This window comes from Lepidochelys olivacea (assembly GCF_965140295.1).
Source record: "Lepidochelys olivacea isolate rLepOli2 genome assembly, chromosome: 8".
In the NCBI taxonomy this organism is placed as follows: Eukaryota; Metazoa; Chordata; order Testudines; family Cheloniidae; genus Lepidochelys; species Lepidochelys olivacea.
Window position 1 is genome coordinate 99117721 of NC_140418.1, and position 144179 is coordinate 99261899.

The 144179-nt window shown below is 42.6% G+C and overlaps 1 long non-coding RNA gene across 1 annotated transcript; it reads right to left on the reverse strand.

Moving 5' to 3' along the window:
- Positions 1–46466: 46466 nt before the first annotated feature.
- On the reverse strand, positions 46467–107346 carry LOC311525642. The gene is made up of 3 exons (XR_014712834.1): positions 107186–107346; positions 106970–107021; positions 46467–46768 (listed from the first exon to the last, which is right to left on the reverse strand). It is a non-coding gene; the product is annotated as an uncharacterized lncRNA (long non-coding RNA).
- Between the last annotated feature and the right edge of the window lie 36833 nt (positions 107347–144179).

The following is a 144179-nucleotide window of genomic DNA, read 5'->3' on the forward strand; positions in this document are numbered from 1 at the left end:
GCATCTTTCAGGGAAGAAATAGCCACGCTGTGTGTTTTGTGTGGGAGGGAATAGCCAGGGATCTTGAGGGACTGGACATTTACTGTATCCTATGTCTATGCGTTTACCATAAGAAGTCAACATCTAGAATCCCATGGCATAATATAAAATGAACTATTCCCATGAGTCATCGATTTTGTGCAATGGTAAAAGTTGATTTACTAGCTGCCACTTTCAAAAATTATCCTTTGATGTGGAAGAACGGTATCCACTGTACTTACCTCATTGGGAAAAACTGAATGAGCAATGACCAATATTTAGCACTTTTAAAGAGCTTTTTATCTGCAGATATCAAGGCACTTTACGAAGAAGGGTAAGCATAGTTAGTCACATTTTACAATTTGGGAAACTGAGGCACATTGAGATGAAGTAATTTACACACAGTCATAAGGTGTAACAAATTAGTGAGAGTGCAGAAAAGAACTCCAGTCTCCTAATGCTCCCAACAATTTGACACCCTGTACCTCCCTATAAAGTCTTGGATAAATACAAGGCAGTTGTGATATAGTGGGCTGAGCATGGGGCTGGGAAGCAGGAGGGCTAGATTCTATTCCTAATTTCCAATTCTCTCATTGCAATGCTGTGTTATTTAGGACAAGCCACTGAAGTTCTCTGTACCTCAGTTACCCCATTTGATATAAATGGGGATAATAAACAAATACCTTGCATCATATAAGATTTTTTTAATCCATAGAAGTCAAAGCACTTTACAAAGTGCTTTGACTTCTATGGATTAAAAAAATCTTATGATGCAAGGTATTTGTTACTAATTATGTTTTTCTTTTGTTTAATTGTAAAGGAAACTCTTGGATGTTAGTAGGAATCTCATCAGTTTAAAGAAAAATGACTTCTGTGAAAAGAATAAAGCAAACAGAAAATTTTTAATGAAAATTTTAAGACAGATTAAAAGGTGTACAATAGAAATTTTAAAGTAGCCTACCTACAGATGTTATTGCTTTAGTACTGTTTAACAAAGAAAATGTTTTATGTATGAAAGCACTAGGGAATCCTTGGATTTTGTGCTATATATGATCTGCCATTCAAATGAAAACAAGGGGAAAAATACATATTTCTTGACATTCATTATTCCTGCAAGAAAACTGAGCCAGTGGAAAGGTCTGCAAAAACTGTTGCATAATATCAGTTATCTCATATAATATTGAAGAGATTAGAGAACAGAGGAAAAATGATTCCTTGCTGAAGGGTAAATAGACTCTTGGTCTGCCAAGAGAGTGCTTGAGCAGCTTTCTAGCCTTAGGAAATGACCCTTAATAGGTGAAATAATTTTTTTTACTCCTTCTCACATGATAGACTGCGCACTGTGTATGATCGATTGTATCAGTGATTAAACTGATGAGCTTGCTAACGCACCTGGAAGCAGCCAGACCTGGGCTAAGCGAGGGTGGGAATGTACAGGTCAGTTTAGCAATATGAGTAGGTTTAGACAGCTATAACGAGGCTCTGTTTACTAATATGTGACTAATCTGTGGCAGGCGGTGATTTCTCTGTGTGGAAGAAAAAACATGCACATGTGATAGTTAAAACAAAACACCTGGTGTGTGCACCCCATCATTTCTGATCTGAGTGTGGATTTGAAATCTCGGTAGAAGATAGGTCTTCTCTTGCCCTTCTAAAGGAGCTGCATAAACCAAGTAAAGTGACTAGTGCTTTGCACAGTAATTGGCAAGATGGAAAATAATCTCAACCAATATGCAGGAGCCATTTAACTGGGACAAAGAGGAGCTGCTAGTTTGTAGCAATATTCTACACCAGAAGCTTGCTTTTTGCTGTAAAAAATGGATTGCCCTCAGCTTGCTGAGAGCAGTCACCTTTCTCCCTTTGCTCAAGCAAGTTGATCTTACCAAGGAAGCAGGTGTTGAATCAGCTGCAGTAAACTGATGGGAGTTTTGCTGGAGCAAGGGGCTCAGGATCAGGCCTACAGACTGACAGGGTAAGGATTTGATTTCTGTAGTGACTATAAACAGATGGGAGCCCTCCTGCCAGAATTTGATGACAAATAGTTGAAGACCATGGTTAATATTGCCCCCAAAGAACTGAATAGTTGTTGGCATAAGGCGGAGCTGGGTGGGTGACTCCAGCTGACTTGCCTGGGTTTTTGATGTAGTTAAAGGATGACTGGATACTTAGGCAGGCCTATGTTCTGTACAGAAGTTCTACTATGAGACTTTGTGGTGAAGGTTGGAAGTTCCTTATTTATTCTGTTGTCTAGCATGCCAGTCGTGTGCATTTGGGGCACTGCACAAATATAAAAGGACCTAGTGGCCCAATGAGAGCAGTAGTTCTTAAAAAGAAGAATGAAAGCAAAATAGCCAAAAGGAAAAGCAAAAGAGGAGGTCAGGCAAAATAGTCAAGTGTGAGATGACCTGAATAGAAAGATCTCAGTCTGAGCCTCAAAGACAGTCAAACAGGGACTCTGTTGAACACAGGCAGTTCCATAGTTGGGGCCCTGACCTGGCTCTGCTCCCAGCCCTAACCTGACTGGCCTTAATTGCCCTGGAAGTACATAGCAGAAGCCGGAGACATGTCTAAGGAAATGGTGATTGGTGACCTGTGTCTAATATTTGGTGGTAGGGTCCCAGTACTACCAAGTCAATGTCTGAATAAGTTATCAGTGACATAAATGCAGCCTTCCTGGAGACAGCTTTAACTTGCATACCTGTCCTGGAATAAAATTGTTCTGAACATTTCTGTACTTTGCTTGGTCAGGCAAGTGCCACCTGTTCTCCCTCCTCACTATTCTTCACCATTATATCATTAGCAGCCCCCAGACAGCTCCCCCCATATGGTGTCCCCCTGTTCTTTTGCATAGTGAGAAAACCTGTGACTTTTTTTTTACATGACAACAGATCCATTGGGCAAGTTTTCCGTTACTTATAGCACATTACTAGAAGCACAGTCTCCTGCAAAACTTGAATTTTTTGTTTCTGGCCTGGGTATGTGCTCGGTTTAAATGCTCAAAACGTATTACTCTCATTTAAATAAAAGCACATTAAAAACAGGAAAATACTCCATGTTCAGCTCACCCAGAAATAGATGTGTTAAGTTGCCTGTGTCAGGATTGGTAACTGAATGCACAGAAACATGTCTGTGAAGTAATATGGTATAGCAAATGGGGAGAAAACCAGCACTGAGTTAAATAGATTTTAAAGAGAGAGAAATGGTAATTTATCACTGAAAAAAGTCTAGTATGTTACCATTACTATTTTGATTAAAAAAATGACCTCAGTTGTTAAATTGGATAATTCCTGTAGTAAGATTTTTTTTCCCCTTTATTCTCAGGTTAGCTGAATCTCTCTCTTTCTCACTCCCCTCTTCCCCTGCCCAACACTGGCATTTTTAGTCCTCTTAATTGGTTTGTTTTTTTCCCACATAAGCAAGTGAACTGAAGAATTACTGCTTAGAACAGGGTATGAATTTAAGTCTAAATATCATGCACGGTCTGCATCAAATAAAAAAAACCGAGGCTAACGAAAGCCGTGTACAGTCTTCAGTTTCTAATTTCACACAGACTTGATGTTCCTGTAAGCTTCTCTCTGGAATGCAATGAATGAATGTTAGTAATGAGAAGTGGAAATAATTTGTGGTTGAATGGTGCGTCTCCCCTCAGAGTGACAGGATACATAGCCAAGACTCTATTTTATAGTAAATTATTTTGAAAGTGATAGTACAAATGTATGAAAATAGAAGAATGGATTTCTTTTTAAAGAATCCTCCCCCCCACCCCCCCGCAGCTAAATCTGCAGGTGACTCTGAGGTAACGTGCAGCACGTTTGATGTAGGTGATTCATAGGAAAGCTATTCATTCTAGGAGAACAGGTGAGACTCAATTAACCACAATGGAGGTAAACACGGGTACGTTAGGCCCTAATTATCTAAGTGGAGACTCTTCAGAAAGCTAAGAGTTGGCTTAAAACAAAAACTCTGAGGTCTTCTGCATCCCAACCTGTTTATACCCCATACTGGCACTTCAGACTCGACTACTGTAACCTCCTCTTTTCTGGCCACCCTGGCATGTCTATCTCTTCCTTCCCATCCATCCAAAATGGAAAGGCAGAAATGATCTTCCCTGCCCATCGTCCTGACCATGTCATTCCATTTTGTGCCCTCTCCCTTTGCCTATCGTAAATGTTCCAATCTCTCACCCTTTCTTTCAAAGGCCTGATAATCCCACCCCAGTCTATATCCATGATCTCTTTACTTACCATCTGCTTTTGCCCTCTTGCCTTTATAGTCCTGTTTCTGCCTCCCCATTTTCACTCTTCCTTTAACTTAGCCCCATCTAATCCTTGTCTATGAGGCCCCCAGCACTCTGCTTATTCAAATCCCTCCTAAAAATCAGTTTTGGGAGGCTCAGAAATGAAGGGGGAAAAAAAAGAGATAATTGAAGAACAGACTGGGAGGCCCGGGGAGAGTACATCTGTATGTCAGATCATACGCCTTTAGGGGCAGAGGCTGTCACTGTGTCTTTGGGGAGAAAATGCTTGATTGTGGAACACTGCTATACTACATGAGTGCAGGGTGTGAGGGAGAAAGTCTCCAAGAGACTGATCCTAGCAACTGTACAGCCTGTTGCAATATCACAGTGAGAGGAGCTCTCCCTTAGCTCAAGTTGTGTAGGCTTGTGTTTTGGATACTGAGGCTCAGTCTCCATTGACGACGACAGCGTTTGCGTGTGGATGTGATTCATTACATCTCTGTAAGCCTGTGTGCAGGGGCAGATGAGGTGAGCTAATGCCCTGAGAACTCAACCAAGAGGAGCAAGGGAAGTTCTGATTCAAACAGGGCGTGACTAGCCGGGTAACCCTCGAGTGTGGATGTAGCCCTAGAAGGCCCAGACATGGTAGTTGCAATGCCTGCAATCATTTTGCGCCTGGAAGAAGAAGCTGAAGAGAGCGGCTCCTAGCATAGTCGCCCAGCCCTCCCCCCATGGGGCATGCCCCCTGAAAAAGGTAGAGCGGCTCCCTTTGCCAGCTCCACATTGCTGTCGCTACTGTGTCAGCTTTTGATGACAAGGTTGGACTCTCTTTTTTGCTGCTGTTTTTCTAGTGGCATGATAGGATTGGCGGGATACTGTTACCTCTTGTGAAATATATACACCTCCATATTAGAAAAGTATATTTATGCTCCCCACAATACCTCTCTAAAATGCATGAGGAGTTTAAAGAAAATAGCACTTGCATTAATGCTGTCTCTTTAAGCAAAGTGCCTTTTTTTCTGAGCTGGCAGAGATACTTTATCAAGACATCTTATTTATGGATTTTAGCAATCAGGAGAGGGGATCATCATTCTTCCTAATTTAACCGATTGAGAAAAAGATGTCCTGCCAGCTCAGGAATGGATATTGTTTGGCATGAATTCCACAGGCATGAATTGGCATGAATTCAGGCACTGCAGCTTCTCTGGAGGAGATCTGAGTGGTAAACTCTTCTGCACAGTCCCACTGCAAAAATAATGGAGTCAAAATTAATTTAATATAATCTTTTAAAAATACCCAATTGTTCTTACGTCTCCTGAATCTTTAAGCCGCACATACAGACCCTGGTGCTCTGCTTTGCATCACACCATGACCAGAAAGTGGCCCTCAAGCAGTTCAGCTGGCCTGGAATGATTACTTCAGCGTGGGGGGGGACTCAGTGATGGCATAGTGTTGGTATTAGAGCTCCTATACCACCCCGCCTCTTTGGAGCTGGTGTTCAGGGAAGGTAAATGGAAACAAAAGATGTCAGGAGCTTCCCTGTGCCTTCCGCATGCTCCAGCGTCCTGTGAGCCCCCATTGTCAGCTAGCATAAATTAGAGCAGCATGTGGGCTGCTGTAAATTACACCACAGGGAGTGGCCCAGCACAGGATGGGATCAGAATGAGAGCAACACAAAGGCTGCCTTATGAGCTGTGCTGTGCACTTCTTGGCCATACCCAAAGATCTATGCCATAATCCTTAATACTGACATTTTTTGCATCCAGTTTTACAGTGTCTAATAGCTGAAGGCTCATGCTTTACAAAACTTAAGGAAGCCCCACAACCCCCATGGGATGCTGGGATTCTTATTCTAATTTTAGAGAGGGCCAAACTGAGACACAGAGAGCAACTGACTTGGTCAAGGTGATAGAGAATCCGTGGCAGAGTTTGGGGAAAGTCATGCCTACTAATCACCTAGTTTACCCATTGAGCTATTCTGCCTTGCTCTCACCTCACAAGTAGTTGAGGATTTTAAACCTGGTTGGGCAGTGGGCCACTCTGGGCTGTTTTGAGCCATAGTGTTTGTCCTATTTGTTAATATTTCTTAAACCAAAACATAGGTTTAAAACAGATTGAGCCAGAACCCTAAAGCAAGGAAGTTATGCATTCAGGAGAGCATGGTAACCCCCAAAGTGTCATCTGTTCTTCAGTTTTTTAGGTTGTAGGGACTGTCTCTCCTTGTGCTTGAAAAGCATTCAGCACAATGGAGCTGACTCGGGTGCTTGGATGCTACTGTAATGTATTGTATATGAGATCTAACCCATCACAATTAGTCTCCATTCTTTCTGCAGTGCCTAGCATCATCTCATAGAGGTGAGAGACATGGTGGGGGCTCATTGGCAGGGCAGAATGGGGAGAATGCTGCTGCTTCCCATGCTGTACCTAGCCTGAATAGAGGACTGAGTAGTCTCCTGAGCTGTTAGCTGGCACCTTTCAGCAGCACAGAATTCACTGGCAAAAGAATGACTTGACTATTGAGCCATACAGATTACTGCTTCAATTGGCTATCTATGTCTATGGTCAATGTGCAATGTGCAAAGTTTTTTCAGAGCTCCCTTGTTTTGAAAATTCTTAGTGATGAAGGGTAAAAAATCATTAGAAAGAATGACTGCATCTTGAAACAATTCTTTAGCTGAATGAACATTAGCATTCCTTCTTCTGTTGTCTCGCTTGGCCCACCATTTGTTATGTGTGTGACTGATGCCTTTGAACTTGGAGTTTCAGCTACATTTTGCTATTAGTTAAATGCAAAGGATTAAATCATAACTTTAACGGGTGAAATGAATTAATAATATTTACAATGTCTCTCTAACCTTGTGTGTCTGATACAGTACCACCTACCAGACAGCTTAGACAACATATCCCAGTTCAAAACAGGTGAAAGAAGGGTTTAAATAATTTTTCTATTTTCTATTTTGGTAAACAAGGGTTGGTTTATTTTTAAAGTTGCTAGCACAGCTGAGCAAGGAGAAAAGTAATGACTCTGATTTCATGGGAAGGAAGGAAGTCAGTCAAGTTCTAACCTTGCTGTCTGATGCTCTTTGATGACTTTCGTGTATAGTATACAGAGAATCAATGAGGACAATGCCGAGCTATACAAAGAGATAACACTTAATTATATTGGCTTAAATAAGCACAGACACTATTGTGGGAGGATTTGATCAGTAACTTTCGTGACTTTTGAAGGTATAATTTTTTTTACTAGCAACTTTACACTTTGTGTGTGTGTGTGTGTGTGTGTGTGTGTGAGAAGAGGAATGCTATGAATATTTATAACAAATCACTTCTACCAGAGGACACATTAAGTCTTGCAGCATAACAAAACTGAATTACCATGAAATAAACTTTCTTAATTAAACCAATTAAATTTCTTCCCAGTATGTAATTTAGAAACTCTGATAAACCCTGGTTGAAAAGGTTTGTTTTAGCCTTAAGCTGGCCTAAGAAAGAGTGAACATCTGGCCTGTATATGAAAGGCCTGTTTAGGCCTTAGGCAGTCTGCAAAACATTAGCTGCTGTCCATGGTACTGAATACTTTGCGTGGCCCTAGGGTTTTGCTAAAGGACAGTGGTATCGTTAGGGCACAATCATGTTTATGGAATAAGCTGTATCTGTGATAAGTGAACCCTCAGATTTGTAGCACAGGACATATCGCTACATCAGAAATACGTGTTTACATTTTACTAATGTTACCAAAATGAATGTAGATCTTTTTCCTTTTAGATTTCAACTTTGATATGATAATGTAAAATGACTTATTTTTATGTATTAAAAAAATCCTTTATATTTGGAATTTTCAGAATTTCCCCAGATATCAACAGTCAGAAGAGGCATCCTTCACCCTTCTAAAGATAACTTTTTTGAAAGCATGGTAATCTGGAAATTCAGTGTTGGCGGTATCCTTCCATTTCAGATCCTTCCTTTCATTGATACAGGAACTACCTGTAAAGAATTAAAAAGGGCTAGTCATCCAAAATGTACAATACATATTTAGTTTGGTTAAAGAAGGAATAATTAAAAATAATGGGAGGAACCTGGGTGAAGGCTGGACATCAAAGTATTTTATGGGCCAAGTTCTATTCCATGATGCATTTCCTACATGGAACCACAGGAGCTGCAAAGGTTGTCTAAGATCAGCGGTCATGGAGGAAAACATGGATTCTGAGGAGGATTCCCTTCAATATCACGCATACAGTACTTTTGCAGCTGTCCAGCCCTTCCCAGATGGGGGGGTATTCATGTCTCCGTCTCCCACTTGCCACATATGATAGTGGACATGCTGTGGGAATGATGTCTGAGCAGGCAGTTCCTTCCCTATTCTATGCCCCAGCAGGTATGGAGAGGTGACTGACAAACATGGAGTCTCCTGTTCACATCTGGTAGTCATTCAAGGTCTTGGTGACTACGTGTGTAACCCATAACCAGATCCTAGATCATTAGCTCTTCTCGTCCTGTACCCTGCCATAGCAGTTAAGATCAGCTGGGAGACCCTTGAAGTCAGTTCCCCCAGGGCCAGTGGTAGGAGACTCTCTCTATGGAGGGCCTCTGTCTTTCAATTCATGCCTCTGGGTACTTAGCCGGAGCACAAGTCCAGCAACCTTTATGGCACAATGAGGCATATTATTCAGTTCAGCTTTTGTTTAACTCTGGTTCCTCCTTTGTATCATAGGTTTATGTAATTAATGTACTTCAGCTCCTTAAATATGCCTTTAGCTGATATGGTTCTAGGCATTTAAGCAAATAATCACAATCAGCATGAAAATTAACAAAGGAAAAAGGAGTCCAGACTGATACATGGTATCTTTATTACTGGTAATTAATACCAAGGAGCAAATATCAGGGGCTCTTTTTTTTAACCCCCCCAGTAAGGCATTTGGAAGAAAGCTAAACTATCATTTCTTATCTGACATTTTCATGCTTGTTTAGGAACAGCTTTTGGTTAAGAGGTTGAGAGAGAGGAAATTTTAAGGCAAATCCAGGGACACTTGAAAAATATGCTGTCAGCTAAGATTGAAACATAACAATGCGACAACCAGTGGCCTGCTGCCTTAGGAGGACGCTGAATGCCTCCACTGAGAAGATATAGCTCCTCAGAAATGAAGTATTCATACATGGAAAATGCAGCGTACACACAATTTACTTTAAAAATCACATATTTGTGCACAAAAACCCTGGCTGGATAGTTAAAAGAAACAGCTTTTTAGAGCAGACCAGGCCCTGGCTCATTACGATGTAACAGTGCTGAAAAAAAGTCTGTCAGCATACCAAAAAAGAGCAAATTGTGCAATAGTCTGTTGTTAATCAGGAGACAAAAGGGACAGGTGTCATTCTCTCAGCAAAACTGGGGGTTTGTCTGCACTGTACTGCAGTGCAGACTACAAGGAGTGTGAACTGCACATGGCACCAAAGAATAACGCTCTAACTGGCCTGTGTGGATGCTGCTGGCGTGAACTAAACTGTACCCAGTTCATGTTAATGTCGTCCTGTTTGAAAGAGGACTATGTCAATGCAAACTTTGTACCTTTTTAGTTCGCGCCAGCAGCGTCCACATGGGGCAGTTAGTGTGCAACTCTTTGGTGCCCTGTGCCATTCAGTCCTGCAGTCCACACTACACCACAATGTAGACAAAGCCTGAGACATAGGCAATATGGAATTGGTGTAAGTTTTACAAATCTACCTTTCAGTCTTACAAACATGTAGCTATTTGGATACTAAGTGGCTGACGTTGAAGCAATTGTTAGGGGATTTAGACACATCTTCCATTAATTTCAGTTTCAATCCCTTAGAAAATCTTTAGCCAATTCTTTCTTAAATAACTCACCAAGGGAAAACATTCTCATTGCTCATGCAAACAAAATTTATTACTGACACCCCATTTTCAGACAAAATCATAAGTAAAACGTTAGGTTAAAAACAGTCAAGCTTAGCAGATGTCTGATGTTTCATGTTGCCTAAAATGGAATATAGTTGCATAGCGCAATCGAATGCATGATGTAACCTGACGTCCCTGGATATGAAAAAGATTTTTCTTTCATCAGCCTCATCTTTTCCCCGAAAAAAGTTGAGTGTTTTTCTTCCAGTGAAAACAAGGACAACTTTAATAAAAAAAAAAGAAAAAGAAAAAGGAAGACCATATTTTAAGGCAATAGGAAGTGAATGTGGGTCTAACCATTCAACAGTTTACCTTTTAGCTTTCTGTACAGTTTTGTGAAAATGGTCTGCATTCGGCTAGTCCTGCTGCAAGATTGCCCTTTTTAAACTCTGTGAAAGAAAACAAGTTTTCATGGTAATGCATCGTCCAATAGGCACTTTGTTCCACTGACCAAGCCATTCATGAGGTAAGCCCCCTGAATCGCAAATGAATGATATTGTAACTGGAACACTGGCTATTGGTTATGATCACTCCCTGTAGCCTTTTGAGAGCCAACTCAGATTTCTCTTCCCTGCCTTAGGGTGTTGCTTTGAAACACCTTTCAGAGCTGGATGAAGAAGGTGCCATATGAATAGACATCCTGGAATGAAAAGAGAAGAAGGATATCTGAAATTCTGACACAGGAGGAGGAGGACCACAGTTATGATGGTAGAGCTCTTGAAGACCATGATGGGGATGAAGACAGAGCTAAAAGGATACAAAATTACAGGTGATGTATTGAATCAATGAAAATTAGAATGCACATATTTTCTCGCCTATTACAGAGGCTAAGTTTTTCTATTAACTCTCTATTTCTAATCCTTCCACTTGTCCTGCTGACTCCAGCCCCTCCTGCCACACAAAGTGCTTTGTTCTGTCACTCCTTCCCATCCAGTCCTCCTTAATCAAATCACTCTTCTCTAGTTCCCTTCACTTACTATACCGGTGTGCGCCAGTCTCCTCCGTCATCGAGAAATCTACCACTGACCTCGCCTTCTTCTCCAGCTGCTGTCCCATCTCCCTTACTTACTTATTTGGCCCCCTATACCATAGTACCTGAGCACACCACGGTCTTTAATGTTTTCATCCTCACAACACTCCTGGGAAGTAGGGAAGTGCTACTGTCTCGGTTTTACGGCGGGGGAATTTGAAGTGCACAGAGACGAAGTGACTTGTACAAGGTCACACAGGAAGTATGTAGCAGAACAGGGAATTGAATGCAGGTTTCCTGAATTTGACTCAGATTTATAAATAATGTTCACAAAAAGAAAAGGAGTACTTGTGGCACCTTAGAGACTAACCAATTTATTTGAGCATGAGCTTTCGTGAGCTACAGCTCACTTCATCGGATGCATACCGTGGAAACTGCAGCAGACTTTATATACACACAGAGAATATGAAACAATACCAGGACAGTGGGGTGGGAGGAGGTATTGTTTCATATTCTCTGTGTGTATATAAAGTCTGCTTCAGTTTCCACGGTATGCATCCGATGAAGTGAGCTGTAGCTCACGAAAGCTTATGCTCAAATAAATTGGTTAGTCTCTAAGGTGCCACAAGTACTCCTTTTCTTTTTGCAAATACAGACTAACATGGCTGTTACTCTGAAACCTGTCATAAATAATGTTGATTCCCCTCCAAATGTTTTTTTTGGTGAATTTATTATTTGCCCAGCTGTAATGTCAACCAAGCGGTTGGGACAAGTTCTGTTCTAACTGTGATTTGTTTTTTGTACCCTCTCATCTGGTCACACAAACATCTGTGGGTAACAAAATGATGCTAAAGCATTATGTGGACATTCTTTTTATTTTTTTTTACCTAAAAGTCCATACTTGTATTTAGCAAGACAATGAGTAGCAGCTATGCATTAGCTTTGATTCCTCTGGGGGGATCCACCTTTGTCCTTCTGCCAGAGGAGACAGACTCAGTGGAGACTGACTTCATTTTTTCAGCTTGTGTATTTCAGTATCTGTAAGTGCACAGGAAGGAACCATCAGTGACAAATCGCTTTAATAGATATGGCTAAGTCACTGTTTTAATGGAATTATGTGACAAAATTGAAAGTAAAACAGAATGTTTGCTGCTGCCATAAATCTTTAATGAATGTTCCATGTTTTTGTGATGTGCCAAAGATAGTCAAATAGTAGTCTTCTCTTTTTTGATAATGGAGTGGTTGGTCTTGTATCCTTGCTGCAGGCAGGGGGCAAGAATAAGTGCTAAGAGGAACCAGTTTCTGAAGTGTGGATACATGAATTCAAGTCTCATATTGGGTGACAAGTGAAGCTGCAGCTCTGAATCCGTGTGTGTTTAAATGGCTGTCCCAGCTCAATCTCTCTTGAAGAGCAGTGTTGCCAGTCAGGACTGACACCACGTGGGAGAGCTCCCACAGTACCTACCCACGCTATGCCTGGCTCTATCTAGTGCTATTGGTTCTTCTCATATGCTAGCAGCAAATTCACATATGCAAGTTGAATAAAAAGAATTAAGAAGGTACACATTTGGTGTATGCCATTTGGTCACAGGTATGGACTAGTGACCGAGTAAGAATTTCAAAAGTGCCTACGTTCCATTGAAAATCAATGGGATGTAGGCTCCAGGCATTTTGAAAAATGTACCCTACTTACTGATTTAAATGTCTGTGTTGTGGCCTTTGCAAACAATAACTCTTGGGTCTGCTTTTTTCCCCCCTTACAATGTTTCATGCTGAAAACAAATTTGGTCACATTTTTTGGTTCTAAGGGAGTTATGGTCGGAGCGCGTCTATGTGGTATGATACAATTGTAACAGTTTCTCTGATGGATCTAACATGATGCCAGTGGGCGTGCTCTATTAGATCATGGTACAGAGTCTCAGAGCCACAGACCTCATATACAGTCAGTGGGAAAACTGTTATTTTTGAGCTACTTATGCGGATAGACTATAGACTAGGTTCATCTGTAATACAGACTTGCTATATATACACATTCTTCCTACCTGTTCACTCCAGTTTGCAGTTTTGGCCAGTTCTCTTTCCCTTCTGTCAGTCATCACTGCCATGGCTGTTCGTTCACTTATGCTGGGTGGAGGACGAGGGGTAACTAACCACTGGAACAACTTACCTACAGATGTGGTCGATTCTCCATTGCGTTTGCTGTTTAAAGCAAAACTGGATAGCTTTTTAAGAGTGTTTCTTTACCCCAACCATAACAATAATACCTAGCATTTTACACCTGAGTGCTTTAAGAAGGAGGTAAGAATTGCTACCCACAAATGATTGGACCCAATGCAGGAATGACTGAGTGAGTCTCTGGCCTGTGTTAGGCAGGAATTTAGACTTGATGATCACTGTGGTCCTTTTCAGTCTTAAAATAATGAATCTAATTGCTCTCTCTGACAGACACAGTTGCTTCTGCTCTGCAAATCAGGTCTTAAAACCTTTGTGATTTCGTTAATTTGCGGTTGATTCTCACCTTTTCCTTTCTCCATTGCTGAAGTCTTTGTTTTTACATTCACCCTAACCAGTCTGCAAGATGACTGGCTTTCATTGCAATCGCAATTATAAACATTCAGCTCTGTCATAGTACCTCATTTCTCCCATTTATGCTTGTACAAAGGTTTGGGTATACATTCTTCAGTTCTTGGCCATTGCTCCAGCCTCACAGAGCTTGCACATATGGGATTTATACAGAGGAGATGAATTTCATCAGCTTTGCTGGTTATTTTTTTGGTATTTTGTATCTATTTGCAAGAATTATTCCAGAGCAATTAAACAACTGTGACTAATTTTTTGAAAAAACTGATGATTCCCCCCCTTAATGTACTGTGTTTTAAAGACTGAATGAAATCGATACATTAGATATATGGAAAATAGCCGAAGTACATCTTGTACAGCTGAGATGCTTTAGCTGGGTTGCAATTTTATTCTTTTTTAAAAAAAAGTAAATCCAGGACCAAATCTTGATCTCACTTATGCCACTGAAAATGCAGAGTAAATCCACTGCAGCCAGCTGAGTTATTCCAGGTTTATAGAAATGTAACTGAGAACAGAATCTGGCACCTGGTAATTTGCTGTAATATGAAGAGAAACAGATTTCATTGTAGCATGTCAAAATAATTTGCAAATGCACATAATGTGTTTACTTGGGTTTTGTGGGGAAGTGGGGGTGAGGAAGATTCTGCATTTATCTTTCAAATTAACAAAGTAATACCATATAAGTGCTGGCTGGCTTACGGTTATAACATTTGCACACCTTAATCTTTCCTTCTAAAATGAAAAATAAAGTTAGCACCCTGGCTTTTCACTAGTCAATGTTTTTTCCTTTTTTCATCAGGGCTCTAATGGTTTCATAAAATTCAAATCCTCCTTGCAATTTAACAATGACGTGAACGGACCAAAAAAAGAAAGAAATGATGAAATCTCTGGCCTTTAATTTTTCCATATGAAAGGTGAGCAGATTTTAACTGTAAAAGGAAAAGTACATGTTTTAAATATATTTTAATAAAATAAAACAAAGCAGCTTTGGAAATTACATCAGCCTCAGTTTGTTTATATGAGCATGAAAGGGAAGGGAGTGAAACTGTTCTCCTATGGGACTGTAAATGGCACCTCCTGCTATGTTATCAAATGTAACATTTGCAACCTGCTGAGCCTCTCTGGTGCTGAATGTAGGGGGTGGCGCCTGACTTCCTGGCGCCAGAGATCCAAATAAGGTGTCTTAATAGATGCAGATGTAGAGATGAGGATTGCTTACTTAACCTTGCTTATAACACAGCTCCACTGGGGACAGCCAGCCGATCCCCCAACCTGACCCTAGAGAGTGGGGGAGGCTCCAGAAGTAGTTTATGGCTTTAATAATTTACATACCCTCAGTTAATCTCCCTTACAAACTCCCAATTAGTAGGGGAATATTCATAGTACCTTGACTTTTTTTTTTTACACTGATCAATTAGTGGAAAAGTAATGATGTCATAGAATAGCAGGTGTGAATATTAATCTTTGTTCTCTCCTTAAAAAAAAAAAAGATCAGTGTTGTAAACATCTCTCAGTAAAAGACAATACAGATAGTGGATAGTGTTTCAGAGATTTGCATGACTTTATAGTCACTCTCTAAAAGCTTTTAGCCAATTGTCTGATATTGATTTTACTTATTAAGGGCCATATCCTGCAAACTTGTGAGCAAGTAGTTTTAAACACGCATGTGCTGTTGTTGAATTACGGGGGTTGCACAGGTAAGTCAGTTTATTCAGGTGTGTAAGACTCTGCAGGATGGTGGCCCTTAAAGATATGGGACAAAGGAGCAGTTCAAAAATGTTTGTTCTTTAGCACCTGCATGATGCAGCAGCTCCTGTAAGAGCACCATTAGCTACTTAACGTACCAGTTAATAACTGTCAGAATTTCAGGAATGCAGCTGTTTACTGGACATCCTGGTATATGTGGGTTAATGATACCACATGGCGTAAACAGTCTGTTGGAAGACTGAAAACTGCTTTGTTAGTGACCAAAGTTTAAGAAGCATTGTCATAAGGCCTTAGACATAAGGATGACATATGAGGACAGGAGTTGTCTTAAATTCACAAATACAAGGTCAGAGAGAAACTAGTATACCACATTAGATCGTGTTTTTGTTTTTTGTTCTTTTTACTTACAACCCCAAAGAATCTGCACTTGCTGTGGTGTTTAATAACTGTGTTTCTAACTTCCAAATAGGGTTAAAAACTGGGACATCAGCATGATCCTGAGCCCATTAAACTAAACAGCTGGCAGTGTATGCTGAGCACCCTCACAGATTTCCCAGGATAGCTACCACAAAAAAGGGATAGTCCTGGGAAAACACAGACAGAGGTGGCAACCTTATGTCAAAATAACCCTCCTTAGTTTAAATATATTCCCCTGCTATATGAAAAGAGATAATCTGCATGAAATACAACCTAGATGGAGCTACAATAAGGTGGGTGCATAACTAGTTGGAAAACAGTTCCCAGAGAGTAATCATCAGTGGTTCACAGTCATGCTGGAAGGGCATAACGAGTGGGGTCCTGCTGGGATCAGTTCTGGGTCCGGTTCTGTTCAATATCTTCATCAATGATTTAGATAATGGCCTAGAGAGTACACTTATAAAGTTTGTGGACAATACCAAGCTGGGAGGCGTTGCAAGTGCTTTTGAGGATAGGATTAAAATTCAAAATGATCTGGACAAACTGGAGAAGTAGTATGAAGGAAATAGGATGAAATTCAATAAGGACAAATGCAAAGTACTCCACTTAGGAAGGAACAATCAGTTGCACACATACAAAATGGGAAATCACTGCCTAGAAAGGAGTATTGTAGAAAGGGATCTGGGGGTCATAGTGGACCACAAGCTAAATATGTGTTAACAGTGTAACACTGTTGCAAAAAAAGTGAACGTCCTTCTGAGATGTATTAGCAGGAGTGTTGTAAGCAAGACATGAGAAGTAATTCTTCCTCTCTACTCTGCGCTGATTAGGCCTCAACTGGAGTATTGTGTCCAGTTCTGGGTGCCACATTTCAGGAAGGATTTGAACAAATTGGAGAAAGTCCAGAGAAGAGCAACAAAAATGATTAAAGGTCTAGAAAACATCATCTGTGAGGGAAGATTGAAAAAATTGTGTTTGTTTAGTCTGGAAAAGAGAAGACTGAGAGGGGACATAATAACAGTTTTCAAGTATGTAAAAAGTTGTTACAAGGAGGAGGGAGAAAAATTGTTCTTAACCTCTGAGGATAGGACAAGAAGCAATGGGCTTAAATTGCAGCAAGGGAGGTTTAGGTTGGACATTAGGAAAAACTTCCTAACTGTCAGGGTGGTTAAGCACTGGAATAAATTGCCCAGGGAGATGTGGAATCTCCATCATTGGGGATTTTTCAGAACAGGTTAGACAAACACCTGCCAGGGATGGTCTAGATAATACTTAGTCCTGCCGTGAGTGCAGGGGACTGGACTACATGACCTCTTGAGGTCCCTTCCAGTCCTATGATTTTATGATGCTAGAAGCTGCAGCCTTGCTAATCTTTCCTTTTGGGTGTAACCACAACAAAACAGGAGGAAAAAACCCACCCCCAACAAGCAGAGATGGAACACACAATGGAAAAAATACTTAAAAAAATAGGATCAAACACCAGCTCTAGTTTTTACCACAAAGCACCAAGCTGATTTTTCATAAAATAAAAGAAGTCCCTGAATTGAGAAATATGTCTCTCTCTTAGATTGGATTGTGCAGTGAACAGTATCAAGAACTAAGCAATAATAAATCATCGGTCTGTATGTCAGAATGAGCGGTACAAGATAACCCCCTGTTGGAATTGTCATGAAGGTGACCTTATGAGCTACCACAGAAGTACTAACAAAAAAAAAATCAATATTTTCTTTAAAACTATGAAGCAAATCTACAAATGCTTTCACTATATTTGTTTGTTTTCTGTTTTAATTTGCTGTTTATTAAGTGAATTATTGCTCTGTCTAGGAAAGAGTGCACAACAAAATTATTGAGGGTGCTATCGGTGCAAAGCTATTTTGTAGCAAATGAAATCCTGCTGTGTACAATTCAGAACATCATATTGAACTGTCCAGATAGGAGCATCTGTTTAGACTTCAGACCTGCTTTAGTGAGCTTGTTTTTATCCTATGTTATTGATCCAGAATTCACCATATCTTTGTACGGGGAATGGCTCATCAGATGCTGGGAACATATTTGGAGGCAGGTCAAATGAATTGAATAGAGGCATAAAATCTGCTGATTCCTAGAAGATGTCAGCACTTGACAGGGCCTATAGAGCTCAAGGCCTCTTAAACTGGTATTGACATTGTCCAGAAATTTGCAGCATAAAAGGAAAGTGTGCTCTGCCTCCTAAACAAAGCTTGCACTATCAGCAGTGCCTTTGTGAGCTTTGACAAATAGGACACCACCCTTGCATCACTCTGAAAGGTGCAGGGCATGTTGGTTTTTGAACACTGTAGTTAAGATTAGAGGATAAATAATGTTATGAATACAAAATGTTTTACTCATTGCATATGTCAAAGCTGTACAAAACACTATGTTCTCTTGGTAACACATCACTCAGCCTGACATTTAATGCCCTCTGGCCCATGCTCAAAAAGGAAGAGGACATTTTATTTGGGTTATCTGTGGGAAATGGGAGAACTGAGATCAAGTCCCATCTCTGCCACAGACTTGTTGTGAGACCTGTCGGCAAATCACTAAGGCCTTAGCTATACTACAGAGTTTTGTTGACAAAAGTTATGCTGTTTTAATTAAAGCGCTTTAATTAAACCGCTGTTGCGTGTCCACACTAGTCTCCTTGTGTCGGCAGAGTGCATCCAGACTAGCAGATCTTGCACTGACACAGAGAGCAGTGCACGGTGGTGGCTATCCCACTTTGCAACTCGCTGCAGGGTTCTTTGGGAAGGGTTTGCAATGCCTCATGGGGCAGGTACTGCATCACATGATGCAGGTTTTTCAATCCCATCATTCCCTGGGCATCCTACTAGATTGCCAACTGCTTTCCAACTCAAGTATAGGGGCGGGGGAGAGGAGTGTGTGTATGTGAGGAGAGACAGAAACGGTGTGTGTGCGCTGGGGAAGTGTGTGAGAGACCGTGTGTGTGGAGTGTATATGTGAGAGAGACAGTGTGTGTGTGTTGGGGGAGAGTGTGTCAGCATGCTGTCTCTTTAAGTTCAGACAGCAGCCTGAGCAACCAATCCTGGGGGAAGGGGACACCCCCCATCAGCTCCCGGCTCTGCACAGCATTGCCGTCCCCCCTCCCCCACGCCGCCTAGCAGCCTGCTCTGACTGCCTGCCGATTCTACATTAATGGGTCTGTGATTCCCTCTGAGTTCTCCCACAGCCTCCTCCGCTACCGGGAGCAGCATCCCCTGTGACCGCTGTGTGCTGAGGAATGGCAGAACTTCCCGGAGCTTTGAAAGGGGAGAGGCCCATGCCTGTGTAGCTAGATCAGAGGTGGGCAAACTACAGCCCGCGGGCCACATCCAGCCCGCGGGACCCTCCTGCCCAGCCCCTGAGCTCTTGGCCGGAGAGGCCAACCCCTTCCCCCGCTGTCCCTCCTCCCCCGCAGCCTCACTTCGCTGCTGGCCCAACGCTCTGGGTGGTGGGGTGAGCTCCTGGGGCAGCGCAGCTGCAGATCCCGGCTTGACCCGGTGCTCTGTGCTGCACGGTAAGGGGGCAGGGAGCAGGGGGGTTGGATAGAGGGCAGGGGAGTTCGGGGTGGTGGCCAGAGGGTGGGGGTGTATAGGAGTCGGGGTAGGAACAGGGGGTTGAATGGGGGGCAGTCAGGAAGGAGGGGGGGTTGGATGGGGCGGCAGGGGGCAAGGGTTCCGGGGGCAGTCAGGCGACAGGGAGAAGGGGTGGTTGGATGGAGCAGGGGTCCTGGGGAGGCAGTCAGGAAGGAGGGGGGGTTGGATGGGGTGGCAGGGGACAGTCAGGGGCAGGGGATCCGTGGGCAGACAGGGAACAGGGGGTTGGATGGGGCAGGAGTCCTGGGGGGGGGGGTGGATCGGGGGTGGGGGCCAGGCCATGACCCCCTCCCTTAACTGGCTCTCCATACAATTTCCGAAACCCAATGCGGCCCTCAGGCCAAAAAGTTTGCTCGCCCCTGAGCTAGATGCAGGGCAGCCGAGTTCAAAATACTGAGCAGAGCGGTCACGGCGCGCATTGTGGGATACTGGGGGTGGCCAGTTATGGAGACATAATTAACGGCAGCATCTACACTGATGCTATGTTGCTTTAACTTTGCCACCAAAAGCTTTATGCCTCTCGCCGAGGTGGTTTTATTTTGTTGGCAAAACAGCAGTTTTGCTGCCAAAAGTAGCTTTGCAGTGTGAACACCTCCACTGTTCTGTTGGCAAAAGCTGCCTTTGGCCAACAAAACTGTCGTGGAGACAACTCACACAATCTCCCTGTACCGCAGCTTGCCTGTCTGAGATAAAACAGAGATAATGGTATTTCCGCATCCCACAAGGGGTGTTTTAAGAATTAATGTTTGTAACGCTCTTTGAGGTTCTGAGTTGGAAATCACTATAAAAGTGGGAAATAATTATTTTATTACTATTGCCTGAAGGTTTTATTTTCAAGGTTTCTTTGGATGTTTGGCTAGAACAGGGTGTTTGCACTAGTGCAGGACATATTTCTGCAGTCCCTTCGCACAATACAAGCATACTGGTTATGCTTGGTGCTTTTGTTCCACTTCTTAGGAATAAGCGGCCACATCACAAAAATCACAGCCTCGCTGGATGCCGGTTAGTAAAGGTGTTGGCAGCCTCTGTGCAGGGGCCAGGGAGAGTGAATTGCTCTTGCCACTAGTTTGATCTTTTGGGATACATCATGTGGGCAGTATGGGTAAGTGAGTGCTCCTGCTGGCCATGTTGCACCTGTTCTGTGATACCAGAGGATTTCGTCCCTGAGGGCTGTTGATGCAGCAACTTTTGAGTACCGAATTCACCCCCTCCCCACCCCCATAAAGTTCTCTATTGATTGGTAATGTCTCACGGAGCCTCAAAGTGGGTTGTAAGACACCCTTTAGAGTGGTTTTTAATGGGACCAAAGGATGAGTCATATACTTGAAACGAGCTAAAGAATTACAAGTATTTGTCACATACTGTGTGTTTCTTTTTTAAGACTAGTAAGTGTTTAAAAGCATTTGAATAAGGATTTAAACAGTGAATTTGTTGTCTAAAGCAATGTAACTGACTCCTTAGTGACTTTTGAAATATATATAATGTACGCTTCCTCCACATTGCTCAAGGTTTCTACTTGAATGTTAAATGAAGGGCAATTGTCAGGGTTCTTTTCTCCCATCCAGCGGCTGTAAGCCTCTCAAATGGCGTCGTTATTGGCCTCACTGCTAGCATTCTCAGGAACGCTCCCTACCCTGTTCAGTCCCAAGCCATGTGTCAAGATGGGTCTGGCTCAGCTCACTGAGACACATCCTCCCCCGACCAATCCATTTTACATGGGACTGCAAACAAGCCTTCAACTCGAGTAGGTCAGTGATTCATTCACCAAACCATCTAGGTCTCTGTTCTCCCCTCTTTTTGCTCTGCTGCAAGCATAGTTGCACATCCTTGCTTCTGTTTTGCCGTGCTGGCAACATTCAGGACCATGGATGACCTAGACTCACTTCAGGTCTACACCGGTAACCTGGGACCAGAGGGTCACCCAAAGTAATGAGCTAAAAACTTGCTAGGGAACTTTGTGAGAATACCATAGCGATGCCTGATGCTTAAGAAAAGCCTGACCTTGTGCTTGGACAATAAGCATTTCCTGTAACGCTGCTGGCTTCTATCTTTATCCCTCCAGAGCTTTGGCCAGGATTATTCCCCAGTACAGACATTCTAATACAAAACCAACCAAGTTCAAGAAGGTAGAAGGGTATAAAATTAACACTTACAAAGGAACTACATTACAACAGGGTCGATAAAACTTAACTTGGACATGTGGTTCCTCATGTAAGACTTTAAGTAAATTCAAAGCTATTGGCTGGCTGACCAGAAGAAACTGTGCCTAAATTTTAGGACAAAGCAGAAACTAAAGCAATGGTTGACCTGAAACTGCCATGAGAGTTGGCATGGCCATCTACTGGCTGAGTTTTTGTTCCATAGCTAAACTCTTGACAGCAAGGGTAGGGCTATGCTGCAGTGTCAGCCCAGGGTTAGTAGAACTTGAGTTGGCAGACCATTGGCTTGAGCATCTACATGCCTTTGGAACCCCAGGTTATGAATTGTTGAACCCTGGGTCCCAACCTAGGGCTCCAGTATCTACACTGCGTTATTCAGGCCTATTTCCAACCACCCATACCCCAGACTGCCTAGTGCCCTCCCAAAATGTGACCGCTCTAGCCCTTTGTTCACAAAGCAATGTGGGAAATCTTGACTGGTCAAAGAAAGTTGGCCTGTGGAATACTTCCGGTGGACTCCCAGAGCAGGAGTACCGTGGGGTTCTGCCTACACTGGAAAGCAATAGGGCTCGAAGCCTGGTTTGTGGCTTGACTCAGGCTTGGATCCTCTAGCCCCATGGGGTTCTGTGACCCTGGGTCTGCACCCTGGGGTAGCTTGATTTGTGTGTAGATGGAAGAGGAGTTAAGCTTGAGCCTGAGTCTGAATGCTGGGCTCACATTGCAATGTAGACATACCTTAAGACAATCTGGTGAATGAGGGCTCCAGCTGGGCTGTGGTCCTTTAAACAGTCCCAATCCCCTCCACACTATTCCCTGCACAAGAGCACTTAACAATGTGTAATCCCTTTCGGCGTTAAGTAACTTTCCAACACCACCCTCCTTCCCAGAGTTAAAGCTCTGGACTCTCTCCTGTCTGATTGCCGCCACTTGAACTGAATGCAAGAGAACACCATAGGAGACACACTGAATATTCTTACTGTACCCCCCACTGATGTGCGAGCATGGGCTGGCCAAGGTGAGTAAGTGGGAGAGTCTTCCCTAGGAATATTTTAAAGGTACCACAGAGAAACTGCTCTCTGCCTGGGAGAATGAAAAGGGTTGGTGGGACTGTAGATAGCCCACTGCCCCGATCCTGAATGAACAACCAGGTGAGGGATCCCCTGCATGGCTAAGGGGGGGCTCTCTCCCCACAGTGGAGATGTGGAAAAGAACCCTGCTTCCATGAGCTGCGGATATCCCCCCCACCAACAATTAATTAGCTATGGGTGAGTGGATGGACAGTGACTATAGAATTGTTGGAACCAATTCTTGCTGAATGTTGACTTGCCCCTAAATTGGGTCCCCACACAACAAAAGCAGCATTAGGCATACATGCTATTGTGGCTTGCAGCAGCCCAATATCCAGTTTCCCTCCTCTCCCCTGCCAATTTTTAACCAGAACTATGAATAAGCATTGTGGGTAGGAGTCATTGCTGGGTCAGAGGCTGGATGCACAGAAACTTACTTGACATGTCAGCTCTGCCCCAGTAAGGGCCTCCACAAGATCTCATACAAAGGGTCTGCAGAGCAGCTTCTCCATCGATTTGTACTGGGAGACAAGATTACTCAGACAGTCTATCACACACGTTCCTCTTGCTGGGCACTGATTTTCTGGCAAGCCCCTATGTGCACCACTGCCAGAACTTGACCTGTGTTAAGAGTGGAATATAACTAGAGCTGGACCCACGCTCTAAGACTTTATTACCATCAGACTCTTTTCAGATTTCTTCCTCCTGACTTGTCCAGTGAATTTTATCTTCGTAATAACAAAGCTGGACTCTGTCTTGCTCTGGGTGCCTGTTACACTACATGATCTGTATTTTAATAATGTCTTTCTGCTTTCGCCACACCAAATGCTCAACATCTCTTGATTATGCTTCCATTCGCCATAGTGTAAACATAGTAATGAGACTCGTGTACCATCCTAGTCACAAGTAGTATAGCCAGAAAGGCAAGTGCTAAGAGTGGTTTTGTGCAGTGTGCCATTTCATCTTCCGGGTGTCAGCTCTGACCCTGGTTGAGGAATTGAAAAGGTGTAAAACAGTGAAAAAGTAATTTACTGTCCCTTGTTTAGCTTTTGGAATCAGATTTAAATGGTTTGCATTAATTACTGCAAAACCTCATGAGACTTAGCTCTATCATTTCCTCTACATGCTAGAAAAGGTCCCAGTGAGCAGAATAAAGCTGGAACTGAGTTTTATTTATGTTTTAAACAAAACAGGTTTCTAATCAAAAAGCAATTTTCAGATCATAGGAAAATTTGCGTAAACTTGACCTGGAATCTGAGCAATATATCTGAAGGCTTAACTTAGTTTTAGGGAACATGAAAGGCACTCATAGTTAAAGTATATGGTTTCACCCCTCCCGGCCATCCTCACCCGGAGCTATATAAAAGCAATTCTTCCTGCCAGAGCAGATGTCATATTGAGTTCTGTTTTGAAACGTTACTCGATACATTGTCATATGGTGATACATTTTGCATCAGCTTTTTGGAGTGTTAAAGCACTTAAGTGTTCACATCAATTGTGAGTTTCTTAATGTAGGTAAAAACACTATCTTTTAAATGACATGGGCTGTCAATGAAGTGCTATTCAGAGTTGGTGGAGAGATTTGGTGCATTTCAGGGTGTGGGAAGGTTAACAAAACTGCTAGATGTTGGATCAGTTATCCGAATTAGTGATTGACCTGAGAATTAAAGCCAAGATACACTGAGTTTAATTCTGCCTTGTGAGAGGTGGAAATGATTGTATTAACTGGTGTACTCAGCAGGGACCATGCGTAGCAGCATTGCTCTAGAGAATCCTTCAGTTATTTTGTTTTGTTTGGTGGTGTATTTGACTATCACATTGTTAAGGCTTCAGTTTCTGTGAACTGCACTTTTAAATCTTTGAAGATTCTGCTGCCTGGAGTGATGGGGAAACTCTTTTGTGTGGTCAGGGGAGGCTCTCAGCAAAGATGCATACTAGAGCTGACCAGATGTTTTTTTATGTCAAAAAGGGGAGTTCTCAAAAAAAAAAAAAGTTTCGGAAAAAATAAATGTTCACCAAAAATACTGGGGTTTTAAAGAAAATATTAAACATGCAAAAATTGCATAGAAAATTTACAACAAAAATGTACATTATTTTCCCCAAATTTTCTTGAGGAGAGGAATACTTTACTAGGCAGCTCTAGCACACAAACACTGGGTGTATGCGTGTACACGCTCTAAGACTTTACTTTTGTTCTTTCTTTCTCAGTGGGCTGTTTCCTTAGTCTGAACATAAGGCTATTCTGACTAAAAGGGTCTGTTGCTCTTTGACTATGGAAAACTCTAACAGTTTGTTATCGCTCAGTTGAGTTTGCTTTTGGAGATTAAAGAGAGGGGCTGTGAGGAATAAAAAGGAGGAGAAGAAAGATAACAGAACTAGGGTGGCCAAAGTGCCTCTCTGGGATCAACTGCAGCTCACAGCTTTGTACAGTGTCGCTGCCCCCATCACGAATAGCAACTTTAGAGTCCAGCACGGTGTGCTCCAGCTCGAGCCATACTGGGTTCCGTGCTCTTGGAAAGCCGGGTCTGTGTATTAAATAGGAAGGGGGCCTGCTCCCGTCATGTCAATTGTCTGTGGTTCCCAAGGGGCTCATGGCAAGCTGCCAAGGGGGCCCTCAGTCAGGCAGAGTCTGGACCCTACTGTGACAGGCAATGCAAACACAAATGAAAATCAGCACCTGAAACTGTCATGTAATGCAAGGCTGTCAGGACCAAGCCAATTCTAAAGGCATCAGACTCTACATTCGCTTGACTATTTTGAGCACTTTGCAGATATTTTTTCCTTGACTACGTTCCTGGTTTCAGTCAATAAGATTGGTTAGGAGACAGGGAGAGGTAAACACAGAGACCTTTGAAGTAAATTACTCCCCTGATTTATTTCCAGCGCTCCTCTACAGGAGGCAATGTTGCAGCTATTTTTCATCATGGTGTTTGAAATATTAAACTCTCCGACTAGGCATTTAGTCCCCTATTTTCACAATGTTTACTCACAACGAATCAGGGATTCATTTTTATTGCCTGTGCCCTAGACCCCTCTTTCACCAGGTTCAAAAAAGCAATGAGAAAATTCCCCGGAATCCGCTATGCAGCTTTTAGGTGAGCAGTCATAAGGGCCACTCTTAGTGCATATGATTTATTCTTGATATATGTAAACAATGGGCCAAACTGATACTCTCTGTCCTGCTTGATTGGTGGGACTCAGTCCCCTGCCTGGGCCAGTGCCTGTAGTGATTTCAGTGCGAGTAGCACCAAGGGAAGTGAACAGAACTTGGTTCAATACAGGACATAGTGTAGATGGCTGGGCTCACCTGGAGCTCTGTGTGGGCTGGTGGGAAAGGAATCCTCACCCTGATCAGCTGCAAAGTGGCAATAGGGTCAGCATGCACAGCTGTGGGTGCAAAACCTCTGTCTCCAACTCCAGTCCTGACCCTTTCCCTGCACCAGCCACACACGCCTTGTTGGGGCAAAGGGAGCACAACTTGAAAGCACACAGGAGATAAGGAGTCCCAAATCCTCTAGTGGGAGGGCTAACAACAGCAAAGTATCCATAACACTCGAGCATATGCAGGTACCCTCAGCATGCTATTTAAATGGAAAACAACCAAGGAATCTCACAGTTATCTCAAGTGCATAAACAATATGTTCTTACAGATTTACCCAAGAAGCAGATGAGCTGACAAATGCTTGGTGATGAATTGCTACAAATACTTCATTGGAGCAAGGAATAATGAGATTTCAGCCCCTCACACTGACCTTAGAAACATGCACATGCTTTAAAAATGCCATTTCTCTAACTTAAGGTGATACCATTACAAAGGGGCCACAGTCAGCATGTGAATACGAAGAGGAGGATTAGGTCCAAAACATGATCTGGAAAAGCCTATATCACACTCATCCCATATAATTTACAGATAAGGGCACCTCCTGCATTGCATAATGTCCCTTGGTATTTACTACAAGGGTGAAGATGCTTTAATCTACCATTTCCTTTTATCAGCAGTGTCTCTGCGGGCACAGATGAGGTTGTGGCAGTCAGAGGATGTATATGCCAGAGATGCTTGGCTCGCTGGAAAGCTACAGGCAGCAATATAGCATGATAGTGATAATATAATATTATTATTGATAATATTATCATGGTGCCATAGTCAGGGAAATCCCAGGTGCCACCATCGCAATAGAAATGGACATCAGGGGTATTCCAGCTCTCAAAGCACTATGGGGTCCACTGGCATATATGGTATATAATATATTAAACATAGCTACCTGAGTCTCACATGGTTACTGTGGACTTTTTACACTCACTTCTGCTGGATGGCTATTTTGTGTACCGCTCCTTTAACTTCTAAGGACCTTTTTCATGTATCCATTCAAGTAGGCTGCTACACACGCTCCCAGGAAATCTGCGTACAGGCTTTTGGTGCTTTTAAAAAGACATCCCCCAGAGCAGTGTGATTGTGCACAACCCTTTACTATGGCTTGTGGCTAAGTACTGTAGTCGTACACCGATTCCAGAGACACTTCTCTCTCTGGCTGGTCATTGTATATTGTGTGACTCACAGTGTAAGTCTGTTTGCATTACTGACCCTGGTGCTAATGAAGAGATTGCAAAATCACTCAAGAAGATTGGCAGGAAAAAACAAAAAGAGCCAGGGTGGTAGCCTGTTTTCAGGTAAAGACAATGGCTTTAGGGAGTATGACTGGGGATACCGAGCTACCCCAGGAGACAGCTGTCAGCGCGTTCTGTCTTCTGAAAGGAGGGTCACGGCCAACCTGGCTGGAAAATGCCGCAAAGACTTTGGGTGAGCTGAATGTCATTAGACAGCAGAGCACCTTGGTAATTAAGTCTAGGCCCTAGAGTGGGTGTTAGGATTTTACTTTACATGTAACCATTTGTCTCCACTACTTTGACTTGCTAATGCTCAAATCTCTGTACTTTGTGAAATAAACTTTTACTTGTTTTCACTTTAAACCTATTTAAGCTCTGTGTGTTAAATGAAGCAGTGATCTGAGGTGAAACTTGTAAGCTGGAGTGTACTGCTACTTTGGAAGCAACGACAGTGTGAGTGCTGAGGGTCTAGTGGACACAGGGCTGGACGCTCTAGGGGGACGCTCAGAGGGCTCAGTGTTGAAGTGTGTCCATCACTCACCCATAGAGAGATGGTAGGGCCCGTGTAAGCCTGGAGGGGAGTTGTGTTACCAGTGGCCTACTGAGTCGGGGAGCTGACCCACAGCAGGTACAAACAAGGCTTCCTCATGCTAAGGGCAGGTTGTAGTGAGGTGCTGACAACCCTGAGTACCCCCAGGAAGTGTCACACTGGTCTTAGGATTTTCAGTTCTTCTGCATCTGACCAGGTAACGTTATACTGAGTTGTGGTCAGTGACCCAACCAGGCTTCAAGAAATGCTTTGGTTGTAATTAGTTACTATTCTTTTAGAACTGGGTTTGTTCCGCCATGCTTTGTATTTTTGTGTTACAGAATTCTGTATGCGAATTACATTAAGCAGCAAGTAAATTTGAATTATATTAGGTGTGACTTGAGTACAAAGGGTCAAACCAAATTTTTCTTAAACATTGCATTTTTGATTACGCTCATGATTATACAGTCTTTTAATAAAATTAAATGACTGTGATATGACACATTCAAAGCAGAGGTCAGGTAATTAATTCACAGATCATACTGTTTTCTCTTGCAACTTTCTAAAATTCCTCTGAGATTCGTATATCTGCCTCTAATTCTCTATTTTTAATGTAATCTGTACATTTGTGAGCAGTTGCAATCAGTATGCCAGTATTCTTGTCACACAGAATATTTTCTAGATTCCATGCTCTACACTGAACATATTTTAGCCATGGATGACTAATAATTATAGACTATTGACTGCAGCTTCTGTTTGATGCACTTGGTTCAAGGAGTGAACCTCAGGACATGTTATAACTTGAAACTCTGCATACAGATTATCTACGGTCTTTATTAAAGTTCTGATTATGCGGTCAGCTGAAGAAACCTATCCTGAAAATCAGGGAAGAAGATGTAAAGTTCAAAAAGTCCATGACTGATCAATGAAGATAAAGGAATGGAAGAACAATTGATTTGACATTCAGCTTTCAACTGAACTATAAGACTCTATTTAAAACTGCCTTCTTCAACCACAATGAGATAAATTTGATTCTTTAAGCTATGAGCTAACTACAGTAAGTAAGTAAAATCTGGGTACAAACAATACAGCACTTAGCAGAACAGTGTCCTGGTTCATGATATATAAATTAATCAAAACTATCGGAGTCAATCTGTTACTAGGGAAAAAACTTTGACCCCATTTCAGTTACATTCACTGTAAGAGTTGGAAAGAGAGGCCAACTAGCCTTTGGAGAGCTGACCCTCTCTGTTCTGAATTGTCTCAGTCAGAAATCCGTCAGCAAAAAGTCTACAGTCCAGAGCAATACTGAGGATAGTCTTTAAAAGACGGTGTGTTGAGTAGTTTGGTTAATGCTTGTTAGACAAAGAATCATACATGAAAAAGTATAGAGAACTAATATATATCAAGAATTCAGTGACTGACTTTTGACCTTCCCACTTCACGAGATTTAAATTACCTTCAATTGCCACTTGAAAAAAAACTCTGCCATGTTCTGCTCTATGATTATGAACCATGCGATTGTCATCTTGCAATGTCTAAACAAAGGCTTGTATCAACAGGGTAATAAAGTACACATTCATCTGTTACCATGATGGCACTGTTAGCTCATCCTGTGGTGGACATTATATCAGTCTCTTCTCTCTTACTTATTAACAGCCTACTGCTGATTCTCCTCCTTGCTGCCCCTGCCTATCCATGCTTGCTATCTTTATGACAGTCAGAAACCTTGCAGAGGGCCTATTCATAATCACCTACACTTGAGCTAGTCTTGGTACACGTACCAAGGTCCTCCATCCCTCAGCTGTGAATTTAATATTTTATTACCTTCCGTGAGATATACATTTTAAAATGTCTTTTCTAAAGCACTTCTTTGTCCTTCAGTAAAGCTCAATGAAAATCACTCCCTTCTGGTCCATTGACCATGTCACTAGGCATGGACACCATGCTTTCAATGGAAATCGTAACCTTTAACAGTAGTCAAGTTTCAACTTTAAACCTTTTCTAGCTGGAAAAAGTCTTTTGTCTTCCTCTGCCTACTCACCAGTCATAATAAAACTAAAATAATGAAATGGACATAGTTTCATTAAAGGCTTGGAACTTATTCCTCACTATTCCCTTTGTCGCAGAGTCATCTGATGATGTCCTCTGTAGAGAACATGATGCAAATGGAGTTGCCGATAGGCAAGGCCTACCTGTATCATGACAGTGATTTCTGGCACTGCAGTACACACTGATTCCAAGCATACATCTGCACTCCAGTAAAAGACCCGTGGCACATCTGTGGCTGGCCTAGGTCAGCTGACTCTGTCTTTCAGGGCTTGGGCTGCAGAGCTAAAAACTGCAATGTAGATGACTAGGCTCAGGCTGGAGCCTGGGCTCTGAAACCTCCCCGGGGGCTGGAGGTGGGGAGGTCTGGGAGCCTGGGCTCCAGCCTGAGCCCTAATGGCTACACTGCAATTTTTAACCCTGCAGCCTGAGCCCCGTGAGCCCAAGTCAATTGACCCAGGCTCTGAGACATGGTGCCATGTTTTTTTTTTATTGCAGTGTAGAGGTATCACAACTGACCTTAATTGCATTTTAATTTGGATTTGTTATGTAACTGTGTCACAAATTAGTTGTGTTTTCCTTCCTTCCCCCCCCACGCACTTTTAAATGGAAGACATGTATTTAAAAGGTGTAAAAGTGAAACACCATCAATTTCTTACAGTACCTAAGCAGCAAAACAAACTTTGGGATAAGAGAGAACATTGCTTCTTTGGCTGAAATTTCGCAGCCTGAGCTAAGTCTATCAATGTATGTTCAATGAAAGCAGCAGTCCGGTGCTAAACCCTTCCGTATTCTCACCCACTGAAAACATCTGGTTCTGGTTCTTAAAAGCCCGGTTGAATAGCTACTATGTGGTGTCACTGGACAGAATAATGCAGGGGGGACTTCAAGGCATTCCCAGTGCCTTGTGGGAGTTTCACCAGCCCACCTCTTGTCAACGTGCGGTTAATATGGTAAGGTCTCCATTCACACAGGCCGAGCCAGATTGTTGTACCTCTTCTAATCTAATTAATGGTATTTCACAGGTGGCTTGCACTGTGATGGCTAAGTTGCCTAACAAACTAGTGATCTTGCCGTGCCATTTGCATGGTTATTAAACAGGCTCTGTAAAAATGGTGCTCTGGGTCTTTGTGCAGTGAAGAGGGCCTTAGCATCCAAACACAACTCAAACCCAAGGATGAATCGTCAGAGTGACGGCTGAGCATCCTGCGAGACTTCCCCTGGGGCTGAAATGACACTGGGGAAGGCGTGGTGAATATACAGCCTGGCCCAGTTGCCTTTCTTGGTGGTATGGTTAGGTTGCTTGGCTCTGATAGCCAGGGACTAAGGAATGTTTATGTGGTTGATAACGAAAATTATCTAGCCCCCCGTGTTCAAGTCTGCCTGACCTTTATGGTCCAAGCTCAGGCGGCTAGCCTGAGCCACCACATCCACACTGCTATTTTCAGCTCGCTAGTTTGAGCCGAACTGGTGCAAGTCTGTCTACTTGAGCTGGGAATCACATCTCCCAGCTGCAGTGGAAACATACGCTATGGGGCATGTAGGGCAATGTTAACCCTGGAATAAATATTTGTAACTGAGTTATACGCTCAGGCCCAGATCCTCACAGATACTTTGGTGCCTCTGTCCACTCATTCAGGCACCACTGACTGCATATACTGCCGCTCAGCTGCCAGATAACCCGATAGATTCCTAAATCATCAATATGCCGAAATTTCCACCAGTAAGCAGTTGCAAGGCTACCTAAGCCCTGATGCGGCCCCAGAGCTAATGAGCTGCTCAGAGCCCAAGCTCTCTCTGATGACCTGGAGGCCAGGAAACAGGATTCTCAAACTAGATGAGGGAATGCCTATCTCCTGTGCAGAGCTTGTGCCTGTATGGGTTTGTCTACAGGGGGATTATTGATTATTCTTGATTAACTCCACATATGGATGCTTTTTTTCGGAATAATTGTGCCTTGTTCTGAATGATCTTAATCTGGAGCAAGGCACTCTGATCTGGAATAAAAGCATCCACATATAGAGGTAATTAGGAGTAGTTAATCCAGGCCCAGATTAAAGAGTTTTGGTTTTGGTTGCTGGAGGATGGGCTATCTAAGCAGCTGACCTGGCTTAGGCGCCCAATTCCGCCAGCAGGTTGGAGGCTAAGGAGGCCAAGCAGAAGGAGGCCCCTACCCCTGGCCTGTCAGCCGGAGTGCCAAGTCAGCTATTAAGGCACCTAAGCCTGTCTTCTCTCCTTGACATTTCACTCCTGGCTAGTTTAGGGCACTCCCTGCTCAGCTTGTTGGCTTCTGAGGATCCTTTTCTGAAGTGCCGAACTCTCCCCAGGCATCGTATGTGAAGCGTGGGCGTCCAGCTCAGGGCTAGGGGTTAGGTGTTGTAACGCTGAACACAGCAATGCCTAAACAGCCTTGAGGAGCTGGGCCTTAGCCACAGTTTCCCTGTCTGTAAAATGAGGATAATACTTCCCTACCTCACAGAGGTGTTGAGAGAATAAATACGTTAAAGAGCTGAGGTGCTCAGGAATGGGAACCATAGCTAGGCAGGTGTAATCTGTAGTATAAATGTGGCTCTCATGGTGCATGGCAGACTTGGGCAAAAAATATGAGACCTCTACAATCGACCTGTGGCTGGTGAGAGAGCTTTGTAGTGAAATAAGGGCTATGAGCCTTAATAAATTGCATCCTTGGACAATGACCTGGTATTTCTTTCAGCACTTTTAACCCTGCAACACAACATGGGTCAGAACCAAGCAATTGCAAGCATTTGTGAGGAAAAATAAACACTACTTAATAATTACTTGGATTAATGATTTTCCTACAGCCCATGACGTCTATTGTCTAACCAGATTTTTTTTTTAAAGCAAAGTCACAACGTGTACTGATCCTCCATGCAATTAAAAATATTTTATGCTATGGGATAGTTTCCTTTGTGATATTTTTATATAGCTGGAGTTAATGTTGGATATAATCTACATCCAATCAATGGTATTGTGCATCATTGGTTGATAAACATATTCAACATAGCTGCTGTTCGTTCCTGTTTAAAGCCCTAATCAGAGTCTGTGCCAACATGTAATTATGTTGCAGAATAAATGGTTATAATATCAAGTATGTGGAGAAGATGGTTTTTTGACCTGCTAAGAAACTGCATTTCTTCTTTGAGTATTATGGTGAGTTTTGCTTGGAAATATCTCAAACAAATGGCTGAGTGACTACAGTAGATACTGCAGTGATGCGCAGAGGATAAAAACCTATATAGCAGAGTATAACAATTTGGGAAAGCTCCTGCTCACTATAGGTGAAATTCTTGTGTGTGCAGGGGGCCAGCACAAGATCTATGTGCCACTTAGACCCATACATCAGACTACATAGATCTTGTGCTGGTCCCTTACATGCAAGTAAATTCCACACCTTGCTCACAAGAGCACTTCCACTGAAGTTAATGGGTAGATGGTGCCTTTAAACAGAGCCCTGAGTAGAAACTGCCCCATGCCAGGAAGCCACCGTGAGTCCGAGGCATGCCTGGAAGGTGCAATCCCCAGCCTCCTTCCCTTTTGCTCTGCGTGGGGCAGTGGGGAGGGGATAGTAATTTGTTGTCAGCCTATGCCAGCAGCAAACGATGACTCTCCCCAAGCTGGCTCAGCACCATGGCTCCGTCCAGTTACCCACCCACCTCCTCCATGTAGGGAGTAAACAGTTGTGTAGCATTTTTTGCCTGGGCCCAAAGACTGAGTAGCTCCTGCAGGTTATAAAAAGGATTCTCTCCCCCCACCAATGCTGTGTGTGTGTCCAAACCACAACTTAGTCCAGTGCTACTCAATGTGCAGCGTGAGCAGGATTTGGCTGATCAGTTGCTTAAATCAACTGTAAAGACCAAGAATTTCATTCCAGAATAGAACATCTGGCAGTGTAAGGCTCTTGAAAAGACCATTTGACCAGGAGGGTCCGATGAGGTGAGCAAACCCTTCTAGTTCCAAGAACTCGCTGTCACGCCTGGGCACGTATTATTCCATCTGGGTGAAAAGTTTCAGCTGAAAATTTTTTGGAGAAAAATGCAGAGTCAGCGACATCAGGAATTTGTGTTGCTTTTGCCGAATTGCTTGTGTGGGAACCGCCTCCACAAAATGTCTTGTTTCAGCCTTTGCAAAACGCTGCATTTTGATTTTTTGATTCAAAAATGCTTGGTTTAGAAATTTGGTCCAACTCTGAGTGAGCAATGTTGTGACCTGGTGCACAGGGGGGCAGCCAGGCCAAACTTGAGTGGTGATGCGACCCTGTGCACCAGCACACACCACCACTCAGTTTGGAGACCCGCTTACATGGGGAACCTGGGGCAAACTGCCCCCCACATCTCCCTGGGGAGTCCTGCTCAGACAGAGGAGAATGGCAGCCTCACAGTTCCCCTCCAAACTCCTCAGAATCTTCTCAGCAAAAACAATCTAAAGATCTTCATGGCCAGCGCCATTTCTAGTCAATAACTAGATCAATAACTGGCACTCTCATAGAATTACAGAAGTGTAGGGCTGGAACGGACCTTGAGAGGTCATCTAGTCCAGTCCCCTGCGCTGAGGCAGGATCGAGTAAACCTACACCATCCCTGACAGGTGTTTGTCCAACCTGTTCTTAAAAAACCTCCAGTGATGTGGATTCCACAATTTCCTTTAGAAGCCTATTCCAGAGCTTAACTACCCATATAATTATAAAGTTTTTCCTAATATCTAATCTACATCTCTCTTGCTACAGATTAAGCTCATTACTTCTCGTCCTACCTTCAGTGGATATGGAGAACAACTGATCACAGTCCTGTTTAAAACAGTGCTGAACATATCTGACAATTATTTTCAGGTTCCCCCCTCAGTTTTCGTTTCTCAAGACTAAACATGCCCAGTTTTTTGCACTGATCTTTATTGAATTCCATCTTGTTGAATTCAGACCAAGTCTCCAATTTGTCAAATTGTTTCTGAATTCTAATCCTGTCCTCCAAAGTGCTTGCAATCCCTCTCAGCTTGGTGTCATCTGCAGATTTTATAAGCATACTCTCCACTCCATTATCCAAGTCAATAATGAAAATATTGACTAGTACTAGACACAGGACTGATCCCTGCAGGACCTCACTAGATCCACCCTCCCAGTTTGACAGCAAGCCATTGATAACTATTCTTTGAGTACAGTTTTTCAACCAGTTGTGCACCCTCCTTAAAGTAATTTAATCTAGAACGCATTCCTCTAGTTTGCTTATGAAAATGTCATGTGGGACTGTGTCAAAAGCCATACTAAAATCAAGGGTTCAGAGTAACAGCCCTGTTAGTCTGTATTCGCAAAAAGAAAAGGAGTACTTGTGGCACCTTAGAGACTAACCAATTTATTTGAGCATAAGCTTTCGTGAGCTACAGCTCACTTCATCGGATGCATCCGATGAAGTGAGCTGTAGCTCACGAAAGCTTATGCTCAAATAAATTGGTTAGTCTCTAAGGTGCCACAAGTACTCCCTTTCTTTTTACTAAAATCAAGCTAAATCATGTGTATTGGTTCCCCCTCATCCACTGTCAAAGAAGGAAATTAGGTTGGTTTTGCACGATTTGTTCTTGACAAATCCATGGTGGCTATTCCTTATAACACTATTATCCTGTAGGTGCTTAAAATGGATTGTTTAATAATTTGTTTCAGTATCTTTCCAGGTATTGAAGTTAGGCTGACTCATCAAAAATACGGCAGGTCCCCTTTGTTTCCTTTTAAAGATAGGTACTATGTTTGCCTACTCCAGTCCTCTGGGACCTCACCTGTCCTCCATGAGATAATTGCTAACGGTTCCGAGACTGTTTCAGCTAGTTCCTTAAGTACCATAGGATGAATTTTATCAGGCCCTGCCAATTGAACACAGCTTTCATCTGTTCTTTCCCTATTTCGGCTTATGTTCCTTCACCTTTGTTGTTAATATTGTGTTGACTATCTGGTCTCCCCAGCTTCCACTGAGATAGCAAGTTTGTAGCCTGGATCTAAAGTGGCACAGGCTTTGAGATGCTGCCCTCGCAGCAGACACATCGTAGTTCTGCATTGTTCAGCAGCTAAATCCACAGGGCTGTCTGAGACTTCAACTCCTACTTATAACCTCTTCCCCAGTGAGGTCTGATTGGCTCAGGTCTCAGATGGTAGATGTGTGCAACCTGCTGGACTGTTTGCCCTTAATGGAAACTCTCTGCCTAGCTTCAGAGAGAGCTGTTGTGCATACCCACCCCGCACCTCTTTCTTCTACCTCCAGGCCCTTCTATCGAAGTTGCCCTGCTTTAGTCTCTGCACGTGTACAAAGACATAGAGGATTCAACAACAAAAAAATCCATGTCTCCTCCCCACTGCTTATCCCCCCATCTTGGACAAAACAAAGACCAAACACTGCAGTATAAGCACACGGGTTACAAAGACATTTGTAGCATCTCTGAACATTTGTTACTCCAGACTATATAGGTCACTATCAGAAATAATGATTTCAGCATTTTTTCCTCTAACATGAATCTGCTATTCCACATTTTTTAATAAAATAATTTGCAGCCGCTCCCAATCAGTTGTGTCAGCAGATTTAGTTCATCTGTGAGGCCCAGCAGGGATGACAGTCTATTTGTTATTAGAGTAATAAATAAACAAGACACTTGTCAGAGGCAAAACTGGTATGTGTGCTTTTGTAAGATAAATATTGCCTTTGAATAGATAAATATTTACAGTCTTAGAGACCAAAGTTGTCAACCTTGCTAAAGGCTTCATGTTGTGAAATTAAAGCAAAAATGGAGATTTTGGATCTTAGTAGTGAAGGGCGCAAGGATGGATCTATCTAATGAAAATTTATCAACAGATTTCAGGGTAACAAGCAGAGAATTATTTAAAAGGTACAACCCTTAACCTTGTCCCATAACAAAATAAACTGTAATTGTTCCTGAACAGATTCCAGCAACAATCATGTTTTTTATGAGGAAATTTATGCTGAGCCTTTGTATCAACAAGGGGGATTTGTTTATAGCACATTTTTAGTTATCCCAGATTCTCTGTTTTTAAGAGAGCATTTTTATATAGTTTCTGAGGCTTGAGGGGCAGATTTTCTAAACAACCAAAGGGATTTAGGAGCAAAAATCCAACTGAAAGCCAATGGTTGCCTTTGAAACTGTACCCTTGAGTCTTGCCTCTTCAAAATGAAAGATGCAGTGTTCATAAGGTTCTCGGTGTGTTCATTACAACTGAGCTGATAGCTGCTTTTCAGTAATAAAATACAAAGCTATCTTTCCTATAAGGGTGGCACTGGCTTTTGATCACATGGGTAAGGTGAGCAGCACTGGCCGCAACCAGTGACAAACTACAGTCTAGGTAAGAAGTTGCACAGTTCTAATATGGAGTGAGACATATGTCTAGCCTTATATTTCCATTCCTGTCCGGGGCATTATGGGAAGCAGGAGTACAAAATACGAGTGGCCTCACCAGCCGTAAATGTAATTTTTTTTGTTAGGAACTGTACCATGTATGTGGTGTGAAGCATAAAATGTACAGGCTGATTGGTGGTAGCTGCACCATCTCTCCTCATATGGTGGGAATGGAATCTGCAACTAGCAGATTTCTTTACGACATTCTAATGTGATTTTGATGTTATCGAGTATGATTTTCATGTTATAATTACATGTTTTTTTAAATGTAGAGTGGGAAGTCAGAACTGGGTGGGGTCAATTCAAGTTACTGTAGAGGCTGAAACAAATCTGATATAGAAGTAGAAAAAAGTTTATTTGGGGATCTGTCCCATAATCCTCCTTCACACAAAACGTCCATTGGTGTTGTACATTGTTATTGACTTGTACTGCAATGGCCCAAACTATGCGCCTGAGTCTGATCTCAGTCTTGCTGATTTTTCATCATCATCACTCTAGTGACTTCACTGGAGTTAATCCTACTTTACACCTATATAAGTGAGATGAGAATCAGGCCCTTTACATCTCATGAGAGATGCAGAGTTCAGGGCCATTGCTGCTGTACATTATAGTATTATTTGTTATACTGGGAGGAGAGTCATTATAATAGAGTATATCCTTATAATATGGAAGCTAAATAGTCTAAGTAGTAATAGGAAGCAAACTAAAAAGCCAGCACATTATGATTTCACTCCTTGACTGTGGCCTAACTGTAATGTAATACTTGCTTTTATAAGGGAAAAAATAAAGTGTTTGCTTTTCTGTGTTTGCCTCTCTTTTAAGAGCACACCCAATGCTCAGTTTGCCTAAAATCATTGCCTGAGAATATTCCCTGTGCTGTATCCTGATGCACATGCCATTTGCTGAGGTAATTTTTTTGACAGTTGTCCAGCAAACCATACTGCAGCAGTGCTTGTGCCCCACATGGACCCAGAGAAGCAAGATGAACCAGCATCTAATTTCTACTTTTATCATTAATGTTGCCCATAACACATGGCAGACAAAGCCAGCTCTCTGGGGTGTTGGATAGAACCCCTGTCTGGTAGTCTGGGTGGCAGAGAATCTATTATTTATCATACTCAGTGGGATGAGGCGGGCACAGAAGCTACTTATTGAGCAGCTGTGAACCCCCAATCTCCTTAATTTCCAAAACAGGTAATTAACTGGAAAGTCAATTATAATAACTACGGACATCTCCAGAAATCACTGTTAACATTGCAGCTCTATTGTAGCAATATTTTTGTTGACAGTTCAGCACTGAAATCTGTCAGGAAATTGTACAGTCCTTGTATTACAGGAGAAATATATTTTAACATTTCTGATATATCAAAATTAGCTTTGGCTAATAGGAGAAATGGGTGGAAGCTGGGTCGTTTGGAGGGTAAAGCAATGCAACGTTATATTTCCTATGCTTAACCTTAACCAACACATATGAGCACCAGAAAATCATATACCTCATGGCTTATTGTTTTGAGGACCAGAATCTGATGCTGTAATTTGGAAGTTAATAGGTCTTTTGCCATTTACTTCTTTTGGGCACAGGATTGGACTCTGAAGTAGCAATATATAACAGTATGATAATAGCTTGGAGTCTGACAGTTAGGTGAAACCAGCATACGCAGTTCTTAGTGAACAGCAGTGTACATGATGAGATAGTTGCAAGCAAAAAAACCCATACTGTTTCTCTCTCAACTGAAAGAAAGGTCCCATCGATAGTATCTCTGGAGGATGTGAAACAGACGCTACTAAAGTCAGACAGTTTTAAATCAGCAGGTCCTGATAACTTCCACCCAAGAGTTTTAAAAGAGCTGGCTGAGAAGCTTGCTGGACTGTTAATGTTGATTTTCAATCATCTTGGAGTACTGTGGAAGTTCCAGAAGACTGAAAGCTTGCTAATGTTGTGTCAATTTTTTAAAAGGGTGAATGGGGTGACCAGGTGATTGTAGGCCTGTCATCCTGACATTGATCCCAGGCAAGATGATGGAGTGGCTGATATGGGACTCGATAAATAAAGAATTAAAGGAGGGTAATGTAAATAATGTAAACCAACATATGTTTATGGAAAAGAGATCCTGCCAAATTAACTTCCTATCTTTTTTTATGAGATTATAAATTTGGTTGATAAAGGTAATAATGTTGACATAATATAGTTATACTTCCATCAGGTATTTGACTTGGTACCACATGACATTTTGATTTAAAAACAAAACCAACAGACAATTAACACGGCACACATAAAAAGGCTTAAAATGGGTTAAGGGATAGGTCTCAAAATGTAAACAGGAAATCATCACTGAATGAGTGTCTTTCTAGCGGGGTCCCAGAGGGATCAGTTCTTGGCCCTATGCTATTTAACATTTTAATCAATGATCTGGAAGAAAAAATATCATCACTGATAAAGTTTGAAGATGACAGAAAAATTGGAGGAGTGGTAGATAATGAAGAGGACAGGTCATTGATACAGAGTGTGCTAGATTGTTTGGTAAAATGGATGCAAGCAAAAAATACTCATTTTAATACAATGTATACATGAAAATGTATACATCTAGGAATAAAGAATGTAAGTCATACTTACAGGATAGTAGACTCTATCCTGGGAAGCAGTGACTGTGAAAATATTTGTGGGGGGGGTCACCGTGGGTAATCAGCTGACCATGAGCTTACCATGTAACACTGGCCAAAAGAGCCAATGTAATCCTGAAATGCATAAATGGGAATCTTGGAGTAGAGAGGATATTTAACCTCTGTATTTGGCACTGGTGTGATTCAGTCATATGAAATCTATAGAATGAATTTGTTCTACAGGGTGGGTCTTCCTGGATAAGCACTGAGACTAATGATTAATAGGGAGAATTATGTTCTGAGGTCATATAGCAAGACTGACTAGTAAATGGAGTCAGTCATGGCACCTAGGTCATGGGAGCCTTGTAAATGCACTAGACAGTCAGCTTTAAAAAGACATCCTTACTTTAGACTCCGCTTGCCAGGTTCAAACTTTTCCAAACTCAAGAGATTATCAAGAAATCCTATCTCCAAATTTTGCACTGCACTCAGTGGGATTACATGAGGTGAAAGCACAGAATGTGGCCAGTTGATTTAAATTATGTTTTTTATTGAATCTTTCGTGACTGTCCAGCATCCTTTGTTATTCTATCTGACTCCTGTCACCAAAGGGATCTAGAATCCAAGCAACAGAAAGCACATGTTTAGAGAGGCAGTAGGATTGGACCAGTGCTAAATTTGTGCCAGGGCTTGCCAGTGCTGAGACCTGGCACCTTTAGGCTTGGCAGATCATAGCCCTGGCACTTCTGGGCTTGCTGCTTCAGTTATGAATGTAAAAAAATTCCTTGAGCCCCGGCACATCTTCCATTACAAATTAAGCACTGCATTGGACCCTAGCAGTAGCACCTGGCAAGAACTGGGTGCTCTGTTCTTTGTCAAAATTCACAGGGTACATATAGCTAACTCATCAAGATGTAATAACAAGAGAAGGAGTATCATAGCTTATCAGTTATGTGACCATTTACTGTAATACTTTACAGAAATATTATATGTCATACTTCTATATTAGAACTTGGGCTTCATGGAGAAATTCTTGGGTGAGGTTCTATGGCCTGTGTTATGAAGGAGGTCACATTAGATAATCATAATGTCTCCTTTTGGACTTAAAATCAATGAGGCTATAACCTTTGCAATTATACCAGCTTGCTGGTAAGAATAGCAAAAGATAGTATTTGGTAGGATTTTCAAAAGCACAAAGTATTTGCTGACCTCTGCATCCACTCAAGTCAATACCATTGATCTCAATGGGTGCTGAGTTAGACTTTTGAAAATCTCCACCCAGTGTACAACACTGAGCATTGAGAATGTGTAAAGAAAGCATGTATTTCCAACAGCTATCCCAGGTATCTGAGGCATGAGAGTTAACATTCCTTAGTTTAAATGCTTTCAAATCAATCCAAAAGACCAAAATATAGAAAGGACTTGTTTCTGTGAAAAAGCTGCTTGAAAACTTTTCTCTTTGGGGCAAATTCTCTTGTCAATTACCTTTACTCCAGCTCATTCAGCAGAGTTATGCAGGTGCAAATGAGAGGAGAATTTGGCCCTTAGACTTTATGTACTAAACTAAATTTTGTTTCTATGTTTTTAAATTTGCCTAATTTAATTGGATTTTGCCTATTGTAGTGGGAAGCACATCTTCCTTCTTTGCAGAACATAAAATTAACTTTCGCTGGAGATTTGTGTTTGTTTGGCTCTGGATAAGCTCTTCCTCTAAATGAATTTGTTCTTTCTAAAGCAAATATCACTCACATATTTTGGAGGTGCAAAATATTTGTAATCTTGTTTCTTCGGTTTCCTTATTATGTTGTGTTATGTATACATTAACATGTATTTGCATGATTTATTCATTTAAAGCTGTACATGTTTATTTGAAAAGGAGCTCAAAGAGCTTTATCACCAAAAAAATAAGTTCAACTCTATTTACAGAGATTGTGGTTTTGGACTTTAGCCACCAGAATGAAGAAAGGATCTGCAGTTTTGTCATTTTGTTTAAAAAAAATATTTTGAAGCAAGATGTTTACATTGTTCTAGTCACTGAGGGTGAAATTCTCCCAGAAGCATTAGGACCACAGTCTGCAGTACACTGGTACTTCTGCATCAGAAATTGCCCTGCATATTACACTGTGTGTGTTACACTGCACAGACCTGGGGAGAGGCGGCAGCTATGAGTAGAAAACCCCACATGAAATCGAATACGAAGTGGGTCCAGCTGCAGCTGGTTAGGAAAATAACTTTTTTCTCTCTGAAACATTTCAGCAAAAATTCAAATGCTTTCCTTTTCATTGATGAAATGAAACCCCAACTCTTTTTGTTTTTGACGAACAACATCTCCAAACAGACAAAAATGGACGTTTTTAGTGAAAATTTCCATTTCATTGAAAAACCAATTTTCTATCCAAAAATGTTTGGATGGAAAAATTTCAACTGAGTTCCTGCCTTTATCCCTGCCTTGTGCAAGTCAGACTAAGGCTCAGTCAAACCAAGTCTTTAGCTCCATTTCAAAACACCATTTAGGTTTAGTTGTCTCTGCAAATTCCAGCTACGATCTTGATCCTGCAGCCGTTTACTTGAGGGCACAGTATTTACTACTGTAAGGAATCTCATTGAAGTTAATAGTAATTAGCATTGGGCCCCCAAGAGTGTAGCCTGGTTAAGGAACAAGAGCATTGTAGTCATGTTATATTTGTAGTGTAAACAGGACCTTACCATGCATTTCAATATAACATGGCCTTATCTGGGATTTTCTGATCAGTGAACTGACCTTCTTCAAGTTAAAATAGAAATATTCAGAGCAGAGGCATTTCTTTCCCATCTGTCTAAGTACTTACTTTTATGGCCTCCACCATTGTAATATTTGAGAGCTTTCAATTCTTTAATAGCAAAAAATGAAATCACCACTGTAGCCCACCCAAGTCCTTGTTTCACAGAGCTGAAAACCATGACACTAGAAAAAAATTACATAGTGAAGTTAAGTGGAAAATTGAAAAACCTGTAGCACCACATGGTTCTGCATACAATAATCACAGAATTGTAGGACTGGAAGGGATCTCGAGAGGTCATCTAGTCCAGTCCCCTGCACTCAAGGCAGGACTAAGTATTATCTAGACCATTCCTGAGAGGTGATTTTCTAACCTGCTCTTAAAAGTCTCCAATGACGGAGATTCCACAACCTCCCTAGGCAATTTATTCCAGTGCTTAACCACCCTGACAGTTAGGAAGTTTTTCCTAATGTCTAACTTAAACCTCCCTTGCTGCAATTTAAGCTCATTGCTTATTGTCCTATCCTCACAGGTTAAGAAGAACAATTTTTCTCCCTCCTCCTTGTAACCACCTTTTATGTACTTGAAAATTGTTATGTCACCCCTCAGTCTTCTCTTTTCCAGACTAAACAAACCCATTTTTTTTCAATCTTTCCTCACAGGTCATGTTTTCTAGACCTTTAATCATTTTTGTTGCTCTTCTCTGGACTTTCTCCAATTTGTCCACATCTTTCCTGAAATGTGGTGCCCAAAACTGGACACAATACTCCAGTTGAGGCCTAATCAGAGTGGAGTAGAGTGGAAGAATTACTTCTCATGTCTTGCTTACAACACTCCTGCTAATACATCCCAGAAGGATGTTCGCTTTTTTTTGCACCAGCGTTACACTGTTGACTCCTATTTAGCTTGTGATCCACTATGACCCCCAGATCCCTTTCCGCAGTACTCCTTCCTACGCAGTCACTTCCCATTTTGTATGTGTTCAACCGATTGTTCCTTCCTAAATGGAGTACTTTGCATTTGTCTTTATTGAATTTCATCCTATTTACTTCAGATCATTTCTCCAGTTTGTCCAGATCATTTTGAATTTTAATCCTATCCTCCAAAGCATTTGCAACCCCTCCCAGCTTGGTATCGTCCGCAAACTGCTAATGGGCATTAATTGTTGTTTGGAGCAGGACATAGGTGATTTTCAGTTGACGTCAAATGGAAAAATCACTTAATGATTAAATGGGCACAATTGTACAACATTAGTGAATAAAAGGTTTGATGGCACTGAAAATGTTCTCACGGAGGCATTTTCTACTCAGTGAATTGATACTAGGTGGTCTGGACCATACATGTACATCTCTGGTGGGTCATCATGGTCTGAACAAGACTGTAGCCTTCTTTCAAAACAGAGATAAGGTCTTGGCACTCTTACAAATTGGAACCACTCCGCATCCCTTTATTAAGCAAGAGGCACTCAGTACCACCGGTGAATATGGGTTGGCCAACTCTTCTAAAATCAAAAAGTAATGTTTTCGCTTCTCTTTCTTTGCCTACAATAGTGCTTTCTGAGAACCCAACTTCATCCCTAATTTAGGGAAATAACAAAGTATTAGTTCTCTTTCTAAATCCAGGACAACCAAAAGGAAAATTCTGGGTTGCGGCTTTTAATAGCTTGTGCCTGATTCTTCACTGTGTTAGTTCAATTTCATGCTTGTGTAGCTCCAGCACTGGCATAAAGCTGCATTGGTGACAGACCCAAAAGTTGGATCTAAAAAGAGGCCAGGTAACTTTATGACCAGTAACAACATTTGCAGTTTTATGCTACGACACGGACAATGAAATCTCATATTTTGGGAGGTGTCAAGGTTCCTCCCCCACTCTGAACTCTAGGGTACAGATGTGGGGACCTGCATGAAAAACCTCCTAAGCTTATCTTTACCAGCTTAGGTCAAAACTTCCCCAAGGTACAAAATATTCCACCCGTTGTCCTTGGACTGGCCGCTACCACCACCAAACTAATACTGGTTACTGGGGAAGAGCTGTTTGGACGCGTCTTTCCCCCCAAAATACTTCCCAAAACCCTGCACCCCACTTCCTGGACAAGGTTTGGTAAAAAGCCTCACCAATTTGCCTAGGTGACTACAGACCCAGACCCTTGGATCTTAAGAACAATGAACAATCCTCCCAACACTTGCACCCCCCCTTTCCTGGGAAATGTTGGATAAAAAGCCTCACCAATTTGCATAGGTGACCACAGACCCAAACCCTTGGATCTGAGAACAATGAAAAAGCATTCAGTTTTTTACAAGAAGACTTTTAATAAAAATAGAAGTAAATAGAAATGAAGAAATCTCCCCTGTAAAATCAGGATGGTAGATATCTTACAGGGTAATTAGATTCAAAAACATAGAGAACCCCTCTAGGCAAAACCTTAAGTTACAAAAAAGATACACAGACAGAAATAGTTATTCTATTCAGCACAATACTTTTCTCAGCCATTTAAAGAAATCATAATCTAACACATACCTAGCTAGATTACTTACTAAAAGTTCTAAGACTCCATTCCTGGTCTATCCCCAACAAAGACAGACTATAGACAGACACACAGACCCTTTGTTTCTCTCCCTCCTCCCAGCTTTTGAAAGTATCTTGTCTTCTCATTGGTCATTTTGGTCAGGTGCCAGCGAGGTTACCTTTAGTTTCTTAACCCTTTACAGGTGAGAGGAGCTTTCCCCTGGCCAGGAGGGATTTCAAAGGGGTTTACCCTTCCCTTTATATTTATGACAGGAGGTAAGCTGCAGTATTGCCAACTCTGTTACAGTGAGTTTTGCAATATGTGTTGTTTTATTTTTAAAGCCCTAGCTCCTAGAGTCACGTTATTTTGTGAGAATCTCAGCTTTCATTTTAAAAAAAGTAAGTTTCTAGTACTCACGGTCGCACAGAATAGCTTGAAAACAAGAACTTTAAAGCCTCAGAAGGCAAATAAATGAATCAAAATCTTATCTTTTAAAGCACATGATTTGTAAGCCAACCTCCTACTATTTGGGGCCCTGACTCATGATTTTGAATGGCTTTGGTTGGCCTCCGTCTGATGGACACTAAAGATTCCTCTTCCCCCTTGGTAACGTGTATCATAAATAATATGGATGGAGTATAGACTGATAGCTCTCCTCTCAGGGACAGTCCCTTTTTCTATCTTTGTTCAGTGCTTAAGAAATATACAAGTACTAACAACAGATTAGTCAGGAGCATTATGGGAATTTTGTATAGTTTTTTCTTTTCCCTTCCTCTGAATCATTTTCAGAAGCAGGATACCATTCCTGACGAGCCAGTGCTTTGAACCAGTATGGCTAATTTGTAAAGGTAAGTACATGATCTCATGTACCTGGGATCCATGGGATGCACCCATGTGACAGAACTTCTTCTCCCTGTGCTCTCATGCAGGTGTTTAAGACAAATTGTTCTCTGCAATAAATGAGGATAGGTAATGGGAATTAGTTCAGCAATGCAATAAGTGCATGGAGTCATAGATGGAATTCAACCAGAGAAGACTTTGCTGAAGGAAGAAATGGCATTTTAAATGTTTCTGCTTTATTTGCAAGAGATGCTTTTTCTTTGGCCATTGTTATTCTAGTGAAGAATAAAATCAAAGGCGTTCCACTCTTGGGGCCCCCAGCAGGGAGCAGAACTGTCAGGGTTTAGCTGTGTGGGGCCCACAGCTGTGGAGATGCTGTCCCTGCCCTGCTTCTCCCTGTGTGCTGTGCAGCAGAACTCTCGGCAGCTCTGTCTGCACCGCCCACCGTGAGGTTTGTGGAGCAGAAGCAGGGTAGTGACCAGCGCGGATCCATGGACTAATCAAATTTGTTGGCCAAAGCCCCTGCAGATGGACAGTAAAGGGGCTGCACTATGGGCTGCAGAATGGCATTGCTGGTGGTTTATGACCTGAGAGAAAGGCATCTGTTCTCCTGGCCCTGTGAAGACCCCCCTGCACCCAAAACCTGTTTGCTTGGCTTTAGCTAGGCGTCAGGGTTTGGTCCTCAATGATCTCAAGCACGGAGACATTGGTTTGTACTCAGACGCGTTCCAATTTTAAGCTGCTCAGTCTGCAGTTCCTTTCACACATACCCACTCGTCACATGCTCTTGGTGATCTGCAAATAAACAAACAAACAAAAAATCAACAGACACCAGTTGCGAGTTGGCTGCCCGCTCTGTTGGATGGCATTGGAATGATGTAAGCATAGGGATATTAAAAGAACTGTATTCAAAAGGTTCTGTGTCTGTTGCTGAACCTAATACAGAAAACGTATGTCATTGATTGCACAGAACTGGGTTATACAAAGAGCTTAGAGGGAAAAAGAGCATCTTCAACATCGCATTTGCCTCATTCTATAGCTCATAGACACAAAGGACCAAAGATCAGAACTAGGCTCAGAGGCCCTGATCCTGCAATGAGCTTCATGCAGGCAGAATCTTGGCACGCATATGGAGCTCATTGTAGGGGCAGGGTCAAAATGTAAACCTGCAATCCGAGGGCGTAAATATTTGTGCATGCAAAATGTGAGGCACTAATTGGAGGCCTCGTCTGCAGCACTTTTGGAAATTTGGCTTCCACAACTGGTGATGCGTTTGGGAAGCTTTATATCCCATCGGAAATGTGCCAAGCGCCCGTGACCTATGGGATTCTATACTGGGGCTTCAGCAGGAGGTACAGCACATGACTGGGTGTGCATGAACCGCTACTGTAGAGATCGGTGCATTTGGATCCGGAACGCAAACATCTCAGAACGGCGGGGTGGTGAAATCCAGGCTTTAGTTGTTTTGTTATTGTTGCAAAGGAGTTTAATGGGTGCAGGAAAGCTATATACTACTGAAATGAAAGTTTTTTTTGAAACTCATATTTCAGAATTCATTAACTTACACAATTCTGTGGAGGGGGGTAAGGATAAGTAAAGAAACAGCAATTTCCTATAATAATCCATGTGTGTTGGTCTATCACATATGCGTTGGCAGTGTGGCTTAGTAGGAAGGGTACTGGCCTTAGAGCCTTCAATTTCCAGCTCTGCCACTGGTTTTCTGGGTGACCTTGGGTAAGTTGCCGCCCCTCTTTGTGCCTCAGTTTCCCCATCTGTAAAATGGGGATAATGATACTGCCCTCCTTTGATAAGTGCTTGGAGATTGATGTCTGTATAACAGCCATGTTTATTATGCAGTTCATATACAGGTTACACAAATATACCAAGAAAACTGTATACACTTATCTGTTGAACATAGTGTTCAGAAAACATCAAGAGAACATCAAAGTTGCACATGTAAGAGCTCAAAATTAAGGCATTCGAAAGTGAGAAAATTAAAATATTAAGGCTGCGTGAGTAACCTTAACTCTGGCCTCATTGTGTACCTGCTTTATAATGGAGCCATCAGTACTCTCTTCACTGCCCAGCTAAATTGGCCAGGCATTGCACAACGCAGCCTTCTTTAGCAGCCCATTTTAAAGAGCTTAACAAACACTCACACAAAATGTACTATGCATGCTCAGTAGGCTTGCAACTCAGTCAAATCAAAACCATTTTTCACCTGAGTACATGAAGGCACTTCTCAATGAAGCCTGTCTTCATGCCAAATTTCAGCTTTCATCCCCCAGCTCATTTTGGTGCTAGCCAAACTAAAAGCTTGGGAGAATTTCTTTTTTTGTAAGGGAAAAAGTGCATATGTTTTCCATACTCCCTTTGCTTAGAAAAGGCTGGATTGTTTTGGCTCAAGCTTTCAAAAAACAAATCAATGACCTTTGGGTAGACATCAAGCCTAGAAAATATCAGCCGAAAAGAGGAAGGTTTCAGAAAATTATGAGTGCCTGAAAATAGGGAGCTCGAATGAAAAACTTATCCCACCATAACCGTAGCACTAGCTGCAGCTCCTGCTGTAAGCTGTGGTTGCAGTATATAAACTTCTTATAACTGAGCTTCTTCAGTGATGGGTATAGTATGAGAACCTATGGAAGACTAGAGAGTCACAATCTACCTATTTAACCACAGAGGGAAGTTCAAACAGTTTGTGATGTGTAGCTAGATTTTCATAGAGATTGCTATGTTACTATTGTGTTATAATTAACAGATCCATCCTTCCCTCAGATTCACCTGCCTCGCTCTTCTTCTCCCCATGGACCTCTTCTACGGCTGCACTGTTTTACGGACTTCACTATCTGCTGATTTCGCCCCAAGGATCTGCCACTTTGTGCTTCTCCTCTGCTATGCCTCACCTCTCTTGCTGTTCTGTTTTCCCATAAGACATCCCCCTCTGCTGCTGTTCTGCTTCCTTACCCTGGAATCTCTTCTGCTGATGTTCTGCTCCCCCTGCTCCCCTGGAATTCGCCTTCTGCTTGTCCTACAGGACCTCTGCTCCCATTGTTTTACTCAAGCAACTAGCTTGCCACTGCTCCAGCTCCTGGAAGGATTAAGAAGCACTTTCTGCAAGAGTGCCTGCCATCCGTAGGTTTCAGTAATGTCGACCCAGGGCAGCATTTACGGGATTGTTATTTTTTATTTTAAAACATTATCTGAGAGGAATAAACCATCCTGATTGGGCCTTCTAGAGAAAATGCAAAAGGTAAAAGGTGTTAAAAGGAAACCTCTGGAAGTTCATTATTTCTCTCTTTTAATGTACAATATTTCATAGCAGATATGCCAAAGCTCTTTAGGTTTGATGCAGAGACTTTTTAAATGTCTGTCTGTGACCCACACACCTCCTGGGTGTGGTGTTCTGTCCCATCTTGTGGCACGGAGACCACTTAGAGAGAGAGAGAGATTAACGAGTCTGCTCTACAGCCTTAGCTAATAGGTGTAGGGCTTTTAGCTCATGCAGTAGAGGCTCATGCACTAAGCTCCAGAAGTCCCAGGTTCGATCCCACCCGCCAACGACCTGGGTCTGTCGGCATTACATATGTCCACATGCAGTCATCCCCAGCACAGGTAATTCCTGCCTCAGCCTATATGCACATGCATTATGCAATACAAATAATTGTGTGTGTGCATAGGGGCCATTTCAGGGGAGGGATGGACATGCCCTGATCTCTGGGCCTGGCACCTGTTTGGAATGCCTCTCTGAAGCTTGCATCACTATAAGCCTATGGAGGAGCCTCTCTGAGGCTTTCCCAGGGTGCTGGGATTGGGACCATCAGCTATCATCCCTGTTAGGCTTTTATTTTTCTGGTGGGCACCTCTGTACAATGCCTGCCAGAATTTGCTCACTTGAGTGGATTGGTGTCACCAGGATTACAAGATACCCATCTAGCCAAGTTCAAAGTGCTGTTAAATTATATGGATCCTACAATAACAAGAACAAAATGCACCTGCCTTGCTCTTTCATCTGTTCCCCTTTGACCCTCATGCCCACTCCAGCTTTTTTGGTCCTTTCTTGTTTCTCTCGTCTCCTCCTGGCACCCTGCACAGGCTGTCAGAAATGTCACAAAAACCTCCCTTTCCCCACAGTTGCCTGCAAGTCTACAGCAGTTTTTCATTTTGAATTTGAATTAAAAAATGGTAAATTGACAGCAGGAGGGAGTGAAATTTTTGCATTTACTTTAACTTTTTAAATAAAAAACCATAATAGTTAAAAGCCAGGGCAGCCACTAGTACATGCGATTTGGAACTCGGGCTGCTTTTCTGACTACATCCTCCCTCTCCCGGTAAAAGGTTTGACATTCGGCAGCGAATTGCAAGGCTCTGGTATTGGGCCAGTGACGAACCAGACAATGAGTACAGACTTACACATTACTAAGGAATGTCTTTGAAAAAAACCTGAAAATAAGTTTCTTCTTACTTTGCTGTCCAAGGCCCCAATCCTACAAACGGATCTTCTATTACAGAATCAGAGCCTCAGACCTGAATTCAGGGTACTCTCTGTCCACTACTACAATTTTTGGTTTCCTTAAAACTGTTTAACAAAGTCAGCTCTGCTGCATTAGCATTAGGGTTGGCACTAGCTGTTGCAGGATAGATACTGGATTGAGAAGTTGTCAGGTAAAAAACTTTGGGGTCTCTTTTATACAGGTACAAATTGAGTGTTTGGCAATTGTTATTTATGAATGTACCAGGGGCACCCTGAGTTTCCCAACTTTCTTACTTATCAGTCAACGTAGCATTGCTGTACTGGTATTTGAACAGACTTTATGTACGTAGCATGTTCAGCAAAGAGAGGCCTAGACTGCAAGGCTCAGATCCAGAGCCAAACTTTCCCAAAGTTCAGGGGAATTCGGATTCAAGTGTTGGTTTTGGCCCACTGGAGAGACAAAGGCTAACCATGAAGTTTGGATCTTCACTAGCTTGATTTGTACCTATTTCTAATGCTCACGCCCTTGGGATGTGACTAGGCAAATCTTGGCTTTTCAAACTTCCATGCCCACAAAGTCAGGCCTTGTCTGTAGTCAACCCAGTCATTGCACTCAGATATGCAGCAATCAGCAGGCAACCATGATTTAATTACCGTCCACAGATATCTACATGGGGAACAAATATTTAACTGGGGGCTCTTCCATCTACCAGAGAAAAGTATCAACACAATCCAAAGGCTGGAAGTTGAAGCTAGACAAATTCAGACTGGAAATAAGATGTACATTTTTAATGGTGAGCATAATTAACCATTGGAACAATTTTCCAACGGTCATAATGAATTCTCCACCACTGACAATTATAAAATCAAGATTGGCTAATGTTCTCTAGGCATTATTTGGGGGAAGTTCTCTGGCCTGTGCTATACAGGAGTTCAGACTAGATGATCACAAGGGTCCCTTCTGGCCTTGGAATCTATGAACTTGTGAAAATCGACCAAAGAGTTTATATTTAACCAAGCGTCTTACAAAAATATTTACTTTGAGAGGACACTGATATACTGAAAGGGTTAAAAATTATTCCATCAGTGCCAGATGTAGCTGCTGCAATTATAAAACCAAGTCGTCTCCTTTCGGAGCACTATTCGCATTGTCAATGACATCAAGCACCAATTCATCATGAGGCACAATGTCAACATGAGGCTGGTAGTGCAAAACAAACGGAAAGCTGAGGCACTGTTGAGGGGAGAGGAAAGAACTGCTCTGGGGAAGGAATCACATTATGGGCAGCTTCTTCCTTTAACAATAACATTTAATAGCCTTTTAAAGAGCATTCTCCCCCCAACCGCAAGTACTTTTATGGCAGGCAGCTAAGAGAAGGTAAGAGGTTTTTTTTTAAAAAGGGCTTTTATATGATAGTATATAAATCCAGCAGCTTTCTGAACAACAACCCCCTTCCCGCTTCAAGCCCATTGTGGTCTCCAGGCTATCTGTGTGTATCTTACCACCAGGCTCCGAGTGGCCTGATGGTGTCTGATTGGTCAGTGCCTGATGTCATGACAGATACCACACCCCAGGCTCGACACTCCAGAAGCTGCCAGGTGGAAATAGCATTGAGGGATCATTATTTATTAATTATGTACATGACTGATGTGCATAGCACTTTACAGTTAAAATGGCCCAGCCTCGACCAGCTTATATACCCTAAAAGCAATTCCTCCCTGTAGTCAGTGTGCGTGTAACCTAAGGAAGGGCAGGAGGATTGGACCCTAGAGCAAAAAGGAATTGCCTAGGCCACAGAGTAGCATTGGATCCACTGTGCAGAGGCTACTTCCCTCACTGTAGCTAGTACCCAGTCCTCACACACACTCCACTTGGGGAAGGATTGGAGGATCTCTTGGTCACCATGTTCAGATTTATAAAATCCTGCCCCACATGTGCAGTGGGACCACAGTGGTTCTTCTGTCCAGGGGAACCTCCAATGGCCAAAGAGGGGCAGGCAAAATTTGCCCCTACATGCACAAGCAGGGGCTGTACTGCAAACAGCGGACAACAGAGTTGCATGTGCCCATTAGCACACATAGCCCTCAGCTTTAGGAGTGCTTTGGAAGGGACCGGGGGAGGCAGTTCTCACAGTAGTGGATGGCACAGGAGAAAGGGCCTAATCCTACAACTGTTACTTATTGACTTCAGTGGGACTACTCTAAGGAGCAAGGAGTCAGGAGTGGCTAATGGGTGTGGTTAGAAGAGAACCGTGGATGGAGAGCTGGCAGTGGGGGGGGGGGGTCAGAAGGTATTAGACCAGAGATGCAGCAGGCATGAAGTGGGGGAGGGCTTTGAAAGGGCCTAGGAGAAGCCTGACTGCAGAAGGGACACAAGTGCAGAGGTCTAAGGAGCTGGAGGGAGGAGAAGAGGAAGATGCTTTATTTGGGCAGACCGAAGGGGAGAGAAAGGAGAAGCTGCACAGGAGGACGTTACAGTAATGGACCTTCCCTGGAGCATGGAGAGGGGCTTTAGCCACGGTGGCCCAGAGGAAAGGCCACACCTCTGAGGTGTTAGAGTGGGAAAATGCCTGGATGTGAGGGGCGAACTCAAGAACGGGAGCAAATATAACACCACAGCTGTAAGCCTGGGTGGTAAGGAGAATGGAAGTGCTGGCTTCAGACTGTGGCCAGCATTCTCCAGTCCAGCCCAATGTGACTCAACCTGGTCATTGGACATTAGAAGACACGTCTGAATATTCAGACTGTAACTTTTACTTTGCACCTAAAGTCCTTTAATAGTTAAAATACAGCACCTAGTACTGAATCTAGTCTACAAACTGGGACGGAGTCTGGTGCCAACGTTCCAGTTCTTGGTATTAGCATACTATGGAGTTCTACAATGCAAACATGCATGTGTTCCTGTACCTCAATTTCACTGTATGCAGCAGTGCTTCAAGGCTCAAAGTTCAAGGCACTTCAGTGGACCCAGAGGCTTTCTGGTTTTGATGCCTGGAAGCAAAACTGAAGATACTGAAAGGAAGCAGCTGGGATGTGAATCACACCTGTTAAGCGGGGCTGTACCTGGTCAGTATATGAATAAGAGCTATCCAAGCAAAGTCTAAGGGCTTGTCTACACACACCGTTACACCGGTTTGATTTAAGGTGTTAATTTAAACCACTTTAGTTGAACCAGTGATGTGTGGACATTCATCTTTCCAGTTAAATAAGGCTTTTTTCAGTTTAGCTTAAGTCAATTAGCACCAGGTTTACGCTAAACCAAACGATGTTGCCCTTAAACCAAAATGAGAGCACCGACACGGGGTTTGCGCCCATTTAACCAAACTGCTTTAACTAAATCGGAGCCAGTTTGTGCATAGACATGGGCTTGGCCTACCCTTAAAAGTTGGGACAACATAACTATGTTGGTCAAGGGTGTGAAAAACTCCACACCCCTGAGGGACATAGCAAAGAAAGGCGCAGCTATGTCTATGGAAGAATGCTTCTGTCCACTTAGCTATCATCGCTCGGCGAGGCAGTGCCTCCACACTGACAGACAAACTCCTTCTGTCGGTGTCTCAGCTACGGGATTATGCCAATATAGCTATGGCGATGTAGCTATGCTGGTATGGTCTCCATAGTGTAGACATTCACATGGCCTAAGCATGTACAGAAAGGATTGGTGGTGATTTAATAGGTTGTGCTATTCATTGGGGGTTTTATCAGCATAACTATGCCAGCAGAGAGTGTGGGGGAGAAAAACCCACACATCCAAGCTGACGTAGTTATGTAGGCACCTCCCCAGTGTAACTGCAACTATGCTGATAGGAAAGCGCGTCTGTTAGCTTAGCAAATGTTGCTTGGGGAGGTGGTTTATCTATGCCGACAGAAAAACTCCTTCTGTCAACTTATGCTAGCTCTACACCAGGGGCTCTGCTGCCAAAGCATTTGTAGTGTAGACAAGCCCAGAAGAGCCAATGCCTCCGCCAGGCACTGTGCTGCTGGACAGGCTGTTTTTCTAATGAGATCTAAAGCTGAGTTCCTGAGAAAATAGTAGTCATTAAAAATCCCACCTAACACTTTTCACAAGATGCACTGATGTTAGCTTGGGTGTCCTGGTTCCCTTTCAGGTGACTTCCATTCTGAATCTTTAAATTCCCCAAGATTTTTTAAATTGGATACAATGGGCCTGATTCTTCAGGGTTTTGTACCTGTGGCCCCAATCCTAAGATCTGGCTGAGAAGTGCACAGCACAACTCAGGAGTGGGTTGGAAAGGTGCTTTTAAACCACCTTTGTGATCCCCCGAACCCTAGCATACTTGTGCATGACTGGCTCCTCAGCATGCCTATCCATGAAGGCTGCTCTAAATTACACTAATTACCACTAGCCCCATGGGGCTGCTCTAGAATCTAGGGATCAAGCCCCATGGGGCTGCTATAGCATCTAGGGATCACAGCAAGGAAGTCCAGCCAAACTGCAATGTCAGCTTGATGCCACCAGAGGATCCCCCTCCATCAGATGATTCTTCTGTATGGGGTAAGCCAGCTTTAGGGTTGCTTTGAACAGCCAGCGTAGCTGAAAGCAATCTCAGCACAGCCGAGGACTAGACCCCGTGTAGTCATATATAACTGTGTAAACTGGGCAGGTCAATGCTGTCAGCAGTCCAAGTGGAGAATTCTGACGGGGTATCATTTTACACTCACTTTCCATCAGCGTTAATAACTCTGCAAGGTGCAAGCCAGTGGAGAATTGAGCCCCGACATTTCTCTTTTCTTTCTTTACCAAGGAATTGCACAGCATTTCTGTGCACTGTTAAACAGCCTGCCACATTCTACTCTGCAGTGGCTGCATTTCAGTGATAATAAATATGTACTTAGCAGTAAGATGGTGCTTTGTATTTTCAAAGTGCTGGTCACAGAAACCAAGTGGCTAGAAACACCCCCAATCTCTTAAAGAGACAGACCAGGCTGTCACGGGGTGCTGCACAGACATTAACTAATAACTGACGACAGTCCGAAATATAGCTAAATAGTATTATCCCCATTTTATAGATGAGAAAACTGAGACAAAGAGAGGTCAAGTGATTTTCCCAAGACTGTACATCAAGTCAGCAATTTGAATTCAGGAGTCCTTGGCACAGGGCCCCATGTCCAGTTCATAGGACCATGCTGCTGCCTGTGTGTGCAAGGTTACATGTGCAAACCTCTCTTCCCTCACTGATCATCCAGGAATAGGCACGTGCTCACCTCTTGCCTGGATGCCTAATGTTGAGGATAATGGAGGTCCTGGGGAGGGCCCAGTGGTGGTGCTGGATAGGTGGGAATCTTCTACCCACCCATCTACAATAGCTCTCTGCTCATAGGAAGAATGACACAGTTGGCGGTCCCTGTACCTCGATATGCACTGAAGTACCTCTGTTAGGGTATCCTGTTAGCTTCCAGAAACAACTCCATCCTAAATTATGCAAGAGGCCTAGCAAATGATACTTATTGTTCTAAGGAAAGTATTAAACACGCACGCTGACACCAGGAACAGTTTTACTTGATGTAATATAGCAAAATACAATGACAATTCAATAGACTAAAATAGAATACCGACTGTAATGACTGTGAAAAGTTAAAAGGTGGCATTGCAACAGTTCAGCTCATGGTGGCGACTTATAAATATTAAGGTAAACTTAACCACTACTCCCTACATATGTTAAACAGGAAACAAAAAAACGCCCTTAAATTTACACCAGAACATTCACCATTAATATTGCGCAACCCAAACCCTTCCCATAGCACACACTCCCCCATTGTTTGAAAACCCTTGCCACGGCCCCCTGGATGAACAGGAATTCAAGGGCAACACTAGGTAGTTCTGAATTAGCAAAGGTCATCATGATAATAGAAGTGAAACACTTTGCTACAGAGCAGGTTAAAATTGACACATCAGTAGCTGGTAGTAATCCTAGTTATAAAACAACAGCCACCAACTCTACAAGAGCAGTTGTGTTTCTTAGAAGCTCCCTAGTCTTTGCCTTAGCTAGTCTGTGATGAGGGACTGCTCCTAGCACAAGGACTTTCACACCAGACCACCAAGGGGACCAACAGGGTCTCCCCAGACACCAAGGATAGTCGATGGGGTATTCACACGTCCCACAATTTCCTGTGTGCCTGGATCAGGATTTTGTAGTATAACCAGTGCTTTCTGGCTGCAGCTTTCAGTGGCTGGCTGCTGAGAAGGAGTAAAGGTGCAGGCGCGATGTGGCTTTAATACCAGTCACATGGTCTCAGCAGAAATGGGGCTGATAGCAGCATCTCCCAAATCTCTAGATCTAAACATAGTCAACTGCTACTAGTTTCTAGCCTGCAGGACAACTAACCCTGGTAAGGTTGCACAGCTGGCTCAGCCTACTCTCTCCTCCAACTTTCCTTAGCCAGTGCCCCACCTTTCAGTCTACCAGTGCAGTCCTTGTAGGATTTCCTGACTTGCCACTTCTGCCCAGGTACAGGATCACTAAGCCAAGGCCAAAGTGTCAGGGCACCAAACATTGCATCATGGGATATGGAGTCCTTACAGTGTAGTCTCTATGATTTGATTGGAAGTTGTTGTAGTCCTGTGGAGTCAATACTAAGTACATAGAGCCCTAATCAAAACACCCCTGGCACGGTTCAGAGGCCCTCATAAGGGGAGGGATTTACACATGATTCCTGTGTAAGGTTTGTAGTGATTTGGGGTTCCTGCTGGATTAAAAGTGCAGTATAAACACCAGGTAGAAGGAAAACTAAAGAAATTAAACACAAGAACTGGGGACAAAGTTTCATACTTGGGTGGCAAAAGTCAAGCCCCTCAGTCCACATTTAGGCATCTAAACAAATGGCCTGATTTTCAGAGGTGCTGAGTGTTACGTTGTGGTGTAGGCAGGAACAAAGAGCTTCAGAGACCTTGATTTTCTGTCTCCTCTGTGCCAGACAATGAGAGAACTCCCTGGAATTTGAAAGTGCATACAAGAATCTGGATCTATTCCTCTCTGTCTCATTATGTTCATTCATAAAACGAGAGTGATCGTATTTACCTACTGTCCCCCATGGAAATATTGAAAGGGTCAATTATTGTTTGTACAGTGCGTTGAAGATGCAAAGCTCCATCAAGTGCTAATTTTTAATTATGAATATTTGTTATTAGGCAACATAGCTAGATGGCCAGTGTAGCAAGGGATTATTAGATTTAAAAGATACAAACACAGAGAGTTAATAATAGAGCATTTCTTTAAAGCCAATTGTTTCAAACATACACTAAACCACATTTTCTTCCTTTACCCTGTTAATCAGGTAACAGAAACACTTCCTGTGAATGTTATCTCAAATCAGAATCATTGAGTCCAGTGCTTAGAAATACAGAGGGAGCGTTTCCATCCCACCCCAGCTCTGCTCAGATGCACTGAGAGTAGGGGCTGCATGGAGCCAATGGTGCTAGATTTCACCCAGTACAACAGGAGCTCTAACTTAGGTCTCTGCTGTGAGGCTTTTAGGCCAGTGGAGAATTGAGCTGCGCCACAACCCCTCCATGTCCTGCCCCCGCCCTGGAGTTGGGAGAGGTGGCTGGTGCAGGAGGTTACAAAGCTGCCTCGTCAGCTTCATGTTAGTGGAGAGTTCCCCTGCACAGGGGAAAATCCCTGCTAGCTATCCCTGCCCACTGTAAGGTCACGTTGTGCTGCTAAGAAGCCAGTGTATAGGTCCTGATCCTGCTTCAGGTAGGATTATCAGCGCGCTCACTCTCCACTTTACCCAGCTTCCACTGAGGTCAGCTGGCTTCAGTGGGAGCAGACTTTAACATCATATGTAACCTTGTTCCCACTGAGGTCAATTGACTAATGGAGCAGAGTTAGGTCAACAAAGGCATTTTTAAAACTTTCATCATCAAGCACATGAATAACTTCATGCATGTGAGTAGTTGCGTTGTGTTTAAAATTAAACAAGCTCATAGCCATGTCAGAGGCTGCACTGGAAACGGGTGACAGTTTCTTCCCTATCCCATCCTGCCCATAGTCATGAGTAGTAATGAAGTAGTATTTCTAGGAACGATATACATGGCAAAAATCATGTCAATAAAGGGGTTAAAATTATTGATTTTTACTACTTGTAAGAGGAAGCCTTTCCTTAGTTCTTTGGGCAGCATTTTATCAGCTTTGAATTCAATTTAGGGTTTGAATTTAACATGCATAACCCACTTGGTTTGAAAAGATAAAGGGACTTAAAAATGTACAACAGATAGGACCTTAGAAGTCTAAAGGATTCTTCACAAGATGAAAAGTATTTTATGTTGTTTGAGAGACAGTAGTCTCTGAATTACGCTTCAAAAAAGCGTAACATATCTTTAAAATATGTTTACAAGGGAAGATAATCATGTACAGTTTTAAAGTTAGGCAGTGCATGTTCACCAATAAAGTTTCATCATCTTTAATAATTTAAGCCAGAGTGGACATTATTGTCGAAGTCAAAGAGAAAAACTGAAAAATGTGTAGACCCCTGCTTAGGGCTGATGACTATGTAATGCTGTGAATGATTATATATTCTTTGGGGAATCCACTGATGCATTCTTCCTGTATATTTATAAGGAGTCTGTGGTATTAAAGTTTCATTTTCTTCTTTTTTAAACCTGAGCAAAAGCAAGAGGAAAAAAAGCCATTGAGGAATGAAGACGTATTGCTAATGATTCAGAAAATGGAATTATTAACCATAACACAATAATGCTCAAGGGCGCCTAGATGTTGCCTACTGATCGGCCCTCCTTGAAATTATGTTTATTTGCTTAAATGAGTTCTTGTTTTATATTCTGCAAAAACATTTTTTTCTGTGCTTGAACCCAAAATTGCTTTGTCTGTGTCCTTTTCACTCTGATGTGATACCATAGCCGCAGCAACAGAAGCACACGCAGTTGCTAGCTAGGTAGCTTATTATTATGGTCACACTCCAGCACACAGCATACTTGTTGGAACTTTCCAGAAATATTGCACTGCAGTCATTTTCCTCGCCGTTATGCTAATGGAATCAGGAAAATCAATTGTCCTTAAGGAACAGGGGAATGAGATGTGCTGTAAATGCCACAGGATGAGTGATTGGTTGATTGCAGGGATGGTGATTCAAACGCGCCTCATCTCTACATTATCCTGATGAATTTTTATGGCCCTGCCTTTTTTTCTTCTCTAGCTGTGGAGGAAGGTTTATGGCTTGCAGCTTTTTAGTTGATTGAATGCAGCTGGCATTGTTGCAGTGCAGAACAAATAGGTACTTTTTCTTTACAGCCTTAAAAAGTAGATTGAAGAAATTGCATACCAACATTTTTGCAACAAAAGCATTCTTAAAAATGAAGATATTTTATGAAATTACTTTGCTCTCCTTCTCTACTGTCAGTAATCTTTTTATAAAAAGAAAGGGCAAAAATTGCTTGAGATTCTAGGGGAACATAGTTTCATTTTTTTATTCTTGTCACAAAGAAAACTAACGAAGGAGTTTCATTAGTATTCATTTTAGTCCAATGTAATTTTCTCCTCCCTACTAACAAAACAAAAAAACCCTATGCCTGTAACATACTGAACCAAAGAAGGTCATTCTAAGTATATCAGCATTTTCAGTAACTCTTTCATACTGTATTCACAAGGTAGCAAAGATAACGGATTCAGCCCAAATTATAACAGTTCTTGTTATATTCTGTAATGTTATACAGTATATGGGGCCTTATTTGATTGAATAAAATAATACTGATGATCAACTTTATGAGTGCTGAATTCGCTGACAGCTAAAACAAAACACATCAGACCATTCTATTTATATCAGATTAATTTGCTGATAAGTTATTCTTCCACTAAATAGTTTACACATAGATGAAGTTCAAGTCACATACAGAATCTTTTTAGATTTAAATACTCGGGAAATACTTCACTTTGTGCTAATAATATTTAATAGGCATTAAAACTCAGGATGAGAGCATTTCCTGACTGATATACATAATTATGCTTTCCATGACCAGGACTTGTTTCAGTATGTTTTTGCCTTAAAATTTGGGTATATTTAATATCCATGAAAACAAGCAGCTAATAACAGCTATGTGCTATGGAGCTTTCCCACATGCCTACATCCATGTGGTTCCATCCTGATTGGTAAGAACTCTCTTATTCCAGCCTTGTATTAAGCAGCACCTTCCAGCTATGTGATTGCTCTGAAATATGGACAAAAGTCCATGAGAATCTAAACTGAGCTTACCAATCTTATTTCACTTGTAGCCTAACCCTAATATGATTCTTGGGCTCTGTAGGTGAAAGAGTTGTGCCTCAGCACTCTATCTGATTGTTTTAAATACAGAGGGATTGATTCTCCACTGTGCTGCACTTCATGTAGCCATTTGCATCTGTGTAAAGTGGGTGTAGAACCCTACCCGGCTGCGACTGGGGAATTCCATTTGATATTATTTTACACTAAATTTGCAAAGGTGCTGATGACTGCCTGAGGTGTAAGGGAGTGGGGAATCTGGCCCACAGCCTCAATTTTCTGCATAATGCTTCCTGAAATTAAAAATTAAAATCCTGATGGGAAACAAAATTCAAGGTTACAGTAACTGTAAGGATTCCATCTTCCATGCACGTCCCTTAAATTCCAACCATGTTTCCAAGATCTGAATCAGCAAATGTTACATTTCTATGCTCTAAAGCACCCTTTATGTTTAGCAGATAAGCCTACACTTTCTTGGTGTGTGTCGTATAAAGTGGAACTAAAGTGGTGCATAAGCCTTGGCATGAAGAGGAGTGAATTTCACTTCACCCACTGACAAGGTTACAGTGAGCAGCAGAGGAGCAAGTTCCTAGGGCTTACCATAGTGGGGAAAATTAAATATATATTTTTTAACATTATGATGACTCTTTTCACAGATGTCATGGATATTGATGACACTGTGTTTTAGATTTTGCCTCCAGGATACTGGAACCAGTATTAGTTTTATTCTCTTCTTTGTGCTACCTCTGTTATCAACAATTTCCTACACAATTTTTATGCTCGTACTATCTTTTCCTTTCAGATGTGCATAATATAACATAACTGATGAAATGCAGTTGGCCATTAAAAAGATCGGTGTACGTTTTTTCCTGAAATTCTTCTTATACATCAGATAGATTGCTTGCATTTAATTTTGTATTGTTAACTAATACCTAGCATTTGGCTTTTCAGTACCCCAGTTACAAAATGAAACAATTCCTTAAAAAAAATTTAATATCAATTAGTTCATTTAAAGCGATTCCAACTCTCCTAGTCAATTTGGTAATGGTCATTTAAAAAAAAACTGGATGACATAAAAATACAGCTTTCGAGAACACATTTTATAATTGAACTTGCGGCAGGTTTACATTTTGTTTTCTGCACATCACAATTCAAGTTTTATGTTGGCATATGCCCTGTGTCACACTCAGTGAAATAAAAGAATAATCCAAATCATGAGGGTTCTCCAGGATGAAGATTCAACTCTTCGGAGGTACCTGTAGATTTCAGGTGAGTTACACCGAGACCTGGTCTGCACCTAAAACTTAGGTCAATCTAGCTACGGTGCTCAGTGCTGTGAAAAAATTCATGCCCTGAACACTGTTCAACCTAACCTCCAGTATTGACGTGGCTAAGTCAACTGAAAGATACTTCCATTGCCCTAGCCACCACCTCTCAGGAAGGTGGGTTCCCTACATCGACGGAAAACCCCCTCCCATCTATCTAGGAAGTGTCTACGTACGGCGCTGGAGTGCTAGAGCTGCAGCTGTTGTGCATTCATGGCCGAGCAAAATGTTAAGAATCACTAAATATTACAGTTGTGATGCATGTGAGCCAGAGCAGGCTCATACTGACCAATTACAGTGGGATGGGTCTTTCTCTTTTCTGTTGCAATCCACCAGTTAGTAAATGACGTTAACAAAAATATATCATTCATTTTAAATGTAAATGTATTGGGGGAAATAGCTAAAAGCTAGATTATGAGCCCTGTATTCGTACCAGAGAACAGTGACTCACGCAAGAAGTCAGTGGGGGTACTTGACAAGTAACTAGTTACAAGTCAGAGCAAAGGGTTCAGAGCCTGCACCCGAACAGTCCCATCTTCAGTGAATTTTCAAATTCTCAGGGCATTTATTTACATTAGTGTTGTTTGTACAATATTATGCCCGCGTGACCAAAATCTCTGAGAGAGCAGAGTGTTTTCATTTTGATATTTTCACATGGACGTCAGCCCTCATGCCTATAAAGAGAGTAAGCAAGAGTTATGAGAAGGATATTGATTTTGTTTACACTCTTATAAAACACATCTTAGAATAAAAGCTAAAGCTAGACATCTTTGTTTGTTCCTTTTTGCCATCCAGTGTCAGAACTTGTTGGAAGTATCTTGATATTTTAAATCATAATATAGCTTGGTAGGGTAATTTGGGATTATCTATATATCTTTGTGTGTATTAAAAAAAAAACACATGGTAGACATCCTTTGAGGCACAGCACAGAACTCAGAACCTAGCGTTAAGGAGATGGATCGTGGCTTGAAGCTACCTTTGTTCCTTCCCAGCTATGGGTGCCTTCATGGCCCCAACCTAACACAGGCAGCTCTGGGGAAATGTCTACCCTATGACCATCTGTCCCTAGCTGCCTATGTACAGCAGCATTCCAGCCTGCCCTCAACACGCTCGCTGGGGCTTGCAAAGGGGTCCTCAGACAGCAGATTGATGGCTGTGTTCCTCAGTTCCAGTGCTGGGGGAAATCCTTCGACAGCCAAATCTTGGGCTTAAGGGTATGTTTACACTGAAAAAAAAATTGTGGCAGTAATCTCAGATCTCAGGTCTACAGACTCAGGCTAACAGGACTCATGCTATGGGGTTAAAAATAGCTTTGTACCCATTGTGGCTCAGGCTGGAGCTTGGGCTGTGAAACCCACCCCTGGGCTTCAGAGCCTGAGCTGCAGTCCAAGGTGGAATGTCTACACAGTTATTTCTAGCATCGTAGCATAAGCCTGAATCTGTAGACTGGACTCTGAGATTTGCTGCCATGTTCCCCTCCCTTCAGTGTAGACATACCCATTGAGTTCCTTTATGCCACCTGCCATTAAGGGGCCAGAGCAGGGGTGACGATCTTATCCATTATTATCAAAACTTTGTACCATTAGCATATAGCCAATAACCATCTGAACACTTTATTATGCCCAGTCCTGCAAAAACTTAACATTAACACATACTGAACATTAAGCACTATGTATGGTTACATTGAAGTCAATGGGCCATATCTGGTTCCTGCTCAAATGAAAGAAAAAAGTCCCACTGACTTGAGTGGGAGCAGCATCAGACCCAACAGGCCTGCTCACAATATGTAAAGGTAAGTCCGTGTTTAAATCTTTGCAGGACTGGGGCCTGAGTTTAAAGTTCCCTCATCTCTTGCCCCTATCTCTCAGGCTATATCTGGACTTTTTTAGAATATAAGCTCTTTAGGGTAGGAACATCACGGACACTATCAGAATCAATTAAATAATTAATAATGTGGCTTTTTATCATTGGCTAATTTGCGGAAAAAAATCTACAGAACACAGCTAGTGTAGCATATAGCAAATTAATCATGCACCAAAATGTGTTTTCTCCCTCTGTCTCTAGTTTTCTCCTTATGACATATATGGTTTGACCTTAATGAAAGAATACAATTTTATCTTGGCATGGAAAAATCTCTCTGGTCCAAGTTGAGACTCAAAAGATAGACTAGCTTGTAAAAATCAGAAATTGGCATTCATAATTGTTTAAAATGTGTACACACCAAAGATACTACATGCCTTGGTATTTATTATTGGAAACAAAATCTTAAAATAAAATGAAATGTCAATGTACAATAAAGAAATCTGATTTCTGGCACCTAAATACACCCTCTGTGACTCTCCTTATTTAATAGGCGCTTCCTCAATTTGAATAACATTAGTATGAAAACCAGGGGAAAAAGAACGGGGGGGGGGGGCAGGAGAGGATCTGATTAGTGTATAGTAAACCCACTAGAGGGTGCAACAGAGTAAATTATTTCCAGCATGTAAATGTGCTAAACTCACTGAGAATAAGAATGACTATTTGTGACTGAGCCAATTCCAAGAGTGCTGAAGCTCAAAACGTGAAGAATTCTCTTCCTGTTCTCCTACCTTCTCCTTGTTCTGAGGCTAAAGGTAGAGCATCATTCTAATAAGACAATACCACAAGAAAGCAGAGAGCTTATTTCTGAACTGTTATATTCAGAACAACAAAAGAGAGAGTGAATTATCAATGTTTAATTGCACACTAGGTATAGAACATTTTAAAATACATAAATGACTGAGACGAGATGTATATTTTTCTGAAACAGCCATTTTCTCTTATAGCCTTGCTAGCTAATCTGGAGAAGCTATAGGTGGCAGACATCAAGCTAAATCCATTTGATGTTTAACTTTTTGTCTTTTCTATGTTTATTATGCTTCCTCTCCGTGTTATGTTTTGATGCTATCCACACATTTTCTAGATTTCAATTCAGAACCCATATACAAGCTCTCTTCTATTACAGAAAGAAAAATTTACAGGTATTGCATGTAAAAAAAAAAATCCAACTATAATTATGCAATGGCATTCTATTTTAATGAAAGTTACAGATGGGTACAGCTTCTGCCATACAATAACAGCTGACAGGCTGCCAAGGTGTATACTGTACAAAAAGCTCAGAGAGGAATGAACCACTTTATGTAGAAATTAATATTTTTTTCCTGCAGCAACTGTCTGTACAATAAATCTTCACATGTTTTCTTTTGTTATAACCCCTGCCTTGGACAAAATCAAGGATGCCCATAACTACACCGGGGCTGTACTTACTGTTCACCCAATATTTTGTATACATTTATTGAGCATAGCTGTTTAGAAAGTAGCACATTAAAAATGCAGGGAGGCCTTTTGTGAATAAAATGCAGGATGATTACTTGTTGGTTTTACAAAATTATTGACTTTTCCTAATGGTTCAGAGTTAGCCAAGACCCATGTGTTTTTGCCTCTTGTAGCTCTATGAGCAAGCAATGAATAGAGAAGATATCGCAGGAAGACACATAGATGCCTCCTGTCTCAGAGTAAACAGTAAATGAGGGACTGTGGGGATGGTTTTGCGGTAACTGCATGACGTGCAGGTTTGTGTGTACATATAAAATCTCAGAATACATACGTGTCTTTGTGCACCCTCATAAAAAGATATGTTGAAATAACATTTAAGGAGCTGATGTATATTGAAAAAACATGCGAAATTCAATTAAAGGCTCAAACTCCACCCTTAGCTCACCCCTGCTGTACCTAGTAATCACAGCTCATTTGGTACATAAGACCACCTACTATTCTGTGGTTCGCCTAAGAGAAGACTGTATTATCCGTGATACATTGATACAACAGGATGAGTAAAAGTTGAGGTATCTAACACTGAATGTCCTGAGTTCTGTCAGTTTAAGCCAACCTTTTAACGTGATGTTGACATGCTTGTCCTGTAGGAGCGGCTCCTTTTTGTTTTGTTTGTTTAAGTTAGCTCACAAAAGAAAATGATTTCTCCTGGGAGGCTGGTGAGAATTCTTCCAATGGGCCTTACCTAGTACTGTAGATAGAGACTATTGTTTCCCTATAGTACCTTAAAGACTATTTTGGAATCATCATGGTCTACTGTTAAATATACAATGGGGGCTTCATTGTCTATTGTGTGTGTATTTATACACTTTTAAAAAACATCTTTTTAAGGGGTTCTTTGCTGACACACAGGGCCCACTCCAGACATGAGTGAGCATGAAGTCGAGGACATTCACTAACAATCACAGATCCAGCTCCCCGACTGTCCTAACACTGGGATATATGAATTACTATGTCAGACAAGGAAATACCACAAGAGGTCATAGCCTAACATTGTTGGGAATCTTCCTTGGCTGGCATTTCTCTTTCTGAGGTCAGCTATGTCATTTATGAGTCTTTATCTCCTTCCACATTGATGGAAAGGCAAAGACAAATGGCTGGCATAAACGACTCACTCTTGTTTATAGGATTAATGGACCTGGCAACCAGGGAAAACGGTAGGGTGACCAGATGTACTGATTTTATAGGGACAGTCCTGATTTTTGGGTATTTTTCTTATATAGGCTCTTCTTACCTCCCACCCCCGTCCCGATTTTTCACATTTGCTGTCTGGTCACCCTAGAAAACGGTAAAGACTCAAGCACAAAAATTTAACACATACATGCTGAATCATGCTGTGGACACCACCAGCCATCAGCGTTAGAAATAACAAGCCTTTAAACCCATCCTTTCACCATACCCTTGTCAAGCAAGAGAGCTACTCCAGGGGGATTTAAAGGATCTAGAATCTTAGACTGTGAATTGCAGGATCTGAAATTCTGGTTTCCTCTCAACCAACAACTTCAGATGGGGTATTTGCTGCACAGCCCAGACTAAAACAATCAGGAGTTTGAAAGCTGCTCCAGCTTCTGGCACCTAAATCTTGTGATGTTTGGATTCATTTAAAAGAAACTGACAATCAGATCAATAGACCCAATATATGAAGCTCATTTACAATGTGTTTTCAGTAGTTTGACAAGGAAATGTTGATATCTGTCCAGTGGCTAAGAAAACTAGAGTCTTCTACCAAGCATTACAATATGCTACACTAGTCATTCTGAAAGGTTAATATTTGACACCAGTTACTGCACAGCAGTTCCTGCTCCAAGTAAAGGGGGTTCAATTTTATTATCTCAGATACCACAGTGTGGTATCCATGGCCCATGTTGATTTTTTAATGGCGATTGCTCTCACTGAGCCACATGGCTGGGAGCTAATGTGTTCCATAATTTCTCCACATCCTGTTAATGATGATACCCTAGAGTTATATATCAGGTTTCATCCCTAGGGATTCCAGTGCTCTTTAGAAAGAATGGGCCATATCCTGAGTTCCTTTATTCATTTATGACTGACTTTTTCCTCAGCTAGATTACCACTGACTTCACTGGAAGCTTGTCTGAGCATAGGCTGAGTAAAAAAACTCAGTAAAGATATCAGGATTTGAGCCAATATACATAGGCCACCACAGAAATGCACTTACCTCTAGTAAACAGCTGGTGAATAGCATGCTGAACAGTGGAAGTTCAATTGTGTATTTAACATCTCTAACCAGAAAAAGAAAGCCCAGACTAGACCAAGGCAGGAAGGGATTAAATGGTCTGCCCTGCCCTGCTAGCATTATCAAGCTTGGCTGGAGGGCCCACCAGAAAAAAGGAATTAAAAATTAAGGAAGCAGACTTCAGAGCTGGGCTGCCCGGCAGAGGGACCTTGGGTCTGTGACAGAGAGGAGCTAGGGAGTGGGTTGAATAGACCTGAACTGGAACCTTAAGAGCAGCCAAGCCTGGGGAGAAGGTTTGCACTAGACCTTATTGTTAGTTAGTGATGTGAAAGGGAGTGAGTTTTGACCCTACACTAGGTGCACAGACTGAGACAGAGAGCAGATGGAAAAGTCACCCACTGACAACATTCACTAAGAGTAGATATGACCTCAGCTTTGGCGGACATGTCTGAAAAACACCCTCCCACACACCCCCAGTACAATATTTGGTTTATTCAGCTCAGAAGGCAGAAAAAGTGAACAGAAGCTTTTCTAAGAAAAGCGATTCTTTAAGCAGTTTAGAGACATACAAGTAAACACGAGTAAGCTGATGGTCCATAGTCTAGGTGCTGTCCCATGTGTTCCAGTATTGCATATGAACACACACATAAATTATTAGCAGTGATGGAAAAGATGGGCAATTTATTAGACATTAATACTTTTCCATGTAGCATCTAAATAAGGTAACATTGCAGGTCAAAAGTTCACGGTATCATACCGACTGCGATTTGTAGGACAAAACTAAGGCACAGAAGGACAATAGACATGTAGCAAAATTCTCAGAGTGGAGAAGCCAGCTTGTCTGGATTAAACTAATTGGAAAGCTGTTTCCTATGAGATAGGGCTCAAGAGAGGCGGCTATTTTGCACCTTTGGGAACTCTTGAGTCACCTAGGCTGTCTTTTTCAACACTGTTAAGTATTGTCTGGGAGATTTCCTCAAAAGTAAAGAGCTGAGCCATAATAATTGGCATTAATCCACATGAAAATTCATTTTTAAAAAAATGCTTACGTTCTAAGTATAGTATCAATGTTCAGGGAACACATGGCAATCTTTTGTATGTAAATGTTTCCTAGAAATATCAGTTGGATACATTGTAAAAATAAAATTGGCTGATTAATGTAATAAAGATTATTTATAATCTTCCAGAACTTTAGTTTATTCTCCCCCACCTCTATCTGGTGAACAACTGCAAAAAAAACATATTCATGATATGGGATTTGGTGAAGAAAATGGCAGCACGTGTTACAACGATGCCCGTTCTGACCCTATATTGTTATTAGATCGCATAAAGTCACAAATGATTTGCAAGCTATCTCCACTGTGTGCAAAATCCTTGGAGGCATCTGGATGGGGGTGACAGGCAATGTTGTAGCCCCTTGTAATGAGTGACGAACATCTTGTGGCACATCTGCATGCAAGTTGCAGAGAAGTTAAATTGGATCTAAACATCAGTTTGTTTCTCCAGAAGTGCAGTGCGAACTGGCAAGTAAAGAGAAAGAGAGAATGCTTGCATATGGGGATGGCAACACTCTTATTGATCTTGCAAATCACTTGCCAGTTAGCTCCATGAACTGAGCCTGCATTGCCCTGTTGAACTGGGCAATGGAAGAAAGGTAGAGAGATTGTGGGATACCTATACGGAAACCACAGTATGTCACAGACTGCATGAGTGGTGTTCAATTCAAAGGAACAAGCATAAGAAATTAGCTTAGACTGAAGATCTTGCACAAGGTTAGGGGAAGCTAAGGAGTGAAAGCAGCAGATGATGGGTTAAGGGGACTGAAAGAGAGAAAACAGGGCTGATGCAGAGGTTTAAAAAGATTAAACCAAGCCTGCAGTACATAAACATTTGCAGGGTGTTTCAAAGAAATGGTATTCAGTCAGAGGGTGGGTACCTGAAGAAGTTTATTTATAGAAAGTCTTGCTAGGGTGACCAGATGTCCCGATTTTATAGGGACAGTCCCAATTTTTGGGACTTTTTCTTGTATAGGCTCCTATTACCCCCCACCTCCCCTCCGATTTTTCATATTTGCTGTCTGGTCACCCTAAGTCTTGCGCTGCTCCAGAGGGAAGATGAGGAGGAAATAAAGAGCCATATTGGTCTTGTGGCAACTATGCATACATTTTTACTGGCCCAAAGATCACAGATATAGCATGGGATGCGAAAGGAATGTAAGCCCACATTTTCAGAGGTAGGCTCAGCACTTCTGAAAGTGATGCCCTCGGTATGGAAAATTGATCACCCCAAATTAAAGGCCATTTCTGAAAATCTGGACCATATTCTGCAAGGTTTGAGCCCAGCTCTGCCATTAGGGCCTGATGCAAAGCTCACTGAAGTCAATGGAAAGATTCTCAGGCCTCTAATTTCCATGGAATGTGATGGAAAATGGCAGTTTATTGGAACTCAGAAATAAAGGGCCTGATTCTACACCCTCTTGCACCTTGTGACATCATTTGCACTGATGCAAAGTGAGTGCCAGCTGGGTACCAAATGCTACCAAATCAAACTTCTGTTCTGGCCCTCATGGTTGCTTCTCTCTCTCTCTCTCTCAAGGGGCCCAGTAGTGCAGAATCAGGCCCACAGGCTCTTTTAGGAGTGCCGTGCAGTATTGAAAGAGGACTTCTTATAATGCATGAGTGTCACCAAAGGGGAAGTAAGATGGAATGGCCAGTGTGCTGTGAGAGGTGGCATTGTGTTCCCGACTACACCGGGCAATAGGATGTGTTAAGCATGACACAACACAGCAGGGCCAGGAATGCTGCAATGGGTCCCAGCTGGCAAAATGCCAAAGATGATGTTGTGGGAGTGTGTCAGGGAACTCCTGCTAGAAAAGAAATTATATATCAACATATACAAAGCCTCAAAACTACACTAGGGTAGAAAGGCTTCATATTAATTTCAATGATATTCACAGATTTTTTTAAGTCGGTACCGCAAGGGATCTAATAAATAGTCTCATTTAGTGTAACTGTTTGATTAAATTCCCAAAGTGTCAAAGTCAGTGGGCACCACTAATGAAGTTTGGGGCTATGCTAGCTAAAATAATGATTAGCGTAATCAAGTCTAATGCTTCAGGGCATAATCTGATCAGCAGTGGAGATCAGGAAGGAAGTGTTCCTCCATGTACAGCATTGCATAATTGTTTAGGTATGTAAGGAGCAGCTTTTTTCTTACTTTCTAATATCAGGCACTGGTTACTGTCATATTAACATGCCTGTCCTACTGTGGAGCGTTGTCACATACAAAATGGGATTGAAATTCACATCAGAATGTCTTATTGAGCTGATGCTAGCAGAAGAAAGCCAAGGATGGAGGTGAAAAAGATAAGTATTGTTGGGATTCCTAAAAAACGAAGGGCTACCTTGTGACTCAGATGATATGCCTGCACAGGGGAACAGGAGGGAGTTAGAACCGCTGCTACACCCCATGCAGACTATCTGTGTGCCACAGAGAGGAATATCTGAACCTTAACCTCTTAAAGGCTTTGCTGATCAGAACCAGGATCTTGAAGTGGACAGACAGCCAGTGTAGAGCACAGAGCATTTATAAGATATGCTGTCTTGGTCTGCCTTATCTGGGAAGTGGGCATCTAGGTGGTGAGCCCTGTGGGGCCCTCATCAGCGAAGCTATGCAGCTGTTGATGACCAGCAATGCAGGAGAATTCCAGCTCGGGGTTTGCGAACACAGGAGCATAGCTGTTCTGAACCAGTGGCAGTAAGTGCCCGGGCCTAACGCAGTGGCTACATTAAAAAAAAAAATGACTTACCCTCTTTTCTGAGCCTGCAATAAGAGTGACTGGAAAAGCAAGTAGCTGACTCATCACAAAACAGGAACTGCTACATACCAGAGAAACAAGAGCAGCTTATTTTGTTTGTTATTCTCAGTTACACGAGACACACTAGTGGATTAAGTGCATTTTTAATATAGTTGCCAATGAAGTTTTTAAGCTGAGTCTGAAGAGGATCAGAAGTTTTCTGTCTCCTTAACAAACAATGACAGTTCAAAGGGTATGAAGTAATGTACTGAGGAGATTTCTGGCCTTGTGTTTGTCACTTCTCAAGATGGAGGAGTTGACGGGTCTCTCGGCAGCGGCATGTGTAGGGTGTTGTTGGAGAGGAACGGCCAACAGGTGGATGACCGCCTTGCCTGTTGCTGCATTTCTGACGTAGGCTTGGCACCAGGCTCAGAGGATGGAGCTGCTATGTTGTGTGTCATGATTGCAGCTGTCTCCTGACTTGAGGGAGGAGAGGAGTGCAAAGGACAATTAGTTCCTCCAGAAATGAAGGAATGGGTCACTTTTGCTGGCCCTACCCAGTCTCAGGCAGGCCAAACAAAAGAAAGAACTCAAACACACAGGCAGTGCACAGCCTCTGGGGAAAGGTGTGCACCCTTTGGCTCAGCCTCAACCCAGCTAGAAAATCTGGGAGTTGTGTGGATGACCTCTGTAAGGAATCCCATCCAGTCTGCTTAGGGTGGGCCTTGAAGGTGAGAGGGTTAAAAGTGGGAGGATCCATGGGGCTACTTTAGGGAATCAGAGGACCTTCTTCCACAGAAGAATATCTTTGGCTGGGGTAGGGAAATTTCATTGGGAAACCAGTCCCTTGGCACTTGGTGAGTTTTTCAAACCATCTGAAAACCAATTTTGAGTCAGTCATATTATCCGGAGAGTTTATGTGTGTGTTTATTATGTAACCCTTCTGCCCGTCAGAGTTGGCAGCAACAAGGGCCGGGTTCAATATCTAGGGGTTCCATTCCAATAACACAATGCAAACCGGCTCGAGCCCCCACCCAGTGACCTGGGACAAATATATACCACCCCCGCTGGGCGCCTCCAAGAGGCAATACTTCCCCTCTCGCAAGCACATAGTCTGAGTGTAGCAAAAGCCTTTTAATAACAGAGAGAAACAATGTGGCATTATGTTGGAGAAACACCACCAACAGGATTCATAACACAACCCATGAGCAAAAAAAAACCCACCCCAGGCAAATTGGGGCATGCCCCTTTCCCTTTGGTTCTTGAGTCCAGCAACCCCAAATCACCCAAAGTCCCAAAAGTCCAATGCCCCAAAAGTCTCTGTCCCTGGTCAGGGCAGCCCCAGAGTTCGAAAGTTTATCTGCAGAGCTTTACCTCCCAACCTGGGTGGAAATGGGACGGGGGTAAGAGGCACCTTACGTGATCTGAAGCTGACCGCCCCATAGCTCCATAGCGGCGCTCCACTCCGCCAGCCGCCCCACAAATTCCTTCGCCCAGCTGCGCTCCGCTCCGCCAGCCGCCCCACAAACTCCTTCGCTCAGCTGCGCTCCGCTCCGCCAGCCGCCCCACGAACTCCTTCACTCAGCTCCACGGCCCACAAGCAGCTCCTGCCATCCACACACTGCTCCGCGTTGAACTGCTTCACCAGCCGTCCCGCAAACTGCTCCACAATATATCTTCAGGCTCCCCCACTACTTAACACAACACTCAGTGATTTCAGCTCTTAGGTGAATTCAGCTTATAGTAGGGGAGCCCCAGTGCTGGTGCACTGTCAGCCCAAAGTGAGCTCAGCAGCCTATAACTAGACTTCTAATGAAATCAAAATTAGCTCTGATATTCCACAGTGGAGAGAGGAGGAAGTGCAATTAGCATGTAAGGCCCTCACCAAGGGGCCCATACCACCAAGTATTACTACTTGTCCCCAGCCTCTCTCCATTCACACAGTTTTGGAACCCATGACCCTTGCCTAGCGAGTGCTACTTAGTTGATGGTGAATCCCTCCATCATAACAAAAGGCCACGTGCAGTTCCAAGCACAGTTCCCATAATCAGGGTAATAACAATTTATTCTTCCTGCCCCAGTAACAGAGACACTGGGGATCCCACAGCAGCCAAAGTGACCATTTGGGCAGCTATGGTCTCATTCTAGGCGTGGTGGGTGTGCCTATGCAAATGAGATCGGCCCCTGAAGTTCTTTTCCACAACTTGCCACACCTCACCACCAGATGTCAGGGTGGAGCTCATCCTGACACTGCTTACATTATATTGGTGCCCTTCCCCAGCACCTTACAATCAATGCCAAGCTCTAGGTGCATCCCACACACATGAAACAGATTTTAGAAAATGCAACTACAAAATCTTAAAACAGATTTACTGTCTGAGCATCAATACTACTCCCATCAGAGCCTCCATCAATAGCCAGGTGATCCCATCCCTGCAGCTCACTTCAACCCCACGGCAGGAGACTCATCGCTGGAATGTGTCCTATCATAATGGGCATACACCTGCCTTAGGTAAACCAGTTCCTCATCCTGTTATTGTAACTGTCATGGAGTCACAGGGTCTGTGCTATGCCCAGTTTTTAAACAGTCCCTTAGAGGATCCTCTTCAGTGTGGCAGATCCCCAAGGAGTCCCACTCTTCCTTCAGGGTAGCTTCACCACATCCTAGACTCAAGTTTCAGGACTGCAGCATTCCTGTTTCACACCATGAGCGCCGCCCAGTGAGACTTGTACACACTGCAGGGACTAATGCACCTCAGCAAGTGTGTGCAGTGACGCCCAAGTAACATTTTCAAAACCGCTGGATTTATTCGTCAACTGGAACACAGCACTGGAGGGCCTTAGGTTAGCCTAGAGAAATATAAATTAAAGCTTAGTCTATGTTGGTCAAGCCAGAGTAATTCGCCTGCTAAGCTGCAGTGAACTCCGTTTTCAGGCTCCGACTTCCGTAGTCAGTCCCAATAAAGAGCTGCAAATTCTTCCGGAGCCCACACCTACTCCCTCACCTCGCACCTCTCAGTCCTTGGCTTTCTAGTCAGGGCATGCTGAGTCCATGCTGAGAGGCAGGGAAAATCTCCTTCCTCTGGGTCATTTGTTGCTAGCTGTCAATCTTCTGGTGATTGGGGCTTTCCATTGTCTTCTCGGATTTTCCATTGCTATGACCTGACCTCGGACAGTCGTTTGAATGAGCCATTCAGTCTGCTCAGACAGCTAGGGGACACACACACCCTTATGTCTTTTAGTCTGCCCTGAGAGCAAACTTAATCCTTTCTCCTCTACAGTGGGAAGTTGAAGCACACAAAGGATTCATAACAATATGACAGAAAATTCCCACTTCGTCACAGCAACCCTTCCCATTCTTTCACGTGTTGCTTAAATTCACTCATCAAGATTCAGTTTGCATGGTCTTCATAGTGTGGGAGTGGAGCGTGTCACTGCTCGTTCCTGTGAAGTACCTAGCAGACTATTTCCTGAGCACCTAACCAAGACCAGCCTGCCACCAGATCCCCTAGCAATGCAGCCAAGGGGCTGTTAGCTTGAGTAACTTAGATGATCACAACTACCCTGGTGTTGCAACTACCAGGGTCTTCTTTTGGATGTGGTCTCTCATGCAAAGCATGAACCAAGGCATTCGTGGTTTTTATAGGTCAAAACTATCTTAACCATTGCCCAGATATTCTTTGCCAGCCTGTGCAGATCATGGAGCACAGCTATAATCAGCAGTAATACAGCTGTAGGAAGCCACACTTAATAAGCTGGCTGTGGTATCTGTGTCGGCTGCAATTTCTGGATGTTTTTAACATGTAGCAGCCTTTACTTTATTCAAGAGCCACATAGCTTCTTCAATTCATGGATCTGAGCTTTCAAACTTCAGTCTGAGGTGAATCAACCGGTTCATATTGCCATTGATGATGAATGAAATGCCATATGTCTTGCATAAGCAACATTTTTTATGGAGCTACAGTTCCTCTCAAATCCAGCCACGACCTCTGCCAATCCTGTGTATCTTCTTCTTGCTCAGTCTGTATCAGCAACACTGCTGGGCCTGTCACATGGAGAAATGTCACTGCCTGAACTTGTGGTGATGAGGGACATTTCAAACTCTTGCTCAAGTTGACATTTTTCTGTGGGGTTTTCATGTAAGTCCAGGGATATGGAGGAAGTAATTGCTCCATCTTGGGCTCACAACAACATCCGACAGCATGTAATGTGTAGTAAGGACTCTGTAGTCAGGCTGACTGGAAAGGAGACACTGTGCTTCTATTAACTGCATGAGCACTGTCAGTCTAAGACTGCTCAAGCTTCTGAAGTGGCTAGTTCACCTTTGCAAAGCTCAGAGGTTCATTAGCATAGCCACTCCCACACTCATCATCTTGTCTCATTTGCCCAATCACTCCCATGCTACTAACCTGATGTACTGTCAGGGCAAATGTAGCCACAAATTTAGGTTTCGTAAAAATAGGCGTATAAAGCCTAAAACCCACCCAACTGTTCCTGATTGTCTTTTCAAATTTTCACAGAAACGCTTACAAAACCCCAAAGCAATCTTCTGTAGTGCTGGCAACCCAAACGTTGCAGCATTGTTTTAGTGTGTGAGAACCTGAAAGTGGAATTGACTACAAACAAAAGTGAAACTGTCTCATTTAGTTTCTATTACAAGCTGAGGGGAAAAGCTCAAGGTAAGCAAACAGTGAATGGCAGCGAGTAAGAAAAAAGACGATTTTTAATTTTTTTTTCATTTTTAACGTTATAAGGTGGTATTAGTAACAACGTTAGTTCGGATTTAAAAAAAATACATAATTTTAAACCTGAAAGTCCCCCTTTATCTATCTGTTTTTGTTTCATTGTCTATAAAATGGGGAGACCGCAAGCTCTTAGGGAATGATGACTCGTTTTGATCTGTTTGTACATCTAGCACAGTAGAGTCCTGTTCCACAGTAAAGTCCTGGGGCTCTTAGATAGAACAGTAATACAAATAATATTAAGAGTAATACCCAACTCAGAGGGCTAATATACACAACACAGAAAGTGCTACCATGTTAACAAAATTAGGAAACCACCCTTTTCCCCTCCCCCACCATAAATTCTAGAGCGGCTATCTTTAAAACAAAAAACAAACACAGATGTAAGATTTTCCTCTTCTCCACAGGGTTTCTTTATACTACAGGAAACTTGATGTTTAATATTTGTTCAGAAACCTTCCATAGTAATTTCCACCAACTGAAGCAACAAAATTGACAAGAAGCAAAATTGAAGTCAGCCAACGAGCTATTTATGACTCCATTCAATGTTTCTACTTTCTAAGGACACTAGCAAATGTCAGCATAGTTACAGTCTGGAAACTCATCACTTGACACGAGAAAAGAATGGTGACCTGCCCAGTAATGGAAGCATGTTCTCGCCTTGGCATTTAAAAAACACCATTGGTCTCTGCCAAAACGGTGCTGAAGTAGGGACCAAGGAACAATGCGTGGCTAAGAGAAAACTATAAGAATCCACATCAGTAAAATGGATGAGGAGGGTGGTGAGGCACCCTTCTTTGAGGAAGGGCTGGGGAAGTTTCCTTGCCCCGGAGGGAGAGGAGGTTGGAACGCTATGGCAAGTAATGAGGGGGAAACCAGGGAAAACTGAGTTTATGGTGAAGGGCCGAGACGTGCTCCAGGAAGTGGGAGTGTTTGCCACTGCTAACCTCCTACCACACACTAAAGCAGGTAGGGTTGCCCCAGCCCCTGCCTACCTTCTCCATTCATAAAAGATTGGAAAGAGGAGAGTCCTGACTGAAAATAAGAGCGATGGGAGTGATAGGTGTCCTGTCCAGCTCTGCTCTGACCTGCAGCATTTAATCTCTTTACAGGCACAGGTGAATCAGGCCTTACAATCAGTACTTCTTACTCCTCAAGTCCCCAAGGGCCAGATTTTTAAAAGTATTCAGGTACCTCAATGGACCTTAGTGGCCAGATTATCAAAGATATCAGCTCCCAGCATGTTGTCCGTTCAAGCAGCTGAGCGCCGAACACCTGAAAATCTGGCCATTTCTTTGAGATGTCAGCATGGGAGCTGCACTGGTTTGCAAATCTGGCCTTTGCTGACTGAAGTTCAGATCAGCCCCGCTCTGGTAGCAACAGACAAAACCGGAAACCCTGCTGTGACTGATGTTCAGACCTCCGCCTGTGTTTAATTAGTCTGGAGACTTAACCGGTCAGCGGTGCAAACTTGAGAGCCACTGGTAAAACCACTGCTGCGCACGTAGTTCAGGTCCAAATTCTACGTTTTGTTTTTTGCGGGGAAGGAAGCTTCCCCAAATCTAATATTAGCATAAATGTTCTAATCATTTTTTAATGTAAGCGTTTCCATGCAGCTTAGCATTTGCAGTCAGACATGGCAGCGTAGTGAGGATGCTCATGAATCAAAAAGGAGAGATGACTGCAAATTGGAGCGAAACTGACTCGTCTGTGTTCCTTATCTGAACCCAAAGAAAGGCAGAAAGCAAACAAACAGCCTAAAAGAGAACACTGCACATTTCTTATTTTAAAATTCCATTTTAGCATCCTAAGGCACGACTAACATCGCAGGTAAGGATATTTGCTTCTGGACAAATACATGGGGCTTGAGTTTACTCTCAGTTACACTGATACAGATAAGGACAAATTGCACTGAATTTAATAGAAAAAACAATGCAAGACCAGAGTCAGACACTGTATTTTTACTACGACTTTGTCCCTTTGAGTGTCTCAGCCCTTGTCATCCCTACAACAGGTTTAGTTTCTGGGAAAATCAAGCTGGGGTAAGAAAATAATGAGTCCTTCCTGCTAAAGAGTTCCTTAACATGGCAGACTGTTCAGCTCATTTCTGACTAGCGTAGATTAAATAAAACAATTAAGGGCTAAATACTGGAGTCAGAATATGAAGTCATATTTGCACACTATAAATCAGCTCAGCACCGGCTGCGCAATCCCCTACGCTCCTCTCCCACGGTGAAGAGATCCCATGGGTGGCTGCAGAAGAATTATAGGGATCTAGCCAGTTCTGCAGTGCAAAGACTGCAGGGCTGGGAGCCCCAGCTTACATAATTGTCGTAGCTCAGTTGAAGTCAATGGAGCCATGACAATTTATACCAGCTGAAGATCTGGCCCATGGCGCCAATATTGACCCTACACCATTAAGATAGAAGACAATCTTGCAGTAATGCACAAGGAAAACTAATCCAGGAGATCCATTTTAGGATGCTAACTTTATCATCTATTAGAGACAAGAAGGGTGGGGTAATATCTTTTATTGGACCAACTTCTGTTGGTGAGAGAAAGCTTTCAAAGCTTTAAAAAAAAAAAAAAGCTTGTCTCTCTCACCAACAAAAGTTGGTCCAATAAAAGATATTATCTCACCCCCCCCTTGTCTCTCTAATATCCTGGGACTGACACGGCTACAACACCCACAATCATCATCTATGGCATTCATTAAGGCCCTGAGTTCCCATTGAATTCACGTGCTTAAAGTTAAACACATTCTTCAGTATTTCGTTCATTTAGGCACATTGCAACTTCTAAATGCATGAAGTTAGGACAAAACTTCTATAGACAGGTTACAGAATTGCCCATTGGGGGGGATTCTTGCAACTTCTTTTGGAGTATCTGATACTGGCCTTATTGGAGGCAGGAAACTGGGCTAGTTGAATAAGTGGCCTGATCAGTAATGGCACTACCTGTTTTCTTGTATTTCTGTTTTCTATGAAAAAGAGCACTCACTTTATATTGCTTAAACTTTATTTTCTTTTCACCTTTGCCTCTGCTTCTGGATTATTTAAAAGCTACATGAAAAGAAGGTGCTGAATTACCATTTTGTTACAGACTTCACTGTGGCACCTCCCGAATGATGAGAGAATACTTCCTACACATGAATAACAATTAATGCACAGTTGCTTATAAAGTGCATAATAGCTAGAGTAGGTTTATACATTTAACAGCCACAAATAAATGAGCCATGAGGCAGCCTGGCAAATACAGGACACAAGAGAATATGACAGTCTTAATTCTTCTATATAGGCAAAAAATCTGCCCTCCCACCAAGATAATCATAAATAAACTTTTCATTTTAATAAAAAAAATGTGTTTCTGGAGAGAGAAGAATACATTTGAATTAATTTTAATGCTGGTTGTAGCAAATATCGCTTTGAATATTAAGAAAGCACAGCTTATATTTTAATCACAATTGTAATTTACATTCCCAAACTGTTCTGTTCCCTGTGGTCAATTAAAAGAGTAAAGATTTTACTTTAAAAGTTGTTTTGTAGATTGCACTGTTGCTGATCTCCTTGGGAAGTGTTTCAATTACTAGGTATTTGGCAAATTCAGCCAGCCCAACAACTCTTACATTTCCCTATAGCTGGCCTGGGCTTCATTTCAGTGGAATATTTTAAACGGGTAACTGTCCTGAACTTCTATTAAAACTTATTTCCATCAGTTAGAGACTGATGCAGCCTGTACCCCTGCCTCAGTCTTTAACATAAGAACATAAGTACAGCTACACTGGGTCAGACCAAAGGTCCATCTAATCCAGTATCCTGTCTTCTGAGAGTGGCCAATGCCAGGTGCCCCAGAGGGAATGAACAGAACAGGTGCTGTTTGAAACTGTTCCCACATGTTATGAAGGTGGAAGAAGCCCAAACCCTTTGCCTTACCATGGCTGCCTGCAAGCTGAATTCTGTTGCCCAGCTGAGCGTGTGTGATGTCTCACACCAAACTGGCAGGCACTCAATATAAGAGGCAAAATGCGACCTTGTACCAAAAGCACATGTGCTGTGTAATGTGAATCGCTTGATTACACGGCATGAACCTGCCCCATTACCACCATGATGTCCAAATTGCCAGGGCCTGTGCTTTGAGAGAAGTCTGTGTCCGTATCCTCATCACTATCGTGATCGCGCTGTGGTCGCCTCCTCGCCTGCTTTTGCAGGTTCTGCACATACTGCAGGATAACGCACGAGGTGTTTGCAATGCTCACAACAGCAGCGGTGAGCTGAGAGGGCTCCATGCTTGCCGTGGTATGGTGTCTGCAGGAGAACAGGAGAGCGGAGTTGCAGCGGAAGCGGTGGATGACGACGGATGCCACAAGAATAGATATTTATACAGAACAACGAGAGGACCTGTGAGGTGGATTCATGGCACCAGGAGAGCAGGAGAGCAGAGTTGCAGCGGAAGCGGTGGATGACGACGACGGTTAGCAGTCCTACTGCACCATCTGCTCACAGCAGTATGGCGTTTGCACGGAAAAAAGGCGCGAAACGATTGTCTGCCGTTGCTTTCACGGAGGGAGAGGCAACTGATGACTTGTACCCAAAACCACCCGTGACAATGTTTTTGCCCCATCAGGCATTGGGAGCTCAACCCAGAATTCCAATGGGCAACGAAGATTGCGGGAACTGTGGGATAGCTACCCACAGTGCAACGCTCTGAAAGTCGATGCTAGCCATGGAAGTGAGGACGCACTCTGCCGACTTAATGTGCTTAGTGTGGACATACGCAATCGACTGTATAAAATTGATTTCTAAAAATCGACTTCTATAAGATCGACCTAATTTTGTAGTGTAGACATACCCTTATTAAGAAGAATAGTTATGCTTGATTAGCCCCCTGTGTGGGCCCTCTTATTCCAGAATAAGAAAGTCTTATTCAAAATTAGTTTAAATCCACTTCCAAACTGGATTAAGCTCTCTTCCCCTTCACCTCCACTTCCCACTGTGATGGAAGTTTTGGTGAGTGGAGACAGCGGTAATCAGGGGTAGTGAGCATACATGATGCGAGTGGCAACAGCAGCATAATTGAAAAAATCAGTAGGTTTTCCTCCCCCTGCCCCTCTCTCTGAATGAGTCAAGGTTGGGTCTGAACAGGCTGGAGGCAGGCAGAATAGAGAGTGCAAGATAGAGGGAAACATCAGGTGTCCTTGCAGTAGACATGATTATCCCAGAAAAATGGGTGACGGTTGGTAACTCTGGATGAAAATGGCAAAGGAGGAGAAAGATGGTAAAATTAAAAAGGGCAACATGCAAACCAAGGAATCAGAGTCAAAAGAAGAATCAGCAGTTATGGGGATGGCTAGTGAAACAGTGGCACAGATTAACTTAACTGTGGTTCTGGAAATCCATTTCAGCAAGCTTCAAGAAAAGTTAGATGACAAATTGGAGAATTGCCTCCCTAGAGTCTCAAGTCAAAACACTGACAGAAAAATAGGGGCCATAGAAAAAAATATCAGAATTCTAAGATTGCAAAAGAGGCCCAAAAGCAAATGCCCCAGACAATACTTTGAAACATGGATCCCCAGGGCTGTGAATCTGATAGTCAAATCAAATCAAATTAAGACTGAATGGTCACACCAGATTGGCGTCCCTGTATACAACAGAAATTTGACTATACCATGTCCAGTCATACTATAGCTATAGAAATACAGAGACCTGGTTTCAATTCTTGAAGCAGCCAGGAAGTTGAAAGAAATGAGTGGCAGGTAACCACATATACTTCTATCAAGATTACTCTATAGTTATACAGAGGAAAAGGGCTAAATTTACAGAAGCCCAGCAGCAGGTCCATAGAAAACATTTTAATGTGCTCTGATATTCCCAGCTACCCTAAAAATACACCAGGTGGGTCAAACCCATACTTTCTACATTGCAAGGGTAGCCCCAAACTCCTGACCTCTGTGCCAGAACCAAATGCACATGATCCGTAAGAAGGAGGCACTGATTAGACTCAAGTACTCTACATTTTGAACCAGGGCTACATTAATCCACGCTATGGAACTTTTAGCGTGTGCCAGCAGGGTCCAGACAGGCCAGTTAGTACACAACATGCTAGTGCAGACTAAAGTTTACACCCATCTGGTGCAGACTAAAGCCACTGTGTGGGCAAGCACTAAGATATTACTCAAAGGCAAAGACTTTGGGAATAAAATGGAAAACCATATTAATAATTATCAAGGACCGTCCCTTACATGGTATATTCCCAGGAACTAGGTGGAAGGCCTTTACAGCAGTAATAAGAGGATATAAAATCTCACACAATAATTATAGGGAAAAATTACATAGGCAAAACCAGGTGGACTTAGAGGAACAAATTAATGGTTTGCAGAAGCTATATAAACAACTAATAACACAGACTCGCTCCAGAAGATTAAGAAGTCAAACTAGCATTAGGAGCATTGATAACAGGAAAACAAAAAACAGACAAAAAAAAAAGGAGTACTTGTGGCACCTTAGAGACTAACCAATTTATTTGAGCATGAGCTTTCGTGAGCTACAGCTCACTTCATCGGATGCATACCGTGGAAACTGCAGAAGACATTATATACACACAGAGACCATGAAACAATACCTCCTCCCACCCCACTGTCCTGCTGGTAATAGCTTATCTAAAGTGATCATCAAGTTGGGCCATTTCCAGCACAAATCCAGGTTTTCTCACCCTCCACCCCCCCACACACAAACTCACTCTCCTGCTGGTAATAGCCCATCCAAAGTGACCACTCTCCCTACAATGTGTATGATAATCAAGGTGGGCCATTTCCTGCATAAATCCAGGTTCTCTCACTCCCTCACCCCCCTCCAAAAACCACACATACAAACTCACTCTCCTGCTGGTAATAGCTTATCCAAAGTGACCACTCTCCCTACAATGTGCATGATAATCAAGGTGGGCCATTTCCAGCACAAATCCAGGTTTTCTCACCCCCCCCCACCCATACACACACAAACTCACTCTCCTGCTGGTAAACAGACAGCTCTCCTGTTTGCGAAACAAAGGTTCTACAAATGGAAGACCAACTCAGGCAGATCACTGACCAGACAGATTTCTAACAGAAGACCGAGAACAGCCATACCATTACTTAAGGACAAAAATGGGGACTCCCTAGTTATTTCTGAGAGCTATACACTAGCAGATATGTAAACATGGAATCTGGGAGCCAGTATACAACTCACAATATGAGTGTAGACAGATTGCTTACTTTGTTAAAAAAGACCCTCCAAAATAGAAAGGCACCACCAAAGCTTTTTGCATTAGAAAATTTCACACAAGGGCTTGAAGTTTCAGCAACCAAGATGCTGTGTAGAACATATAATTTAATAATTATGTTTTTAAGACAAAGCACTTAAAGTTATTAGGTTATGGAGTGCAGACCGTAAATATGAAATAACAGCAAAATAATAGCATAAGAACACAGACAATAAATATCGACTCCAATACTCACCAACACTACTGAACTTGCCCTCTCTTTTTTAATAAAATACATTATATTGACCCACATGTCTGTATGCAATGCAAAATAGGCAGGCTCTCTTTCCTACCCATGGCCTGGGAAAGCTGGATGGTAAACATATTTTGGAAATCCATCCTGAACGAAATAAAAATATATACTAGAGACAGAACCCGAACAAGACTTAAAGACGTGTATTGGTAGTTGGGATGTTAAAAAGCTTTAAGATGAGAAAAAGGAAGTGACTCTTAGTCTTGCTCTTTATGGCAAAAAAAACCCCATAAAACAAATCATGCAATCCTAGATCTGTGGACTCAGTCAACAGCTTCTACTCTAGATCACTGAAAAAGAACTGTTAGTAGAATATCTAATCATGGAAGACTTAACATAGTTTGTGACAACTGTACCGGACAACCTCACAAAAAGGATAAAAGTAAAAGTATACCTTGCACAAGAAAACAATACATCAGAAATGCTGAAGTCATTGATATGATCTTGTACTTACAGGAACAACAGATAGTCAAGTAGGGGACATATAAAGAACAATATTTCAATTACATCCTCCCCCCGCAATTCCTTCTAATCTTCCAAACTTCTTATTTCTTAGTATCTCCCTCCCCACAAAGAGAAAAAGCATTAAACTTCCCAATGAAGCCATTAATAAGTTAGTATCATAGAACCATAGAATCATAGAATATCAGGGTTGGAAGGGACCTCAGGAGGTCATCTAGTCCAACACCCTGCTCAAAGTAGGACCAATCCCCAACTAAATCATCCCAGTCAGGGCTTTCTCAAGCCTGACCTTAAAAACTTCTAAGGAAGAAGATTCCACCACCTCCCTAGATAACACATTCCAGTGTTTCACCACCCTCCTAGTGAAAAAGTTTTTCCTAATATCCAACCTAAACCTCCCCCACTGCAACTTGAGACCATTACTCCTCGTTCTGTCAGCTGCTACCACTGAGAACAGTCTAGAGCCATCCTCTTTGGAACCCCCTTTCAGGTAGTTAAAAGCAGGTATCAAATCCCCCCTCCTTCTTCTCTTCTGCAGACTAAACAATCCCAGATCCCTCACCCTCTCCTCATGAGTCATGTGTTCCAGTCCCCTAATCATTTTTGTTGCCCTCCGCTGGACTCTCTCCAATTTTTCCCAAATCCTTCTTGTAGTGTGGGGCCCGAAACTGGACACAGTACTCCAATGTTGAATAGAGCAGAATGATCATGTCCCTCAATCTGCTGGCAATGCTCCTACTTATACATCCCAAAATGCCATTGGCCTTCTTGGCAACAAGGGCACACTGTTGACTCATATCCAACTTCTCGTCCACCGTAACCCCTAGGTCCTTTTCTGCAGAACTGCTGCCAAGCCATTCGGTCCCTAGTCTGTAGCGGTGCATGGGATTCTTCCGTCCTAAGTGCAGGACTCTGCACTTGTCCTTGTTGAACCTCATCAGATTTCTTTTGGCCCAATCCTCTAATTTGTCTAGGGCCCTCTGTATCCTATCCCTACCCTCCAGCATATCTACCACTCCTCCCAGTTTAGTGTCATCTGCAAACTTGCTGAGTGTGCAATCCACACCATCCTCCAGATCATTAATGAAGATATTGAACAAAACCGTCCCGAGGACCGACCCTTGGGGCACTCCACTTCATACCGGCTGCCAACTAGACATGGAGCCATTGATCACTACCCATTGAGCCCGACAATCTAGCCAACTTTCTATCCACCTTATAGTCCATTCATCCAGCCCATACTTCCTTAACTTGCTGGCAAGAATACTGTGGGAGACCGTGTCAAAAGCTTTGCTAAAATCAAGGAACAACACGTCCACCACTTTCCCCTCATCCACAGAGCCAGTTATTTCATCACAGAAGTCAATTAGATTAGTCAGGCATGACTTGCCCTTGGTGAATCCATGCTGACTGTTCCTGATCACTTTCCTCTCCTCTAACTGCTTCAGAATTGATTCCATGGAGGACCTGCTCCATGATTTTTCCAGGGACTGAGGTGAGGCTGACTGGCCTGTAGTTCCCAGGATCCTCCTTCTTCCCTTTTTTAAAGATGGGCACTACATTAGCCTTTTTCCAGTCGTGCAGGACCTCCCCCGATCGCCATGAGTTTTCAAAGATAATGGCCAATGGCTCTGCAATCACATCCGCCAACTCCTTTAGCACTCTCAGATGCAGTGCATCCGGCCCCATGGACTTGTGCTCGTCCAGCTTTTCTAAAAAGTCCTGAACCACTTCTTTCTTCACAGAGGGCTGGCCACCTCCTCCCCATGCTGTGCTGCCCAGTGCAGTAGTCTGGGAACTGACCTTCTTCGTGAAGACAGAGGCAAAAAAAGCATTGAGTACATGAGCTTTTTCCACATCCTCTGTCACTAGGTTGCCTCCCTCATTCAGTAAGGGGCCCACACTTTCTTTGACTTTCTTCTTGTTGCTAACATACCTGAAGAAATCCTTCTTGTTACTCTTAACATCTCTAGCTAGCTGCAACTCCAGATGTGATTTGGCCTTCCTGATTTCACTCCTGCATGCCCGAGCAATATTTTTATGCTCTTCCGTGGTCATTTGTCCAGTCTTCCACTTCTTGTAAGCTTCTTTTTTGTGTTTAAGATCAGCAAGGATTTCACTGTTAAGCCAAGCTGGTTGCCTGCCATATTTACTATTCTTTCTACACATCGGGATGGTTTGTCCCTGTAACCTCAATAACGATTCTTTAAAAAACAGCCAGCTCTCCTGGGCTCCTTTCGCCCTTATGTTATGTGATTAAATACAATACATATCAAGTTATAGTTGTGATATAAATGATTTTAAAAAAGGAGAAAGTGTAATGATAAAACAATGTATGGCCAATATGCTGACAAATACTGTTAATTTTGTAAAAAGGTGTATACTTATAGGTTTCATAACACTAATTGAAATGTTTTATTGTTAATGACCTGTAAACTCATTCCCCTTAAAAAAAACCCCACAAAGCTGCCACCACCTTGTTCACATTATGGCTCCCCCCACAGGTAAAAACAGCGGGGAATTATGTTTCCCTAAAATTTCTTAGTATAGTCACCATCCAGCAGTAGCAGTGTCCAGCATACAGAGTGGAGGGACAGCAAAAGGTGCATGCATTCACATATAATTTCAGTCCACATGCCTATAAACCAGTGCGGATAGGTCAAATTTTGGTCCTGTCTGCCTCAACAATATCCAGCTGCAAAAGTCTTTTCTGCACTAAAATTATTGTTAATATAATGTTTCCTGCCAGGATAAATAGTTTTTATAATCTAAAATGGGATTTTTAGCCCAGTTTCCCAATACATAAAGACATTACATTAACCAGTTGAGGTGCTCTGTCATAAAACGATAACTACTCTTACATAAATAACTCCTGACAATGAGACCGGAGCTCAGGTTTGAAAGTGAGAGCGAACACTGTAGTTTATTGTATTATCGGAATGATAAAAATGATATTTATAGACCAGATTACCATGACCCCAGTGTGAGCACTGAGAGATTTACACTTTACGGGGTAAGAGAACTTTTAAAGAACTGACATCAAACAATTTTGTGTTTCTTGGTGAAGCCACGAGCTGAGCATGGTGTTTTAATGACTAGAAATCATGAATATTAAACTGGAGAAAAGTTGACAGTATTTAAATGAGCATCATTAAGAGACACATAAATTAACAGGATTTTAGTTCTTGTGGAACTGCCGTTTCAATGTTAATTAAACAACTGGAGTGCTCTTGTGCATTCCCAGCAAACTGTCCCTAATGTGCACTGCTGAATATCATTATGGGTGGCTGCCTTGCTGGTTAATTATTTTCAAGCTGATTTTTTCCCCCATTGCTGCAGTGGTTTTATGCTTGTCTTGCATTCGGAAGGTGATGGGGCTTAATCCCAAAGGAGCCTGTCAGTTTGATCTACATGTGGTGCTTAGACTGAGATATCCATTTTTGTAACTAATAAAACATGCACATATAATGTTGCTTCCTACTCCTGCTGAAAAAGCCCCACTACTGACTGCATTATCGTTGTACGTAACAGCCATTTGATGACTGACTGGTATTGTAGCAGAAGTTCTCTATCACAGTGGAAATCATTATTTATTCCATTCTCTGCATGCATGTGGTAAAGAATGTGAATTTAGACGGGGGGGGGGGGAAGCAAATAAGCTAGCATCAGACTCTAGTTATTTTATGCATGTGAGCTGAATTGGTACATAGACTGCTGTATACCAGATCCAGTTAGCAAATTCTCTGGCTGTTCAGCTACTCTGGTTCTTCAAGCTGTATTATGTAGTTAAAAGTCAGGAAATAAAGCTTCATTTCTTTTCACAAATAGATTTTTACCTAACCTTCTAAATGTCAGGTCCTCAGAGAAAAAAAGAAGTTGTTTGAGTCCCCTATAAATAGACCTTGTCTTCCTGGTCCCAGTGATTTTTGTTGTGGCTTGGAACAGATCTGCATCCTTCTCCCCATGCTGCAGTCTGCACTCCACCTGCCTCACAGCCTTCCCCCACGCTATGTATGAAGTAGCCACTCCCCCAGCCGTCACATCAAGCTGCCTCTCAGGGCCAGGTCTGCTACGCAGGCTCACGGAGGCCTTGGAACTTGAGAACACCTGTGCTTCACTAGACATCAACCCACTGACCTCCTGCCCTGCCAGGTGCTACCACAGAAGGAGGAAGGAGGCACTGTCCTTTTAGGGGCAGGAGGATCACATCCTTGAGATATCCAGAACAAATTTCCTGATGTAGTGTGGTGCTCTCCACTACCCTCACTCTTGCTTCCCATCTGGTCAGTGACAATGTTCAAGTCCCTCATCCTCAGTAATCTTGCCCCTCCCCTGAGGTTTCTGAAGTCTTTCCTGAGCCACTGAGTCTGAGACCACTACAGTACAGCACCAGGGACCACCTGTGCCAATGCAGCCCTCCTGCTACTCCCTGAAGAATAGAAACCAGCCCCACACCAGAGGGGATTTTATCAGATAGCAGAGCCAAGCATTCCCCTAAACTGGTATGGGTTGGTTATTCCCTCCTGCCATTAGATCTCACTGCAGAATCAAGACCTAAATTAGGGGCTCTGGCCTAACATACCAAGAAGCCTGGAAGAGACTTGTATTTGGTTAACACGTAGAAAATGTATTCCCAATACGCTGATTCCACGCTCGAGAAATATGGTGGGGCCCGAAAGATTGTCCAATGAGAAGCTGTAGAAACTGTGGTGCTCTTGAGAAAATTCTTTGGAACTGAACCAAAAAGACATCCATCTTAGCAGGAGGGCAGATACACTGCATTATTGATCACAGACGCCAGAACAGATGAAAGCACTGCAGCTGGAAGAGGTGAACAAAGCTTTAATGAAGCCCTTAGCATTCCCTAATCTGGGAACCTTAGGTTCCTTCAGGCGGAACTGCACCAAAGAAGTTATGAAGAGCAGAAATATATCCAAGTCCATAGATGGGATGGGCAACTTCAAAAGCCAGGGAAGGAAGATTCTACATGTCTGACTCCTAAAAGACCCCTTAGAATGGGCAGTTCTGCTCCATCTCATGTCAGGACTGCCTTCCTGCTTCAGAGCACTGGCAGCTTTTTGGTTTGGCCTAGCAAGCTAAGCCATTTAAATCTCCTCAGCTCCTTCAAGGCATCCCCTCTGTAGTCCCCAGTAGAGTCTCATAGTCTGAACTTGCCCTGCCGTTCCCTGGCAACAGCAGACATCACAGAACCTGTGACAAATCCACCCTTGTCCAGACTGTCCTATCAGAGGCGTTAAAATGTACTTCATTTTAAGACTGGTACCAAATAGACACAGACACCATGGTTGAATAAAATCCATGGCCATGGGCCATAAGTTAACTGGAGCTTACTACACTTACTGGGGACTCCCCAGACAGGGAGATGCAGTTAGTCACTGCTCCTGTTGTCCCACCTAAATGGAGCAGTCCAATGTCACCATTAAGTTACATGCGTTGGCTCTACCTCCTTTTTGTCCCCTGGGGGGAGGGGGGGTGTCACTAGAACCAGAGAATACTGCCTGCCAATTATTACTGCATCTTATTGAAAGATGTCAAGCCTAATATGATTCCCCTGGGGCTGTTAATGTGTTCCTAAACCATTTAACCTCAGCTGACCGACATGCCTTCCTGCAGTGTAACAGACTTGGATGCTGACATAGTAAATTACTGACATTAAGCTGGTCAGCCAGAGTATCTGAATGAGGTCTTTTTAGAACTAGTGAGTTTAGGAGGAGGAAAAATCCCATCAACTATGAGTTCCTCCTGTCAAGAGAAGGTAATCTTGTTTTGCTCTATATTATCACAGTCAAGTGAGGCCTAGGAGTATAGATCCCATTCTAGCAAAAAACGCTCTATACAACGTTCATCTGTAACTGGGGGGTTCCTTGCCCCTACGTACGCACATGCAACTCCTGGAGTCCAGGAGTCACAACTAGGTTTTAAATGGAGAATAGATCTCCTGGCAGTCTCTTGTGCTCAGATACTTTATGTAATTGTCCTAAAGTTCATTCAGATCAAGTAGATGATGATGCGGATTCAAGATATAATAGACATCTAGGCTTCTGGATTAACTTTCGCTTGGAAATATATGATGAAAAACTTTTAAAATGGTTGTCGAGGAGACAGGCTCAAACATTGGTTGTTAGGGGGAAAAAGTATGTTGCATCCATACCTCAATTTAATTAACTAAAAGTTGTTTCTGAATGTTTTTCCTTCCTAGCTACTCACAGTTGCCTGTATTAATAGAAACAGTTGATAAATGTCTTCAGGGGAACTTCCTATCTAATTAGTAGATATTTCATACTGCATCTTGCCAATAGAAACAAAATTAAAATAACTAAACATAGTTAATTATGTGATACTCTGAAATACCTGTCATGTTGTAGAAACTATATTTTTTCCCCCGACACGGTATGGTATGTCTATTAACAGGTATTTACACATACTGTATTCCAGGTATGGTTTATGGAATGCAACTGTGACTGTTATTTGTTTAAATGGTAATGACCATGATTATGTCACTAGTTGCTTAAAGACGTGGTCCTGATTAGAGCTATAAGAAACAACATGGTTTCAGTTCAGAGTGTGTGTGAGACCTTCCCCCTGTTTTCTGTTTTGGTTTGTTTAGATTCACATCCCTGGAGTTTCTGGTTGGAAGAAACCCAAACCTCCAAATAACTGATGGCTAGGGATAAAAGACTGAATATAGATCTGAACTATACCAAATTCAGGGGTATTTGGATGTAGAGCTTTAGACGGCACTTGTCTATACCACAAGATTTAGTATGGCTTTGGGTTGAGACATGAGAAATGACAATGTTCACATGGTTTCTGCTAGAAGTCATAAAATGACCATTGGTCTCATAGCACTCAGCTCAACTTTTAATCAAAACTCAGCCAAGTCTGTCTCAAAACTAGACCCAAGTTCTTTCCATACTCAGCTTCAGTTCAGTCGGAACTAGGCTTGGATTGATCAAAAAGTTTGAGCCATCTGAGTTTTGTTTCACATTATTAATGAAACCTGTAACAAGACTTGCATGGCTTCAGACTTCACTATGATGAGTTTCCATAGTTATAGACACAACAACACCATTGTTTATCATTTTAAAAGAATTTCCCATAGGAGGACAACTTCCATGGGGATTTAGAATGGTAGGGAGCATGTTAATACAAATATCATTTTGCAGGCATGGAGGCAATTATATGATGCTGCTATTGCAAAATAAAAAACAGTGTGATCAAAACCTACAAATATTACATTTTTTTATTAATATATTTCTGATCCATTACACCAAGCCTTCACCCTCTCAAGTCTACATTCTGTAGAGCCCATAAACCCTAGTCTTCCTCTTTCAAACCAACAAAGAAACCTAAATATAACCCTCCACAAACTAGCATTAATAGCTAAAATAACCACATGGCCTTCTTATTGTAACCTGGTCTCCCTCCTCCCTAACTCCCCACTGTTTAACTTCCCTTGTTATAGCTTAGCTTGTGGCCCAGATCTATGAACACTTACTAGTGGGTGCAGTGCTGACTACAGAGAGTAGTTCTGTTAACTTCAGTAGGGCTAAAGCCTAGGAGTAAGCACTGGGCCCTCAACTAGTAAGTGTTTTACAGTAAGTACATTGACAATCCCATCCAATATACTCCTTAGATGCTTTTGAAAACCCCATTCATTGTTTTTTTCTTATACGTAAAGCACCATGCGTATGAATGCCGCTATTCCTACCTGCATGCCTCCAGCTTTCACCCTGACCACACCACACGATCCATCGTCTACAGCCAAGCTCTGCGATACAACCGCATTTGCTCCAACCCCTCAGACAGAGACAAACACCTACAAGATCTCTGTCAAGCTTTCTTACAACTACAATACCCACCTGCAGAAGTAAAGAAACAGATTGATAGAGCCAGAAGAGTTCCCAGAAGTTACCTACTACAGGACAGGCCTAACAAAGAAAATAACAGAACGCCACTAGCCGTCACCTTCAGCCCCCAACTAAAACCCCTCCAACGCATTATTAAGGATCTACAACCTATCCTAAAGGATGACCCAGCACTCTCACAAATCTTGGGAGACAGGCCAGTCCTTGCCTACAGACAGCCCCGCAACCTGAAGCAAATACTCACCAACAACCACATACCACACAACAGAACCACTAACCCAGGAACTTATCCTTGCAACAAAACCCGTTGCCAACTGTGTCCACATATCTATTCAGGGGACACCATCACAGGGCCTCATAACATCAGCCACACTATCAGAGGCTCGTTCACCTGCACATCCACCAATGTGATATATGCCTTCATGTGCCAGCAATGCCCCTCTGCCATGTACATTGGTCAAACTGGACAGTCTCTACGTAAAAGAATAAATGGACACAAATCAGATGTCAAGAATTATAACATTCATAAACCAGTCGGAGAACACTTCAATCTCTCTGGTCACGCAATCACAGACATGAAGGTTGCTATCTTAAAACAAAAAAACTTCAAATCCAGACTCCAGCGAGAAACTGCTGAATTGGAATTCATTTGCAAATTGGATACTATTAATTTAGGCTTAAATAGAGACTGGGAGTGGCTAAGTCATTATGCAAGGTAGCCTGTGTCCTCTTGTTTTTTCCTACCCCCCCCCCCCAGATGTTCTGGTTTAACTTGGATTTAAACTTGGAGAGTGGTCAGTTTGGATGAGCTATTACCAGCAGGAGAGTGAGTTTGTGTGTGTATGGGGGTGGGGGGGATGTGAGAAAACCTGGATTTGTGCAGGAAATAGCCCAACTTGGTTGTCATGTACATTGTGTAAAGAGTTGTCACTTTGGATGGGCTATCACAACCAGGAGAGTGAATTTGTGTGGGGGGGTGGAGGGTGAGAAAACCTGGATTTGTGCTGGAAATGGCCCACCTGATGATCACTTTAGATAAGCTATTACCAGCAGGACAGTGGGGTGGGAGGAGGTATTGTTTCATATTCTCTGTGTATATATAAAGTCTGCTGCAGTTTCCACGGTATGCATCCGATGAAGTGAGCTGTAGCTCACGAAAGCTTATGCTCAAATAAATTGGTTAGTCTCTAAGGTGCCACAAGTACTCCTTTTCTTTTTCCATAGGTGTAATTATAACAGTATTTGCATGGCAGTATCTCCATATTTCCCATTGTTTATTTTTGTTCTTTGTGACCTTTGTAGTTGCCATTCACTAGTTGCTTCTGCTGCTGGCTATGAAAATGTCTGTAGGTTTTCTGTTCTGATCCCAGGTCCTGAGCCCTCATTCTTAAAGAGCAATCTACATGCATTCCTCTTGCTTCTTTCACTTCATTTAATGATAACCATGCCATCTGTCATCTTATTTATTAAAATGTATTTGTAACTTTGTAATATATTTTCAATATAGATGGGAACGTCAAAAACAGGTCATAGCATTTTTTAGTCAAATTCCCCTGGGTCAGATCCTCAGCTAACATAAATTGTAGAGCTCCATTAACTTGAACAGAGCTACAATGATTTATTTACACCTGCTGCCAATCTGGCCCCCAGGAGTAAAGTATGAATATGATTAGTCCTTCAGTCAAAGACTTTGGGTGAAATTCTGGCTCCATTGAAGTGAGTGTGAGTTTTGCCGTTGACTTCAATGGGGCCTAAATTTCACATTTGCACACAAATATACCCATTTAACTGGATTTGCATGCACATAAATCAAAAGACTAAGAAGTATGGTCTTGCATTAAAGGCAAACTGGGAGTCAGAAAACCTAGGTTCTATACCTAATTCTGCCATAGATTTACTGGGAGAACCTGGGAGTGTTACTCAACTTTCTCCATGCCTTAGTTTCCCTATGTGTAAAATTGGAGTAATAATAATCTTGTGGTCCGTCCCTGTGCAGTTGTGAGCCCCAGTTCATGTCTGCGGTGTGTTCGAAGATCTTGGGTGGAAAGCACTACAGAAATGTCAAGTTGATGCTGCTCCTTAAAGTCAGTTTGGGTATCAGATATTCACAATGGCATAAACCTCCCCTCCCACTGTCTGCCCCCACCCCCATTCCTGGTCTCCATCCTTCCCTTCTCCCCACAAATACACACCTTCCCACACAAGCTTCCTGCTCACCGCTCATTTCTCAGCAACAGCCATAAACTCCCTCCCACTCTCTAAGCCTTCCTGACCCCAAGATTACAGACTCACCCACTTCTGCAGCCTCGCTCCTTCCTTCATTTCTACTGGTATCCAGGAGACATATCTGTTGGATACTGATATACTGTCAGGTACTTGACAAATCCAGATCACATTTCAGACTGAAAGGGGCTCTGTCAAGGGTGCAGGCTAAAAGCTGATCTCCCTTCACTGTTCCACACTTCCTGTTGCTGACTCACTTCCTGTCTCACTGTTCTCTTTAACCTTCTCCCAACCTTCTCAAGCCTTCACTGTGGGCTGTCACCCCTTCTGCCCAGAGCTCTCTCCTGCCTCCGAATGGCTCTCTCCTGTCTCCTGGACTTCAGTGAGAGTTGTGTCTGCTTACTCCCAGGCTCCCCAAATCATTCATGCACTTCTCATGGCAGTATTTGTCTGTGCCTGAATTTGGGCATTCGTGTGTAAAGCAGCCACCTATTCTTTCTTCACATCCTTTAAAAAAAACACCTGATGTCTTCTGTGAAGCCCACCAAGGTAACGCTGTCATCCACTCTCTCAAAAGGCAAAGAAAATCTCACTCTGCTATAAATATCCTATGGACTATTCTAGACATTTGGTATCTGTCTGTCTGAATAGATTGTAAGCCCCTTGGGACGGGGACCATATCCTCCTCTGGGATTTATACTGTACACGGTAAACAAATTTGTAAACAGAAATTCCAGGCTCAGTATGCAAACATTGTTTGAACAGCTGCTGGTAGGTTCAGCAAAACCATCAAAGAAATATAGTCACAACTTGATGTCTACCAGTAAGTGATTAGACTTACCTAATCTTTCAGAGGACTTGAAACATGTGATGCCGAATGACTTTCATGGGATTAACACTATTAAAACCCCACATCTTACTCTGAAACCTTATCTTCCTATTGTCTAACTCTAGGTTATCTACTGGCTTTCTTCTGTCATCCTTCTGCAACCCTCTCACCCTACAAGAACCCCCATGACAGTTGGCACGCTGTTGTCATGATATGTACCCAAAAGGTGACAAGTAATATATCACTGGAAAACTAATAACTCACTAATCATTAATATTCTTGCATGATGTTTGTACAGTAGCCCCACAAAGGACTTTACTGATATGTGCTGGAAATATGTTCCTTAAGAATATATTTGGCAAGCAGTGCCTAAGCCATGCCCGTTCCAGACAAAGGAATGAGGTTCCACCTTGAATGTGTCTCCAGGGTAAGATAAGCAAGGTGTGACCAAAGTAAGATAAAAGTACATTTACATGCAAGGTAAACAAAGCCATCAGGAGAGCAAGTGGGAAAAGGACTACTTAATAATCTCAACGGGGGATGGAGACTGCCGCTGCAGAAAGCCTTCCTGCATCCTGAAGCAAGGTCATTGAACTTCGGGAAGCTATAAGGAGAGGGACACCAAAAGAAGACTTTTCTTTTACCAGCGGAGACAAAGGAACTGAGCACTTTGAGCTCTGTGAAGGGTAGTGGCCAGAGAGTCTGATCAGCCATGCTGAAAGAGAGAGTTGGTGAGAAACACATCTTGAACAAGAGATTTTAGTTTGTTAAATCAGGTTTGAATCTAGAAGCATCTTTTTACTTTTGTTTGCTTGTAGCCCTTTCTAACTTTATACCTTGTACTTGGTATCACTAAAAGCTACAATTTTTTGTTTAACAACCTTGTTTTCCTTTTACTGTAAACCAATTCAGTGAGTTGATTAAACCATAGTGTTAGTGTAACCCTTCTGCCAGGCGGAGCCAGCAGCAACCAAGGCTGGGTTCAATATCTAGGGGTTCGTTTCCATCGATCCAACACAGAACCAGCTCGAGCCCCCACCCAGTAACCTGGGAAAATTACACACTATCCCTGAGTGCCTCTGAGAGGCAATACTTTCCCACCCGCGAGCACAGAGTCTGAGTGTAGAAAAGAAATTTTTAATAAAAGGAGGTTAGTCACTCAGCGTTAATTTGGGAAAACACTGCAAACAGGGTTCATAAACATAAACCATGAGCAAAAGACCCACCCCCAAGTAAGTTGGGCAGAGTCCTTTCCCCCTCAGGTTCTTAAGTCCAGCAAACCAAAAGTCACTTTCACATGCCCAACCCTTCTCTGCACCCCACTCACAGTTGCTGTCCTTGATCAGTGCCAAGCCAGAGCTCAGAGGTGCATTTGCAGAGTTCACCTCTCACCAAGTAAGGAGGCACTCGGGCACTCGCCCGCCACCCTCTCCGCTAGCCGCCCTGCTGGCCACTCGCTGTGCCTCTCCACTAGCCGCCCTGCTGGCCACTTGCTGTGCCTCTCCAGCCATTTGTTCGCCAGCCAACTGTCAGTCACCTTTTGCTGCCACCTCACCACGCCCCCCGGCTCTCCCGAGCAGCCCCACCATCCCTCATTGTGACCCGCCCCAGCGCTCCAGCCCAGTCCTCTCTGGGCATCTGGCTTCAGCTCTTTGGCTCCAAGAGCCAACAGATATTTCCCTCAGCTGCTCTCAGCCTTTAGCCTTCTCTGGCCATTGCTCTCTGGCTCAGGAAGGGCAGCTGGCTAGCCCCTCCACTGGCTACCTAGCTCTCAGCCCTCGCTGGCCTCCTAGCACTGGCTCGCTGGCTCAAGACAGTCAACAAGCTAGCCCCTTCCACTGGCTCCTAGCTCTTGGTCTCTCAGCCCTGGCTTGGCTTTTGAATGTCAGCAGGCTTGCCCTTCGGTGGGTTCCTGAGAATCCTTCCTTCTTTACAGGGAGGGGCTGCAGAGAGTTTATTACTCTTTGTGGCTTTCCCCAGAGACCAGTCCAATCTCCTGACTTTCCTTTCACTGGGGGTCTCTCCCTGACCTTTTATAGCCCCCAGGTGCCAGTGTAACCCACAGACCTCCTGGGTGGGGTGGTCTGTCCCATCTAGTGGCACCAAGACCACTTAGAGAGAGATTAATGAGTCTGCTACAGCCTTAGCTAAAGTGTGGCTTTTAGCTTACGCATTAGAGGCTTATGCATTTAGCTCCAGAGGTCCCAGGTTTGATCCCGCCCACCGACAACCAGGGTCTGTTGGTGTTACACCTGTCAACGCCCTTCATTGGCCAGACTCGGAGAACTTGTTCTGGCACAAGGAAGCTGGACTTGCTTCATTTACAGGGTCCAACCACCCTGTGACAGGTCTCAGGTCCAGAGACCACATCATCTGCCTCCTCCACTGTCCCCCAAACCAAGGGCGCATTTGTTGGAGACTCTGTGAGGTGACCCTTGGTTGTGTCTGGGATATTTTGTCCCCCTCCTACAGGTTTTACGAGAGGAGGGGATGATGACCTTTAAGTTTCATAGTGCTGCATTGCTACACAGTATGCTATTTCTATTAATATATACCTAGATCTGGAGCCTGACACAGCACTCTAAAGTGTGTTGGCACCTATTTAATCAATAGAAAATAATGCAACTCAGCCTTGCAAATTCCTACTTGTCCAGGATGAGGTTAAGGTTTTTTTGGACAGGTAAGTGAAATAATCTTCTTTCCACTACTGTCATTATTAATGATAAGGGGGTGGGGAAAGAGATTTTGGAAAGACTGACGATGTTGCTTACAGGCTGCACACTCTGTGGGGCAGAGATTGTTTCTCCCTCTCTTTGCATGACTCATTATTTACTTAGTATCCCACTCTGCCCACATCCTCAGAGGATATAGGCCTGTTACGACTCTCAGCTGGAGAGCCTGCCTCTTTAGCTAAAGCTGGTGCTTTCAGCTCTTGGGGTCCCCACTTCAGTCCCTGATTATAGTCGTCCCCTGTGTGGCGGGTCCTCTGGAATTCAAAGTGTTAGAGGTCTGAGAGCCTTCTTCTGAACACAAAACCCAGGCTAGCCAGGCTCATCTTATCCCATAAAACTGGACAGCTTGCAGTGTGCAGCCCTACAGATTGCCTGCAACAGCTAACTCAAAAAAGAGCTGATCCTGGGAAAATCTGGACAGGTGGTAACTGTACTTCCAAAGAGTGGTCCAAGTCCATTTCCTTTGACATCTCATCCCAGAATGAGGCAGACATGCTGATTGTCTCAGTCCCAAGAATACAACATTTGGGGGTGTTACTGTCTGGAATTACACTGCAGAAAATGATGACTGCCCCCCCGCCACACACACACACTCCACGGTCGTTATGGGCAACTTATGTATTTAGGGCCCCTCCTCAAGTGCTTTGGGCACATTGGGCTTCACGAATTTTGTGCTGCTGTAGTTTATTTCCAGGAACTCGGTAATTACAGTGGTTTGAGACAAAGGATTCCTGAGTGGGAATATTTAGCTGTCCCTCTCTACCAACTGAATTTCAGGGTTTCAACCAGCAGTGATCTGCTGCTCTTTGCCCCTGTGATTCTAAGCTGTTTCAGTATGCACATCTGAGCCGTACACAGAGAAATCAAATCTAAAACAGATTTTCAAAAACCTCTCTTTGTTCAAAGCTTTTTGTGTTTATTTTTCCTGTACCCAACGACGATTCTAGTTAAAATAACATTGCATCATTTGGCTCAGGTTACTAGATAATTAGGGAGTCTTTAAAAGCGGATTTTCAAGTTGAGCGTAATGGAGACAATTTATAGTAGAACAGATGGTTGGCCTTCATTTGCCTGTTGACAGGTAGCGTGTTGTCAGCACTTCAGGTTGTTATCATACAGAGAACAGCAGTTCAGAATCTTAATTGGGACCCAGAAGGATATACACCGCAGCTTTTGCTGGGCATTTGCAGGCATAGGAAGATGTATAAAAGAAAATAGGGGGAAAAAAGCCAACATATAAATATGATTGAAATGTAAAAAATTGTAGCACGTGGCATGGTGATTTATATATACTATTCCCTTTGATAAGAAGCTGCATACATGAAAATTATTGATTGAAGAACAAGTCAAGAGCCCCTCCCCCACCAAATATACGTATATATCTTTGTGTATGTGCCTATATGCACACAAGAGCTTGCTGCAGTTACACTGACAATGTTAGTATACAGAAAACAAAGGCAGATATGTTAAAATCACATGAAGGATCTGGGTGAAGCCTAGAAAAACTGGGAAATAGATGAGTGAAACCTTTCCCATCATGATTTAAGCGTTTACCACGTCATGATCTGAGCTAGCTGGAGCCAATACCTCCAATGACTGCGAGCAAATACCATGTCCCTAAACTTGCCCCACTGTGCCAAGCTGCCATAGATTGTAGCTTAGGGCACGCTCAGTTCTGTAGCATGTTCTGAGCATGGTCAGTAAGAATGTAGTAAAAATGCTTAATGTTTCTTTTTTAAAAAAAAAATAATTGCATAAAAAAATAAATACAATAAATCACCCACAATCATCTTTTTTTTTTGTAAAATACAAGGAGTGTTTCATTAAATTGCATTTGCTCATGTTTTGAATCAAACTAGTTGACACTGTTAGCTTTGTGCCATTTTTTAAAATTTCTAAACCCATTTGATGAGTTTGTGTTTTTGAAAACACATAATTCAGGGTTGGGACGATCCATGATCCCAAAGGAAAAGGGCTTGGAGTAGAAATGCTTGTTTGTACAACTGTATGGAAAATAAAGGAAAGGGTGGCAGGAAGAAAAACTGGAATATCAATGCAAGAGGACAAAGTCTTCTCTCAGATACACCTGAGTAAGTTTGTTGAATAATACTGACTGAGAACAGAATTTAGCCCTTTAACAGAATTAACAGAATTCAAGCTATTTCCTTCCCCACCTCTCATGCTCAATTATAAAATCCTTTTGAGATTTATTATTATTGAGTGCTGACAGTGCGCTTGGCACTGTACAATACATAAGCAATGAGACACAATTCCTGCCTGGAGGGGCTTACACAATCTGAGATGGACTTCTCACTATCAGAAATGAAATCTGAGGCTAGAAGCTGGTCATATCCCAGCTGTGAAATTCTCCCGAGGAAAGCATCCCAGCTGAACACACTGCTCAAGTCTGATCTGCCCGATAGACACTTGATGGTGTATGGTTGTGGAGTAAGGTTTTTTCAAAAAACGCTCTAATACAACTTTATTTTCAAAATTAACAAGACAGCAAAAGAGACACAGTTATAAACACATCAGAGATCCCACGGAACAATACCTATTGCAGCAGAAAATTTCAGAGGCACATGGGAGATATACACAAGCTGGACCAGAAGCAGAATGTCCTCTAGCAAACTTAATTTCTTACAGCAAGCTACAAATGTTGCTTTCGTCTTCAGAAAGAGAGAGAGAGTGAACACTTTACATTGCCTGAGGAGTGTGAGAAATTCACTTGCCTCTACCTTGCCTTATGGATAAATAGCTGACCTGTGCTTTCAGCATAGAATATCAGGGTTGGAAGGGACCCCAGAAGGTCATCTAGTCCAACCCCCTGCTCGAAGCAGGACCAATTCCCAGTTAAATCATCCCAGCCAGGGCTTTGTCAAGCCTGACCTTAAAAACCTCTAAGGAAGGAGATTCTACCACCTCCCTAGGTAACGCATTCCAGTGTTTCACCACCCTCTTAGTGAAAAAGTTTTTCCTAATATCCAATCTAAACCTCCCCCACTGCAACTTAAGACCATTACTCCTCGTTCTGTCATCTGCTACCATTGAGAACAGTCTAGAGCCATCCTCTTTGGAACCCCCTTTCAGGTAGTTGAAAGCAGCTATCAAATGCCCCCTCATTCTTCTCTTCTGCAGGCTAAACAATCCCAGCTCCCTCAGCCTCTCCTCATAAGTCATGTGTTCCAGTCCCCTAATCATTTTTGTTGCCCTTCGCTGGACTCTCTCCAATTTATCCACATCCTTCTTGAAGTGTGGGGCCCAAAACTGGACACAGTACTCCAGATGAGGCCTCACCAATGTCGAATAGAGGGGAACGATCACGTCCCTCGATCTGCTGGCTATGCCCCTACTTATACATCCCAAAATGCCATTGGCCTTCTTGGCAACAAGGGCACACTGCTGACTCATATCCAGCTTCTCGTCCACTGTCACCCCTAGGTCCTTTTCCGTAGAACTGCTGCCTAGCCATTCGGTCCCTAGTCTGTAGCTGTGCATTGGGTTCTTCCGTCCTAAGTGCAGGACCCTGCACTTATCTTTATTGAACCTCATCAGATTTCTTTTGGCCCAATCCTCCAATTTGTCTAGGTCCTTCTGTATCCTATCCCTCCCCTCCAGCGTATCTACCACTCCTCCCAGTTTAGTATCATCCGCAAATTTGCTGAGAGTGCAATCCACACCATCCTCCAGATCATTTATGAAGATATTGAACAAAACCGGCCCCAGGACCGACCCTGGGGGTACTCCACTTGATACCGGCTGCCAACTAGACATGGAGCCATTGATCACTACCCGTTGAGCCCGACAATCTAGCCAGCTTTCTACCCACCTTATAGTGCATTCATCCAGCCCATACTTCCTTAACTTGCTGACAAGAATACTGTGGGAGACCGTGTCAAAAGCTTTGCTAAAGTCAAGAAACAATACATCCACTGCTTTCCCTTCATCCACAGAACCAGTAATCTCATCATAAAAGGCGATTAGATTAGTCAGGCATGACCTTCCCTTGGTGAATCCATGCTGGCTGTTCCTGATCACTTTCCTCTCATGCAAGTGCTTCAGGATTGATTCTTTGAGGACCTGCTCCATGATTTTTCCAGGGACTGAGGTGAGGCTGACTGGCCTGTAGTTCCCAGGATCCTCCTTCTTCCCTTTTTTAAAGATTGGCACTACATTAGCCTTTTTCCAGTCATCCGGGACTTCCCCGGTTCGCCACGAGTTTTCAAAGATAATGGCCAATGGCTCTGCAATCACAGCCGCCAATTCCTTCAGCACTCTCGGATGCAACTCGTCCGGCCCCATGGACTTGTGCACGTCCAGCTTTTCTAAATAGTCCCTAACCACCTCTATCTCCACAGAGGGCTGGCCATCTCTTCCCCATTTTGTGATGCCCAGCGCAGCAGTCTGGGAGCTGACCTTGTTAGTGAAAACAGAGGCAAAAAAAGCATTGAGTACATTAGCTTTTTCCACATCCTCTGTCACTAGGTTGCCTCCCTCATTCAGTAAGGGGCCCACACAGAGTAGAGAGCACTCTCTACTCTCTTAGCTGTTCAAAATGACTGTATTGTTTTGGAGTGACAGCCGTGTTAGTCTGTATTCGCAAAAAGAAAAGGAGTACTTGTGGCACCTTAGAGACTAACCAATTTATTAGAGCATAAGCTTTCGTGAGCTACAGCTCACTTCCTCAGATGCATATCGTGGAAACTGTATTGTTTTGGATATTCATTCTGTAGCAAGATTTGGGAACACACCATTTCAGCCTTGCAGAACATTTATATTGGCCAAAACTTGATTGAAAAGGGACAATTTCACTGGCTTCAACTGAACAAATGTGAAATGCTTTTTGTTTCTGTTGGAATCAGAGATACGGCTCCTGTTCGACTACCATCCTTGGAACTTGACAATATTCAAACAAAACATTACTGGCTCTTCTATTGTAAAAAAAGATTTGCGTAATGTGAGTGCTGGTGAAAGGTGCCAGACTGAAAGCCATGGGACCTTAGGCCCTGAACCCAAAACGCACTCAAGTACACACTTAGCTTTAAGGATGTGAGTAAACCCTTTGAGTTAGTGGGACTATTTATGTGTTGAAGTGCTTTGTGGGATTGAGACCCACATCCTCTTTTTATCTGCAGAACAAGTATAGCACAGGCACCAGCTGTGGAAGCTGGTGCACACCTCCACATCGAAATATCCCAATCCAGAAAAAGCACCTATGGGATGCAAGGGCAATTCACACTTCCTGCCCATTCAGATCTTGGCCTCTTTGCTGAGGCTGAGCAAGAGTTGTGGTTCAGGTTTGTATGATACAGAGCCCTAGTCATTAGGAAGCAAATGCAGACCCCTGTGTCATGTCACATAGGGCACCCGACAACCGTCAGAGGATGGTGGAGGAGATTTTCAAAGACATAAATGGGAGTAAGAGGCTTAACTGAACTTTGTGCCTTTTAAAAATCTCATCCAAGATCTTTAAGTTATTACTGACCTGAACTAGATACAAAGCAGTAACCTAGAGGTCAAAGGCTCCCTAGCCCTTTGCCATCTCCCTGAATCATCCAGCTCCCTTTATTATTTTTAAACTGGATTGGCTACTAAATTCACCTCCTAGGCAATGAGTGCTCCACTGTCTTGCAGAGTACATTTATTCTCCAATCCAGCTACTTCTCAGACCACCCCGACTTTTTCAGTCGCAGGCATCTGTTGAGCAGACTCTGACAACTGTGTTGCACAATAGGACAGTTTCATGATGGGGACAAGTGAGGATCAAGTGAAGAGACAAACAAATTCATTTTCCTTTTGTGACCTGAAGTGGGATTAAGAACCCAGGTTGACATTAAACAACTACACTAAGCCCCTGTCCACCTGGCCTGCTCTGAAACTATAGCGTATATACACATTTCTGCTCTTTCTATTCTATTCTCCTGTCTCAGCTGAGCGGTACAGTCACATGCTCAGATGCCACATCATACCATAAACACACAGAGAGTGAGATGTTCACAATATATTTCATATTCAGTGGGACTCATTTAGAGCCAGACTGTGTCATTAGGCACAGTCAGTAGTAAGGGGTGGAGTGGTATCGTTCCACCTCAGGAGGGCAGAACACTTCCTGGAGCTCCCAGGTACGCAGATGCCACATCCCTTTCATGGGAAGCAGTTGGTAACTTGCTGTGGTCACCCACCTGATGCAGAGGGGTCACTGGATTTACGGCGCCTTTGCAGAGCAACACTTGGATTTCTGCCTGGTACTTTGGTAGGTCACATAAGCATGGGGATGTCTTTTTATGCCCTCATCTCCCACCATGTACCCCAAATCAACCAGGCACAATCTTGCTCTTAATGATTCAATATTAAAAATTAAGGGTTTTTTAAAAAGGCTTCCCTTTCCCTTCCATTTTCTTTCCTTACTGTATCATTTTCATGTAATATTGGAAAGCATTTCTTCATTGTTTGGAGTCATTTCCAAACAGATTAAAAACTGTTGTAGCAGTCAAGCTCCAGTTCCTTCGTTTATTAGATTCAGAAGACAGCAAATTCCTTAAAACATAGATATAAACAATTATGGTAATACATTCTGATTTTATAATTAGTTTTCATCACATGAAACGTACAGGATTGCAGTTTCAATTTTTTACCGCCCCCTCCCCACCCCTACTCTGATTTCAAAGTGTTTGTGCCTTTCCACTCCCATCCTTCTCTCCGATTCCTGACGTGCCCTGGGCTAAGGGATAGTGACTTATCTTTCAGATTCAATGAAATGCACGAAAGAAGGTCACAAGTACTGAAAAGGCAAATATATTATTGTCAAAATAAACATGGCATTTCTAGTCATTCTTCCCTTTGTGTCAAAAAAATAAAATAGCACCAGCTTTGGCTGGAATCTGAAGCTTTTGATTCATATTTCACAGTGGGATCAGAGCAGAAACTATTTAACTTACCCAACAATTAGGATTGTGGGTAAATAACGTACAATGATGATAATCTTTAGAATAGGGGAGAGTTACTATTTTCAGACAGTGTCCTGGGGAGAGATCTGCCCTCAGATAGATACATGCAACTCCCATCTACTTCTCAAGGACCCAGATCCTCAAAGGTTTCAATTTCAATGGGATGATTTCAATGGGAGTTAAGCACCTAGATACCTATGAGGATCTGAGTCTAGGTGCCTGATCCTGCCCCACTTAATTCAGTGCCCTAGGAGCTGTGTTGAAAGTGCATTTGGCCCCTTGTTATTATTCTAATACTGCATGATCCTCAATGTAAGTTCGGTTTTAATGATTTTGTCTTGCAAACCCAGCCAGGACTTGAGATGAGTTTTATCTATAGATAAAGGATGTGGTGATCATTCAAAATAAATAAATAGATATCCAAATGGCAATTTGGCCAAGACACCAGGGTTGATACACTCCTACTCTTGCAAAAAAATGCTGGTGTGGGAACTTTAGCAACAAGTGCCTGGCTTAATCGGACATATGAAAGGGGGCCCTCCAGCAGTTCATCCCCACCTCATGCTATGCTAGTTCAGTACCAACATAGTGGTGGTCATGAAGCATTTATTTTCCCATCTGAGTACTGACCAGGCCTGACCTTGATTAGGTTGTGAGAGCTGATGACATAAACAACCAAGACGGTGTGAGTGAAGGCCACGTATGACGTTCTGTACAAAGTATGAATACTGCATTCTGGGCCCAAACAGTCTTGTAACTCCTCACACTTGGCAGTGGATAATCTTGCACAAAAAGCCATTAATGCAAAATTTAAACGACCAAAAGCTCTCCGATACCAAGGCCTCCATATAAGCAGGGTAACGTTTGTAAAACAAAAAGAAAAGGAGGACTTGTGGCACCTTAGAGACTTGTGGGGGGGGGTGGAGGGTGAGAAAACCTGGATTTGTGCTGGAAATGGCCCACCTGATGATCACTTTAGATAAGCTATTACCAGCAGGACAGTGGGGTGGGAGTAGGTATTGTTTCATATTCTCTGTGTATATATAAAGCCTGCTGCAGTTTCCACGATATGCATCTGAGGAAGTGAGCTGTAGCTCACGAAAGCTTATGCTCTAATAAATTGGTTAGTCTCTAAGGTGCCACAAGTCCTCCTTTTCTTTTTGTGAATACAGACTAACACGGCTGTTACTCTGAAACCTGTCAGTTTGTAAAACAAATCACTGTTGTGGCGATGTACAGTGCATAATGGTGGGTCACAAGTGGACTAATGTAAGATCCCTCTGCATCCAGCTTGAGCGAATATTGAACCTGCATATGTTTAAACATTACGTTAGAGTCAGAGTGTATTTGTTTCTATTTATTTCCCTCATCAAGGCAATTTATACAGACTGGAATAGACAGAGACAGGGAGGTTAAATATTCAGGGTGGGGATTTAGCTGCATGAGTCCCATTCAGGTTAATGGGAGTCACATTGCTAAGTCCCTATGTGTGGCACACTGAATAGTCAGTCACCCCTGCACTGACTGCCTTGGCAAGAGCTTAAGCAGTAAACAGAAGCCACACTAGAGAAAAAACTCATTTGATGAGTTAAATGAAATGACTATTTTGGATGAGAGCGAGTCCCATTGTAACTGCGATTTTGTTTGGAAGCTTAGATATATTGAGCGTTAAGGAAAGAGAAGATTAAGATTTCATAGAAAGGGAAATGCTTCTATTTATTTTGCTGAGATCCTTTATAAGCCTTGAAGACCAGCAGACTGGCCGTAAGATGTCACTCAGGGTCTGATCCTATGAAGTGCCAAGCGGCTCCTGAAAGACACCAAGCAAATTCCACCACAACGGGAGGGAGTGTTGCTGAGCACGTTGCAGGAGCGGGGCCTGAGTAAAGGGATGGCCTCAGACACAGACGTTGTGCACCGAGTGCTGGAATACTCCCTTGTGACAGTGAAATGCAGCTCGTGGAGACTAACTGTTCCAGCCTGCGACACACCACCTGGATCTGAGGGGAATTCCCTGCTGGAACCTCTTTTCTCCATGCACTGCACCCCTACAAGAACCTGGAGGGTGGCAGCAATCTACTTCTTTTTTATGCAAATTAATGACACCTCCCAGGCCCTCAGTCAAGCAAATTTGGGCCCCTGGTTTCAGAACACCTTGAAAATGCCAGCCCCCAGTGTTCATAACGAAGTAACTCAAGAAATACATACAGCTGTTAGCTTCACATCATAAAAGCCAAACTTCTCTACCTTGTCACACTTTCAAAGTGCTGCCCTCTCTTTCTCCAGCACGTCCGTCCACCTGTAACAAAAGATAAGGGTTAAAAATCCTTTCTGCCCCCAAAGAAGTACAGTAAATTATCAGCCAGAGCATCCAAACTGTGGGTCAAGACTTCAAGGCCGCTATGGCACATTTTTTCCAATGGCTGTAATCTTAGGGTTGGCAATTGATCCAAAGAAAATTACCTAGTACTTGAAGAGTTAAATCATGAATAGTATTAGCACAGCTCCATCTGGTAAAGTACAGTTCCCCTTAGATGACTTTTAGCATGAAAGCAACAGCGAGCTACGATACTTTCCGTTATGAACTGGACCTTGGTTTCCAACGACAGGTGCTGGGCCATCTTTGTTGTAACCAACTCTTTATTCACACTAAACATTCATAGGTGCTATCAGAGGTGTGATAAGAAAGCGACAGGCCCCTTTTGTCTGGCTAGCTTTCGTCTTCATTCCCAGTTTTAGTAACCTTGGGAAAAAAACCCACCACAAAACAAATTACGTGAGTATCGGCCCAGATGACAAATTTGCAAACATGCTACAGCGAGGGCGGCAGAATCCAAAATGGGGCAAGTCTCTGCTCCTCTTGAGAATTGCACCTTTGTAGACTTTACCCTGTAGGATGATTCAATATAGCCAAAAGGTGTGAAACAGGGGAAATCCAGGCCCAGGTAATTCAGCTCACGTTTGAAAGGAGATTTTGCTTGTTGATTAGGTAATCCTTCTCAGGGAAATGCATGGCACCAACTGCTTTTCATGCTAGATTAGTGCTCCTGTGGTCAATTTGCTTTTACTAATGTCAGGGCCCCACGGAGCAGGTTCATCTGTCGCATAGCAACTGCTTCAGCAGCAGTGGAGGTAGCCATGCATAAAAGATTACACATGATGGCAGGGCACAAGTGTGAAGATTTTCAAAATTAGATACAATCTCAGCAGGAATATGAACTGCAGAATTGACATGGAAGGATTTTTTCAAGTCATCAAGTTTCCAGGTTTATCAGAAAAAGTAGTTTAACTCCCGTGCTCAGAGAATTTAGAGAGCACTAATTTTGAGGAAAAAATCCTCAGCAATAAATAAATAAACAGAAATAAAGGTAAACAAAAAGCCCCACAGGTTTCCTGCTGACTGCAAGGCCTTCTTTACTTGCCACATGCTATAAACGTCCTTAGGAGAAGAGAGAATCTACAGTATTTTATGCTCATTTTCAATAGGTTGCACTCAAAAATTTTCCATCACTAGCAAGAGTGGGTGGGATAACTCAGACGACATCAGTTATAAAAGAAGTTAGAAAGTTTACACACACCACAATCTCTGCTTTTACTGTAAACTCCCTCTCCCCTTACCACCTTGCTCAGAGAAGCGGTGACATTACCAGCTTGTAGTGTTTGCTATAGATCTCAGATCAGTCTTGTCCCACAATCAGGGTTTCTCGGAAAGTAATTTCCAAACTACATACAATCTTAAAGGACAGATAGATAGATATGCTATTTAAATAATATATATAATATCTAACACTTATATAGCACTGTACATCAGAAGATCTCAAAGTGCTTTACAAAGGAGGTAGGCATCATAACTCTATTCTATAGATGGGGAAACTGAGGCATGGGGAAGTGACATGTCTTGTCCAAGGTCAGCTAGCAGACTACTGACCAAGCTGCGAATACAACCCAGGTCTCCTGAGTCCTAGTCCAGTCCTTCAGTGAAAAAAAAAAAAATCAGGGAATGGCTTTTGTTCCCAAAAGGGATTTCTTTTTTTCCCTCTGTTTCTAAATTGCAGTGCGATTTTTACGGGAATTCTTAAAAAATGCTTTTGTGTTCTTGCAAAAAGCATGCCTTTCACTCTGATTGGGAGGACAAAAGACTCAGATAATGCAGCAAGGAGTGGTGGCTGTTCCTCCTGCATGCAAAACTAGCAGATTGCTGAAAATGAGAACCAGGGTGGTAAATCAGGCTAATGAAGCAGCTCAGGTGTTGCATCTTGAGTTACTTCCATCCCACAATGATTTTAAAGCCAAGTCACAGATGGTACCAACTATTTTGAAGGCTAAGAGATATTTGCAGGAAATCTAAGAAAAAGCTGTTCATCCAGTCTCCTCAGTGCTTTCATTTAACTAGCGATAATTAACTCCCTTCTCAGAGTTAGGAATCTAGGAACCATTTCTGTCCCTGGATAAACTGTTTCTGGGTAAGAAATTATATTGTGATTGTTGCTGTCTTTGATGCTAAAGCACTTTTATTAGGACAATTATGACTCTTTTTACTCATGTGTGTGTGACAGAGAGAGAACGTGAAAATGTGGCTCTACTGTGGAGAAAGCAGTTTGTTAGGAATGGCCTTTTGCGGCAAAGAGCTCAGGTCTTCCAGATTAATTTTTGGATTATATAGATTTCCCAGGGATAAAACAGCTATCCTCTGTCTCTAAGGAGGACAGAACGGTAGTTGCTCTGGCTAATCTAAGGCAACAGCTTTTCCCTTTGAGGGTGTCAGTAATCCTAAAGATTGGTAGATAAAATAATTGTAGTTCTCAGGGGTTAAATTTGAAGACTGGAGCCATTTCTGTTAGAGGAGCAGTTTATTAAAGTGATAAAGCCACACTTCGATGTCCATTGACTCTCCTCCAGCCAGTCACAATGTTACTTCCTCTGGGGTTGTTTGGCGTATATTGTTGTGGAGGGGGGCAAGGGAATAATTTTTCAGGGGGTAATCACAGATGTTGCAAAAACAAAAATTCTCCCCTGCCATGAGAGAGGATAACGCCTTGCACTTCAACTGGGCTTTTCATCTGCAGATCTCAAAGCAGATTACAATTCTAATAATGAATGCCATCCTCCTCCTCCTCCATAAAGGTAGAAAGTGTTAGTTCCATTTCCCCAATGGGGAAACTGAGGCACAGAGCGTTTAGGGGGTGTGGTCCAAGTCACACAGCAAGTTAGTGGCACAGGTGGGAATGGAACCCCAATTTCCCAACTCCCAGGCTGTGCTGTAACCACACCACACCATGTTCCCCTGGATCATGAGAAAAGAGCCAGGATGAATTTGTTAAACATGAGGTTTAAATTAAATTCATTTTCTAATACAGGCAAAACTCCTTTAATAGGGGGTGAGGTTTGGGCAAAAGTGGTGTATTATGCCCGTAAGGGGGTCCCTATAGGAATCTTAGCTCCTATACCAAATGGCCCTGTATATGCCACTTGAATAAAAACTCTACTCTCCCAGATGTAAGGAGAGTGATCACTTTACATAAGCTATTACCAGCAGGAGAGTGGGGTGGGGGGAGAGAAAACCTTTTGTAGTGATAATCACCCATTTTTTCATGGTTTGTGTGTATAAAAACATCTTCTGTACTTTCCACAGTATGCATCTGATGAAGTGAGCTGTAGCTCATGAAAGCTTATGCTCAAATAAATTGGTTAGTCTCTAAGGTGCCACAAGTACTCCTTTTCTTTTTGCAAATACAGACTAACATGGCTGTTACTCTGAAATCTCCCAGATGTGATAACTTACTCATGCACTTAGGAGCTGTATGGCTGTTAAGCTTTCTTGTGGTTTGGAGCTCACACACAGGCAACAAAGTTTATTTAGCCAGACTTCAGATTGGAATGGATGCAGCTTTCTGTGCATGAGTTCATAGAACCTTCTTGGGGATAGGAGCATTTCACAATGGTGAAATCAGATCTTGGCCCAAGCCTCATCCCTCTGCCCTGCAAAACGGAGAGAGTGACATTAAGATGGGAAATAGAAAAGTATTATTAAATCACCACTGTTCTCAATGCATTTGTTGTAACCAGCATCCTTTCCACTGACGAGGAATAGGTGGGATTCCTTGTAAGTCCTATCAACGCTGTTCCTTGCTCATCTGAGCTGTGCCCCTGTGCTGGCAGCTACACTTTTAGACTCCCATCACCTTCAGTGGGGCTGTACATCGGTGTGCACACAGTTCTCAGTGCAGGATCGGGGCCCTGAAGGACTCATTGCTAAGCAACAAGGTACTTCCATTTTCCTGGATCTGCAAAGTAAAATAAATCCACTTTCCCTCCTTCAGGTAACCCAGAGGTTCTTGTGGATGACTTTCAACCTTAAAATGATTAACTCAAACAAAGACTTTGTTTAGGGATAGTTAAGGTTGTACCAAGGCACATCCCATAACCGAGAAGCATAGACAGCAGAAGGTAAGGGAAAAGTCTCCTTCGTTCCTTGCCACTTTGATATTCCTTACCCCACCATGGAAAATGCATCCCAACACATCATAAAGCTTTACTTCCATCTCCAACAGATAACAAAAAGCAATACACACCCCAACTTCATTAAAATTGCACTAGTAGTAACTTTGAAAAATGCCTGCCTATGCTGAAATTTTACAAAACCCTATCTATTCTTCAAACAAGAAGTACAAAGTTGTTCAAATCCCACCACCTCAGTAGAGTGACCCACCACCAACACATCCAGGATGCTGCATTGGCTCATGTTTGCAGGTTTGTGCATTTATGTCCATCTTGCCTTCCCTTGCTCCCTAATCCTTTCTTGTGAACAAGGTATAGCCGTAATCCCATAATCAGAGCCATCGGAGGAGATTCCCATTAGAGTCAAAAGGGCTCCCTGTGGTCCTAAAGGTCTGATTGCAGGATGAGGGCCAAGATATGCAATGTTATAAGAAGAGTGAGGTTCCTGCACATGCCCAATCCTGCCTACGTACAAGAAAGTGTATAATGTGACACTGATGTGAATATGAATAGGAAAAGAAGAGAGGCTGCATCTATTCCAACAGTATTTGGAATAGTGATCATGAAACCATGCTCTGATGTTCCATATACTAGAAAGCTGCAGAAAATATTCTGAATACTCTATTTATGATTATTGCAATCATTTATTTGGTTTCCATTACTGTGGTATCTAGGCACTGCATCCCCACCCGGAAAATAGGAATTGCCAGACTGGATAAGAACAGAGGTCCACTTTGTTTGGTATCCTGTCTCTGAGATCCGCCAGCACCAGAGACAGGTGACAGCAATGCTTCAGTTATGGGATAACCTGCTCCCAGGGAAAGTTTCCTCCTAACCCCCAATATTTATAGGCTGGCTCATACAGCATGAAGGTTTATAGCCCTTTCAAAATGTTGTTTATTTTTTAATATGTGTTATAACTCTGGATGATCTTGTTATCCTTAAGAATGACTAATCCTTTTTGAAATCCTGGTAAACTCTTGACCTTGATGATATCCAGTGATAAGGAGTTCCGCAGGTGAAGTGTGTGAGATAATACATTTCCTTCTCACTTTTTAATTTGCCCCCTTTCAGTTTTATTAAATATCCCCTTGTACTTGTATTATGAGAATGGATGAACAGAAGATGATCATCTCTGTTCCATTTATTATTTTGTATAAGTTTATCATATCCTCTTTTATTCATCTCCTTTCTAAGGTAAGTAGTCCCAATCTGTTCAGTTTCTCTTCTCATAACATTTAACGTATGTTTTCCCCCAATATTAATTATTAAATATTAATATTTTTCCAGTGAAGGTAGGTTGGTTTTTTTGGCTGTGCCAATTTTATCAGAATGTCTGTGGTTATACATCCTGGAAAAACTGTGTTTAACTTTAGGAAGTCTTTAATTGATATCCTGTGGGTTTTGGTGGAAATTAATTTGGATTATATCCTCCTTATCTGTTTTAAAAATATTTTCCAATGCACCAGAATATGTTTCCTGTCAACTAGTGTATTCTAGACACATTTGTTTCCTTCATTCTGAATTCTCTAAAAGTCTGACTGTAAAGAGAACAATACTTAGTGCTACTATGTTTTTCTTACAACTATTTCAGCTCTAATGATATGATCACTGAATCCTATTTGTGCAGCAACTTGTGTTTTATTAATCAGACATGGTGTGTTTTCTAAAACACAGGCCAGAGCAGATTCTGATCTTGTGGGTTCCATCACAAAGACAATCTATCAGGACACTAACATCTGAAAGAGAGTAGCTTCATGAGCAAGTGTCAGTTTGCTGTAGCTCACGAAAGCTCATGCTCAAATAAATTTGTTAGTCTCTAAGGTGCCACAAGTACTCCTTTTCGTTTCACTATTCGTTTCTCCCCACCCACCAAATGCTGAAGTAATTGTGATCCCTACTTTAAAGAATGTATAAGGTTGTTCTGTCTGATACATTCTCTTTTATCTGCATATGAATTTACTAATCTATTTTCTTAAACCATTCTGGAAATTTAATCCTATGCATCTTTCTTTTTTCCTTCTTTTCCTTATCTTACATAGTTATAACACACTGCTTATTTTCTTGCTCTAGAGTATCCTTTCTCTCTAGATATTTCTGTACTTCACTGAGTTTCCCCAATTTACTCCAATCTGATTTTTCCAAATTGTAATACACCTTTCTAGACTTTTTATGCAAAAGATAGTTCAAGCAATTTTGTGTTGTATAAGTACAGTGAAAATTTGTTTGTTTGTTGGTAATAACATTTTCTTGCTTGAAGGAACAATCACCTTTTCCATTTTATATCTTCCTCATTATACTTTTTGGCTTAATAATATTTTGCTATCACCTACTTCCACTTGAGATTTGGTTCTTCTGTTGTACTGTATAGTCATTCCTACAATTAGCATTTGCTAATTAGAAAAACCAACATAATATTTCACTGTTAATAGCCACTGTGTCCTCTTTTCTTCTCTGGTCAGGCATAGCTCATTTCTCCTCCCTGCGCTATTTAATTCCCACATCGGCACTATCTCAGTGCAGATCCCACATCTTCCATCCATCAGTAGCAAATCGAGTCATTTGTTCATCAAAAAATTCTACCCAGCATGCCTAAACTTTCAGAACCTCCTGATTTTTTTTATTTAATTATTCATCCTACCCACATGGACGATGAAAACCAGCCCCCTCTTTGCTGTAGTCAGTGTTTGATTCCTACCCTCACTGTCTCTAGAACCTCAACAACAAATATGTTAAACATTATGGGGTGTTCTGAGACTATGGTTTTGGGGGCCACAGGAGTACCCAAGGTGATAAATAGTGAGTTAGACATCCATAGATGACACTGAATTTCTTTCGTCATGACCTAATTCTGCTATCATGAAGCTGGTTGATCCACATAGGATCCAATCAGTTTTATCCATGATATAGACACTAAGTTACTCATAGCAAGAGATAGTCAATTCTGTTTCAAAATGGAGGCAGCCTGGATCCACCAGTCTGTCTACCTACCTGGAACAATTTTGCTACCTGGGGTTTGTTGATGATGTGGCAGAGGAGGAGAACACTTTATTTAGCTTCTACCACCTACCAGGGAAAAGACCTTCAAAAACTATGTATCCCATATGTGGAGTGCAATGACTCCAGCCAGCACTCCAACCACATCCACTTCCACCTGTGTACTGTAAACTCTGTGAGGATGGCCTATTTAATCCTGTGTCCCTTAGTTCTAGTCTCGCCAAGTTTAATTATATAATAACCCTTATCTGGTTTAAAATGTTTGAGTCATTCACCTCTTAATCACTTTTCCTTGGAGCTAAATAATCTCCGTTTCATCATTGTCTCAACTAGTGATGAGCCCCCGCCAATCCATGAACTGTTTGGGTTGTCCTCTGCCATACTCTATCTAGTTTAACTCTATCTGTTTTCTACTCTCGTGACCAAAACTGGACACTATACTTCAAGTATGGTCTAACCACCACAGGGCCTTCTGAAGTGAAAACAGAAATGTATTGGATTTGTTACATATATACCTCCTTTTTAATGCATGCCAGCATCCTATTAATTTTCTTCAGTGTTGCTGTATGCTGAACTAAGAATTTAAGTGTTGGATCAGTTCCTACATCAGGGGTTTTTTACCTCCCCGTATTAACTAAATCCATCACAATTTCATCTATATTTAGCTTTGGCATTATTTCTGTCTCAGTGCATCACCTCATTATGACCATCATTATTTATTATTGGTATAGTGGCAATGTACTAGATATTTTGCAGATTGGAATAAAGATAAGGTCACTGTCCTGATGAATTTGCAGTTCAGACACCAACCAGTAAAATTGCTCTTGTAAATTCAAGAATTTTGGTTGGGATTTTTTTTTTCATCTTTCATTGCATATAGACATGTTAAATTTCCTCCTGCTCCACCTCTGAACCTGTCCAATTAAGCTAACAATATAATTCTATAAACAGTAACATCCTTCAGAGTTTTAACCACCGCCACTATTTTAGCATCATCTGCATTATTTAATAATCACATAGATATGGCCAAACAGGGATGGTCTGAGAATAAAGCTGATGCTAAAATTTCAGACCAACTGGCTGCATAAACTTTTTCAGAAACATGATCTCCACCATTCCTAACAAACCAATCTATGATTAACCTGAAAGCAAATCCTTTTTTAAAAATCAAATATTTGGTCATTTAAGCTTCCATAGGAATTCATGGAATCTAATACTTAGACAAGTCTTAGAGTATGAGACTTACCTAAATAAGTAGCAATCCTCTCTTGGAAAAGAAACTGGTGCACTTTCAACAATGAGGACAGTTGCAAAACTATAAAATCAAATGCTGTGTCCAGAGGTATGGATACTGCAGATGATTTTCTTCTGATTTCATTATCATCCTGGAAAGGATGACCCAGTTAGGGAACCACCCTGGGGTGTAAGAGACTTGGTTCAATTCCCTGCTGTGCTACAGATGTCCTGTGTGGGCTTGCCCTAGGTCTCTCTGGCCCAGATCCTCAAAAGTATTTAGGCACTTAAGCTTAAGTGCCAAAATCCCTGAGGATCTGTGCCTCCATGCTTCACTATCCTGTGCACGGTGGGTGGTGGGATGGTATTAAATATTGCGAGGTACTCAGCTTCTCTGGTCATGGTGGCCGTATAAATGCTCAAAATAGACCAATTTCCCAAAGTAGATGCCAATCAAAATCTCACCCCATTGGAAGTGAAGACAATGGCTTGTCTTTACAAAGCAACTAGCCATAAAGAGTCTGTAGATTCAGTCACTATGCCTAACCGAGTTGTGCTTGGCTCCCATGTTTCGGAGAGGACAAAAGTGACTGTTGGAGCAGCCCGGGGTCATTAGAGCAAAGCGGTGCCGAGGCCATGCAACCTTGCCATACAGCCAGCACTGCCGGTTGTGAAGGAGGATGGCAGCCACATCTACATGCCACACAGGGATTCCCCAAACCAGTACATCCTCAGCTGGCTATTAAATCAGAATTACTACCCTTAGCATCACCACAGTGCTACAAAGGTGCTGGAGAAGGGCCAAAGATCTGCTCCAGTATTCCTAACCTTCTCAGACAGGGGCCATATTGCAGCAGATTAAACCAGGACCTTAACAAGTAGTCCCTTTGACAGCACGATTGCTAAATAGGACATTGACACAGAACATAAGTCTTCCACCTTGGACATTTTCCAGTCTGCAAGGACAAATACAAAAAGTCCCATTTCTAGAGAGAGATGGGAAACTGTGTGAGAAAAGGTCCTAGTACACGTCAAGTTTGGCACCATCTAAGGCCCTCTTCTGTTTCCTTATGCCATTCAAGAAACAACTATAGTCCACAGTCTGCTCCCAGTCACAGCCCTGCAACCCGTAATATTACAAGGGTGTTAATGAGAGCTGAATATAATGCCCTAGGTGGAGCGGTTATGGTAGCAGTTCATGAGAGGCACTGGTCAGCCTTCCCCAGAGTTTAGAAACTGCAGGCACCTGAAAATTATAAAATTATAAAAACAAAAGATCAGTATCTCATCTGCCATAAATCAGAAAATCAGCATAGCTCAATGAGACTGAGTGCAGCTTTACACCAGAGGATAATTTGTCCCAAAGTTTAGATTAACTATGTGTTGTGGTTTTTAGCTTGTATCCAAAGGGTAACTGAGGTGTAGGAAGTTCATACCCAAATTATACTGGCCTAATCCACTTTACTGGGATTTAAGGATTAAAAACAGTAAGAGAATTACTTGGATGCCCATGGTTTAAATAAGATTAGATAATGAACCATGTGCTAATGATTTTAGCAAATAGGATTTTGATCATTCTTGCTGAGCACCAAATTAGTGTTTCTGGAAAGAATTCCTCACCCCCAGCATATTGTCAAGAACCTTGAGAAGAAATTGTTGTCACTGGAGGATCATCATTTGGGGGTAGGTAAACATATCTCAGATGATCAATTTCCTGTGATTGTAGGGGGCAAAGGAATTTATGGGCCTTGGTCGTTCCTAACTTCTGTTACTAAGTCTCGGTCAGTAAAATATGAATAAGTTAATGAAGGCTATAAGTAAGCCAAGGCCACAGCAGACAACAATGGATGAAACTCTGGTGCAATTGAAGTCAAAGGGAGATTTGCCATTGACCACTTGGTCAGTAGGTTTGGTATAGTATCTTGTCACCATATGAAGAGCTCCACGGGAACACTTGTTACATGACAGCAAATAGCAGTCCTGGAAGCTGCTACCCATCAGCTCAGCCTGAAGAGCAGAAGCAGCAAATTCTTTATTCAGAGAGCCTCCATATTTTGTCCTCTCTGAGGATTCAGCTGTCATTAAACCTTTTTTACCAAAGTAGTTTTAAATTACCGCATTAATTTCAAAATCAAGTGAAGTTCCTTAGTAAGTGCACCATTTTCATCAGGATTTGAAAGGATTCATTATAAAGTTGACTCAGTAAGAGCTCTCAAGTTATTACACCAAAAGAACAGCACAATTTACACAATTCAATAAGCTCTTTAGGGTGGAGGTTCAAAATATTTGTGAAACTGGATTTGGAGATTAATGTAAAATTTTTAACAAGGGTTATTAGAGGCACATTTTGTAGTTTTTTCTTCTATTAGGTTAAATATGGGCCTATTACAATATAGGGACCAAATCCTCAGCTGATGTGAATCAGTGTAGCTCCATTGACCTCAACTGATTTACACTAGCTGAGAACGTGATCCTTTAAAAAAGTATTTATTCCTTCTTCTTCATGTTTAACTACATCAGAGTCAACTGTCAGTGCTGGGAAAGGGTAGAGATGAGGGGAAAGAAACTGCTAACCATTGTAACACCAGGTATTAAAGTTTTTAAACATTCCTAAAGGTGCACACATTGTCATTAATAGGGGTAACACACAGTTCCCTCACAGTTTGTACAGACACCTGCATAATGGGGTCCCAGTTCATGACAAGGGCTCCTAGATGCTACTGCAGTACAAATAAATTGTAAGAATGATCTTCATTTTCCCAGTCTAGTATGGCTGTGACCTGCTGGAATTTATTGCTAGGAATTAAAAATGGTTAATGTGTAATTGCTGGGAATGAGAGGGAATGGGACGAGTTTAGACAATTTTTCAGCCAAGTCCTGTATGTCTGGGCACCATGTTTACCTCAGTGCTTCCTTTAACTTATATTCTGTCTTGTTTTATTCTGCTCTCTAAGGTACTTTTGAATATGGTTTGTAGGACACACACTTCTATTTTACCAAGTGTATTCTACTGTAAACCTAGGGGAACACGGGAAATCTAAATACAATCTTGTAGGTTGTGTGAAATGATGCAAGTATTCTCAGGGTTATGGCTGCTACTTAGTAGTATGAAAAGCCTTTCATTTATTTTTACTACCCCTAGAAAACAATGACCAGCTTTCAGAGAAGTCTGGAATGATTTTACACCTCACACAGAAAGATATAATAGTGATTTTCCCAAGGTTACATAGTGACTCCAGTGTCTTCACTTCAGTAGAGAGTTGCTGTCAGAAAGTGGGGTGAGGGAGACAGAGGGTCTCAGACGTGTCATGGAGGCTCAGGGATTTGGAGAGATTGGAAGAGGATAGGCAGAAAGTCTAGATCATTGTTCCTCAATGACCAGTCCGTTGTCTGGCTCTGGTCCCTGACATCTCCCTGACACAGTCTAGGAAGGCAGCAAGTAGGTCCCTGGTATCAAAAAGGTTGAGAAACGCTGGTCTAGATCATAGGGTTCTGTGGGGCAAAACTACTGCTTGTTCCATGGGGCTATGGGGAAGGCAGAGAGAGGGGGAACAATCTTTGCCACTTAAAGGAATGACTTGGGGAAAATGATGTGAGGGAAAATTAAATTTTCTTCCCCACATAAAGTCCTCTCATGTCCATGGGACGAGACTTCTGGGTTCAAGGACTCAAAGACAGGTCAGTATCTGCAAAGCCAATGGACACAACGGCAGAAGAACAGGATACCCTCTGCAGGACAGGATGGTCCAGGACAGAAGAGCCAACAGCAGCATTAATCTAAGGGAACAGCAATGAGTGACACTGACACAACGTCATGGACACACCAAACTCCACAGCGTAGACAGAGATTAGCTCAAAGGGTCTGGTGTGCAAATCAGAGTCAGGCACAGAAGCATCATCGCTGTAAAAACTAGGCTTGTCTAAAACAGACGTAGCTAATGAGAAATCTGAATTGTGTGGTTTCCTTCTGGTAATCCTAGCTCTATTCCCTGAGCAGCTTTGTATGCAGTGCCAAATGTGAGGCCAGGAGGACAGGCACCAGTGGAGATAGTATATACTTCATCAGACTAGCACTAGTGTAACTGGGTTTATATCCTTCCCTCCCAAAAAATGGAACCACCATCTCAAGGACACTGCCAGAGAACAGAAGCCCTTAGGCTGTACCTGATCTTAGATGGCAGCAGGCTGGCTCCAGAAAGCTTAAATTTTTTAGATCTTCCACAATGGCGTAACCACTGACAACAACAGTCATTATGCTAGAAAAATCCACCTTCAGCCATCAATAGTTCAAATATTCAGCACACTTCTGGAGGACAAGTTTAGGAATTTGTTGATCCGCAGGACACCTATGGCTGTGTCATATCTCATTGACTGACAATAGGAGGTATCCTGCCAATGAAAGCTTACAAACTCTGGGATCAGCCTGTGCCACCCTCATGAGCCACGGTGGGGGTTACTCACAGAGTCTGAGCAACAGACTCCAACTCTAAAGGAGTTAAGAAAACTTTTGAAACTGACAGCTAGTCCTGTTCAACCTCCAGCGGCAATGCATTCTGTTACAGCACTTTCCATTTGGAAGTCAAAACCCTCAGCCTGAACACAGCCGTTGTTACAATATATATCTGTGATTATCCAGGGTTAGATGAGTAAAGCTGCTTTAGAGATTCCTCGAAATGAGCATGTACCTCCATAAAGGTTAACTTGGAGTTACACAAAATGCATGAAAGATGAACAGTATTCAGTATTAATACTCTTCAGAATTTTACAACGAATGAGCTACACGTCATTGATTATTTACAGAGAGCTCTACACCATCGTAATTCCAAAGTAATAGCACGATATATATGCCCTGAAGCTTGTTGGAATGGAAAAAATGTTACCAGTGATATTTGGTAAAATAAGTGCAGTATAAAGGTCATTGTGAGGAGGTGTAAAGTTACAAGATATCTTGGCCATGAAATTCAGTTGAAATAAGTTCAGGAATTATTAATCTGTCCTTAGAGTGATATGATGCATTGGCAAATCTGCAGTGAACTGAATTTCACTTAGGTTTTCGTTTTAAGAGAAAACTGAAGAGGGGAAAAAAAAAACCCGCCCAGCTGCACAAAGATTTTAGAATGTTCCCACAGCAGAACTGCTGTTTTGACAGAGCTTTAGCTTCAGCTGGCAGCATGTCCCATAAGAGTTTTTTCCTCCTTTTTTATACAAAGATAGTGTTTAGTATTGTATCTCTGTGTTTGCCTGGAGCAATCTGAGGTGCTAGGTTTTTCTAATAGTTATTCACATTTGATTTTCATATTATGGCTGTTCAAGGTTTGCAGTGGTGTTTTAGTTTTAATTTGACAGAAATTAATAAGAGAAGGAGAAAGAAATCATACATCAGGACTGTACAGCAGTCCTGTCACACAGCCTAATTTGTTAGACAATAAGAATAATCTACCACTTCCAATTTAGACTCAGTAAAATAAACACATGTATATTAATGATTTAAAAATATTTCTGTTCAGTCAAGCATGTCTTCTTTATGCAGAATAGCATCAGATCAATAATTAGTTGCCATACATTTTAATAACCAGAGTTTTAGTTTAGGATTGTTTTTCATAATTTTGCATTTATGTTTGACAAGTTCAGGAGCTGGTCTTATTTGAAAGAGAAAACATTAATGCAAAAATTACTTCTCATTGTATTATTGCTCACCACATCTAATATGTAAATACCCAGACGAACTCACGCTTATATTAACACAGAGAGGATCATAGAAATCTTATAGACAAAGTCTATTTGTCCCACTTTACTCCACGCATTAGTATTCTCTACGGTACTTAATTATTCAGGGTTGTACTTTTAAATTAAAAATAGATATTGTACATAAATGATCATTTGAGTGGAAGAGCATGAAAATATTGTCAAAATTAAATATATGGTAAGTTCCCTTAAGGTGCATTTCTGGTCAATGGCACATCATAGTGACATGACCTAATGTAAACATTTTACCCTTCATTATGGGTTTAAAAAAATGTGTCAGTGACTGGTTGTAATGTGGAAAACAAGGAAGGAGCCAGCTGAAATTGCTGTATAATCAAACACAGATAAACATATTATTTAATAGTGGATGCATTTGTGTATGATTGTTGAGGAGTGTAAGAATTGTTACCTTTAGTTACAAAAGCCATGACTGCCAAGAAAATATAATTTTTGGTCTAGGGAAATAATTTTTGTCGCAATGGTTTTACTCAAAATAATCTATTAATTTCAATGTTGATTGCTGACAATTATGCAGGGATTTGGCGGATTCTAGAAAATTGCTCTGCCTGTAACTGTTGAGTGCTGTGGTGGACCATATGACACGCTGCTATGAAAGGAAGCTTTCATCTCCTGCTCCGTGATGTCTGCAAAAATGACCTACTCCAAGACAAGCCAGTTTCCATGTACAGTAGCTGAGAACAGTGATCATTTGGCAGGAAAAGCAAAAAGCCACAAGCACTTGAGAGTACTGTGTAGGGCCTGAAAAAGCTGCAGGACTTCTCTAGCTGTTACCCAGGTGGTGAAGAAGTTTGAACACAAGACAGAGGGAGCCAGGAACTCCTGAATTTTAGCCCACTTAAGGCCTTACTGACAGATAACCTAAGGCCTTATCTACACTGGGAATTAGTACCAGTTACACCCGTTTGTGTAATTACACCAGTGTAGCTGCACCAGTATAAAACCCTCTGTAGGCCAGGAAAGCTGTGATTTACACAGGCGGAGTTTACCCTGGTTTCAAGCAGAGGTCCTTGCCTACTCTAGAGGGTTGATTCTCCACTGCCCTGGCACAGCAGCGGCCCGTCCAAAGCGGAGAATTGGGCACAGGGAAACCTCCTCCTCAGACACATACTTGGCTTCACCTTAAGAAGGGGGTATTCTGGTGCAGGAGACAGCAGAGCTGGTCTTGGAGCCACCTTCAGCAGCTTTTTATACCTGGGTATATCCTCGGCATAGGAGGATTTCTCTGGCTGCTTTAAGTTCGAACTGGAGAACGGGTTTACATTAGGGCAGCTCCAGCAATGGCAGAAATGAAAATCAGGCCTTTGTGGCCTTGGGCACGTCACAATCCTTCTGCCTCGGTCTGGCCACGTGCGGAACAGGCCCAGTGCTTTATTCATGTCTATCACAGGGCTGTTGTGAGCATTGTCACGGTTCAGGGCAACTGCACCTGTATTTCTGCCTCGTGGTCCACTAAGGCACAAGTTCTCAAACTGGGGGCACATACCCACACACACACACACACACACACACACCCCCGTGGGACATGGAATATATTTTGGGGCGGGGGGGGAGGGGAACGTGAGAAGTTTCAGGAAAAAAACAAACTTATTGCACACATTTTATTCACAGCAATGAATAGTCCATGCCACCCTTAATTCGGCGTTGCTGCTGACATTGGCACTGCCTTCAGAGCCGGGCACCTGGCCAGCAGCCACCACTCTCCAGCCACCCAGCTCTGAAGGAAGTGCAAAAGTAAGGGTGGCAATACGGTGACCGCCCTAAAATAGGCTTGTGACCTCCTTTTGGGTCAGAACCCCCAGTTTGAGAAATACTGCTCTGTACTCACTTAAGATTTACATTACTATATATTAACCAATTTATTTGAGCATAAGCTTTCGTGAGCTACAGCTCACTTCATCGGATGCATTCAGTGGAAAATACAGTGAGGAGATTAAATCTATTAATCTATTAAATCTCCTCACTGTATTTTCCACTGAATGCATCCGATGAGGTGAGCTGTAGCTCACGAAAGCTTATGCTCAAATAAATTGGTTAGTCTCTAAGGTGCCACAAGTACTCCTTTTCTTATTACTATATATGTAAATGGCTCTGTTTAAATCCATGTCTTACTGTTTCTAATATTTAGTGAGAGGTGAATGCTGATTTATCAGTATATATACTTGTGTGGCAGGGGAGGCATAAACTACTACAGCCACAAAGAAGGGGGTGTGCGATCAAATAAATGTGAGAATCACTGAATTAAGGGCACCCCTCTAGGCTCCTGGCTCCTCGGCCTTCACCTTTCTTGGGCAGAGAGCTCTTCCCCTCCTGACTGGGGCTTTTCCAGGCTGCATAGTTCCATGCTTTATACTTTGATATTCTCAGCAAGCCAGACTGACTAAACAGGCCAGAGTCTGCACTTTGCTCTCTCTTCAGAGGCTATAAATAGCGCAATTGCCCACAGCTATAAGTTACCACACAGCTCTCTGTAAGCAAGTACATGTATTCTTAAGGTTAAAGTGTTACAGAGAAAACATATTTAAAAACAATAAAGAACCTACACACATGCTAACAACTTACTAGAGAGCACCTCCCTACACAAATCCCACAGTGGCTCTGGTAAAAGTCAGTCCTTTAAACCCCACCAAGGGTTTTTTCCTGTGTTTTCAAGTTCATAACAGCTTTAGCTCAGAACTAGCATCCCCATGAATAGGTTAGCCTTCCCTTTATATAGCTTGGGCTTTTGATTTTCAGAGTCCATGAATGAGTAATCAGCAGGCAAAGGTCCCTTCCTTGGCATAAGAACAAGGAAGTGTTTCAGTTACCAGGTATTTGGCAAATTCAGCCAGCCCAACAACTCTGACATTTCCCTATAGCTGGCCAGGGCTTCATTTCAGTGGAATATTTTAAACAGGTAACTACCCTGAACTTCTATTAAAACTTATTTCCATCAGTTAGGCACTCTGGTTCAACCTGTATCCCTGCCTCAGTCTTTTAATATAAGAACACAAGAATGGCCATACTGGGTCAGATCAAAGTTCCATCTAGCCCAATACCTGTCTTCTGACAGTGGCCAATGCCAGGTGCCCCAGAGGCAATGAACAGAACAGGTAACCATCAAGTGATCCATCCCCTGTCGCCCATTCCCAGCTTCTGGCAAACAGAGGCTAGGGACACTGTCCCTGCCCATCCTGGTTTATAGGCAAGTAGATTGAAAAGGCTGAGATTTTTTTGAGAACCTGGGGTTGGGGGTGGAGAGAGAGGAATTTGCATTCACGTCTCCTAGTTATTTCCCAAAAAATCCACCTCACATGTATTGTCCCAAAAGACCATTCTTGTCTGCCACATTGTGCAATTTAATCCTTTGAGCATCCAGGTCCACAATAATACAGAACCTTTGCTTTTAAGACAATGGACTTCAAAGATCCTTAAACTAAATTAAAAAAGGCTTTTCAAAGATATTGAAGGAAATTGCCTATCTGCCACGAAGATCTAGGGTGCTATATAACACTGCCAGGAACAGTCATCTGGGTGACGCTTTGTAATAAAGGTTCCATTTTAACATGTTAATAAATGATAAATTGCTGTTATAAGCATGTTATGACATGAGTAGTATGTGTTATAGGTAGTTATAAGCCATGGCTATAAGCAACCTATTGACCCGTTGGACTGTAGGATAATTTGTAACAATTGAGTAACCCTTAATTAAACATCCATTAATCATTTGCTATTATTTATAACAATTATTTATAAATGGAAGCTTAATATAATGTTGTACCTTCATGTGTCTTAACTATTTAGGGCACAGTGCTTTTCCCCCCTGCCTGCTTAAAATTTCACTCTCTACATATACAGTCATGAGCGTGTGAGAATTTGGATTTCACAATAGGTGGTAAACTCAGATCCCAGCACCTAGCCCAAGTAACTGGGCCCAATGCTGAGTAGATGTGCAGTGGTGGAGGGTGAATAGCATTTGTATTAAACTAACACTTTCCACCCTTTATTAAAATAAACATCAGTCACTTTAAGCAGTATAATTCTGCTTGCTAGAGAAAGTTGCCATTCAATTAATAATAAAGAGGCAAATATTCCAAATGATTCAGAAGACAAGAGCTCAAGGAAACACCATGATAAAAATAATTATTGCTCAAAGTTACATAATCTAAACATATCATATATCTTACCACATACTGTGCAATTTGTTATATGCTTCAAAGTGATCATCCGGGTAAAAAATCCACCGCATAGTCCACTAAGAGTGAGGAATGGATTTGGCTGTATTGTTTTGTGTCCTCTTGTACTGAAAGCAAAGTATTCCTCAGGTTAGGATGGCCACATTTCTTCACATACAGAATTCTTTACTAAAGAAAGGGATAAAAATAACTCACTTTTCTCAGTAACATATTCCTGTTACCTGGAGTGGCAAATTTAGTGATCTGGTTTTAAATTAATACCATGGGACCAGAGATGCGGGACATTAATAATCTTCTCTAGACATTAGGACAAGTGATAGCCTTCTCAGTGGTACCAAAGCATTATGCAAAGCAGGGAAATAATTGTGTTCTAGTCTTAAAATAGTTCTAATCTTAATTTTAAATGTTAGTTAATTCTTCGTGTGAAGGGAAAATACACTACCATGTGAATTGTCAAGGAGAAGAGTAGTTTGGGTAAAAGTGCTTAAATGAATTCCCGACAAGCAGCATAGCCTAGTGAACTGACCACGGGTTTTGGGACCAAGGCCCAGATCCTCCAAGGTATCTAGGTGCCTATTGGTCTTAGTCCACCATTTAGGTGCCACTGACATTTAGGTGCCTAAGTTCACTAAGTAACGAAATTTCCATCGGTTGCAAAGCCACCTAAGCCTCGATGCTGCCCCCACAGCTAAGGAGTAGCTTGGAGCCATGGCTCAAGCCAAAGTCCTGGAGGCTCTGAAGCAGGATTTTCAGAGTAGGGAGGGGAATGCCAGCAGGGCCCAGTCCTATCGGTGTGCGCTGAACATGCCTAAGCCATGCTACCTGTCAGACTCTGCAGTCGGAGGGCCAGATGCAGCCCACCAATAGGTAGGGGGCAGCAGAGCAACTGCACAAAAGACAGCCTGGGACATGGAAAGGCAGGGCAAGCATGAGAGAGGTCTGGCTCCTGCTCAATACGGGGAGAGGGAGATGGTCTCAGTTGCTGTGGGACATGCTACCTGGGCACCTCAGACAGATCAGCTGCTTAACTCCAGGGCAGCTTTCATGGCCAAGGATCCCAAGCAGAGGGATCTATCAAAAAGTGCAAAGGTTGCGGATCTCTCGAGACATCTAGACAGGCTTCTGTGCATTTCTGGGAGGAGCCAGTGGTCATGGTACATATAGGTATCAATGACATAGGGAGGGATAGGAGAGAGGTGCTGGAGGCCAAATTTATGCTGCTAGGTAAGAGATTGAAGTCCAGAACCTCCATGATTTAGTTGGGGTTGGTCCTGCTTTGAGCAGGGGTCAGACTAGATGACCTCCTGAAGTCTCTTCCAACCCCGATATTCTGTGATTCCACGGTAGCATTCTCTGAAATACAGTATTACACACACAGGGCCAATCAGGCAGAATGCAGGCAGAATGCAGGGTCTCAATGCGTAGATGAGATGATGGTGTAGGGAGGAGGGGTTTAGATTTATTAGGAACTGAGGAAACTTTTGGGAAAGGGGGAGCCTATACAGGAAGGATGGGCTCCTCCTAAACCAAAATGGAACCAGATTCCTGGTGTTTAAAATTAAAAAGGTCGCAGAGCAGTTTTTAAATTAAGGGCTGGGGGAAATCTGACAGGTGCAGAGAAGCACGTGGTTCGGACATTCCTTACGGGAGGATCTATACATGGAGATTCCCTATGTCCTAATAAGGAGGAGAGGATGGAAGATGATCAAATACAGTTAGGATCTGGTGAGAAACAGTCAAAGGAAAAAAAGTCCCATTCAATTACATCATGTAATGGCAGACAACTAAAAAGTGACCAGTTTTTAAAGTGCTTATATACCAATGCTAGAAGTCTAAATAATAAGATGGGCGAACTGGAGTGTCTCGTATTAAATGAGGATATTGATATAATAGGCATCACAGAAACTTGGTGGAATGAGGATAATCAATGGGACACAGTAATACCAGGGTACAAAATATATTGGAAGGACAGAACAGCTCGTGCTGGTGGGGTAGTGGCACTATACGTGAAAGAAAGCATAGACTCAAATGAAGTAAAAATCCTAAATGGACGATAGAATCTCCATGGATTGTAATTCAATGCTTGAATAATAAGAATATAGCAGTAGGGATATATTACAGACCAACTGACCAGGATGGTGATAGTGACTGTGAAATGCTCAGGGAGATTAGAGAGGCTATTAAAATAAAAAAACCAATAATAATGGGGGATTTCAACTATCCCCATATTGACTCGGTACATGTCACCTCAGGAAGGGATGCAGAGATAAAGTTTCTTGACAGCTTAAATGACTGCTTCTTGGAGCAGCTAGTCCTGGAATCCACAAAAGGAGAGGCAAAATCTTGATTTAGTCCTAAGTGGAGCACAGAATCAGGTCCAAGAGGGGAATATAGCTGGACCGCTTAGTAATAGTGACCATAATATAATTAAATTTAACCACCCTATGGTGGGGAAAACACCACAGTGGCCCAACACTGTAGCATTTAATTTCAGAAAGGAGAACTACAGAAAAATGAGGAGATTAGTTAAATAAATTAAAAGGTACAGCACCAAAAATAAAATCCCTGCAAGCTGCATGGAAACTTTATATGGACACCATAATAGAGGCTCAACTTAAATGTATACCCCAAATTAAAAAACATAGTAAGAGAACCAAAAAAGAGCCACTGTGGCTAAACAACAAAGTAAAAGAAGCAGTGAGAGGCATATAGGCATCCTTTAAAAAGTGGAAGTTTAATCCTAATGAGGAAAATAGAAAGGAGCATAAACTCTGGCAAATGAATTGTAAAAATATAATTAGGAAGGCCAAAAAAGAATTTTAAGAACAGCTAGCCAAAGACTCAAAAAGTAATAGCAAAATTTTTATTAAGTACTAAACAACCAGTGGGGCCACTGGACGATCAAGATGCTAAAGGAGTACTCAAGGATGATAAGGCCATTGAAGAGAAACTAAATTAATTCTTTGCATCTGTCTTCCCAGCTGAGGGTTTGAGGGAGATTCCCAAACCTGAGCCATTCTTTTTAGGTGACAAATCTGAGGAACTGTCCCAGATTGAGGTGTCATTAGAGGAGGTTTTGGAACAAATTAATAAACTAAACAGTAACAAGTCACCAGGACCAGATGGTATTCACCCAAGAGTTCTGAAGGAACTCAAATGTGAAATTGCAGGACTATTAACTGTCGTCTGTTACCTATCATTTAAATCAGCTTCTGTACCAAATGACAGGAGGATAGCTAATGTGATGCCAATTTTTTGAAAGGGCTCCAGAGATTACTCCAGCAGTTACAGGCTGGTAAGCCTGACTTCAGTACCGGGCAAACTGGTTGAAATTACAGTAAAGAACAAAATTGTCAGACACATAGATGAACATAATTTGTTGGGGAATGACCAATGTGGTTTTTGTAATGGGAAATCATGCCTCACCAATCTACTAGAATTCTTTGAGACTGTGAAGAGCTACAAAAGGATCTTTCAAAACGGGGTGACTGGGCAACAAAATGGAAGACAAAAATTCAATGTTGATAAATGCTAAGTAACGCACACTGGAAAACATAATCCCAATGATACATATAAAATGATCGGGTCTAAATTAGCTGTTACCACTCAAGAAAGAGATCTTGAAGTCATTGTGGATAGTTCTCTGAAAACATCCACTCCATGTACAGCGGCAGTCAAAAAAGCTAACAGAATGTTGGCATCATTAAGAAAGGGATAGATAATAAGATAGAATATATCATATTGCCTCTATATAAATCCATGGTATGCCCACATCTTGAATACTGCATGCAGATGTGGTTGCAGATGTGGTTGTGGGGGGAGGGATAGCTCAGTGGTTTGAGCTTCGGCCTGCTAAACCCAGGGTTGTGAGTTCAATCCTTGAGGGGGCCATTTAGGGATATGGGCAAAAATTGGGGATTGGTCCTGCTTTGAGCAGGGGGTAGGACTAGATGACCTCCTGAGGTCCCTTCCAACCCTGATATTCTATGATTCTCAAAAAAGATATATTGGACTTGGAAAAGGTTCAGAAAAGGGCAACAAAAATTATTAGGGGTATGAAATGGCTGCCATATGAGGACAGATTAATAAGACTGGGACTCTTCATCTTGGAAAAGAGACGACTAAGGGGGGCAATGTTCCCTCTAATTTTTGACAGGTCGTGTGTGCAAAAAATTTCTTCTATGCAAAGGTAGGGATTGGGACTAGTTACCAAGACAAGCCAGGAGAAGGGTACCAAGGTCAAGCCGGATCAGGATTGAAGGCAGGAGTCAGGAGCAAGACAGGGCAAAAGACAAGAGCTGTGGCAGTAGCAAGCCAGAAGCTGCATTATTGTTCAGATGGCTCCCTGCGGCAACTTCCAGGTTTAAATAGTTGGTGTGGACCAATCAGGCAGGCCATAGGGGTTTGTTACTCTGGCGTCTTTGGGCAGAACTTCGTTAGGTGCCTAACCATCCAGTAAGTATTGGATGCTGCTCCATTTGGCTCCCCAGTGGCAATGTGGAGATGGTGGTTGCCCAGGACCCCACAACATGGCCTCTAAACCCACAGATCCTTACAATAAGCCCATGTGGAATGGACGTGTGTGTGATAATATATATTATAACCAATATGGTTATATATTGTGGGAGGGCGGCATTTTCCCATTCCTTCAATATATACGTCACAGAAGTCCAGCATATAAACCATATGCTACTAATACATTATCTACATCTAGCATTCTTTTACAAAGTGTTTCCCCCCGTCCTGCTTCCGCTGGTAAAGGTGGGCAGTACACCATTGCTCTATTGAATACACTAGTGGTATCAACCTAACATATTTTAGTTATTATTTCTATATGAAAAGCCAGAGGTGGTTACCTGCAGTTGCCTAACGTGCGCCCTTCCGCTCTACCCCCGTACTCACGTCATTTGTCCCAACAAACGCACTCTTGAAGGATAACCGACGAGTGATTTATCTCCCCGATGAATAGTTACATATCAGAAATAGATAGATGTTCCTATTAAATGTACCGAATATCGCAGTTGAGAGCACAGGGCTATTTCCACTCCCTGGGATATGTGATGGTATAAATGTACCTTGGGAATGCATTGTATTGTAATACTGAATGGCAGCAGCAAGAAGGCAGTATCTAGTGCCCTGTCATTTTCTTCTCAATTTAAAAAACCGCAAACCTCTAAAACATTACAGTGACTATCGTCAGGGAAGGGCTGTGGACAAGTGGGACCCTGTGACTCAGCAGATATGTTCTATATGTTTCTTTAAGATATATTTTGTCTCAGAAGATCAGCTTCTGATCCCATCAGCAAAATCCCATAACATTGTTACGTTAGCCCTGCTAAGCCAATATAGCTATGGGGGAGAGAGATGGCTTCCCTTCTTCTTTTTACATAATCAGCTAAGGGCTCAAGTGAATTCCCACTGAAGTCTCTGTATTAGGCCCCGAATTATCATGTGTGTGCTAATTGCTCAATCTTTATTATTGGTGATGAAGCAGGAGGAAGTCAGGACACAGGTTGACTTTTGGAGCCCAGAGTGAGGTTGCAGAGGTGACACTTGGAAACATCATTCTTTGACTTCCAAACTACGCAGACTTAATACAGAATCAGAGAGAGCTCAGATATGGATCCGATCACATTATTTTCCTTGAGTCACTTTTCTAATTGCTGCCACATTTTGTTGTTGCTCACACTCACAGGCTTCCAGCTTAGCCCTACTCAGTGAGCATAGTTGGTGGGATGTATTGACCTGTCACTATGAACTGTAATAATGATAAGAATGTGCTTTCAGAGCCAAGGTGCACATTAGCACATCACTAAATCTCCTGCTATACCGAGTCTGACAGTCACTACTTTTTAGCCCATGAAAACTTATGCTCAAATACATTTGTTAGTCTCTAAGTTGCCACAAGTCCTCCTGTTCTTTTTGCGGATACAGACTAACACGGCTGCTACTCTGATACTTTTCAAGTATAAATGTCCACAGCAATAAAAAATATAAACAAATTGCATTATACTGTATAATGACTGATCGTTTTATTTGGCAGCACCTTAGAATAATTGTTCATCTAATATTGGTTTGTTACTGGCATCTTTACTGAGACAAGACTCTGAAGTCTCAGGGTGTGATTCCAATCTCATTTCCTCCACTTGCACAATTCCACTGGCTTTGGTGGAGTTGGTTCTTGTTTAAACCAGAGTGAATGAGAACAAATGATTTCTCAGGCTCATTAACAAAGGGCTAGGTTGTAACACTTACCCACCATCTGCTGTAAGGGGCTGCAGGGGGGTGGAACTGCCCTATGGGAGCTTTGGGAGTATTTGGCCTAAGGGAGCTCCCCTGAGGCAAGGGGGAAGAGCAATTTATGACACTTCTTAAAAGGTTGCAGCAGCCTTGGTCAGAAAAGTGGGGGGAGTCCATATATATTGTGAAAAAAACCCACAAAGTTATTAAGGTGGAATTTTTCAACTTTTAATTAAAAAACCCCAAACCTGGAAAACTGATTTTCAGATCAAACTTTTCGGTTTCAAGATTTTGGTTTTCAATGAAAAAACAAAACAAAACAAAAACAAAAAACACCTTAACGTTTTTAGGGTATGCAGACATTTTTAGTAAGTGTTTTCGCTTCCTCAGAAACCTGATTTGCAATTGAAAAAAGTGTGGATGGGAAATTTTGGACCGGCCCCTAAAGCAATATCTATTCTGGTGCCTGGGCGGCCTGCCAGCTCTCCTGGCTAATACAAAGTGCGGGCAGGACCCTGGCTTTGCTTACTCCCTATCCCACCCTGGTGCCTTTCAGGTGAGCTGCTCCAAGGAGGGGAAACATCTTGGTAGCAACCCATGTGAGCCCTCAAGCGTGCTAACTACATTTCTGGCTGACCCTGAGGTGAGCCGTGCTCTCCCTCCCACACACAGCAGAGCCGCATGAGAAACGGCCACAATTTAGACCCAAATGGTTTATTTTTAAACTTTTCCCAGACAACACGTGTATCTAAGGCCAAATAAAAGAGCTAGAGAATTGGGTATAAGTGCTTGTCAGTGTCAGACTCGATCAGCGTCAAGTAGGGGCTGGATTCTGCAGCCACTCTGCCTACAGGACTCCTGTTTATTCAGTGGGGCTCAAAAGATGAATGCCTAGAGAGAGAGATAAAAGCAGACATGGATACAGACAGACAGAATTAGCCCCCAGCTGGAGGCTGTTTGAATTCGCCAGAAATTAAGATGCTACATTGTTTAAGAAAAGACTGCCACAATCGTGTTGTCTCTTTATTGTCTCTTTTTAACCTCCCCCCTTTAAAAAAAAACAACCCCAGCCAAACAGAACTTTGTGCTGCTTACAGATTAGATTGGAAGAAAATAGTCAGTGAAGTGAAAAAAATGTTTGCCTTCCTTTTACAGCAGAGCCCTGAGTTAAAAGCCAGTGTTTTTACAGGAGCAGAAAGAATAAATGATATTGTTCCGTCCTGCAGCACTAACTTGCTCTTGCAAATGAGAACTTTTACTATTTTCCTTTCAGATAAAAACGTCATTTATCATTATCAGATGAAGTGGTAATGGAAGCAACATATAGATACATAATACATATGTGAAAAAAAATTCTCCCAGCGGAGAATGATTGAGCACCTTCTCAGCAATGCATATTATATTCGTTAATTTGACTCCTGCCCAAAAAATTACTTAAGTGAGACCTTTTGATTTCTTTTTTAATGCTTGAGTCTCCTTTCATCTAGGCAGTGTTTATTAACCTATTTCTGCAAATCAGCATAAGCACAAGTTATATTTAATCTGTTCTTTTAATGTGCCTTTGTTTTTGACTATACTGGGTTGTTTAAAAATTGGCCATTGGTCACTATTAGAAGTAACATAATCCAACTAGAGACAAGAAAAATGATAAAACACCAAATTCCCTTCTTCCTCCCCTCTAAAATCATTGGAGAGAGTCTGATCCAAACTTTACACCTCGGGTCTGCCACTTCTTACAGCAGCAGGAGTATATTTACTTCATGAGAGGCAGCGTGGCTTAGTGGAGACAGCACCGGAGAGGGATTCAGGAGTTGCAGATTTACATTCCTGGCTCACCACTTGCCTGCCAGGTGATTGTGAGCAAGTTTTAATATGGAGATATACCTATCTCATAGAACTGGAAGGGACCTTGAAAGGTCATCAAGTCCAGTCCCCTGCCTTCACAGCAGGACCAAGTACCATCCCTTATTTTTGCCCCAGAACCCTAAATGGCCCCCTCAAGGACTGAACTCACAACGCTGGGTTTAGCAGGCCAATGCTCAAACCACTGAGCTATCCCTCCCTTTCTGTAGTCTCTCCCTTTGTTCACCTTTCTATGCCTTAGTTTCTCCCATCTATGAAATGGGGATAAGGATATTGACTTCCTTTGTAAACGGCTTTGAGATCTACACCTGAAAAGTGCTATATAAAAGCTAGGATTTATTATTATTCATTCTTGGATAGCACAGGTTAATTAAACCCTCAAAAGCCACTCATGCTGTGCACCCCATCGCCCAAGTTCAATTTAGGGATTCACAGTGAACATCATCAAAAAAACCTTCACAGTGCTATCAATGCTTTTTTTTGCCTCTGTCTTCACGAACAAGTTCAGCTCCCAGACTGCTGCGCTGGGCAACACAGCATGGGGAGTAGGTGGCCAGCTCTCTGTGGAGAAAGACGTGGTTAGGGACTATTTAGAAAAGCTGGACGTGCACAAGTCCATGGGGCCGGATGCATTGCATCCAAGAGTGCTAAAGGAGTTGGTGGCTGTGATTGCAGAGCCATTGGCCATTATCTTTGAAAACTCATGGCGATCGGGGGAAGTCCCGGACGACTGGAAAAAGGCTAATGTAGTGCCCATCTTTAAAAAAGGGAAGAAGGAGGATCCTGGGAACTACAGGCCGGTCAGCCTCACCTCAGTCCCTGGAAAAATCATGGAGCAGATCCTCAAGGAATCAATCCTGAAGCACTTACACAAGAGGAAAGTGATCAGGAACAGTCAGCATGGATTCACCAAGGGAAGGTCATGCCTGACTAATCTAATCACCTTCTATGATGAGATTACTGGTTCTGTGGATGATGGGAAAGCAGTGGATGTATTGTTTCTTGACTTTAGCAAAGCTTTTGACACGGTCTCCCATAGTATTCTTGTCAGCAAGTTAAAGAAGTATGGGCTGGATGAATGCACTATAAGGTGGGTAGAAAGTTGGCTAGATTGTCGGGCCTAACGGGTAGTGATCAATGGCTCCATGTCTAGTTGGCAGCCGGTATCAAGTGGAGTGCCCCAAGGGTCAGTCCTGGGGCCGGTTTTGTTCAATATCTTCATTAATGATCTGGAGAATGGTGTAGATTGCACTCAGCAAATTTGCGGATGATAGGAAACTAGGAGGAGTGGTAGATACAGTGGCAGGTAGTGATAGGATACAGAGGGACCTAGACAAATTGGAGGATTGGGCCAAAAGAAATCTGACGAGGTTCAATAAGGATAAGTGCAGGGTCCTGCACTTAGGATGGAAGAATCCAATGCACCGCTACAGACTAGGGACCGAATGGCTAGGCAGCAGTTCTGCGGAAAAGGACCTGGGGTGACAGTGGATGAGAAGCTGGATATGAGTCAACAGTGTGCCCTTGTCGCCAAGAAGGCCAATGGCATTTTGGGATATATAAGTAGGGGCATAGCCAGCAGATCGAGGGATGTGATCGTTCCCCTCTATTTGACATTGGTGAGGCCTCATCTGGAGTACTGTGTCCAGTTTTGGGCCCCACACTACAAGAAGGATGTGGAAAAATTGGAGAGAGTCCAGCGAAGGGCAACAAATATGATTAGGGGTCTGGAACACATGACTTATGAGGAGAGGCTGAGGGAACTGGATTGTTTAGTCTGCGGAAGAGAAGAATGAGGGGGGATTTGATAACTGCTTTCAACTACCTGAGAGGTGGTTCCAAAGAGGATGGTTCTAGACTATTCTTAGTAGTAGAAGATGACAGGACAAGGAGTAATGGTCTCAAGCTGCAGTGGGGGAGGTTTAGGTTGGATATTAGGAAAAACTTTTTCACTAGGAGGGTGGTGAAGCACTGGAATGGGTTACCTAGGGAGGTGGTGGAATCTCCTTCCTTAGATATTTTTAAGGTCAGGCTTGACAAAGCCCTGGCTGGGATGATTTAGTTGGGGATTGGTCCTGCTTTGAGCAGGGGGTTGGACTAGATGACCTCCTGAGGTCCCTTCAAACCCTGATATTCTATGATTCTACGATTCTATGATCAAATGCATATATAGTCATATAGGGTGAAATCCTGGCCCCATTCAAGTCAATGGGAGTTTTGCCTTTGAGTCTCTAAGCAAGGAAAAGTACCACAGAATTCAATGAAAGAGACCTTTTGAGTTATACATCCAGTTTCAATAGGGCTCTGCATGGGTGAAGCACCTATGCAGAATCAATTGCCAGATTTGAGCCTAAGTCAGTCAACCAGAACATGCAATGTACAGAATACGCTTTCTTCTCATGATGCATACCTAGATCCTATGGATATTAATGAAGGAGGCAGGCACCCATCAGGTGAAGAACATGACCCACTGTTTTGTGATGATTGTATTGTATGGTTAGCTGAGAAGGACATCAAAAAAAACCCAAACCAATGAGGCTATGCAAAACATTTGGAGCATCTTACAGTCCACTAATTCCACTGACCGGAATGACAGAGGCTGTATTGGCCAACGCAAATGAAGGAAATACAGGGAGGTGCTGCTATCAGAAGCAAAGGATTCACCCCTGAATATTACATTCGTGTGAGCAAGCCACAAGGAGGATGCAACACAATATTAAGTTATACGATTGGCAAGTGGGAGGCAGCTTGATTCAGCAACCTGAGCCAACAGTTTTAGGGACAGATACACAGAGTCATTTCCCTCAGTGGAGGCCCCATCTTGGTCCTCATAAACTGCCTCTCAGACCCCAAAGTTTCCCTGGCAGTCCTAAGACTCTCTCCCCTATCTGGCCTCGCCAGGTCATACCAATTGACTTCCCCTACTAAGTCAGTAAACACTCCACTGTTGTCAAGAGTTACAGCTGCCACTAGCTCAACACCCAGCAGCATCTACCAAGGGGTTTCCTAGTGTCCTGCTGCCAGAATTCCTCATTCTTCCAGCTATGCAGGAAATCCCCCACAATGCATTAGTGCAATGAGCACTACGTGCCCAGCTGCTGCAAACACAATGTTCTCGCAGCTTGATATTCTGTATAAAACTTCCACCTCAGCACAAGGGGGAAGGTGGGAAAAAAAAAAAAAAAAAGCTTCCTGCCAAGGGCGTGCAAGGAAGGAGAAGGATCCTTGGTTCCTTGCAGCTCACTGTACCAGCCAAAAGAGACTCTTCGTGCTCTTAGGACAACCCACCAGTGAAGGCTGGGGTGAATTGTTACGTTTGTTCAGTCTGTCACGAGAGTTCCTTTCCCGGGGTCCCCCTTAGGGTCTGGACCGGGCCCAGGACTCACCCAGGCTGCTTCTGCTGTCCAGGTGGTTTTCCTGCTCCAGTTCCAGTCCCAGTCCCAAGAGGCTTAGCTCTCTGGCTGGGCCCCAGATAGTCTGCCCCCTTCTGGGGTTGTCAACGAACAGAACAAAAGGGGAATTAACACAAATGAATCATCCCAAAGCTCTCTTCCTTTTACAGGGCAGTCTGTAAAACTGAGTTCACAAGTCAATAGAGTGAGTCAGCATCAGGCCCTTCTGGGAGAGACCATTGAGTAGCAGTCATTCAAAGAGTTTCTGCCTTCAGCTGGCCCTCTCTTCAGGAGTCAGAACCAAAAGTCTGCTCTCCTCCCTGTTCTGCCCTTAACTGAGCTGGGTTTCTCCCTTTTAAGCTCCTCCCACCAAGTCTGACATCTCTCACAGGTGTGATGAGGCAGGGACACCACAGGCCATGTTGGCTTATTAACTGCTTGTTGCCCAGTGTGGGATTTGGACACGCCATCACAATGTGCTAAATGTCTGATTCTTTGAGAGAATCCCAAGGGTGGTTCACTTCAGCCACTCAGGCGAAATACATTCCTGAAAGATGCTGATGGACTATTTGGAATTTTGTACATTGGGAAACGGATTCAGCGGCAGGAGGGTAAATCTTCACGCTATTTATTGGTCTGCCAATATGTATCACGGCAATATTAAAATATATGCACACACACTTACGAATTTTATTTATGTTCAAAGGAGTCAGCTCCTTGTACTAACTACCACATCTATGGCTTGATAGACTAATCTTACCTGTTTTCCCTTTTGAAATCTCTTGAGAATTAAAATTCTCATTAAGTCCACTGGAAAGCAGAATTTAATCAAATGGATTCCAAAGCCTGTCATTAAAAAAAATGCAACGATAAATTGAATTTTTGTAGTAGTTGTTGCAATTCTGCAGTGACCACTAACAGCTTTTTATTTATTGTACTATGAATACAAAATAGGTAAAATTAAATCCTACATACATAATCAATGGTTCCAATCTACTTGTCAGTGAAACTTTCTCTGGCACCCATAAAATGTTATATAATATGTCATCTCTCAAGTCTTAAGGAACATCCTAATATGAAACTGAAAGATAAATATTGCAGTTGTGAGACTTTCTGTCATGACTCAAATAATTTTAAAATTGCTGAGATGTATTCCTCTAACAATGTTAAAATTGTTCTAATGCAGGATAAAATGGTAGTTTTAGTCTTGGTAATTTTGATAGTAGCTTGTAATTTCCATGTACATGTTACATTTCTCAACTCAATAAAAATTACAGGAGAGAGTGCTTTCACATGAAAATCCACTCCTGCCACTTGTCTTTCTGTACGCAGAATATACTTTAAGTTTAGGAACTAGAAGGGCTTTTTGATGCAATAAATAACAAAGTTAGACGATTTGGTTCTGAGTCAGGGAATCATTTAAAGATATTGCAAAGAGGCTAAATTCAAACCCGCTTCATGTTTGCTTCCCATAGAGGCTCAGAGTAACAATCGAACAATGTGATATATGCCATCATGTGCCAGCAGTGCCCCTCTGCCATGTACATTGGCCAAACCGGACAGTCTCTACGTAAAAGAATAAATGGACACAATTCAGACGTCAAGAATTATAACATTCAAAAACCAGTCAGAGAACACTTCAACCTCCCTGGTCACTCGATTACAGACCTAAAAGTCACAATATTACAACAAAAAAACTTCAAAAACAGACTCCAACGAGAAACTGCTGAATTGGAATTAATTTGCAAACTGGACACCATTAAATTAGGCTTCAATAAAGTCCAGGAGTGGATGGGTCATTACATAAAGTAAAACTATTTCCCTATGCTTTATTTCCCTGCCCTGCCCCACCCACCCCCGTTACTCTCACATTTTTGTCAACTGTTGGAAATGGGCCATCCTGATTATCACTACAAAAGGTTTTTTTCTCCTGCTGATAATAGCTCACCTTAATTGATCACTCTCGTTATAGTGTGTATGGCAATACCCATTGTTTCATGTTCTCTGTGTATATATATTTTTTCCTACAGTATTTTCCACTGCATGCATCTGATGAAGTGGGTTTTAGCCCACGAAAGATTATGCTCAAATAAATTTGTTAGTCTCTAAGCTGCCACAAGTACTCCTCGGTCTTTTTACTGCTGCATCAGTGTGCATCTGTAATCAGGTCTGCTTGGGACTGCCCGCACCCCCAGCCAGGCAGCTAACTCTTGCCAGCTGCACCAGCAGCGTTAGGAGTGGGAGGCAGGCTTAGGGTGCCAATACTGTGCCCCACCATTCCTCTGCTGGCTGTAGCTCTTGGCACATGTGCCCCTCCCAAATAGAAAGGCTGCTACAATTGCTACAGAAAGGATCGTAGCAGATGTTTTTGGGCAACAGTAATCCCCAGAATGCAGGTATATTACATACAGTGAGATCTGAAAAAGTTTAACCAACAATTGTAGGTATCACTAAATAATCAGTTGTCTAGGGGAGATAGTCAGTAAATAAATGTTGTAGAAAATTGCACTGGAAACCTTGGGGTTACTTGGTGATGCCTTCTGGAACTGACCTTACTCTAACATCCTTGGACTGTAATGAAAGGAGAAAGTAGTAATGCACAGAAAGACCTCTGTGTGATCATGGAAACAAGTCATGGAACATGATGTGGTGTCTAAAAATCCCAGTGCCGTATTGGGCTACACGCATATTGGCAGCAGATCAAATAAAATAGTCTCCCTACACATAAGGTAGAAGTGACCACACTAGGAATTTTTGATGCCTCACAATGGGCTCAAGAATGTCATACAGGCGCAGCTCATGGAAAGGGTGTGTGGGGAGCTGTAACACCTGAGGGAAAACTGAGGGAAGGATTCTGATTTCGCTCAGGGAACACATATGTACCCTTTCATGCAGTGTGACATAATCCACAGGTACACCTGGCCAGCTCTGTTGGCCATTCTTAGAGTGGGCTCAGTTGTAGCATCTTCAGGGCATCTTTGCCTCCCAGGGCAGGATGGAACAATCTTGCCTGCCTGTCCTACAGCAGTGCCAGGTAGGGAATTTCTTGCCTCCTCTCCCATCTTGTGTCCCTGTAGAGCAGTCGGGCACAATCTCACCCTTCAACAGGGAAAGAGGATTTAGAGAAAGACAATGAAACTGATAAAGGGATCATAGGGAATGACCTATAAGGAGAGGTCAAAAGAACAAATTACATGTAGCAAGGTAAAAACCTAAGGGACATATTCCCTCCTGCATTCTCCATGCATGAATCGGAGGAGAAAATATCCCTAGGAGAGGATATCGTCATCTAAACCTGTTTGAATGGAACTGACATCAAGGAAGTGGAAGACATTTTTCATCTGGTAAAGGGGGAGGAATTATGCCAGTCCTCAGGAAATGGCTTGTAACAATGAACCAAATCCTGGCACTGTGCATCTGTTTCTCCACATAACTTCAACAGATGTTACAGGTTCTCAGCACCTTTCAGGACTAGGCCTAGAAAATTCAATTAGGTTACCAAGTTAGGGCTATGGTCTCTAGTCTGTTACAAGCCCTTTGTTCTTCTCTGGCTGCTAGGGCCAACCCTGTGGCTATTCTAAATGACAGCATTGAGGAGACACAAAGGTGGTGAAAAGCCATCTTTCCCTGTGATCTCAGATACTATGCAGGACAAAGCTCAACCAGGCCCATGAACCATTGTTCTTCCAGTGCAAGTGGCTGATGCTCCATCTTGGGGGGTGTATCTGGGATCAAGTCGTTTTCATACATCTTCTCCACCCCTCTCCTGTGGTTCATGTATAAAAACAAGAAAACTGAAGAATGCAGGATTTAGAGCTAAAAAAACCCAGCAAATTGCTGTGTAATTTTTGTTCCCATTAAAAGAGATGTTGGATACAGCATCACATGGGCTATAATGAGACATAACAAGCAAATTCCAGGCTGGGGAAGATTTTCTAAGGGTTTATTCTCAGTTACCACTCCAGATTAAAAATAACTTTTTCAAGCAATAAATTGGGTGTGACAGAAACAGGACCAAAATCAGAGTGAAATCTAGTAATGAAATATTAATGTGACCATGTTAAGCTGGGAAAATCATACAAATTCATTTTGCAGAGCTCTGTAGATCACATTACTAATGTCCTCGGCTGGCTACATTTTAATGTACAGTATTTTCTACCAGGGTCCTCTTCCTATGTACATTTCTTACTAACAGAAAGGATGACCAAATTCCTAAGTCATGTAACTGCTTTAGAAAGGAGAAAAAAACCCCAAACACGTTGGCAGACATGGTAATAGCTTTATAGAGTTAGGATGCATGTAGAGACAGCTACAAAGAGAACTGTCGAGCACCTAGTGCTTTGCTTTATTACTCTGCTAAACTGGCATTGTGCAGCTATGGGAGATGTATGGGGAAATTTTATTTCTAGGGCAACATTATTTTGCATGAAACTGAAATGAGATAAAAAATAGAACTAAGGGTAAGTTTGACTTTCCGTTAGTGCTTGATATTTGCGAGCCAAAAGGACCTCCCCTCAGATACTCTGTCAGCCTTCCGGCTTTATTTCAGGTACTGGCACCTGCAGTTTTCAGAAGTCAGGGCAACTAAATGGTGTAGATTTTGCTGCTTTACATAACCCATTTGAATTCTGTGTGCTTAAAACCTGCCAGATAAATTGCTAAATTCTGCATACTCCAGCCTTACAGATTTAGGCTAGAGGTTTAACACAGTACACAATTAAACTAAGAGGAGACAAAATGGCCAAAAAATGTCCTAGCCACTCGTGGTCATTAAAGCTACACCGGCACTTTCCACAAGCAAAGGGGTGACAGCCTCAGTGTCCAACTGAGATAACTACATTTTGCCCACCTGATTCCTCCCGCAGTTCCAGACTGGTACCGTATTTATCACTTCCAGTTGTAAAACACTAGAGTGGCTGGGTGCACTGTTAGCAGCCGCCATGCTTCACCTAGAGGTGGCTGCATTTCCACTGATAGGTGAAATGAGTCCTGCATATACTGGTGTTTGTACAGAAACTTGGAAGAAGCTTTAGGATCCTCTAGGTAACTTCTTACCACCATGATAACTGGGTGTGCAAAGGACCAATCAAGTCTGGGGCGACTGGGCCTGGTGATGAAGCACTGCACTTGATCTGCAGGCAGGTGGTGAGGACCTGCTGGGTCGGGGAGAAATCATGTAAATAAGAAACTGTCTCTCTAATAACCTTGCACAAAGACTGCTCCTCTCTCCCCACCCTCACCTCTGCTGGAGCCTGGGCAGTTATTGAGTCTCCAGCTTTTGCTGTGCAGGAGAAAGGGCTGAGCCAGGGCCAGACCACAACATTTTGGCACCTGAGGCGGGGAGCTCAAATGACGCCCCCATACCTCCTCGCTTGGGCCCAAACTTTGAAACTCTGGGTCCTAGTGGCGGCACCCCCCCCCCACCCACACACACACAGTCTGGCACCTGAGGCGGCCGGCTCAGTTTGCCTCATAGTAAGGCCAGTCCTAGGCCGAGCTAACACTCCATAGCTCCTCTGCACTTTGAGCATGGATGTGTGCTCTGGAGCAGGCCAAGGCACTCAGATCCTGAAACAGCGTTCAGTGGGCAGTGTCTGTGTAACGTGTGTCCCCTGCTGCCACTCCACAACCTCCCCGGCATGGATTATGTTTGCTACTGGCAGGATTATTCTGCAAAGGTGAACAGGGCAAGGAATATTTGGGGGTGTTTGTGCACAACTAGCTTGGAATACAGGCAAAAGCAGGAGCCAGAACGTGGCTCTTTGTTATTTTCTCAGGTGAGGGGGTGCAGTATCTAAGTCACAAAATAGTTATAATGAGACAAATACTTAGGAAAGGGGGATCCGATCTGTAATGCAAGAAACACAAGACAAAAAGTACAGGAGCCTAAATCATGAGCAAACGGCCTGTTGAAAAGAGTCCCATTCCAGATGCATTCCGCAGCAAAGGGTGTCCTGAAACCTTGTGAAATAAACAAAACAGGTGTCTGAAGGACACACAAATGGAGCTCGCCTCCTCCCACCCGAAAGAGCCTGGCACTTTCAGAAAATGCTTGTTCAGTGTTTGCCTTTGAATAATGAAACGAAATCTAACGGTCAGCAAAGCTAAGCCATTAAGAATAAATCAGCTCTGTTTCCATCAAAAAAGAAGCCTAATGTTACACTTTACAGTACACCATTACAGCCGTCTGTAGTTCCCACATCGATTTTCTTCCCCACAGCCCTGAACATACAAAATCAGCAGGGTTCTTTGCGCACTCAGCCACGTTAAAAAAAAAAAAAGTCTCTGGGCTCTCAGTATGTATACGTGCCACTTCACCTGCATGACACCTAGCTGTGCCCAGCACAGACACATGCGCAAGCAAACCAGGAAGACTGCTGATTCTGCATGTTCATTCTGGGGTAGGAAATACCAGCAGGGAGCAGTGACCTGTGTCCTTTCTGCAATGCACCACTGTGCAGAATCCCAACAGGAGTAGGTGTTTTGAGCCCACTTCTTTTGAGACGGAGACGACTGCACCTAGTTCTTTGAAATTAAAGGGAACCTCCCCTTTTGTATATGCTGTTCTAGTAGAAACGCTCATTTTCTGATCCACTGCAAAATGCTACCTTTGCTTTTCAGACAGATATATTTTGGGTCTTCGCTAGAGAAAATATCTGTTTAAATTCTGCCCAGTGCATGTCAGATTCTTCATTGTGCCTAACGTTTCATTGCATCTAATTCTGCAGTGACCCAATGGTGGCAATGATTCTGGTTGCATCTGAGATTTCTGATAGACATAATCCATTATGTTTGCATCTGCTGGAAAAGAGATTCCATTTTGTAAACCAAGATGAGCGGTTTAACAGCAAAAGGCAATTCCTCCACCGGCCCTTTAATTAGATACTCCAAAAAGTGAGAATGGCATTCATGACTGGGAGGTCCAACCATTAATAACTGAGCATGTAGCTGTATATTTAGACACTTCTTTTTAAAAACAAACATAAACCAAACCCCCCAGCACCCTAAATTTAAGGTCAGAAACAAAATGAAGCTTTTAAAGCTCTTTAGTTCATTTGAACTCCCAAGTTCTGGAAAGAGTTTGCAGTCCCCCTAACTAATACATTGTACTAGCCTTAGTGTACAGTCAGCAATGATTGATGAGACCAGTCCTCAGCCCCAGAATCAGACGGATACCATGAACATGGCTGCCAGGTCCCTGTGGTGGCTACACTTTTCAACATCACAGTCTCAGAGGAAGGCTAGGGCATATGTGAGGCATTCAGGACTCTGAGGCCTTGCTGAGACCAGGTTGCT